Source organism: Callionymus lyra, chromosome 16 (genome assembly GCF_982586985.1).
Source record: "Callionymus lyra chromosome 16, fCalLyr1.hap1.1, whole genome shotgun sequence".
Lineage (NCBI taxonomy): Eukaryota > Metazoa > Chordata > Actinopteri > Syngnathiformes > Callionymidae > Callionymus > Callionymus lyra.
The window spans coordinates 23,941,635-24,084,134 of NC_141833.1; the positions used below are offsets into that span (position 1 = coordinate 23,941,635).

The 142,500-nt window shown below is 39.7% G+C and overlaps 3 protein-coding genes across 7 annotated transcripts; 1 reads left to right on the plus strand and 2 right to left on the minus strand.

Annotated features, from left to right (window-relative positions):
* Nucleotides 1-13,376: 13,376 nt before the first annotated feature.
* mib1 (MIB E3 ubiquitin protein ligase 1) lies at nt 13,377-76,262 on the minus strand. Of its 4 annotated transcripts, none has more exons than XM_087811089.1 (22): nt 75,480-76,262; nt 74,446-74,617; nt 72,438-72,567; nt 70,079-70,183; nt 68,695-68,761; nt 68,194-68,398; nt 66,663-66,846; nt 64,028-64,172; nt 63,827-63,960; nt 61,824-61,931; nt 61,556-61,753; nt 60,643-60,794; nt 27,324-27,456; nt 22,189-22,275; nt 21,818-21,976; nt 20,566-20,747; nt 19,638-19,872; nt 19,504-19,582; nt 18,348-18,434; nt 16,096-16,167; nt 14,133-14,233; nt 13,377-14,068 (listed from the first exon to the last, which is right to left on the minus strand). In XM_087811089.1, exons 1-22 carry the CDS (start codon nt 75,706-75,708, stop codon nt 13,928-13,930), a joined length of 3,105 nt encoding a protein of 1,034 aa, XP_087667215.1. In that variant the 5' UTR covers nt 75,709-76,262; the 3' UTR covers nt 13,377-13,927. The 4 variants fall into 4 exon arrangements, with proteins under 4 accessions (XP_087667215.1, XP_087667214.1, XP_087667213.1 ...); XM_087811088.1 differs by having other exon boundaries at nt 16,096-16,170; XM_087811087.1 differs by having other exon boundaries at nt 16,096-16,170; nt 18,267-18,434; nt 19,638-19,827; nt 75,480-76,261.
* A 1,714-nt stretch (nt 76,263-77,976) lies between these two features.
* Nucleotides 77,977-89,982, plus strand: abhd3 (abhydrolase domain containing 3, phospholipase). The gene is made up of 9 exons (XM_087811096.1): nt 77,977-78,184; nt 78,815-78,978; nt 82,855-83,037; nt 86,076-86,121; nt 87,239-87,351; nt 87,414-87,587; nt 88,792-88,840; nt 89,572-89,737; nt 89,794-89,982. The coding sequence occupies exons 1-9, from the start codon at nt 78,029-78,031 to the stop codon at nt 89,973-89,975; spliced, it is 1,233 nt and encodes a 410-aa protein (XP_087667222.1). The 5' UTR covers nt 77,977-78,028; the 3' UTR covers nt 89,976-89,982.
* Nucleotides 89,983-92,927: 2,945 nt separating this feature from the next.
* On the minus strand, nt 92,928-127,583 carry greb1l (GREB1 like retinoic acid receptor coactivator). Of its 2 annotated transcripts, XM_087810406.1 has the most exons (33): nt 127,497-127,583; nt 125,039-125,117; nt 121,755-121,914; nt 121,005-121,169; nt 120,069-120,245; nt 119,832-120,008; nt 119,648-119,770; nt 117,559-117,678; nt 116,817-116,954; nt 114,262-114,387; nt 113,917-114,054; nt 112,248-112,433; nt 111,175-111,465; nt 110,988-111,116; nt 108,913-109,047; nt 108,107-108,488; nt 107,173-107,362; nt 104,784-104,920; nt 104,383-104,725; nt 104,189-104,304; nt 102,972-103,207; nt 101,916-102,469; nt 100,106-100,211; nt 99,905-100,051; nt 99,390-99,526; nt 98,887-99,048; nt 98,628-98,832; nt 97,155-97,317; nt 96,876-97,091; nt 96,643-96,784; nt 95,140-95,340; nt 94,425-94,563; nt 92,928-94,367 (listed from the first exon to the last, which is right to left on the minus strand). In XM_087810406.1, exons 3-33 carry the CDS (start codon nt 121,909-121,911, stop codon nt 94,204-94,206), a joined length of 5,802 nt encoding a protein of 1,933 aa, XP_087666532.1. In that variant the 5' UTR covers nt 121,912-121,914; nt 125,039-125,117; nt 127,497-127,583; the 3' UTR covers nt 92,928-94,203. The 2 variants fall into 2 exon arrangements, with proteins under 2 accessions (XP_087666532.1, XP_087666531.1); XM_087810405.1 differs by having other exon boundaries at nt 99,905-100,211; nt 104,784-104,917.
* Between the last annotated feature and the right edge of the window lie 14,917 nt (nt 127,584-142,500).

Here is a 142,500-nt window from a genome sequence, read left to right on the forward strand (position 1 = left end):
CCTCACCACCACACTACACTACCTCACCACCCCACTACACTACCTCACCAACCCACTACACAACCTCACCACCACACTACTCTACCTCACCACCACACTACACTACCTCACCACCACACTACTCTACCTCACCACCCCACTACACAACCTCACCACCACACTACTCTACCTCACCACCCCACTACACAACCTCACCACCACACTACTCTACCTCACCACCACACTACACTACCTCACCACCACACTACTCTTCCTCACCACCCCACTACACAACCTCACCACCACACTACACAACCTCACCACCACACTACTCTTCCTCACCACCACACTACTCTTCCTCACCACCCCACTACACAACCTCACCACCACACTACTCTACCTCACCACCACACTACACTACCTCACCACCACACTACTCTTCCTCACCACCCCACTACACAACCTCACCACCACACTACACAACCTCACCACCACACTACTCTACCTCACCACCACACTACACAACCTCACCACCACACTACACAACCTCACCACCACACTACTCTACCTCACCACCACACTACACAACCTCACCACCACACTACTCTACCTCACCACCACACTACTCTACCTCACCACCCCACTACACTACCTCACCAACCCACTACACAACCTCACCACCACACTACTCTTCCTCACCACCACACTACTCTTCCTCACCACCCCACTACACAACCTCACCACCACACTACACAACCCACTACAACCTCACCACCACACTACACAACCCAGAGGAGCCCCCGAGCCTCTTTTCTGCAGGACCTTCACCAACCTTGTCCTTCACCATAACAGCAGCAACAACATGGAACTTGAGTCTTGGATGTTCTCAGGTTCTCACCATCATCTGCTGGTGCCGTCAGTATCAGGCCGACCCGGTCAGAGATGGAGCTTCAGGAAGGAAAACAGTTATTTATGGAGAGATGTGACGAAGAACTGTTTGGTCTCCTGGACCCAGAAGAAGCTGCCGCTGGTACAACATACTGTGAAGTGAGGGCAGCGAAGCATAACATCCGGCCTGGATAATAAAAGCAACATCCCAGGATAGAAGGAGCAGTGATGTCGCCCACAGCAGCTCCAGCTCAACGACCTTCACAGAAGATCTGGTTTGGACTCGACTCTCTGGAGCTTTACGGTGTTTCTGACCATCTACGAAGTACTATTTACAAAGTACTATCTACGAAGTACCATCTACTAAGTACTGTCTACAAAGTACTGTCAATGAAGTACTATCTACAAAGTACTATCTATGAAGTACTTTCTATGAAGTACTATCTACAAAGTACTATCTATGAAGTACCATCTACAAAGTACTGTCAATGAAGTACTATCTACAAAGTACTATCTATGAAGTACTTTCTATGAAGTACTATCTACAAAGTACTATCTATGAAGTACCATCTACTAAGTACTGTCTACGAAGTACTGTCAATGAAGTACTATCTATGTTGTACTATCTACAAAGTACTATCTATGAAGTACTTTCTATGAAGTACTATCTACAAAGTACTACCTATGTAGTAATTTCTATGAAGTACTATCTACGAAGTACTACCTATGAAGTACTACCTATGAAGTACTATCTACAAAGTACTATCTATGAAGTACCATCTACGAAGTACCATCTATGAAGTACCATCTACGAAGTACAATCTACGAAGTACTATCTATGAAGTACTATATGTGAAGTACTATCTACGACTGATGATACTTCTTCACATACTGTGTATTTAAAATATTAAACATAATCCATCGACTAATGAAACATTGTTTTAATTCAATATGAAAAATAACAAAAGTTGAATTTTTAATTGAATATTTTTAGTCAAATTAATGATTTTCTGTCTTTATTTGTAGATTTAAAAAACATATTTTATTTATATTTAAAATGTAATATATTTATTAGCACAACTTATGTGTAGTTAATTGTTAATAAATACTTATTTACTGTGATTTATTATCAGTTATTTATTGCTTTAAAAAAACAACACAATATATTTTGTTTATTTACTTTTTCTTTCCTGATTCGAATAAAACTTTATTGTTTCTCACGGATTGACGGCGAACGATTCAAACATTTGAATGTATTTTCCACTGATCGTTGACCTTTGACCTGCAGCTCCACTGAGTCAACGTTGTCGCGGCGACGGCTCCAGCAGAGTCGGATCAGAATCCTTGACATTCCTGCCCCCCCGCCCGCCGCGTCCCAGCATCCTCGGCTGCGTCTGCGCAGACGGAGACAGACTATCAGGGCCGACCTCAGACGACTCCGCTATCAGGACCAGGACCAGGACCAGGACCAGGATCTAAGTCTCAGACCCGCAGACGTCGCTTCAGACTCAAGGCCAGACAGAACCAGTCGATCCCCGAGCGGTCGATCCTGCTGGAGGATCGTCGTGACGGTGATCACGAGCAGATGCTTCGCGACCTTCAGCATTTCTACAAACACGAGACATTCCTGCGGCAGAGCGTGTTTCCCGTTAGCATCGCGGCGGCTAACGAGGCCGTGCTAACATTCATAACGTTTTTAATCGTCATTTTTGACATCAGTTTATTTTTAATCAATTATTAATTTAATCTGAATCAAGAGTCTTTGAAATGAAGTCGTTTTATTATTTGTTTTGTTTTCTCATGAATTTAAAAATTATATAAAAATATAAACGTTTATTTCCTGTAAAAACGTGTTTTATTTCGAACTCAGAAACAAAAATATAATAATAATAGAATCATTAAAAAAATGACTTATTAATAAACAAAAGTAACAACATATTAAAAATATATCGATAACTATTTGACAGGATTTTACCTTCAAAGAAAGATTTTTATATCAAATACTTTATTTATTTATGAATTTTATGACGATTTTAATAAATATATTCAACAGATACATGTTTATCGTGAATAAAACTCAATAAAATGTATTTATTCTTGTAATGAAGTCGTTTTATTATTTGTTTTCTCATGAATTTCAGATAAAAGTTCAAATGTTTTAACAATAAACTGTAAAAACGTGTTTTATTTCTGACTCAGAATCAAAAATATATAATAATTATATTAATCATATCATCATAATAATATAATCATATAAATAGTATTAAAAAATGATTTCAATTATAAATAAACATGTTAAAATATAAATGTATATATTATATATATTAAGTATTATATTAAGTATTTCACCTTCAAAGAAAGACTTTTATATCAAATACTTTATTAAACATGTTTTATTATGATTTTTTTAAATAAATATATTCAACAGAAACATGTTTATCGTGAATAAAACTCAGTAAATATATTTATTCTTGTAATGAAGTCGTTTATTTTCACACGGATTTTATCTTCGTTTGATTTAATGATTTATGACTTTTTACACCAGAGTTAGAAAAACTTCACACGTTTGAGTTAAAACAACACGACAGACTCTGAGGATCAGGACCCGTCTCACTGTCTCACTGTCTCACCCTCTGTCTCACCCTCTGTCTCACTGTCTCACTGTCACACTGTCTCACCCTCTGTCTCACCCTCAGTCTCACTGTCTCACTGTCTCACTGTCTCACTGTCTCACCCTCTGTCTCACTGTCTCACTGTCTCACCCTCAGTCTCACTGTCTCACCCTCTGTCTCACTGTCTCACTGTCTCACCCTCAGTCTCACTGTCTCACTGTCTCACCCTCAGTCTCACTGTCTCACCCTCAGTCTCACTGTCTCACTGTCTCACCCTCAGTCTCACTGTCTCACCCTCAGTCTCACCCTCTGTCTCACTGTCTCACCCTCTGTCTCACTGTCTCACCCTCAGTCTCACTGTCTCACTGTCTCACCCTCAGTCTCACTGTCTCACCCTCAGTCTCACTGTCTCACTGTCTCACCCTCAGTCTCACTGTCTCACCCTCAGTCTCACTGTCTCACCCTCTGTCTCACCCTCAGTCTCACTGTCTCACCCTCTGTCTCACTGTCTCACTGTCTCACCCTCAGTCTCACTGTCTCACTGTCTCACCCTCAGTCTCACTGTCTCACCCTCAGTCTCACTGTCTCACTGTCTCACCCTCAGTCTCACTGTCTCACCCTCAGTCTCACCCTCTGTCTCACTGTCTCACCCTCAGTCTCACCCTCTGTCTCACTGTCTCACCCTCTGTCTCACTGTCTCACCCTCTGTCTCACCCTCTGTCTCACTGTCTCACCCTCTGTCTTACCCTCTGTCTCACTGTCTCACCCTCTGTCTCACTGTCTCACCCTCTGTCTCACCCTCAGTCTCACTGTCTCACCCTCAGTCTCACCCTCTGTCTCACCCTCTGTCTCACTGTCTCACCCTCTGTCTCACTGTCTCACCCTCAGTCTCACTGTCTCACCCTCAGTCTCACTGTCTCACCCTCTGTCTCACTGTCTCACCCTCAGTCTCACCCTCTGTCTCACCCTCTGTCTCACTGTCTCACTGTCTCACCCTCAGTCTCACTGTCTCACCCTCAGTCTCACTGTCTCACCCTCAGTCTCACTGTCTCACCCTCTGTCTCACTGTCTCACCCTCAGTCTCACCCTCTGTCTCACCCTCTGTCTCACTGTCTCACTGTCTCACCCTCAGTCTCACTGTCTCACCCTCAGTCTCACTGTCTCACCCTCTGTCTCACTGTCTCACCCTCAGTCTCACCCTCTGTCTCACCCTCTGTCTCACTGTCTCACCCTCTGTCTCACTGTCTCACCCTCAGTCTCACTGTCTCACCCTCTGTCTCACTGTCTCACCCTCTGTCTCACTGTCTCACCCTCAGTCTCACCCTCAGTCTCACCCTCAGTCTCACCCTCAGTCTCACCCTCCTCACCCCCCCCTCAGTCTCCCCCCCACGAGGGAGTGAGCAGCACCTGCAGGTTCTGACCCAACAGACCTTGAAGGTCCGAGCGACTCTGGTTCTGAGCGAGAAGTTGTTTCTGTTCTGATCAACGATCAAGAGTCCAGAACTGGCAGGTGGTTCTGTGTGAACCGGGCTCACAGTGACCCCTGAAGCTCCGTTAATGTCTAACTTCTTATCTGCTGCTCGGGCCTGAACCTCCAATCAATACGTGAAACACAAACACCTTCTGCGGGTTCGACGCCGGAGCCTGAGAGTCGCTGGTTCTGGAGCAGCTGCTGGTGTTGCTCAAGAGTCCAGAGAAGTTTGTGTCGCGGTTTGACTGAAGAACCTTTTAAAAATATATATTTAGAAAAGATTATTTGATCAACTGGAGCAGAAGTTGTGCTATATTTTAAAAACACAATAAAACAACTTTTATGAAGTTAAAACACAAAAACAATTATAAAAGTAATGGAAAAACAAGTTTGTATTTTAGTTAATCATTTATTTGATTATGTGATTATTTATTGTATTTTATTTATTGTATTTTATTGATTGTGTTTTATTTATTGTGTTTTATTTATTGTATTTTATTGATTGTGTTTTATTTATTGTGTTTTATTTATTTATTGTATTTTATTTATTGTGTTTTATTTATTGTATTTTATTGATTGTGTTTTATTTATTGTGTTTTATTTATTTATTGTATTTTATTTATTGTGTTTTATTTATTGTATTTTATTTATTGTATTTTATTGATTGTGTTTTATTTATTGTGTTTTATTTATTGTATTCTATTTATTGTGTTTTATTGATTGTGTTTTATTTATTTATTGTATTTTATTGATTGTGTTTTATTTATTGTGTTTTATTTATTGTATTTTATTTATTGTGTTTTATTTATTGTGTTTTATTTATTGTGTTTTATTTATTGTATTTTATTTATTGTATTTTATTTATTGTGTTTTATTTATTGTGTTTTATTTATTGTGTTTTATTTATTGTATTTTATTTATTGTGTTTTATTTATTGTATTTTATTTATTGTGTTTTATTTATTGTGTTTTATTTATTGTGTTTTATTTATTGTATTTTATTTATTGTATTTTATTTATTGTGTTTTATTTATTGTATTTTATTTATTGTATTTCATTTATTGTATTTTATTTATTGTGTTTTATTTATTCTATTTTATTTATTGTGGGTTTTATTTTTATTTTATTTATTGTGTTTTATTTATTGTGTTTTATTTGTTGTATTTTATTTTATTTATTGTGTTTTGTTTATTGTGTTTTATTTATTGTATTTTATTTATTGTGTATTATTTATTGTGTTTTATTTATTGTGTTTTATTTATTGTGTTTTATTTATTGTGTTTTGTTTATTGTGTTTTATTTATTGTATTTTATTTATTGTGTTTTATTTATTGTGTTTTATTTATTGTATTGTATTTATTGTGTATTATTTATTGTGTTTTATTTATTGTGTTTTATTTATTGTGTATTATTTATTGTGTTTTATTTATTGTATTTTATTTATTGTATTTTATTTATTGTGTATTATTTATTGTGTATTATTTATTGTGTTTTATTTATTGTGTTTTATTTATTGTGTATTATTTATTGTGTATTATTTATTGTGTTTTATTTATTGTGTTTTATATTTTACTCACGTCAGTTTTGCTCAAGAGTTCAGTTGAAAAAACACTTTTTAATTATTAAACTAATAAAATATTATATATATATATATTATATATTCAAATAAATACTTGTTTATGTAAAATGTTACAAAACTTCAAACAATACTGAAATAAGTAAAAGTAATAATACATTTTTTAATGAAGTTAAAGAACATGAAATAAACTTAAAATCTAAATATGTTAATAAGATAAACTTAATTCAAATTATTATTTTAAAATCAGCAACAAATACTTCATTTCTCATCACTTACAAGTTTATCTTTATATACATTAAAGTACGATCAATATTTATTGATGATCGATCGACGTTACATTGAATTTTAAAAACAATTAATTTAGTCATTGATCACAAATTCACACAATAATGTAAAGAAAATCTAAAGTAGGTCAAGTTTTGAAGATTTAACTTTAGATTTTATTTCACTTTTAGTTTAATATTCACTGAACTGTTGGTTTACGTTTTTATATCTTTTATTTTAGTTCTATATGTTTATGATTTTGTTGGTTAAAAAACATAATTAGCACATTTAGCTCAGAATGATCAGCGCTAGCATAATGCTAGCTACTCTGCAGCCAGAATTCTGAGCCGCTCTAGTAGAAGAACTCACATTTCTCCTTCAAACTCTTCACTGGCTTCTTTCAGGATCATTTTAAAATTCTGGTTCTTACTTTCAGATCTATTCATGGTCAGACCTTCATGATCTGATCCAGACTTACACCCCAGCTCGGGCTCTGAGGTCTGTGGATCAGAATCTACTGATGGTTCCTGAACTTCCGGACCAGAGGAGAGAAATCCTTCCAGACTGTTGCTCCTAAGCTTTATTAGCAGCATTAGCTTAATGCTAGCTACATTAGCAGCTCTAGCTTAATGCTAGCTACATTAGCAGCTCTAGCTTAATGCTAGCTACATTAGCAGCTCTAGCTACGTCTGATAAAAGCACATAAATTATTTAATTTCTAGGTTTTAATGAATGAACACAATCTCGTTAACAAACATTCATGAAACACTAATAAACATTAATTTCTTCTTGAACCGTGGACAGCGTTAGCATTAGCATTAGCACGTGCTGCTGTACGCGGACGTGTCGTCGTTAAAAACCGTCATTAATTATTAGCAGTTCCTCTTTCATCAGTGGATCCGTGGAAACACTGGTGAGTTTACAGTTTACAGCAGCCAAAGGTTGAACTTCCACACGTTTATAGAATTATTAAGTCAGCAATTATGATAACACACTGTTTCTAAGATAATCCTTGATAAGCTGCTGCCAGACACACACACACACACTCACACACACACTCACACACACACACACACACACACGATCAATGTCGTCGCGGAAACGAACTCAAACTGTGAATTAAATTCAAAGAAAGCGAGGTTTTCATCGAGAAGTTTCATCGAAGCTCGTAAACTTCATTTATCCATGATTTTAACGTGTTTAACGTGTTTAACGTGTTTAACGTGTGATTCAAACGATAACATTTACACTGTAAATGAGACTCACGGCTCGGGGCCGCAATCAGGCCGCTTGATAAGGACGAGTGGGTCACAAAACACGGGGTCAAAGGTCGCTCCGGAGTTGGAAGCCGACGGTCATTCATTCAGTTTCTAAACACAGAAATGTACTTCAATGTCATTTGAATTATCGTTAAAACAAATATACTTTTATTTTCAAGTAAAAGTATCTTTTGCTGTTTTAAACGTTTGAAAACAAACATGTTTTAAATATAATTAGTCATTAAAGTTTATTTTAAATCATTTTAAATGAAGTTCAAATAGAAAAACAAATAAACTTTTCGATCAAAAATGTTTAAGTTAAAAAAAAAAACAATATAAATAAATAAATGTGTTAAAGTAGAAAAACAATCGTGACTTTATTTTTTAAATCATTATAATTAACAATAAAATATTTGTTCACGTTTAAAAATTAAAATAAAAAACGAACTTTGTATTTAACTTTTATTGAATCACTTTAATGTAAATGTTTTATTTCTTGTACTTTATTTATTTACTAATGTTTACTTTTATCCAAAAACACAATAAACATAAATTAAAGTCGTTTTAAAAACAAATATAGAAACTTAGAGATAAAATAGTTTCGTCTTCTGTCAATTAAAACATGTTTGAAGATGATTCTGAGTCAAAGTGTTTTAAAGTCATGATAATAAAGAGTAAATAAAGTTATTATTTCAACAGTTTCTCAGCAGCAGCGTCTCTAGCGCCTCTAGCGCCTCTAGCGCCCCCTACAGGCTGTGACTCTGAGCTCAATAAAAGCATCAGATCTGGTTGTGAGGAGAGTTTATGACTTTACTGCGGAGGTGGAGCTGCTCGCTCAGGTACAACAACAACACACTCACACCCACACACACGCACGAACATGCACACGCACACGCACACACACACACGCACACAATCACAGCACATGTTGTTCACTCTTCTCTGAACGTAGATGCAGTAAAAATGAATCTTCTGCAACTGAGTTGTCGCCTCACACACCTACACAACAACACACACTAACACCTACACAACTACAAACACACACCTACACACACCTAGACCCACACAAACACACACACGTCTTGAACACTCGTCCAAACACGTGAACTTTGTTCGTCATAAAGTCATAAATTCAATGTGAACCGAGTGACTGAAGAAAAAGACCTTCAGACGCTCGTGGATCGAAGCTTCCAACATGGAACCAACGAGCTTGTGTGTGTGTGTGTGTGTGCGTGAGTGTGTGTGTGTGTGTGTGTGTGTGTGTGCGTGCGTGTGTGTGTGTGTGTGTGTGTGTGTGTGCGTGAGTGTGTGTGTGTGTGAGTGTGTGCGTGCGTTTATATTCTATCAAATAAATACAGTTGACCTCATTCATTGATCCAGGCTTTTAGAATTAATACTTTATTCAATAATGTTTGTGCAGTTTTTAAATAAACTTTTTAATTAAATTACTTCTAATTCATTCAAATTCACTTTTTTCTCTTTAAAATATTTTTCTGCAAAAATCATTTGATTCATTTTGTTCTGAACACGAGGTTTTAATTCATTGATGTTTAATAAACTATATTTGTTTGAAAGAAACAGAAGCTTCAGGATTGTTTTTAAATTAAAATCTTTAAATCTAATCTAATTAAAACTTTTAATGAAGTTTGTAAATATTTCAAAATTATTGACGCTTCAGAAAATGATTCAAACTTAATTTCTTTGGAATTCAAATGATGTTTGTATGTTAAAGTTTCATAAAATAAAGTAGATTATTGAACATTAACAACATATTTGAGTCACAAATAACATCAAGTTAGTTAAAGTTAAACTAAACTAGGTTGAATTTATAGGATTAATTCAATGTTTTATTATTCTTAGTTGATATTTACTTTATTAAAGTTAATCAACTCAACATTAGTTCAGTTATTTAAACATCATTTATGATCAAATCATTTCGCTCAGAATCATCAAACGCTAGTTTAGTTACTTTCACTACATTATCATTTATTAACTTTATTAAAACTTTCATTTGAGATTTAATAACGTGTTTTGTCTATTATTATTATTATTATTTAAGATTTAAAATAATATTTTTCAATTTAGTTTCAATCGTCTAAGTTATGCTCACTTTGATTTTATTTATAGTATTATTTATCAATTAATTTATAGTTTTATTTATACATTTATTTATTGTATTATTTATACATTTATTTATTGTATTATCTATAAATTCATTTATTGTATTATTTATACATTTATTTATTGTATTATTTATACATTTATTTATTGTATTATTTATACATTTATTTATTGTATAAACGAATTCATTTTCGTTCATCTTTGAAGACCTGCACGTGTGCTGCCCCCTCGTGGCGCATCAAAGACCTGCAGCTGACGTGTGAGTGACGATGAACATGGAGTCACTTCTATTTACGTCTGGAGTCTGTGGAGACCCTGGTCAGTGTTTCTCAGCAGCTCGTCCTGACGCCTCCGCAGGGGGTCCAGCTCCAGCTCCGGCTCCTGCAGAGAAGAACCGTCGACCCCCCAGTGAGGGAGAAACAACCTCTGGCCTGAAGACCCTCCCAGGACCAGGACCAGAGATAGCAGCGTCTCCGGCTCGTGAAGATGAAGCGTCTCCGGCTGAAGAGACGATCAGTGTCGTCAGAACATTGATCTGTTTCTGTTTGTTCAAATGTCTTTAAATCAAATTAAAAAATGAGAATTTTTTACCCAAAATGAATGATTTTGATTTTACACATAAAGTTTGATGTTTTAAATCCAATGTTTTTAAAATACATTTTATAAATTCAGTATTTTTTAATTCAGTCTTTTAAATTCAATATAAAAACGTCGTTCAAAGTTTCAGCCAATCATGTGACGCGCAGGTGATCACGTGACAAACTAGACGATCACGTGACAAACTAGACCATCATGTGACAAACTAGACGATCACATGACAAACTAGACGATCACGTGACAAACTAGACGATCACATGACAAACTAGACGATCACATGACAAACTAGACGATCACGTGACAAACTAGACGATCACATGACAAACTAGACGATCATGTGACGTTCAGATGATCACGTGACAAACTAGACGATCACATGACAAACTAGACGATCATGTGACGAACTAGACGATCACATGACAAACTAGACGATCACATGACAAACTAGACGATCACGTGACAAACTAGACGATCACGTGACAAACTAGATGATCACGTGACAAACTAGACGATCACGTGACAAACTAGACGATCACATGACAAACTAGATGATCACGTGACAAACTAGACGATCACGTGACAAACTAGATGATCACGTGACAAACTAGACGATCACGTGACAAACTAGACGATCACATGACAAACTAGATGATCACGTGACAAACTAGATGATCACATGACAAACTAGACGATCACATGATAAACTAGACGATCACGTGACAAACTAGACGATCACGTGACGAACTAGACGATCACATGACGAACTAGACGATCACGTGACGAACTAGACGATCACGTGACGAACTAGACGATCACGTGACAAACTAGAAGATCACATGACAAACTAGACGATCACGTGACGAACTAGACGATCACGTGACGATCTAGACGATCACGTGACAAACTAGACGATCACGTGACAAACTAGACGATCACGTGACAAACTAGACAATCACGTGACAAACGAGACGATCACGTGACGCTCAGACGATCACGAGACGCTCAGACGATCACATGTCGCTCAGACGATCACATGACGCTCAGACGATCACGTGACAAACTAGACGATCACGTGACGCTCCGATGATCACGTGACAAACTAGACAATCACGTGACGCTCCGATGATCACGTGACAAACTAGATGATCACGTGACAAACTAGACGATCACGTGACAAACTAGACGATCACATGACGCTCCGATGATCACGTGACAAACTAGATGATCACGTGACAAACTAGACGATCAAGTGACAAACTAGACGATCACATGACCAACTAGACGATCACGTGACAAACTAGACGATCACATGACAAACTAGACGATCACGTGACAAACTAGACGATCACGTGACAAACTAGACGATCACGTGACAAATTAGACGATCACGTGACAAACTAGACGATCACGTGACAAACTAGACGATCACGTGACAAACTAGACGATCACGTGACAAACTAGACGATCACGTGACGAACTAGACGATCACGTGACGAACTAGACGATCACGTGACAAACTAGACGATCACGTGACGAACTAGACGATCACGTGACGAACTAGACGATCACGTGACGAACTAGACGATCACGTGACGAACTAGACGATCACGTGACGAACTAGACGATCACGTGACGAACTAGACGATCACGTGACGAACCAGACGATCACGTGACGAACCAGACGATCACGTGACAAACCAGACGATCACGTGACAAACCAGACGATCACGTGACAAACCAGACGATCACGTGACAAACCAGACGATCACGTGACAAACCAGACGATCACGTGACAAACCAGACGATCACGTGACAAACCAGACGATCACGTGACAAACTAGAAGATCACGTGACGAACCAGACGATCACGTGACGAACCAGACGATCACGTGACAAACTAGAAGATCACGTGACGAACCAGACGATCACGTGACGAACCAGACGATCACGTGACAAACCAGACGATCACGTGACAAACCAGACGATCACGTGACAAACTAGACGATCACGTGACAAACTAGACGATCACGTGACAAACTAGACGATCACGTGACAAACCAGACGATCACGTGACGAACCAGACGATCACGTGACAAACTAGACGATCACGTGACAAACTAGACGATCACGTGACGAACCAGACGATCACGTGACAAACCAGACGATCACGTGACGAACTAGACGATCATGTGACAAACTAGACGATCACATGACAAACCAGACGATCACGTGACGCTCAGACGATCACGTGACAAACTAAAAGTGCACAACGCAGTTGATTTAAAAAAAATATTGAATTTAGTGTAAATATATATATATATATATATTTAATTGTAATTAAAATCAAAACATTAACAAATAAAATGACTTTTTTATAAAATCAATTCAATTATAAATTAATTAATCAAATATGAAATTTAAACAATATAAATTAATCTAATGTCAAAATTAGATTTATTCAAATTTAACCATTAAATACACAACTTATAGAATGAAATGATAAAAATAAAGAGATGCTTGAAAACAGCAACATTCCAACAACATTCTGACGACACTGATGACATCATCAACACGCGACACACGGGCGTCATGACGACGAGAAGCAAACGCGGCTCCATTGACAACTTTATTCATCAGCTCTTCTTAAAACCACGAGCAGCGACACAGAGTCTCCGCGACGTCGTCCACATTCATGCCGACGGAAAGAAGGACGACTGGAAAGAAAGTAGAAAAGAGTCTCACGGAGATGTCGGTGGAGAAAGCGAGCGCCTGCCTTCGTGTGTTAAGGCAGAGAATGTTGAGTCGAGGCTACATGTCGGGAGTGAGACACATTCCTTCGCCGTCAAACACGTGAACACGAGCGTCTCACGCCACCTAGCGTTAGCACGTTAGCATCCGCTGAACGACGGTTAGCTCGACAGGAAGTGGATCTGGACGCGACGCGAGCGCTCGAGTCTTGCATACTGGTGTGAGGAGAACGAACAGTTGCATAAACACGACCGTCAAACGTCCGATAAACACTTCCAGGAAGTTGAAAAAGAAAAAAGTCTTTGCAGGAACAGAAGCGTCGGAGACGTGAGATGGAGAAGCTGGGGCGCCCTCTCCTGGCAGGCTGGAGCACAGCAGCTGGTGTGTAGCGTGGCGTGAGGGGGCGGAGCCTAGTACAGCAGGATCCGGCGCTCGATGGCCTTGCGGCAGATCGGACACTCGCTCATGCGGTCGCCGCACAGCTGGCAGGTGCCGTGTCCACACATGAAGATCATGTTCTTCAGCCGGTCCAGACACACGGGACACATGGTCTGCAACACAAGACGTGTCACTCAGGTGTGTTGCTCAGGTGCGTCGCTCAGGTGCGTCGCTCACCTGCTCCTTGATGTCCTGCAGCTGCTGCTGAAGCTTCTGCACGTCTGCGTTGACGTTGGTGTTATCTTTGTCTCGCTGCAGACCCGGGATGTTCCCGCTCGCTGTGATGAAGAGGAAGATGATGAAGAAGATCCACACAATTAAAACACCATAAACCAGGGTCTCAAACTCAGGGGTCAATTTAGTATATTAGCATTAGCTGATTTTAGTATATTAGCATTAGCTAACTTAAGTATATTAGCATTAGCTAACTTTAGTATATTTGCATTGGCTAACTTTAGTATATTTGCATTGGCTAACTTTAGTATATTTGCATTAGCTAACTTTAGTATATTTGCATTAGCTAACTTAAGTAGATTAGCATTAGCTTATTTAAGTATATTAGCATTAGCTAACTTTAGTATATCAGCATTAGCTAACTTAAGTATATTTGCATTGGCTAACTTTAGTATATTAGCATTAGCTAACTTAAGTATATTAGCATTAGCTAACTTTAGTATATTAGCATTAGCTAACTTAAGTATATTAGCATTAGCTAACTTTAGTATATTTGCATTGGCTAACTTTAGTATATTTGCATTGGCTAACTTTAGTATATTTGCATTGGCTAACTTTAGTATATTTGCATTAGCTAACTTTAGTATATTTGCATTAGCTAACTTTAGTATATTTGCATTGGCTAACTTAAGTATATTTGCATTAGCTAATTTAAGTAGATTAGCATTAGATTATTTAAGTAGATTAGCATTAGATTATTTAAGTATATTAGCATTAGCTAACTTTAGTATATCAGCATTAGCTAACTTAAGTATATCAGCATTAGCTAACTTTAGTATATCAGCATTAGCTAACTTTAGTATATCAGCATTAGCTAATTTAAGTATATTAGCATTAGCTAACTTTAGTTTATAAACATTAGCTAACTTTAGTAAGTTAGCATTAGCTAACTTAAGTATATCAGCATTAGCTAACTTTAGTTTATAAACATTAGCTAACTTTAGTATGTTAGCATTAGCTAACTTAAGTATATTAGTATCAGCTAACTTAAGTATATTATCAGCTAACTTTAGTATATCCGCATTAGCTAACTTAAGTATATCAGCATTAGCTAACTTAAATATATCAGCATTAGCTAACTTTAGTATATTAGCATTAGCTAACTTAAGTATATGAGCATTAGCTAACTTAAGTATATGAGCATTAGCTAACTTAAGTATATTAGCATTAGCTAACTTAAGTATATTAGCATTCGCTAACTTAAGTATACACGTGTCAAGTGAGAGGTTTAATAAAATATTTGTACACTTAAATAATCACAATTCTTTTTAAACATTTAAATTAACATTTTTTTATTTCCCCCTCATTGTTCATTTTTTTAAGAATTATTTTTGCAATAACACGTGTGGCCTCTAGATGGCAGCAGTCACTACGTCCTCCACAGTTAAACATTGAAATCCTGTGCAATCTCGGCAATGACTGAGGACGAGAGGATACAGTGAGTCCAGCAGCTTTTAAAGCTGATGTTTGTTACTACACTATCACTGTATATCACTGTGTATTGTTGTATTGTGATACTACACACACCCAAGTGAGACTACACAATAATATGTGTGTCTGTTACACACAACTCAAACACTCTACATACACACTAATGGAATAGTTTGTGTCCTACAGTGTTTTGTGAGTTCATCACTGAAACATGTGTGTTCATGAAACTTCTGTTGTGATCATTAACTAATGAAAAGTGTGTTTGTGTCCATCATGGAGTCGTCACGACAACAACAGTTCTGGTTCAGATCTCAACAGGTGTGACTCCTGCAGGTGAAGAAGAACCTTGACCTCTAGAGAAGATGTTACCGACGTCAGTGTCGTCAACACCTGGTCACGTCTAACTCAAGCCAACAGCGCCCCCCGCGGGCGCCTGGAGCAGCTGCAGCGCGACACAGAGGAACGAGAGACTCACACCAACTCAGGGCCAGGTTGTTGGGCTGAAGAACATCTTGAGATCCTCCAGGGATGGAGTTGTTAGTGCTTCCTGCTGAGGACGGTCACATGGTTATAACACCAGCAGAGTCAACAACAGAGGCTCAGGTGAGGCTCAGGTGAGGAGAGAAGGAAGCAGGAAATGAGAAACTTGTTGACTTTAAACACCTGTTTCATCCTTGAACATATTCAATAACATGTTTAACTTTAGCAGTGAATGTACACAATAAATATATCATCTTAGACTCCATGAGATTCTGTCTCCAGTATTAACATTGTTTTGTTTACAGTTTCATCAGAATATTGAAGGAATTTGACATTTTAAATGTTGAAACTTTGAATTAAATCAATCGTTTATTTATAGATTTAATTTGTTTTTCTAAATAATTGATGAAAGAAATTTATTTTCTAAATGATACATTTATTTTTCTTACACATAGAGTTTGATATTGTAAGTTAAATAATTAAAACATATATTGTATAAATGATAAAAAAGTCCAGTAAAAAATGTCCGCTTCATTGTAACTTTTGCAGACGATGACGTGAGTTTTCAAGTGAAATGTTAAAATTCAACATTCTGATGAAACTAAAATACTTCTATACATAAACTTCTTTAATAAAACTGTTTAAAACATATTTATTAAAGATCAAACTAGTGATAAATGTCTGCTTCTTAAAGCATTAAGTCATAAAATAATAACATTTCACAGCAAAACTCTCTGTTGAATCATCGTCTAAATTAATGCTGCACGATATATGGAAAAAATATCGATATTGTGATATTGTCACGTTTGATACGCATCGAAAATATGTGACCATTTATCATTTTTTATTGTTTAAATAAAACATTTCTTAAATGCTCACTTCGATCAATCAGTGTCACGTTCTGTAAAGTTGTCAATTTGTACTTCTATGTCTCGTTGTTGTTTACGTCTCCGTCCGTCTGTGAACTGTGTTAGGCTCGGTTGCTATGGCGACACGTCTTGACTCAGTATATCCAGTGAAGTAATACTAAGTTATGATCTAGTCAAACACTAGTGATCCAGTGAAGTAATACTAACTTATGATCTAGTCAAACACTGGTGATCCAGTGAAGTAATACTAACTTATGATCTAGTCAAACACTAGTGATCCAGTGAAGTAATACTAACTTATGATCTAGTCAAACACTAGTGATCCAGTGAAGTAATACTAACTTATGATCTAGTCAAACACTAGTGATCCAGTGAAGTAATACTAACTTATGATCTAGTCAAACACTAGTGATCCAGTGAAGTAATACTAACTTATGATCTAGTCAAACACTAGTGATCCAGTGAAGTAATACTAACTTATGATCTAGTCAAACACTAGTGATCCAGTGAAGTAATACTAACTTATGATCTAGTCAAACACTAGTGATCCAGTGAAGTAATACTAACTTATGATCTAGTCAAACACTAGTGATCCAGTGAAGTAATACTAACTTATGATCTAGTCAAACACTAGTGATCCAGTGAAGTAATACTAACTTATGATCTAGTCAAACACTAGTGATCCAGTCACTCGTCTCTTTCAACCTCCTTTGTTAAAGCAACATATTGTAAGAACTTTTCATCTCGTCTCAGTTGTTTTCTTATAAGATCGTGAACTTCCAAACAAACCTGTCCGTCTTCACCGTATGCTAACAAGCTAAGTTGTTAGCGTCATTTATAAAGTGTTACGTGTGCGTCTTATAAAGTGCGGGAAATATCGCATCGTCTTCCTTCTATAAACCCCTGGACCTTCACTACAGTACTCACTCCTGCTCGCGGCTACATTTTTAGGTGAAAGCAAAAAGACAAGTCAAGACACTGATATCGAATATCGCACATATTTCCAATATCGTGCAGCTCTAGTCTAAGTTAATATAATATAATAATATTATAAAGTGTTTGATTAACTGTCATAAAGTAACGGAAGACTTTAAACAATAACAAAATACATCACTAACGTCATCTTTTATCTTAAGGAAATTAAACAAAGCAAAAACGTGAATACAATGAGTTCAAACAAACAATAAACACTAAAGAAAAACAATGAACTAAAACACATGTAAGGTGATCAATTCAATAAAGAAAGGAAAGAAAAGAAGAGAAAAGAATTAAAAGGATGTGTGGTAGATTCACTCACTAATGTCATCATCATCATCATTTTCATCATCATCATCATCATCATCATCAGCGGCATCATCATCATCATCATCCTCCATACCTTTCCCTCCGCAGCAGAGGACAAAGGGAGTGCGACGTTCGACCACAGCCCGACACTGTACGCACTTCTTCATGAGGTTGGCACAGTCTGAGGGAAGAAGACGAGATAAGATGAGATAAGATAGTATAAGATAAAATGAGAGAAGATGAGATAAGATAGTATAAGATGAGATAAGATGAGAGAAGATGAGAGAAAATAAGATAAGACGAGATAAGATAGTATAAGATGAGATGAGATAAGATAAGATGAGAGAAGAGAAGATGAGAGAAGATGAGAGAAGATGAATTAAGATGAGAGAAGAGAAGATGAGATGAGAGAAGATGAGAGAAGAGAAGATGAGAGAAGATGAATTAAGATGAGAGAAGAGAAGATGAGATAAGATAAGAGAAGATGAGAGAAAATAAGATAAGACGAGATAAGATAGTATAAGATGAGATGAGATAAGATGAGAGAAGAGAAGATGAGAGAAGATGAGAGAAGATGAATTAAGATGAGAGAAGAGAAGATGAGATGAGAGAAGATGAGAGAAGAGAAGATGAGAGAAGATGAATTAAGATGAGAGAAGAGAAGATGAGATAAGATGAGAGAAGATGAGAGAAGATGAGAGAAGAGAAGATGAGAGAAGATGAATTAAGATGAGAGAAGAGAAGATGAGATAAGATGAGAGAAGATGACAAAAGATGAGAGAAGAGAAGATTAGATAAGATGAGATGAGATGAGAGAAGATTAGATAAGATGAGATAAGATAAGAGAAGATGATATGAGATGAGATGAGAGAAGATGAGATGAGAGAAGAGATGAGATAATATGAGAGAAGAGAAGATGAGAGAAGATGAGAGAAGAGGAGATGAGATATTATGAGAGAAGATAAGATGAGATAAGATAAGATAAAAATGAGAGAAGAGAAGATGAGAGAAGAAAAGAGAAGAGAAGATGACATGAGATAAGATTATATGAGAGAAGATGAGATAAGATGTGATAAGATGAGATAAGATGTGATAAGATGTGATAAGATGAGAGAAGATGAGAGAAGATGAGATAAGATGTGATAAGATGAGATAAGAGAAGAGAAGATGAGATAAGATGAGAGAAGAGAAGATGAGATAAGATGTGATAAGATGAGGTCAGTCTCGCTGACGAACAGGAAGTAACTCACTCTCACAAGCGCACATGTGACCACAGGGCTGGAACAGCACAGACGCCTTTTTGTCGGAGCAGACGACGCACTCCTCGATCTGTGGACGACACCTGTCAGTCACACTGCTGTGGTTCTGGACCGTGAGGCGGTACCTTAGTCCTGGACTGGACCTGGTCCTTGCAGATGAGACACTTCTTGACCCGCGGGGAGCACAGCGAGCAGGTGGCGATGTGTCCACACGGGCCGAAGAGAGTGTCTCGCTTCATGTCCGAACACACCATACACTCGTCCAGAGACTCCATGTTGCTGTTCAGAGACGGACTTCGTGTTCCCACCTGACCACTGCACAGAACCGAGCGCATCAACTCAGGTGAGCCACTGACGCTACTGTGTCAACAGAGAGTTGCGTTAGTGTCGACACTTCAGTGAGGAGAACAACACAATACATGCACAAAGGAATAACATGTTGAAATTAAAGTGAAACTTGAAGAACCTTCTGATAAGTTAATAAACAACATATTGTATTAAACCTCAGTTCAAACCACGTTGATACGATCTTTCATTTTATTTGGGTCACAGACGTTTGGGTCACGTTCAGAAAGACAGGTTTAGACCGGAGGTCGTTTCTGTTAAATGATAAATGTCTGAAGTGCAAGTCGTTTTGAAAAATGTGGTATTTTCTTTATTTAATATAAACCTAAACTAGTGCAACTAAACTCTATATTTACATACAACCATCTTGACTCTCCTGCTGATTCACTTTTTTTTACTTTTGATTGGTTCTGGTCTCATCTAAAGATTGTGACATAAACTAAACACACATTAACTCAATTATAACAGACACATAATAATATTTGCACCTAAAAAATAGCAATATAACTACATTAAAAACGGTTTTTAAAATCAAAGTCACAATAATAAATTCAGACAGATTTTTAAAATCTGTTCATATTTGAATGCAAAGTAGAAATTCTCCCACCACTAGGTGGCGCTTGGCCTGAGAGAACACGTCGAGCACTACCTTAGAAGTGAACGAGATACAAACAAAAGTGAAGTCAATGAAGTTCTCGTCAACTTTACCTGCTCTTCTCCTTGTGACACTTGGCCAGAGCTTTGCAGAGACTGGGGTCCGGACACAGGTCCAGCGGAGACTGACCCTTCTTGTTGCGGACCGACAGGTCGGCGCCGTTGGCGGCGAGGAAGCAGGCGATGGACGCGGCGCTCTTCTTCTCGGCGCCTTGTGTGCTCAGACCCATGATCAGCTGAGGAGAGACGCTCGTGTGACTCCAGATAACATGGACTGATGTGTGACTCGCCTGGTTTAACAGTAGATAGTCGTCACAGGACTGACCCGATCTAAAGACTCTCTCTTGGTCAGCGGTGAAGGGATTACAAAATAATAATAATAATAATAATAACAATAATAACAACAACAATAACAATAATAACAACAATAATAATAATAACAATAATTATAATAACAATAATAATTATAATAACAATAATAATTATAATTATTATAACTATAATAATAATGATACAAATAACAATAACAATAATAACAATAATAATAATAATAAAGTTTGCTACTGTGCGAGTCAAGATTGTTAAAAATAAAACCAAATGTCACAAAAATACGACCAAAAAAAGGAACGTTTTCTCGTGTTAATTTAATTATTATTCTCAGGATCTACTAAATTTGGTTTAAAATTGGTTACAAAAAAAGAAAGTCATTTTATATCATCAAATGGTTTTAACTCAAAATGTCTACATTTCAATGAGGAAGTTTCTTATCACCCGTTCAGGGTTTTTATTTTTACACTTTTAAAGTTGAATAAAGATATTTTATTATCTCATTTTAACATGCAGGGCCTGGAGAGAAGTTACATGTTAATTATATGTATTATTGTGTTGATTAAACAATAATAAATTACTGTAGTATTACAAGAGAAATATCCTGATGAATCACAATATTAATTATTCTTCTTAAACTGCTTTTACTCTCCAGTTTCTCTCAAAGATCAAAAATTCTACGTTTTATTTCAGGCCTGAAGATAAGTTACATATTAATTATATTTATTATTATATTGATTAAACTACACAATGACTGTAGGATTACAAGAGAAATATCCTGATGAATCACAATATTAATTATTCTTCTTAAACTGCTTCACTCGCCAGTTTCTCTCAAAGATCTAAAAAACTACAGTTGAACTGAGATTATTTTAAACCCTTTTTTCCATCATGTTTGAGTGTAAAGGCTCGTCTATCTGCGCCTCCTCGTTGCGCCTCCTCGTCGCGCCTCCTCGTCGCTCATCATCCGAACAAGTACCGTGTTCTTGCTGGGCTCCCACGGCTCCACCTTGCTGACGTCCTGCATGTCCTGCAGCTGCCGCAGCTGTGAGAGCGTGTGATGACGCAGGGCCTCGTGCAGCGGCGTGTCTCCGTCCTTGTCCTGCACGTCCAGCTTGGCCTCGGCTCGCACCAGCAGCTACGACGACATGGAGACAAACTCAATACAAACAGCCATCATTTCACGCCGCATTAAAGACGTCTCTCGCTCGACAGTGAGTTATAATCGCGGCTGCGCTCCTCGTTCTGACCGCTAGAGGGAGGCACAGCAGAACCGAGCCACGTGGGGGTCTCCACCCGCAGGACGAGCTGGAACATCATAAACGATGAAGTGATGAAGAGAACACTCACCCGGACTATCTGGGTGTGTTGGCGCTCCACGGCCAGGTGCAGCGCCGTCTGCTGGTTGACATTCTGGATGTCTAAGCTGGCGTTACCCTGGAAGATGAGATTAAATGATGGTTATCATCGTTAACGAGCTCCTTTAATTGTGTTAAGAGTGAAAGTATCATGACGTTCTATTCTATGTTAGTCTTTGTGTTATTTTTCTTTAATCTATGTTCTTTATCTTAAGAATTAGATTGTATCATCTTGTTTTTCTCTTTGTTCTTGTTCTTATTTTATTTTTATTTTTATGAATAATTGCTGTATTGCTGTGTCTCATTGGAAAAAAAAACAATTTCCATCAATAAAGTTCTACCTATTAATTGTTTTCACACACAGATGTAAATATGACGCACACACCAGGATAATATGTGTTCAAAAACAAATCCTCCTGATAACGACACTGGTTCAATGAAGATCCAGATGAACCAGGCTGGAGCAGCTCAATGACAGGATGTTCTTCAACATCCGAGGCAGTAAAGCATCATCTAGGGGGCGATAAATCCTCTCCTGCAGTCTCTCTGCACACACTGTTGTTGACACACGTCTAAAGATGAGGAGCTTCGTCGCTGTGAGACTCAAAAGAGAGTCGTTGAGAACCTGAGACCAGGAGCTTCACAGAGGAACCTGATGTTCTGGTCAGAGAAGCTGCAGCAGCCCCTGAATAACCCACTTCCTGCTCAGGTGACTTTCTGCAGCGTCTGCAGGGAGTTAACAACTGCAATCTCCACGCAGGAAAATAGAGAGTGAAGCCATGATTGCGGGAGGAGGAGGCTATAAGGCCCAGCAGCAGTAAAGATACCCCTGGAGGCGCCGTTAACCGTATGGATTCAATAAAAGAAAAGCAGTTATTGCAGCTTCAACTGTAGTACAGCTCGCAGGCTGCAGGAGAGCAAGAGTCAATGAAGAATGAAAGAACGCAGCAGCGACTGCAGCAGAGAAGGTTCTTGAGATACTAGTGTGTGAGGAGTGTGTTACGATATATAGTGATATATAGTGTAGTGACATGTACATATGTGTAGTAATGTCCAGTACTTGGGTCTGGTGTTGTGATAGTGTAGTAACAAGTATATATGTGTAGTATTGTCCAGTACTTGACTCTGGTGTTGTGATAGTGTAGTAACATGTACATATGTGTAGTATTGTCCAGTACTTGGGTCTGGTGTTGTGATAGTGTAGTAACAAGTATATATGTGTAGTATTGTCCAGTACTTGACTCTGGTGTTGTGATAGTGTAGTAACAAGTATATATGTGTAGTATTGTCCAGTACTTGACACTGGTGTTGTGATAGTGTAGTAACAAGTATATATGTGTAGTATTGTCCAGTACTTGACTCTGGTGTTGTGATAGTGTAGTAACAAGTATATATGTGTAGTATTGTCCAGTACTTGGGTCTGGTGTTGTGATAGTGTAGTAACAAGTATATATGTGTAGTATTGTCCAGTACTTGACTCTGGTGTTGTGATAGTGTAGTAACATGTACATATGTGTAGTATTGTCCAGTACTTGACTCTGGTGTTGTGATAGTGTAGTAACAAGTATATATGTGTAGTATTGTCCAGTACTTGACTCTGGTGTTGTGATAGTGTAGTAACATGTACATATGTGTAGTATTGTCCAGTACTTGACTCTGGTGTTGTGATAGTAACAAGTATCTACTGTATATGTGTAGTATTGTCCAGTACTTGACTCTGGTGTTGTGATAGTGTAGTAACAAGTATATATGTGTAGTATTGTCCAGTACTTGACTCTGGTGTTGTGATAGTGTAGTAACAAGTATATATGTATAGTATTGTCCAGTACTTGACTCTGGTGTTGTGATAGTGTAGTAACATGTACATATGTGTAGTATTGTCCAGTACTTGACTCTGGTGTTGTGATAGTGTAGTAACAAGTATATATGTGTAGTATTGTCCAGTACTTGACTCTGGTGTTGTGATAGTGTAGTAACATGTACATATGTGTAGTATTGTCCAGTACTTGACTCTGGTGTTGTGATAGTAACAAGTATCTACTGTATATGTGTAGTATTGTCCAGTACTTGACTCTGGTGTTGTGATAGAGTAGTAACAAGTATATATGTGTAGTATTGTCCAGTACTTGACTCTAGTGTTGTGATAGTGTAGTAACAAGTATATATGTGTAGTATTGTCCAGTACTTGACTCTGGTGTTGTGATAGTGTAGTAACAAGTATATATGTGTAGTATTGTCCAGTACTTGACTCTGGTGTTGTGATAGTGTAGTAACAAGTTTATATGTGTAGTATTGTCCAGTACTTGACTCTAGTGTTGTGATAGTGTAGTAACAAGTATATATGTGTAGTATTGTCCAGTACTTGACTCTAGTGTTGTGATAGTGTAGTAACAAGTATATATGTGTAGTATTGTCCAGTACTTGACTCTAGTGTTGTGATAGTGTAGTAACAAGTATATAAGTGTAGTATTGTCCAGTACTTGACTCTAGTGTTGTGATAGTGTAGTAACAAGTATATATGTGTAGTATTGTCCAGTACTTGACTCTAGTGTTGTGATAGTGTAGTAACAAGTATATATGTGTAGTATTGTCCAGTACTTGACTCTAGTGTTGTGATAGTGTAGTAACAAGTATATATGTGTAGTATTGTCCAGTACTTGACTCTAGTGTTGTGATAGTGTAGTAACAAGTATATATGTGTAGTATTGTCCAGTACTTGACTCTAGTGTTGTGATAGTGTAGTAACAAGTATATATGTGTAGTATTGTCCAGTACTTGACTCTAGTGTTGTGATAGTGTAGTAACAAGTATATATGTGTAGTATTGTCCAGTACTTGACTCTAGTGTTGTGATAGTGTAGTAACAAGTATATAAGTGTAGTATTGTCCAGTACTTGACTCTAGTGTTGTGATAGTGTAGTAACAAGTATATATGTGTAGTATTGTCCAGTACTTGACTCTAGTGTTGTGATAGTGTAGTAACAAGTATATATGTGTAGTATTGTCCAGTACTTGACTCTAGTGTTGTGATAGTGTAGTAACAAGTATATATGTGTAGTATTGTCCAGTACTTGACTCTAGTGTTGTGATAGTGTAGTAACAAGTATATATGTGTAGTATTGTCCAGTACTTGACTCTAGTGTTGTGATAGTGTAGTAACAAGTATATATGTGTAGTATTGTCCAGTACTTGACTCTAGTGTTGTGATAGTGTAGTAACAAGTATATATGTGTAGTATTGTCCAGTACTTGACTCTGGTGTTGTGATAGTGTAGTAACAAGTATATATGTGTAGTATTGTCCAGTACTTGACTCTAGTGTTGTGATAGTGTAGTAACAAGTATATATGTGTAGTATTGTCCAGTACTTGACTCTAGTGTTGTGATAGTGTAGTAACAAGTATATATGTGTAGTATTGTCCAGTACTTGACTCTAGTGTTGTGATAGTGTAGTAACAAGTATATATGTGTAGTATTGTCCAGTACTTGACTCTAGTGTTGTGATAGTGTAGTAACAAGTATATATGTGTAGTATTGTCCAGTACTTGACTCTAGTGTTGTGATAGTGTAGTAACAAGTATATATGTGTAGTATTGTCCAGTACTTGACTCTGGTGTTGTGATAGTGTAGTAACAAGTATATATGTGTAGTATTGTCCAGTACTTGACTCTAGTGTTGTGATAGTGTAGTAACAAGTATATATGTGTAGTATTGTCCAGTACTTGACTCTAGTGTTGTGATAGTGTAGTAACAAGTATATATGTGTAGTATTGTCCAGTACTTGACTCTAGTGTTGTGATAGTGTAGTAACAAGTATATATGTGTAGTATTGTCCAGTACTTGACTCTAGTGTTGTGATAGTGTAGTAACAAGTATATATGTGTAGTATTGTCCAGTACTTGACTCTAGTGTTGTGATAGTGTAGTAACAAGTATATATGTGTAGTATTGTCCAGTACTTGACTCTAGTGTTGTGATAGTGTAGTAACAAGTATATATGTGTAGTATTGTCCAGTACTTGACTCTAGTGTTGTGATAGTGTAGTAACAAGTATATATGTGTAGTATTGTCCAGTACTTGACTCTAGTGTTGTGATAGTGTAGTAACAAGTATATATGTGTAGTATTGTCCAGTACTTGACTCTGGTGTTGTGATAGTGTAGTAACAAGTATATATGTGTAGTATTGTCCAGTACTTGACTCTAGTGTTGTGATAGTGTAGTAACAAGTATATATGTGTAGTATTGTCCAGTACTTGACTCTAGTGTTGTGATAGTGTAGTAACAAGTATATATGTGTAGTATTGTCCAGTACTTGACTCTAGTGTTGTGATAGTGTAGTAACAAGTATATATGTGTAGTATTGTCCAGTACTTGACTCTAGTGTTGTGATAGTGTAGTAACAAGTATATATGTGTAGTATTGTCCAGTACTTGACTCTAGTGTTGTGATAGTGTAGTAACAAGTATATATGTGTAGTATTGTCCAGTACTTGACTCTAGTGTTGTGATAGTGTAGTAACAAGTATATATGTGTAGTATTGTCCAGTACTTGACTCTAGTGTTGTGATAGTGTAGTAACAAGTATATATGTGTAGTATTGTCCAGTACTTGACTCTAGTGTTGTGATAGTGTAGTAACAAGTATATATGTGTAGTATTGTCCAGTACTTGACTCTAGTGTTGTGATAGTGTAGTAACAAGTATATATGTGTAGTATTGTCCAGTACTTGACTCTAGTGTTGTGATAGTGTAGTAACAAGTATATATGTGTAGTATTGTCCAGTACTTGACTCTAGTGTTGTGATAGTGTAGTAACAAGTATATATGTGTAGTATTGTCCAGTACTTGACTCTAGTGTTGTGATAGTGTAGTAACAAGTATATATGTGTAGTATTGTCCAGTACTTGACTCTAGTGTTGTGATAGTGTAGTAACAAGTATATATGTGTAGTATTGTCCAGTACTTGACTCTAGTGTTGTGATAGTGTAGTAACAAGTATATATGTGTAGTATTGTCCAGTACTTGACTCTAGTGTTGTGATAGTGTAGTAACAAGTATATATGTGTAGTATTGTCCAGTACTTGACTCTAGTGTTGTGATAGTAACAAGTACTGAGGAACATGTAAACTCACCTGATGCACCAGCAGCTCTGCCACCTCCACATGGTTGTTGAGCGCCGCCAGGTGCAGAGCCGTGTATCCGTCGTCCTTCTTCTCGTCCACGATCCAGGGCCGCGGCAGTTTGGCCAGCAGGACTCTCATGGCGCTGCAGGACACAACCAGGCTTAAAACGCTTCACTTTGGACATGAAGACAGAACATGGAGGCTCTAATGCGAGAGACAAAATGAATTAATCTGTCGCACAGACGTCATCAGAGCCAGACACAAGCTGCTGCCAGAGAACGTGACGCTTCTGATGAATTACATGCTGCTCTTCTGCTTTGGACCAGATCCCACTTCCATGCACGGACCAGAATATTAAACCAAGCAGAAGAGAAGGAGCCACGACACCCCAGCATCGTTTAACAATTGAACAATATTGTCAACACTTCACACATGACTGTGTTACATGCAGGAGTTCAACCAACAACTGCAGACCAGGAACTGAATGTTTCTCAAGGAACAAGTGGTTTATGTTGCACCATAAAAGATGAAGGTCTTAAGACCACTTTCACGACGGGTCGTGAACAGCAAGCACTATTTGAAGACCACAGTTAAAGCGACACGTCAGATATTTTTGGCTCCCTCTGTTGGTTGAACGGTGTAGTTGCACCGTCATCAAGTCACAAGTGTGTTTTACCAGAAGAGTTTTTTATCGTGTTGAGCACAACAATAAGTAAGTCATTTGTATTTATATAGCTCTGTTCCAGACCAGATATATTTAAATACTACGTATTTAAATATATCAAGCTGCTCATATTCATGTCGAGTTTTCAAGTTCAAATACATATTGTCAAACTAAACAAATTGAATAATTAAATGGTTAATTCTTGCAGATTACGTTACATCGTCACCTCCACAAAAAAAAACGTGTACAACCGTCAGCATCGATCAGATATTGGGGGTCGATCAATGACTATTGAAGGTCAATGTAGTCGCGGCAGAGACGATGAAAACTACAGTGGAAATGTTACATAGTACAGCTTTAACGTGGCTCGTTTGAAAGAAGCTCTCCCGACTGTACTTCTGTATCGCAGTAGTACACGCTCGTCTGTACACCTTGTACTTTCAACCTCGCTCGGCATGTTCGTCACCGCCGACGATGACCTTGAATAACCTCTGCACAGACAAGCCATGATTTCCCTGAGAATCCGCTCGTGAGGGAGTCAGACTTCGGGGTGGGGGGTGCAGCTCCTGCCGGGGCGACGAGGAGCCTCATCAGCACCAGCCCGGCTGGAAAAAGAGCCGAGGAAGCAGGGGCGGGGGGGCAGCACCGGGCCCCTCTGAGCAAACACAGATCTGTGGCTGCTGTAGTGCTGCAGTGATGAAGAGGCGCTCTCTCTCCACTGCACACCTGCATCGCTCGCAGACACACTCCACGCCACATGCAGCGGCGGCGAACGTGAGGCGAACGTGAGGCGGCCGCGCCCTCCGCCTCATCCCACATGCATTATGTGTCGCCTTTTGTTACCCAGACCCGCGTTTGCTGCCGTCCTCAAGGATCTCCACTCTGGAGTCATTTAATCCGTGGCGCTCGAGCCCAGCAGGGGCCGAGATTAAGACGAGTTACTGGAGGAAAGACCTCGTCACGTCAGCGCCTGAAGCCACCAAACCAGATCCTGCTGATCCAAGATCGCTTTCATAGAGCGAAGGTGCAAGTGTGAGGTTCAGGAGTCGCTGCTACCTTCAGCTGTATCTACAACAATAGATGGTGCGTTCAAGGAGAGAAGATGCATCTACAACAATAGATGGTGCGTTCAAAGAGAGAAGATGCATCTACAACAGCAGCTAAGATGGTGCGTTCAAGCAGAGAAGATGCATCTACAACAGCAGCTAAGATGGTGCGTTCAAGGAGAGAAGATGCATCTAAAACAGCAGCTAAGATGGTGCGTTCAAGGAGAGAAGATGCATCTACAACAGCAGCTTAGATGGTGCGTTCAAGGAGAGAAGATGCATCTACAACAGCAGCTAAGATGGTGCGTTCAAGGAGAGAAGATGCATCTACAACAATAGATGGTGCGTTCAAGGCGAGAAGATGCATCTACAGCAATAGATGGTGCGTTCAAAGAGAGAAGATGCATCTACAACAATAGATGGTGCGTTCAAAGAGAGAAGATGCATCTACAACAATAGATGGTGCGTTCAAAGAGAGAAGATGCATCTACAACAGCAGCTAAGATGGTGCGTTCAAGCAGAGAAGATGCATCTACAACAGCAGCTAAGATGGTGCGTTCAAGGAGAGAAGATGCATCTACAACAGCAGCTTAGATGGTGCGTTCAAGCAGAGAAGATGCATCTACAACAGCAGCTAAGATGGTGCGTTCAAGGAGAGAAGATGCATCTACAACAGCAGCTTAGATGGTGCGTTCAAGGAGAGAAGATGCATCTACAACAGCAGCTAAGATGGTGCGTTCAAGGAGAGAAGATGCATCTACAACAGCAGCTAAGATGGTGCGTTCAAGGAGAGAAGATGCATCTACAACAGCAGCTTAGATGGTGCGTTCAAGGAGAGAAGATGCATCTACAACAGCAGCTCAGATGGTGCGTTCAAGGAGAGAAGATGCATCTACAACAGCAGCTAAGATGGTGCGTTCAAGGAGAGAAGATGCATCTACAACAATAGATGGTGCGTTCAAGGAGAGAAGATGCATCTACAACAATAGATGGTGCGTTCAAGGAGTGAAGATGCATCTACAACAGCAGCTTAGATGGTGCGTTCAAGGAGAGAAGATGCATCTACAACAGCAGCTAAGATGGTGCGTTCAAGGAGAGAAGATGCATCTACAACAGCAGCTAAGATGGTGCTTTCAAGGAGAGAAGATGCATCTACAACAGCAGCTAAGATGGTGCGTTCAAGGAGAGAAGATGCATCTACAACAATGGATGGTGCGTTCAAGGAGAGAAGATGCATCTACAACAATAGATGGTGCGTTCAAGGAGAGAAGATGCATCTACAACAGCAGCTTGGATGGTGCGTTCAAGGAGAGAAGATGCATCTACAACAGCAGCTTAGATGGTGCGTTCAAGGAGAGAAGATGCATCTACAACAGCAGCTTAGATGGTGCGTTCAAGGAGAGAAGATGCATCTACAACAGCAGCTTAGATGGTGCGTTCAAGGAGAGAAGATGCATCTACAACAGCAGCTAAGATGGTGCGTTCAAGGAGAGAAGATGCATCTACAACAGCAGCTAAGATGGTGCGTTCAAGGAGAGAAGATGCATCAGGCTGGTGGACGGACTGGATTGACAGCTCTCTACCATGCTGGGCAGAATGGGCGGGCATTAATATTAATGCCCCATGCTGGCACTGCTGCATTGCAGTTAACTTTGCTGTAAAGGCAGAAAAAAAAAAAAAGCGTCCAGGATCAAGATTTTATTACAAAGGTTGTGGCGTTAACTCCTCGTACACGTGTGAGAAATAAATAAATAAAACTTTCATCCTCCTGCAGCCACGTCTTGGCGGCACAAGTTAAAATTAATTAGATGGAAGTGAATTTAATCTTCTGCTTGTATGATTTAATGTCTTTCATTCAACTGGACTGATCATCGTCAAACTGGAAATTGCATGACCTTTTTTTTCACAAAACATCTTCTCGTAAATCTGAATGTTCGTCTCCACTGCACACCGTGACATTGAGGTGAAAGTACAAGGGTCGTAGTTCAAAGTCTCTTTTGTATGCACACGTTACTGCATATTTAAATATATATTTAGTATGAAGCTGCAGGCACATCAAGGCTGTCTTTCTTCACACTGTTACCAACATATAACAGCAGATTACAAAATAAAATACAAGTGAACAATTACTCAATACTACAGTTTAGTTTATTTTAGAAAGTAACACCAACCACTGCACGGACGACGTATATTCTGATGCAATACACTGGTGAAGCCTCAGCTTCGAGACTTCAGACCCGACACGAGGTGAAGGTGAAATGTTCTGGAGCAGGTCCGGCTCCATTATTCAGAACCGTTGACGCTCAACGACCTGGACGACTACACAAGTCTAACACGGCTGCAGCAGAAGTGAAGGAATGAACACGTTATGGCGGAGAGAAGGAAGACGTTTCACCTCCGAGGCTGAACAGCTCTTAAGAAGAGCATGTGGGGAGGAACTGGTTAAAGACCGGGGAAGACATGATGGAACTGGGTCAGTCTGAGGGATCTCATGCGCTCCCTCCAAGGTAAAACTGCTCTGGGATCCGTTGTCTTGGGCGCCGATTTGTCATTGAGCGAAAAAGGCTCACAGACACCGTGAGCTCTAAATCTGAGTTTGTCATTGTGGCGCGAACATAGGGGTCGACGAGGACCTTCTGGTGGCCTCGCGAGCTGACAACCATCTGTGTGGTCGCTGCACGGTATTCAACGTGACGTGTGGAGGACGAGTGCAGGACTCAACCCAACACCAGCTCTGACATAAATCATCAACGCAACATATGGATGACCTGAGGAGGCGACGTGGACGGAATACCTTGGATTCTTCTAAAAGTTCTGATCCGAACGGACACGACACCAGACACATGAAGGGTTTGAGAAAACACCAAATGTTCCTAAAACGCCTCCAAGAAAATATCGATACACTTGGATATCGCAAAAAATGTCTTTCGCAATACTTTCACCATATTTAACCGCACTGAATCAATTTAAAAAAAAGAAAGTTTTCCAGCGATGACTGTGCACGAGAGGATACAGTGAGTGCAGAAGCTTTTAAAGCTGATGTTTGGACATATTTTGGTTTGAAAACAAATGAAAGCAGTTACAACTGAGGATGAGAGGATACAGTGAGTCCAGCAGCTTTTAAAGCTGATGTTTGGTTTTTTTTTGTTTTGAAAACAAATGAAAGCAGTTACGACTTCGTCAACACCAGAGTAAAGTACTCGACAATACTACAGTATCATACATTAGTATGAATACATAGTATCATTAAACTGCATTTTTATATGTGATATGTATTGCAAACATACAATACTGTTTTCATAGAGATTGCCTTAAAAATAATGGAACTCACATTTACAAAACAGTAAAACTTAATTCGCTCTGATTTGTCACAAAAGAAAACTTGTATTGTAGGAGGAGGAAATATTTGCAAATATTCCATTGATTTCTTCAAGAACATCAGCAGCAATGAAAGGACGTATACAATCAAACTGGAGCGAAACTCTTAAAACGCAACAGTACGACTGAAACCTTAAGGATTAGTTTATAAATCACATAAACTCTGATAGTTTTACCAAAATCTACAAGGTTTGAAGCAGCTTTGCAACATTTCCACGTCCATCAATAAACTGCTTCCACAGCATATTCTCTGATGCTGCGTCGTTATTAGAGCTCTCCTTCCAGATGAGACGACTGGAGGCGATACATGAGGTGTCAGGCTCATCGTCGAGTCAATCAATATCTCCAGCTCCTTTGAAATAGGGAACTCGGTTCCCAACAAATCATTCACAAACGCTTCACACACCACCTCTGGAGGGAACATCAGGTTCTCATGTGTGGCCTAGACTTGAGAAAGTGTTGGAGATGCTGGACATTCATGGTTCAACCTTTATTATTATCATAGTTCATTTAGTTCTATGTCATTTTGTGTGTTTATTATTATCATAGTTCATTTAGTTCTATGTCATTTTGTGTGTTTATTATTATCATAGTTCATATAGTTTCATGTCATTTTGTGTGTATCAGCTCATTGGGTCCTGCCCTGGACTACAGTATAAATACTAGGAGTAAGTAAGTAAGTAAGTAATATTTATTTATATAGCGCTTTTCGAGACCAGGGTCACAAAGCGCTTAAACAATCAAAACAATACTCAAAAAAGTACATACTTTAAAGATCAAGATAATACTGAGAACAACACAGGAGTTCCAGAAAATTCAAGGAAAAGCCTGAAAAAATAGAAACGTCTTAAGATGTTTCTTAAAGGAGTCAGTAGATCATCAAGAGCAAAGAGAGAGAAGATCGTTCCAAAGCTTAGGAGCAACAGCCTGAAAAGATTTCTCTCCTCTGGTCCTGAACCGTGTGCGTGGAACCATAAGTAGATTCTGATCCACAGACCTCAGAGCCCGAGCTGGGGTGTAAGGCTGGATCAGATCGCCAAGAATGAGTTCATACGATATGTATCATGACACAGGGGCAACGATGGGATATATTGTGATATGGGTTGTGATAGTGTAGTAACAAGTATATATGTGTAGTATTGTCCAGTACTTGACTCTGGTGTTTGGATAGTGTAGTAACAAGTATATATGTGTAGTATTGTCCAGTACTTGACTCTGGTGTTGTGATAGTGTAGTAACAAGTATATACAGTATGTGTAGTATTGTCCAGTACTTGAATCTGGTGTTTTGATAGTGTAGTAACAAGTATATACAGTATGTGTAGTATTGTCCAGTACTTGAATCTGGTGTTTTGATAGTGTAGTAACAAGTATATACAGTATGTGTAGTATTGTCCAGTACTTGACTCTGGTGTTGTGATAGTGTAGTAACAAGTATATATGTGTAGTATTGTCCAGTACTTGAATCTGGTGTTTTGATAGTGTAGTAACAAGTATATACAGTATGTGTAGTATTGTCCAGTACTTGAATCTGGTGTTTTGATAGTGTAGTAACAAGTATATACAGTATGTGTAGTATTGTCCAGTACTTGACTCTGGTGTTGTGATAGTGTAGTAACAAGTATATATGTGTAGTATTGTCCAGTACTTGACTCTGGTGTTTGGATAGTGTAGTAACAAGTATATATGTGTAGTATTGTCCAGTACTTGAATCTGGTGTTTTGATAGTGTAGTAACAAGTATATACAGTATGTGTAGTATTGTCCAGTACTTGAATCTGGTGTTTTGATAGTGTAGTAACAAGTATATACTGTATGTGTAGTATTGTCCAGTACTTGACTCTGGTGTTGTGATAGTGTAGTAACAAGTATATATGTGTAGTATTGTCCAGTACTTGACTCTGGTGTTGTGATAGTGTAGTAACAAATATATATGTGTAGTATTGTCCAGTACTTGACTCTGGTGTTGTGATAGTGTAGTAACAAGTAAATGTGTGTAGTATTGTCCAGTACTTGACTCTGGTGTTGTGATAGTGTAGTAACAAGTATATATGTGTAGTATTGTCCAGTACTTGACTCTGGTGTTGTGATAGTGTAGTAACAAGTATATATGTGTAGTATTGTCCAGTACTTGACTCTGGTGTTGTAGTATTAACTGACCACATGACTCTTGACGAAGTAGTAACTGCTTTCATTTGTTTTCAAACCAAAATATGTCCAAACATCAGCTTTAAAAGCTGCTGGACTCACTGTATCCTCTCGTCCTCAGTCATCATTCTTCCTTTAGGACGACTGCTGCCCAGTTTCATTGCAACACACATTTTTAAAAAAACGCACAAATATTTGTGCTTTCCTTTAATAGAAACAACAAGTAGACAGTGCTTTTGAATATTGATACAGCATTGGGGGAAATATTGCTATATTTAAGTGTATCTGTATTTCTTACGCCTATAAAAAAAACGCTACAGAACCAGGGATCCAGTTGGTGCTGCAGGATCATGATGCAGTGAGTAGAATAATTCCTGCTGCAATGTGACTTTGACTTGCAGTGTCAGAACCCGAGGCCTTGAGTGACACTTGCATGAGCAGAGAAGGTTCATGGAGCGTTGAAGTCGCCGATGACGGTCCAGAACCTTTATCCACCTTCACTCACCTGGACTCACAGGTGTCCTAATTCATGCACGTGAGCAGCCCTGTGGCGTGTTCACGTCCCTGTGGTCGAGGATGACCCAATTACTTTTGCTTTGCACTTTACTCCTATAGCTGCTCCTCAGAAGCTGCTCCGCCCTCATCAAGTCTTCAGATTAAAGTTGAGCAGAAGCGTGATGTCGCCACGAGGTTCAGCTGCAGAGACTTCTTCTCTCGGCCCACTCGACCGTCCAGGGAGGTTGAGAATCTGAACAAGTTTATATTGAATTTCTCCGACACAGATACGCAGACGTCCTACGCATCGTTGAGCCACGATCACAGTCATTAAATAAGATTTACGTGTTAAACTGTCAAAGACAAACTCAAATCTTCTTCACAAAGACCAGAAGAGGTGGAAGAAAAGAAAAGATGGGAACCTTGTTTTATGCATCAGCGGATCAAAAAGAAGTCGATATCTAGATTTAACTGTTCTGCTCAAAATATGATATTACAACTGTGAGATACACATATTATTCGAGTATAATCTCTTGTCTCTAGCTGCGAAGGACAAAGCAACTGCTGCCACCTAGTGTGTGGAGGTTTAATTGCATCACAAAAATCAACATTAAATACTTGTTAATTGTAACTCCAAATACAATTAGTGTTGAATATCAATACAGTTATTTACAGCTATTTTCTCTTAGTTGACACAATATTGATCAAGTCAATTTACACAGAGTTCGGGTGGAGATCTCATGATTCCCTGCGTGACTCATTCAAATCTTTGTATTTGTTAACGTGGATGAAAGTCGTATCAGCTTCTCTCTGGCAGACGTGCTAAAGTGTTGGACGACACATTAGTCAGTAGCAAATGTACTCGTGACTCACGACTTACTTCGTTTGCTTTACTGTTCTTTTCTAACTCCAGTGCTGAGTCAGCAGCTCATTTGCTGCACAGACATGATCAACAATGGCCGAAACACTCCCGAACACACAAACAAACACAAACCCGTCTCCCCTCTGACCCGTCGTACTGCATTAACATTGGAGCCATCGACTTTGGCGGTCGCACAGGTTACCAAGGTAACGCAGTTTGCATTATTCAACGGCTTAACTGCAAGCTTAAGAAGTGAACACCGGACTGTCCCCGAGTGTACGTCCAGAGTTGCTGCTTTGAAGCCGCCTTCAAGTCTTTCTACAGAACCTACACCGTAAGAATAGCCAAGTAAGAAATCAACGTGAATATCTCGCCTATATTTGTCTCGTTCTTCTTAGAGGTCACTGGTCTTGATCCACCGTCTCAATCCATCTCTGTTCTGCTGACATGTTCCTTTTCACACCGATAATGACCTTTGTCTTCGCGTCCTCGACCCTCTTTCTTTCTCTTGTTTGTCTTTCACGTGCCTTCAAGAGCTTCTATCCTGATCAATATCAGGACGACTACCATGTCCAGGAAAATTTTGTTCTCAGACTCAACAAACAACACATAAACTCATCTACCTGATGATAAAAACTATATTAATATTAATTAAGTGTATATTTTATTAAACTTTTACAATTAAATATGAGAGAATTAAATGGTTAATCTGCACTTCGTGTTCAGGTTCTTGGCTCAGTATGTCCATGGAAGTAATACTAACTTCTGATCTAGTCAAACACTAGTGATCCAGTGAAGTAATACTAACTTCTGATCTAGTCAAACACTAGTGATCCAGTGAAGTAATACTAACTTATGATCTAGTCAAACACTAGTGATCCAGTGAAGTAATACTAACTTATGATCTAGTCAAACACTAGTGATCCAGTGAAGTAATACTAACTTATGATCTAGTCAAACACTAGTGATCCAGTGAAGTAATACTAACTTATGATCTAGTCAAACACTAGTGATCTAGTGAAGTAATACTAACTTATGATCTAGTCAAACACTAGTGATCCAGTGAAGTAATACTAACTTATGATCTAGTCAAACACTAGTGATCCAGTGAAGTAATACTAACTTATGATCTAGTCAAACACTAGTGATCCAGTGAAGTAATACCAACTTATGATCTAGTCAAACACTAGTGATCCAGTGAAGTAATACTAACTTATGATCTAGTCAAACACTAGTGATCCAGTGAAGTAATACTAACTTATGATCTAGTCAAACACTAGTGATCCAGTGAAGTAATACTAACTTATGATCTAGTCAAACACTAGTGATCCAGTGAAGTAATACTAACTTATGATCTAGTCAAACACTAGTGATCCAGTCACTCGTCTCTTTCAACCTCCTTTGTTAAAGCAACATATTGTAAGAACTTTTCATCTCGTCACAGTTGTTTTCTTAGAAGATCGTGAACTTCCAAACAAACCTGTCCGTCTTCACCGTATGCTAGCGAGCTAAGTTGTTAGCGTCATTTATAAAGTGTTATGTGTGCGTCTTCACTGTATGCTAACAAGCTAAGTTGTTAGCGTCATTTATAAAGTGTTATGTGTGCGTCTTCACTGTATGCTAACAAGCTAAGTTGTTAGCGTCATTTATAAAGTGTTATGTGTGCGTCTTCACCGTATGCTAGCGAGCTAAGTTGTTAGCGTCATTTATAAAGTGTTAGGTGTGCGTCTTCACTGTATGCTAACGAGCTAAGTTGTTAGCGTCATTTATAAAGTGTTATGTGTGCGTCTTCACCGTATGCTAACGAGCTAAGTTGTTAGCATCATTTATAAAGTGTTATGTGTGCGTCTTCACCGTATGCTAACGAGCTAAGTTGTTAGCATCATTTATAAAGTGTTATGTGTGCGTGTACAAGGAGGTGGATTTATTATTGATTTGGTGATATCACGACGCGCCGGCGGCTCCTTTCTGATGTCCCTCAGTTTTGCGAGACTGAGCGTTATAAGTGATATTTTTCTACGATCATGTCGACACCGAAGCGTGCAAGTAAACGAAAGACAAATATCTCATCGTTTTCCTTCTATAAACCCCCAGATCTCCACTACAGTACTCACAAATTAAATTAAATGATTGAGGAAACATATAAGTTGCACAGCCAAGCACCAGAATATTAACTGCAAGTGTTTTATTCCAATAGTGACGATAGCATTGTTCAACAGACACGGACAATTGTCCAGGACATTTTGGACAGCTCTTGAAAAGCTCACGAAAAGGCAGAACTCCATAGAATGGCCTCTAATTGATGCGAGTGTTGCTGGTGTTAAGCGTGGGTTACAGTGATGTGTTTTACAACACGGTGCGTCTGGTTCTGTGTTCGGCGCTCGACGATAAAGATAAGCAGCAAGAGATGGAGAGCGCAGTAACATGCTGCATAAACACAATCCAAGCTTCCACGGCTAGAATTAAAGCCCCGTTGAAGCGCAGATGAATGTGATTACCTGCTCAGGTTCATCAAATAAGCCACATTTGTTTTTCAAGGTGTGCAGGAAATACTGAGGCAGTGCAGCGAGTAAATCACTCGGCCGGTGGTTTTTATCACCTGCACTGGTTCTGCCGTTTAATTGCTTCCAATAAATCCTGCACTTTTGAGGATTTGCGAACGAGGAGCGAGACCATCACAGCCTGGAGTGGCTTGTGATGCTTCCTCGTCTCCACGTATCTCCTGCATCCATCTTTTCATTCCTCCACACACGCCTGCATCCTCTCCTGCGCCGCCTAGCTCCCGCCCTCAAACTGCGCTAAAGCAACATTGCAGCCAGGAATTAATGTTTCAGCATGCCACAGACGGACAGAGCGTTACAGCATGCTTGAGCCTCTCCATTGGCTCGCCGCCACGGCAGCCCAGCCCTCCGAGGATGTCTGGGTGTGTGGGACTGGTCACATGGTGGCTGGGGATTAGCTCGTCCTCTGCTGGACCTTCTACTGGACTTTTACCCGCTCACAAAAAAAAAGAAAAAAAAGATGGGAGGTATTCAAGGCTTTTGGTGAATGATGTGCAGCGGCTCATCCTTGCATTAAAAAAAGAACACGGTGTACTCTGTAGTTTGACTACATTTAGGAAGAGAATTAAAGGAAATCACCATCAGAGGACAACGACCTGCTTCATTTTCTCCACAAAAGTCCACACAGAGGTGCCTGGTTTATTCTGGGGGTCACGTTTGTATAAAACTGTAATTACTACATTTGCATTGCATACGAGGTGTCGTCCCTCTCGATAACAGTCATCTTCACAGCTTCTATACGGCTTTGCCGCCCAGCCGACCGATCACAGCCGCTCACGTCTTTTGATGTAGCAACATAGAAATAAAATACAGACCAATCTGCTGTCACTAGTGTGCGAGTGTTTAGAAAGGCATCATGGGAAATTTCATCGTTTTGTTGGCACCATGAGAAAACAAGGACAAGGAGATATTGTATTATGCATGTGTTAGTATAGTACATATCTATATCCATATACTGTATATATAAAATACAATGTATAAATATCATCAGAAAAGCTTGAGAGAAAGTGAACTAAGATATTGAGACCAATAAAGATCACCTTTTTTTTAACAAACACCATCAAATTGTGATTTTCATTTTCTCTGTAAGAGCTCAAGATGAAAGTCAAAGATTCTATTTGTAAATAGAATGATCCCAAATGAATCCGCTGCTCCTTTTACAGGCGACATCGACAGAAGAGCTTCAGCTCCGGAATACACAAACTGACGTCACCATCATCACGGTAATTGGACAAAAAAAACGCACAATAAATACTAGCAACAACCAGAAAAGGTTGGAAAATGTTGAATTTTCTAATTTAGGTTCATCTGGCAGCGTCAGTGTTGCTTAAACCAAGACATGGTTGTGTGATCTACAAACATACAAGGACACACACACACACACGTTACTGTGATCTACAAACATACAAGGACACACACACACACACGTTACTGTGATCTACAAACATACAAGGACACACACACACACACGTTACTGTGATCTACAATTATCTCAGGACACACACACACACATGTTACTGTGATCTACAAACATACAAGGACACACACACACATGTTACTGTGATCTACAAACATACAAGGACACACACACACACATGTTACTGTGATCTACAAACATACAAGGACACACACACACATGTTACTGTGATCTACAAACATACAAGGACACACACACACATGTTACTGTGATCTACAAACATACAAGGACACACACACACATGTTACTGTGATCTACAAACATACAAGGACACACACACACATGTTACTGTGATCTACAAACATACAAGGACACACACACACATGTTACTGTGATCTACAAACATACAAGGACACACACACACATGTTACTGTGATCTACAAACATACAAGGACACACACACACATGTTACTGTGATCTACAATTATCTCAGGACACACACACACATGTTACTGTGATCTACAAACATACAAGGACACACACACACATGTTACTGTGATCTACAATCATCTCAGGACACACACACACATGTTACTGTGATCTACAATTATCTCAGGACACACACACACATGTTACTGTGATCTACAATTATCTCAGGACACACACACACATGTTACTGTGATCTACAATTATCTCAGGACACACACACACATGTTACTGTGATCTACAATTATCTCAGGACACACACACACATGTTACTGTGATCTACAATTATCTCAGGACACACACACACATGTTACTGTGATCTACATTATCTCAGGACACACACACTGGAAGGAGTTTCCCCTGCAGTGAGTCTAGAGGCAACAATGGTTGCCGGATCACTGGGCTTGACTGCCACCAGCTCCCCCTCCAGCACTCAGGTAGGCCGGCCCATTCATAAATCACTTTTATTCCTGCGAGCGCTCAACAGCCTCACCTCTTCAGATGATGCACTGTGTAAAGGAATGAGAGGGTGGGCGGGAGGCAGGGGAGGGTCTGACGCCGGAGATAAAGTGCTAACCTTAAAGAAGAGCCAGAGATTTAGTGGGAGAAAAAAAGCGCAAACTCAATTCATTAGAAGTTTCTCTAATCCGTCTACGAGGAAGACGGAACAGGAATTAACAGAAGCCGAAAGACGAGGAAGGAACTCCCATGTCGACTATTAGACTAAATGAAATTGAACAAGAAACCATTTTCGTGGAGAAAAAAAAACCCACTTGTGTGATGATGTAAGACTGAAGCAGCTTCAAGTGTCACTCAAAGACATAAATCTCACATTTTATCCTAAAAGCTTTGGTGTCCACACTTCAAGTCTGGTTCTGTAAAGGTTTCTGCCTCGCATGCGACTATTTTCTGGCAACCTTTCCAAAGAAGGCTTATTGCTTGGATCTCTTGCTGCGTATAAACTGTACGATCAGCTGCGAGTGCGAGATACAAACCAAGAAGTATCACCTGAAGTGAGGCCAGAATGAAGTGAACATCTCTTTTATACGTCATCGGGAACAAAGACAGAAGGAGGGACTAACGTGATGGAAAATACGCTTGCGTTTAAAAATGTCAAAACGTGTGAATATAAATTATCTTTTTTTTTTCCATTATTTGAAAGGAAAAAGCGTCTGGATAAGAAGGAAGTGAAGAAGAGGTTTTACAAGTTGGTGGTTGAGAAAATAAAAACTTGTAATGTAAACAGTTCTACATCATCGTTTAACCTCTGACCCAACAACACCTCATTAATAACCTCTGGTGTAATAGTGGAGCAAAATAAAAGATTGGATTTGAATACACTTGACATGTGCTCGTCATCATCATCATCTTTAATGGCACTTCTATGCGACTGCATTGGTAAGAACAACGTGTCCCAACACTTCATTGAGTGAAACAAAGCATATCCATTAGTGGGCCTTTTCTTTATTGATCGATTAACTGCTCAGCTAAACATTCCGCTCGTGCAATTCATCACGGAGGGAGACGTAAGTCATGCTGCTGAGATTCAGGGCCAGATGGGATCTGGCAATGTAATTGAGATTAAACGGGTGGGCCGGGTGGCTGGAACAGGGGGGTGGAGACCCATCGCCGGGGAAGAGATGTATGGCTACCATCCACACGGTGTGTTCGGAGTCACAGGTAAGAAACTCCACCGAAGAAGATGCTGAAGTATTTGTTGAGGACGTGACGGTTCGGAGACGACAGGAGGGTCGTGGGTTCAGACGTCAGCTCGTGAAGAAGCGCTCGACAGTAATTGGTGGTTAAAATCCGTTTATGATCCAGGAACCTCATGTATCTATGGAACCTCATGTATATATGGAACCTCATGTATATATGGAACCGCTGCTCTCACAAATCATCGTCTGATCATGTATTAGGAAGGATCGACTCTGACTGTGTGACATTAAACTGATACACCATTATTTATTTACACCGCGTCGGCTCAAAACTACACATTCGTTTCTGATATGGCTTCAAATCTCCTGCGCACTCAGACACAAGAAGTTACACAAAAATAAAACATAGTCAGGTTGAAGGTAATCTTTACATTTATAAGTTATTTCATTTGTTAAATAGTTGTATTTTTGTGATGAGACAAACTTTTAACCACTTAAATATCGTAATGTTTTTTCTTGTTACCGAATCGATATTCAACAGCACTGTATCATTTTCATTAACAACTACTTATTGTACTTTGTCTCTTTTAAATTAAAAATATAGATCATTTGTTTGAATTCAGTTGATGTTCAGCATGTAACTATGTTGTGTTTACTATGCTCTGTTTTAATGCAACTACATTCTTAGAAAAATATATCTCCTTCAGTATCACAGTATATCGCAATACATCGTATCAACAGATTTATGACGATAAATAAAATAACAATGTAAGTATGAAGGAAATATTCTGTTCAAATAATAAATGGTTTCTCTGCTACTTTTCAACCTCAAAACATCTCGTCTGCGCAGATGAAAAGAGTTTGATTTTAGTGTATTTGATTGATGTACATTAAACAAAAATGATGACGACTCAAAGTGTACGATTGTGTTGGACTTTACTGAACCAGACGAGATCGACAGGAATAAACAAAACATGTTCAACTTGACAAAAACCTGCCCTGGAGCAAGAACATCTGACTGAAGGTCAAATATAATTGTCTTTCTTCCAGTTTCTAGTGGAGTCTGCAGCTCTACTGGAGACAAATGTTACCTTTTCAAGACATTTGTAAATTTGCTTCGCAACATATAAAGCTGGAGGATTTATCGACTGCTCCGACTTTAGTGCACACACCGGTCATAAACTCCATCTGTTCAAATGTAAACATTCAATCTGGAGGGCGAGGAGGAGGACGAGGACGGAGCGGACGGCGCTCCTGTACGGTATAAATGTGCGGCGATGAGCACGACTAATTAAAGCGATTCTTCAGTGGAGCCTCAGGAAGCCTCGCAAATTAATGAGACTCAGAAAAGAGACATCAGTCCAAAGTTTGGAGGCTCAGAGGTTCCACTGACACTTTGCTGTGTTGCCGCGAGCGAGAGGAGAAACTACGTCGAACGAATGCAGGCCCGGATTCATGAAAATTCATAACCTCAGAGCCGCCGCCGCAGTATATTACAGTATCAGTATTTGCATGAAACGTCAATGTTTATTAATAAAGCCGCGATCAAGTCGTCCATCATCGGCCCGACAAGCCGTTGTTGCAGAACTCAGTGCTAATCGCAGGCGTCATGTGAGGCGGAGACAGAAGCTTCTCCACTAACACCAGGTGAGTTGCTTATTTAGAAAAACTCATGTTTACCTGCAAGAGTTTGGTGAACAAAAATATGTACATCAGTGCCAACAATATTGAATTTTGAATTGCTTTGTTGAGATTTAGTAAAAGCATTTATTTATTATTTTATGAATTCACTGAATTAATAATAATGTTTATATTGAAGGTTTGAGATGAATATCGTCATTTTAAGACTTTATTTTTGACACATTGTTTAACATTCTAAAAAAGTAATTTTTTCCTAGTTCTTGTTTTATTCCAACACTTTTTAATTCAATATAAAAATGTTGGTATAATACAGTCACCAGACAAAAGCAACAGAGCACCGAGCTACTGATCAAACTTTCAGCCAATCAGGCGACAATAGGACGCAGGAGCAACAGCGCTTCAGTACATCATGGTTGAAGGTATTGTCTGGTGGAACCACTTTTTTAAATATTCAATTCAAAAGTCTTTGAATTAAAAAATATCTATTTTTAGACAATATTAAAATGTTCTCATTCAATGATATACAAAAAAAATAGTTAAACATTCAATTCATTTAACTTCCTGATGACAATGTGTTTATAGAAGTACATCAAAGTATTAGTGAAGTACATCAAAGTATTAGTGAAGTACATCAAAGTATTAGTGAAGTACATCACAGTATTAGTGAAGTACATCACAGTATTAGTGAAGTACATCACAGTATTAGTGAAGTACATCACAGTATTAGTGAAGTACATCACAGTATTAGTGAAGTACATCAAAGTATTAGTGAAGTACATCACAGTATTAGTGAAGTACATCACAGTATTAGTGAAGTACATCAAAGTATTAGTGAAGTACATCACAGTATTAGTGAAGTACATCAAAGTATTAGTGAAGTACATCACAGTATTAGTGAAGTACATCACAGTATTAGTGAAGTACATCACAGTATTAGTGAAGTACATCACAGTATTAGTGAAGTACATCACAGTATTAGTGAAGTACATCACAGTATTAGTGAAGTACATCACAGTATTAGTGAAGTACATCAAAGTATTAGTGAGACACAAACTTGTTGAGTCTGGGAGGTCGAAGGGACAGAAATAGGAGGTGCTATCGAAGGAGGTAGTGAAGGATTTAAAGCAGACAAGGTTAGCAGCAAGAATACACAAGTGGGAGCAGGAGACCACTTTATTTGGAGCTACTAAATATAGCCTGGCAAATGGTGGCAGGAGCGAGCTGGCCTGACGCTGCTCTGTCCTTTTCCTGGACCTCTGGAATCAATAGCCAGGGATCCGGAGCGAGGCTTCCCTTGCTTAGAGCCAACAGTTGTCGGGGGGGCGGAGGGTTGGACCAGAAGTGAAGTAGACAGGAGACACTGAACTATTTTTTGCACTGCTTGACTAAATATGGTCAGGAGGTGGTGAGACAAGACACAAGCCCAGCAACAGGGACATGCTTCGCATGCTTGACTTCCCACAAAGTGCTCGACGCTCCACGGAAGACGCAGGACGAGGACGACTCTGGTGCTCAAACAATGACTTTATCAAAGCGATCCACGCAAGAGTCACAGCTTCCAGATGAATCTTCAAATCTCCGCAGCTTATGAAGAAGAAGCCAAACACGTACTGATGACGCATCAGAAAGAACCAGGAACACAATAATGCTAACTTGTTTAGCTATCGTTAGCATGACAACTGTCAACACTTTACAAATAACCTTTACTTACTAACAGTACGTAAATATTACGTATTTTCTGTCAACGAATGCAGGACCATATTTTGTTAGGCCCGAGCACAGACCCTCACAGGCACCGTGATAGCTCACACCTCTGCCAAGGACCTCATTTCAAGACTTCAACGAATCATTCAAATCACCGTCACTTATGCAAGAATTACACTGACTCGCGCTTAAAGATTAGGTTTCTCAGTGTATTCATGACCATTTAACAATATATTAAATATATATTCAAATATATTAAAGGAAAACATTGATAGACTTAAAAATCGAGATATATTCTCCATGATAACATATCGATATTCAACAGACTTGTAAACATTTTTGTGACATTTCAAATGATATATCATTTTTAAACATAATTCTTGTAGGATATAAACTTCAATATTGTGTGTATAAAATAAAATAAATGTAATTATTTTATTTATAATGAACATGCAACCATTCACTGCGTGTGTTCATTTTTGTATTACATTTTAACTTCCAGCCTCTAGATGGCAGCAGTCGGTACGTCCTGCGCAGCTAAAGGAAGAATGATGACTGAGGATGAGAGGATACAGTGAGTCCAGCAGCTTTTAAAGCTGATGTTTGGACATATTTTGGTTTGAAAACAAATGAAAGTAGTTACAACTTCGTCAAGAGTCATGTAGTCTATAAATACTACAACACCAGAGTCAAGTACTGGGCAATACTACACATATATACTTTTTACTACACTATCACAACACCAGAGTCAAGTACTGGACAATACTACACATATATACTTGTTACTACACTATCAAAACACCAGATTCAAGTACTGGACAATACTACACATATATAATTGTTACTACACTATCACAACACCAGAGTCAAGTACTGGACAATACTACACATGTATACTTGTTACTACACTATCACAACACCATAGTCAAGTACTGGACAATACTACACATATATACTTGTTACTACACTATCACAACACCAGAGTCAAGTACTGGACAATACTACACATGTATACTTGTTACTACACTATCACAACACCAGAGTCAAGTACTGGACAATACTACATATATATACTTGTTACTACACTATCACAACACCAGAGTCAAGTACTGGACAATACTACACATATATACTTGTTACTACACTATCACAACACCAGAGTCAAGTACTGGACAATACTACACATATATACTTGTTACTACACTATCACAACACCAGAGTCAAGTACTGGACAATACTACACATATATACTTGTTACTACACTATCACAACACCAGAGTCAAGAACTGGACAATACTACACATATATACTTGTTACTACACTATCACAACACCAGAGTCAAGTACTGGACAATACTACACATATATACTTGTTACTACACTATCACAACACCAGAGTCAAGTACTGGACAATACTACACATATATACTTGTTACTACACTATCACAACACCAGAGTCAAGTACTGGACAATACTACACATATATACTTGTTACTACACTATCACAACACCAGGGTCAAGTACTGGACAATACTACACATATATACTTGTTACTACACTATCACAACACCAGAGTCAAGTACTGGACAATACTACACATATATACTTGTTACTACACTATCACAACACCAGAGTCAAGTACTGGACAATACTACACATATATACTTGTTACTACACTATCACAACACCAGGGTCAAGTACTGGACAATACTACACATATATACTTGTTACTACACTATCACAACACCAGAGTCAAGTACTAGACAATACTACACATATATACTTGTTACTACACTATCACAACACCAGAGTCAAGTACTGGACAATACTACATATACTGTATATATTTGTTACTACACTATCACAACACCAGAGTCAAGCACTGGACAATACTACACATATATACTTGTTACTACACTATCACAACACCAGAGTCAAGTACTGGACAATACTACACATATATACTTACTACTACACTATCACAACACCAGAGTCAAGTACTGGACAATACTACACATATATACTTGTTACTACACTATCACAACACCAGAGTCAAGTACTGGACAATACTACACATATATACTTGTTACTACACTATCACAACACCAGGGTCAAGTACTGGACAATACTACACATATATACTTGTTACTACACTATCACAACACCAGAGTCAAGTACTGGACAATACTACACATATATACTTGTTACTACACTATCACAACACCAGAGTCAAGTACTGGACAATACTACACATATATACTTGTTACTACACTATCACAACACCAGAGTCAAGTACTGGACAATACTACACATGTTTACTTGTTACTACACTATCACTATATATGGTATCCTTGTATCGTGATACCTTTCAACACATTCTTATGACTATGACTTGTATTCTGGTTTGAACTGTGCTTCACTCTTTGTTAGCAGGAGTTAAGCTACAGTATTGTTCTGATGAAGACACCGGACAGAATGATAAACGCTATCAAAGACAAGTGCTGTCCTGCTCCTCACATGAACCCTTTTGCTCGACACTTCCTACTTTTGTCTCGCTCCGAGGAGACGTTCTCGCTCCTTCTCTTTATTAGTATTCAGATGCTGAACACGCCAGTAAACTCTCCTGTCAAAGCTGCAGCAGAAAGTTCCACTGATTAATAAGAGCAGGTTTGAGGAGTCACTTGTGAAGGAGGGAGGAAGAGTTCTCCTCCGACCAGGAGATCCTGGAGCACTGCGGCGTCTTCCTCCCTCTCCTCCTCCTTAGCGAGAGCATCCAGGAGGAACCACTTTTGTTTGTGGAGCGCCGGCGCCGGAGCATCCATGCCGGCTCCTGCCTCCTCCCCCTCCGAAGCCTCCGACCGTCGCCCTCCCTCCCTCCATCACAGGAGCTGATTCAGCGAGTCAGCCGAGCACCGCACACACCACGGCTGCAGCAGCTGGAGCTCTCTAGGTCATTACGACTCTCCTCACTACGGGAAGAGGAGGAGAGGCAGCGGCCAAAAAAGAGGAGGAGCGACACGGATAATAAACCGATCCGACAGGTAATATATGCCCTTTTTTTTCTGTGGAAAGAGTTGCCCGGACCGTCTGTCCCGTCGCTCCTCGGATGCCATCAGTTACCTCGTGGTCTGAGTCGCAGTGGGCAGGGGGAGCGGAATGTTCCGCAGCTGCAATGGGACACAACTTATCTCCTTCCTCCTCATGTCCGAGATTGAGAAGTAGAACTATGGAAACGGAGGAAGATGTTGGAGGACGACGAGTTGGTCTGCGGAGGACTTTGTGGATTTTAGATTTTTTTCCTCCACCTGCCCCTGCACCTCCTCCTCCCCCCCCCACACTCCATCTCTCACATCTTGTTCTTTACCCTTCACTCTCCTCCTCTGTTGCTGGCTGGACATGCTGCAGCAGCAGATCCTTCTGGCTCATTAGACATCACGGATGCAGTCCTGCCATCCATCCCACGACACACTCGTCAAGTTGAAAACTGCCGACGCCACCGTCCGTCCTGCTCGGCCGACGCCGGCCCGTTCCGACGCGTCGGCCGAGGATCCTGGGAACGCTGGCAGCTCTTTTTTGGGGGCTTTTTCCAAAGTATTAATGGGAGTTCTCTGCCGGTCTTAGGAGGTAAGTTTGAGAAGGTGTCGCATCATCCATGTGAGGGGCAACTGTACTGCAGGACCACGAGAAAGTTAGGAGGCATGAGGCGACGAGATGGCAGGACTCAGGTTAGTAACCCACAGTTTGTGGACCTGCGCCTCAAACCCCACAGTGCTGCAGTGCTATCACCCAAACCAGATGAGACAGAAGTACCAGGAGGCTAATTCACTTCACAGCTCGCCCCCATCCTGCTGTGATGAAGGCACTTTCTTTCCTCCGTTCGCTCCCACTCTCAGGTGACATTTCCTGAGCAGGACGTCACACCCACGGACCGCCGCCCCGAGACCCCTTTACGGCTTTATTGATATTCAGAACCTCCCGAGGCCTTCTTAGCTAACTAAACCCGATCCTCACGTGTCACCCGTCGCCCCGGCCGACACTTCTAGTCGAGCGCCGAGACGACTTGTGGAATGTGTTGCTCCGGAGACAGGATTCATTAGAGAAGAACCTGAACAATCCTCACAGGCCTGCAAACAGTCATTGATCTGATCCTTTACAGCAGAGGATTGAACACAGAAAGTTAGGCACAAACTAGTCGACGAGGACACACACACACACACACACACACACACACACACACACACACACACACACACACACACACACACACACACACACACGGGTCGTACAACCGCAACCAATCCACAAGTGCTGAGTGGGCATTAGCGCCTTCATGTGACCTATGGCCTGCCTCTACGCCTAAAGCCTAAATCCTGTTCACAATAGTTTCCTGTTCCATTTGGATCGCTCTGGTTTTCAAACCTCAGCAGGCCGGGCGACACACGAGGTGAGAGGGGGGTCCACACGGGTACAAGTAAGGGGTGTAAAAAGGACAGACGTCACACAGAGAGGGGGGGGGGGCAGGAGGAAGAGACTAAAAAAGAAGTGGGAGGGGAGAAGTTGAAATGTTAAGTATGTCAGTGTGGCCATTGAGACGCTGGTGCAGCCCTGGATGTGACGCTCATATAAGAAAAGGTGCTCACCACTGCGCCGCACTTCCACCGAGGATCAAACACTCGCATGTTTCTTCTTTTTATCATCAACCCTGACATTTTTCCCAGAGGACGACCAGGACCGTGTTTCTCCGCTTCGTCCAGGAGTTTTTTTCTACAGGACAATGGAGGTCACGGCTACGGTATGGACTCAAGAAGTTGTGCTACTTTCAGGGGCGGGGATGTGGACTCGCGGCTCGGCCTTACATGGACACTAAAGGAAGGAGTGTTGAACTGAATTTACACTCAAAGTCACCTTACAGCGCAGACTACCATACTTGGGAGAGAGACAGGAGGAGATAACTCACGTCCTCCTGCTGCTCGACAAAAGGTGAGAGAACGACGCGTCCATGACTCGCTCCTTAAGAGAACATACTTCTTTATGTACCCATATGAACATATGATAGCTATGGAATGTAAAGAAGTATGTATTCTTGGTGAAGTGCTCACGTCCATGAGAGATGTCTCTGGTGTTTGTTTGTGGAAGTGTTAAGAATGTGTGTGTGTAGATAAGAAGGTGAGGGGAAACGGTGTGAAGGTTCTATACTGTCTCTGGGCAGCATCACTGCAGCAGTCACTGCTGGAGGAACTCCTTCACGGACCTTTCAGAACCAATAAAAACCTCTCGTTTGTTGGGATGATGTAGGAGTTGAGGATATGTTCAGGATCAAACCAACTACATTATAGATGTAAACGAGTGACGTCAGCGAGTAAACAGTCGCTCTTTTCATTATTCTTTCATTTTACTGCATTACAGCTCTTGAACTCCAGCCAACAGCAACTTAGCACCAACTCCAGCTCGCAGTGGTCGTGCGTCGCTAATACTCGGCTCCTTCCATCAGGCTGGTTGGTTGAATGACACAAGCGTGAGCAGGTACAGGCCGTGGGTTCATCACGGTCCGGTCTTCATGTGGTCCACATGAACCTGCCGCTCCCCCTCCCTCTGATTCCTCTGCTCATTGTTCACGTTTGCTACGCTCGCCAAAAGCTTTGCAGTGCGGCACGGCGCTCAGATTAGACCATCGAAAAGTGACAATGCAGGATCAGGGTCAGCTCTGGCCCGTCAGCTGATTCCAATTGTCGACCGCTTTAAACAAATACAGGCAGCAGAACATAGAAGGGGGCGCCGGGGCAACAGAGCGAGGGGGCAGCAGAGCGGGGGGCGGCGAGGGACCCCAACTCACCGACAGGCCTCGCTCGTCCACTTCTTACCGTATCTTTATTTGAATAAACTTTTCTGAACAGATCCAAAAATAATCTGAATAATTCCCTGACACCAGACTCCAGACGTAACATTTTTAATATAAATCGGTCGCTTGTTTAGGGGTCACGTTCTGAAACCCCCCGCACTAGACAAAATACACAAAGTATTTAAGTAAGTATTGTTTAGTTTAAAAACAGTTTGTAACCAACATTGCATATAAGCTGCCATCCCTCTCAACAACCCTCTCAGTAACAGCTCCCAGAATACTTTGCCGCCCAGCCACCAGTAACAGCTGTCGATGACCTACAGCAAAATAGAATTTTAATAAAGTAAAGCAGCGAACAATCAGCCCTCACTCAATTGAGGAGTGAGTGTTTTCTTGGCACCATAAGCACGGTCGGTGGATGTGTAGAAGTTTGGTGTTCAAATGAAGGAGCAGTTTTGTCGTTCCTGACTGCAAAGTCGTACTTTATATTTCAATATGCAGTAGAAAGAATATCTGAGAGACCTTGGAAGCTGAACCTCTCAACGGCGAGCGACCTCTCCATGTAGAGCGATGACATCATAAACACCTGTGTGCCACTCGGTTGCCATTTTTCGTCACACCTGTTGGTTTCTATTTCGGCCGACACGTCTCCGGCCCTCGTGGCTCGCAGGACTGCACAGGCAGCAATATGTGACTCTGCGAGGCCTTTAATAGCAGTGACCTGCTGTCTGAGTGACAAACGCAGCAGATGCTGACATTATCAAATGCTCCGAGCCTGTCGTCCCCTCTTCTGCCCCGTTATGGCCCTCAGATGAGGTGAGCAGCCGGAGCGCCTGACGGCCTGCCAGTGTGTTTGTGTGTCACTGAGCACTAATGTGTGGTGTGTATGTTGCAAATAGAACTGCTGCCTCTGGTGTGACATATCAGGACGACCCTATGTTGACCCGCGTCGACGAGCGGATCCCAGGATCCTTCAGCTGTCGCCGGACACTTGAAGACGCCGAGGCCTAGATGTTAAAATAACTCATTAGATTCATACTTCAGCAGGTCTTCTAACAACAGGCTCGACCATATTAAGTGACGCGTGAAACAATCCCTGATAGAACTACTGGATTCAAATGTTTTAGTGTTTTATAAGCAAGAAAAACTGATATTAAGAAACCTCTTATTGAGCATGAGAGGAAAATAATCCTTAATATTCTTAACCATCGTTTCCAGCTCTGCTTCTTTGACACCATAATATCCATGCAGTGAATAAAATGCTGAGACGAATCTTAAAACAAAGGTATATTTCTGCTCCGAACAGAGCTTGTTTAAAACCAGTCCATTGAAGGAACTTAATGAAAGAGATTAAGAGTAGTTACGATAACTTATCCCAGATCAATGCTAACCGTGGCTGAAGAATATTTTTCTTTACCAACAGGACGGATTTAAGTAAAAGCGTTAAAGTGTGCGGTGAAGCCCCGAAGAGAAATTAAACAGCCGCTCCCCAGTTAGCGCTTAAACACTAGACCCTCCGCTACAAATCTGTCTCCGGGACTTAAATGACTGCTTGAAATTAATGTTGTGACTTCCCGCCCGAGAGTGCTGCTGGGAGTGCGGCGAGAGCTCTTGTTTATGTGGTCGTGCCACCGGATTTGTCTGCCGGCCGTCTCGGTGACCAGAGTGGCGGCGCGCTCGCGGCCCGGCCCATCTGTCAAAGCATGTAATTGCTTCATGACTCCCGGACATTTGACTCAAGTGCACTAGCACAGATTATTATTATCCTTTTCTCCAGGCGCACATTTTCTCACTCTCTAGGAGGGACAATGCATAGCTTACAATAAAATAGAGACGTGGCCGGGAAGGCAAGTGGTTTGCCTGGAAGGTGGCGACGGAGGAAGTCTGGTAATTCATCCATTAGTGGGGGGGGGTTGGACCTGTGAATGGACCTGTGTGGACTCTGAAGACGAGACATGCCTCCAATGTTTTCAATAAACTTGACTCTTCTTCGCAGGTTCTTCAGCAGGTAGCGCCAGAGAAGGTGATTCCCACAATGCTTTGCTAAAGCTGGTAAAATGGAACCAAATCACCTCTTGAATGGATTTGGTCCCCTTCAACCAGCTGTAGCTATGCTTTGATGACTGCAGGAACACATCTGCGCCGCCTTTACGTTAGCGAGTGACTCGTACTCGGGTGATTGTCACGTGACTGTCTTGAGTTAATAAATCTACTTTCTTCTTGAACCATCTCGTCTCTCTGTGACTGAACGCGTGGCCAGAGACGTTATCTTCCGACCACACCGTGGCTTCAAGACTAGCAGGTGAGCTCGTCCAGGAGCGAGAAGACGACGTCACGACGACAGACGTGTTGGCAGGTCCGCTTGACGGAAGGAGAACCAGACTCTCTCAAGAGTGTTGCATTAAGTGTTGCTTAAACCGTGGTCAATTTTCCAAGAGTAAATATTAAAGACTCCTTTTTTAAATTAAACCGTGTTTGATCACATAACTTCCTACCTTTTTAATGAAGCCGTTTCTTTTACTCATTTGCATTTTAATTTATATTCATTTGCAAAGTATTTATTTTGAAGCAGGGAAGAACAAAAGCAGGATTTTATTTAACGTGTTCTAAACACCTACATATTGTTTGAAGGAATGTTATATGTTGAGAATATTCAATTATACTGTGATTATAACTGTAACCGTGACACAAAATATCCATTAGGTTGCATCACTATGTTTGTATGGAGGTGTGATGGTTCTGTCTGGACGTCTTCATGGATATTTGAGCAGGTTCTCCAGGAGACACCTCTGAGCAGGTTCTCCAGGAGACACCTCTGAGCAGGTTCTCCAGGAGACACCTCTGAGCAGGTTCTCCAGGAGACACCTCTGAGCAGGTTCTCCAGGAGACACCTCAGAGCAGGTTCTCCAGGAGACACCTCTGAGCAGGTTCTCCAGGAGACACCTCTGAGCAGGTTCTCCAGGAGACACCTCAGAGCAGGAGAGCAGCAGCTACACAACAACAAAAGCTGCTTTATGAGGCTATTTTGCCAGAGAAAAACAAGTCAGGATCTCCTGGAAAAGTTTACACAACGTTGTCTTCCTATTTCTCACAAGAGTGAATAAAATAATGTGCTTGAACTGATCTTTACATGAAGAAAATAAAATATGAGGGATTTTTTCGATCAGAGGTGCCTAAACCTTAAAAAGGTTTAATTTAAAGACTTTTAAATTACAATTATGATTATTATGATTATAATAATGATTATTAAAAGTATGAGCAACTCGACAATCAACCACATTTAAAAACATAAATCATTCATTATTTTTTGTTGCAAGCATGATTTAATTATTTATGACACATTTCGTGGTAAATTAATGTTGGTTTTAGATTAATTCTCATTGATCACTAGCATGTGTTGAGTCAATTTGACATTTTAATGCCAATTAAGTCCTTATTTTTAGATTAGATTTTTACTTAGTTTAAGGATCTGAAGGAATCCTGTTCATGATCATCTTGAAAGTGATAAAACATTCAACATTTAATTTAAAACTCACTTCAAACTCAGCATTTTCAAAATCACAAACGCTTTTAAATGAATTTTTCATTTTGTTAAAGCTCAATAATAACATATTTTCATACCATCATCATTCATGCTCCTGTGTTTACCAGAATATACAATGTGTGTGTGACTGTACAACTCCAGCCTCACACACTCACACTCTCTGGTGTGTGTGTGTGTGTGTGAGTCTGTGTGTGTGTGTGAGTCTGTGTGTGTGTGTGATCGTGACGCGAGGACAAGCTGTGTTTGATGAGAAGCAGATAATATTCACGGCAGCAGCTAAACACAGAGATGACAGCAGCGTCGCAGTCACACACTCTGACACACACTCTGACACACACTCTGACACACACTCTGACACACACTCTGACACACACTCTGACACACACTCTGACACACATTCCAACACGGCCACTGACGCCAGATAACACCCGAACCGACGCCGTCACTACGCCCGACGAGCGCGGAGAGAAAGGTGTTGTTAAACGCCGAGGCGATGAAGCCACTTACCATCTCACTTACATTCAACTATTCAATCCACGCCTCACTTCTTCCAACAGAGAACCTTATTAGATCATAATGTTCAGCAATTCAAAGCCCAGCGTGAGAGTCTAAAGAGCAGCAGTCCTCAGGTGATTTCACACTCGCCGTACCTGCACGACACCGGAGTTATGAGCGAGCGAGAGCCAGCAGCAGAACACAAGACGACACATTTAAGGGGACGGAGCGCCACGGCTTGTTTATGAGTCACCAGATATTGATGGTATTGTTTACAGTATCGTAGCAGCCACTGGCCTCAGCGAGCCCCGGGAGAGACACGGATCCGTCCTCCAAACTGTGGCCTCAGAGTTATTATTCTCAGTTAGGTCAGCACGTTTACTAGTGATGCTGAAGTTTAACAACCGACCCTCGCTTATGAGGGAACACATGAGAAACAAGGTCTGCTAACTATGATACAAGTTATTATCCATAAACACTCGTTAAGAATGAATACTTTCTCTCCAGGGTCAAATTATTGAATTATAAGTTTAAATTCGACGACACTGGACCATCTTCCAGTTCCTCTCGCCACATGAACCTTTAATCTCTTCTACGACAGCTGGTTCCAGAGCCTCGGAGCAGGTCCAGGGCTCACAGGAAGTCCTCTCCAGGACCGTGGTGCTGGTTCTGACCGAGGGACGGCGTTAGCTTTAATTGAGCTACATCTCCTCACATCCATTATGCAGCAACACTTATGCTGGACGCCACGAGGAGCGAATAAACTGCTTAAACATCTGCGGAGACGTCTTCATTCATCTTGTTGACTTATTAACTTCTTATAGAATTATCATTTCCGGGAAATGGATTGGACGCAAAAGTGGATTAATTTGTTTGAATCTTGAATCAGGTCCAAGTACTTATTATGGATGGAAAAGTACAGACGTGTATATTCATCAGGCAGCAGGAGAGGCGAGGATCCAGGAGGAACGTACGACTTTCTACCTCTAACTCCGTTGATGAATTGATTCAAACCCAAAAGAGACGACGGATGAGAACATGTTCCACCTCAGTGGTGTAGCGAAGGTCCAGGCAGGAGCTCCAGCACCTCCGACCTTGACTCCATTCGTCCTCGTGCCAAAGGACTACATGCCAGGGAAAGGGAAAACACCAGTGCTGTGTCTCAAATCGCATACTAGCGTACTCAAAGTGCCTCTCAATTCTTAGTATGTAAATGTAGTTAGTGCTTAATACACACTAAATTGTCACTAAAACGCCCACAAAACTGAGAATAGTTTGATGGACACTTTCTACACTAAACGACTCCATCTTAGTGACGTTGTAAACGGAAGTTACGTCATATATATACAGTATATTCATATATATATATATATACTTACAGGTGTATTTTCAGCAGCAGTAGAACGATAAACACGTCTTCGCTGCTGATACCAGCTTAAATATCTCGTGAATATTTAGATTCTCATATTTTTTCTTTATTTCTTCTTCCAAACTTGCAAAACTCGCAATGTGTCGCTAGTGTTCCTACAGCTGGTTGAAATCATCGTTAAATAGAAGTAGAAGAAGAAGCTGTCGAGTCATTTCCTGTTAGTGTGTAGCAGCAGAGTTTGATTTGAGACAAACTATCTGTGGAGGATTAGTTACTAGTTAGTACGTACACTATCCCGATGATACTAACTTCTAGTGTACTAAGAGAAGTATGTTTGAGACATACTATCTGTCGAGGATTAGTTACTAGTTAGTACGTACACTATCCTGATGCATACTTACTTCTAGTATACTAAGAGTAGTATATTTGAGTCATACTATCTGTGGAGGATTAGTTACTAGTTAGTACGTACACTATCCTGATGTATACTGACTTCTAGTATACTAAGAGAAGTAAGCGATTTGAGACATACTATCTGTGGAGGATTAGTTACTAGTTAGTACGTACACTATCCTGATGCATACTTACTTCTAGTATACTAAGAGAAGTATATTTGAGTCATACTATCTGTGGAGGATTAGTTACTAGTTAGTACGTACACTATCCTGATGATACTAACTTCTAGTATACTAAGAGAAGTATGTTTGAGACATACTATCTGTGGAGGATTAGTTACTAGTTAGTACATACACTATCCTGATGCATACTAACTTCTAGTATACTAAGAGAAGTATGTTTGAGACATACTATCTGTGGAGGATTAGTTACTAGTTAGTACGTACACTATCCTGATGATACTAACTTCTAGTATACTAAGAGAAGTATATGATTTGAGACATACTATCTGTGGAGGATTAGTTACTAGTTAGTACGTACACTATCCTGAGGCATACTTACTTCTAGTATACTAAGAGAAGTATGCGATTTGAGACATACTATCTGTGGAGGATTAGTTACTAGTTAGTACGTACACTATCCTGAGGCATACTTACTTCTAGTATACTAAGAGAAGTATATTTGAGTCATACTATCTGTGGAGGATTAGTTACTAGTTAGTACGTACACTATCCTGATGATACTAACTTCTAGTATACTAAGAGAAGTATGTTTGAGACATACTATCTGTGGAGGATTAGTTACTAGTTAGTACATACACTATCCTGATGCATACTAACTTCTAGTATACTAAGAGAAGTATGTTTGAGACATACTATCTGTGGAGGATTAGTTACTAGTTAGTACGTACACTATCCTGATGATACTAACTTCTAGTATACTAAGAGAAGTATATGATTTGAGACATACTATCTGTGGAGGATTAGTTACTAGTTAGTACGTACACTATCCTGAGGCATACTTACTTCTAGTATACTAAGAGAAGTATGCGATTTGAGACATACTATCTGTGGAGGATTAGTTACTAGTTAGTCTATACACTATCCTGATGCATACTTACTTCTAGTATACTAAGAGAAGTATGCAATTTGAGACATACTATCTGTGGAGGATTAGTTACTAGTTAGTACGTACACTATCCTGATGCATACTTACTTCTAGTATACTAAGAGAAGTATGTTTGAGACATACTATCTGTGGAGGATTAGTTACTAGTTAGTACGTACACTATCCTGATGCATACTTACTTCTAGTATACTAAGAGAAGTATGCGATTTGAGACATACTATCTGTGGAGGATTAGTTACTAGTTAGTAAGTACACTATCCTGAGGCATACTTACTTCTAGTATACTAAGAGAAGTATGTTTGAGACATACTATCTGTGGAGGATTAGTTACTAGTTAGTACGTACACTATCCTGAGGCATACTTACTTCTAGTATACTAAGAGAAGTATGCGATTTGAGACATACTATCTGTGGAGGATTAGTTACTAGTTAGTACGTACACTATCCTGATGATACTAACTTCTAGTATACTAAGAGAAGTATATGATTTGAGCCATACTATCTGTGGAGGATTAGTTACTAGTTAGTACGTACACTATCCTGATGCATACTTACTTCTAGTATACTAAGAGAAGTATATGATTTGAGCCACAGCACAGGCTTGTGCACCAACGACTCAATTTCTGCACGGATGAGAACTTTTCTAGAAACGGCAGCGAATATACAGTGGAGTCGACGTTGACCTGCACGACTGCCCGTCGTCCAACACTCTCTGCAGGACATCTTCTATCTTCTATACGCTCCTGGTTGGACGACGAGAATAACGCAGCCGACGTAAGGCTGCGGGAGACGGAAATAGCTCGGGCCAAGGACGAGCTGCTGCTCATGGACCAGTTGCTCCTGCGGGCCTCGGGGTCGGAGCACGACGACCGGCAACAACAACGCTTCATAAAAACAACAACAACTGAACTTCAAGGGCTATTAGTTACAGCGACTAAAGACGTTTACATTGAGCAGCTGCTCTGGAAGCCGCAGAGGAAGCTGGAAGACTTTAGTGAGACGCCATATGTCGAGGGACGGGTGTCGATCGAGACGCCGACAGCGTTAGAACAGAACTCATGTCACATTTAAGATGTAACTCCTGACTGATGTTAAAGAACACAGAGCTTTGATAAAAACATCTATAAAGACTTCGAGGTGTAAGAATATATGGACATATATATTGAGATTTTCCTTTTCATTATACAGCACCACCTAAATCTTTATGGCTTAATGATCAAATGTTATCATAGTTCTTATGTATTTAAATAAAGTGTGTTTAAAATGCAATCATTGTTCTGTCATTTTAATTGACAATATTCACAGTTTGTATATTGTTGTTGTTTAACTTTAAAACAATGTTTTAAATACATTGTATTTGTCCCTCTGAATGTATTATTTTTAACAAAAATCTAATTTATAAAATTTAGATTGTAACGAAAATATAAACAAGTGCTGGACAATACTACACATATATACGTGTTACTACACTATCACAACACCAGAGTCAAGTACTGGACAATACTACACATATATACTTGTTACTACACTATCACAACACCAGAGTCAAGTACTGGACAATACCACACATATATACTTGTTACTACACTATCACAACACCAGAGTCAAGTACTGGACAATACCACACATATATACTTGTTACTACACTATCACAACACCAGAGTCAAGTACTGGACTATACTACACATATATACTTGTTACTACACTATCACAACACCAGAGTCAAGTACTGGACAATACTACACATATATACTTGTTACTACACTATCACAACACTAGAGTCAAGTACTGGACAATACTACACATATATACTTGTTACTACACTATCACAACACCAGAGTCAAGTACTGGACAATACTACACATATATATTTGTTACTACACTATCACAACACCAGAGTCAAGTACTGGACAATACTACACATATATACTTGTTACTACACTATCACAACACCAGAGTCAAGTACTCGACAATACTACACATATATACTTGTTACTACACTATCACAACACCAGAGTAAAGTACTGGACAATACTACACATATATACTTGTTACTATACTATCACTATAGATTGACAATACACACATCAGCTACAACATATAAACAATTAATTTCCGAAATAAAAAATCTTTACTTATGAAAAAACTGGTATTTTAGATGGTAAAACTCTAAAAACATTAAAAAATAATGACTCAAGTATGGAAGACATAAACCAGCATGACGGCAGAAGCATGGAGATGATGTTCTGACATCCAAGAAGAAACAAACTCAGTAATACATGTTCTAGTTCCAGGCCAGTAAAGATAATGTGTGTGATGGTGCTTATCAAAGTGGTTTAACGCAGCAGAAATATGAAAGTACTTATACGTGGAGGACAAAAGTATTTGGCAGCAGCTGATGCTTCATAACTAAACAGATCAACAATCATGGCTGCAGCATCAAACACAGAGAGAATCCAACAGACTCACAACATGCTGCAGGTGTGGAAGAAGGTCGTACCTGGGGTTCCCTCGCAGGGCCGCGTGATGCAAGGCGTTGAAGCCGTTGTTGTTGGTGATGGTGAAGTCGGCGCCGGCCTCCAGCAGCACCGACAGCATGTCGTCGCGCTTCTTGCTGATGGCGTCGTGTAGAGGCGTGTCTCCCTCGGAGTCCTGCAGGACATCAGGGTTCAGAGGTCAGAGGTCGTGAGTCAATATATAGAGACTGAACAGAAAAATGTTATCTATGAAAGTATATCAGTGTGTTCAAAATACTGAAGGATTGAATTTAGTTTTCAAATGTTGTTTTTTAAGCATTGATTTTTTTAAATAATTGAGTTAAATTATTTCTATATACTGAGGTTGAATTTATTATTATTTTTTAAATCAAACATTTGAATATTTTCAGAACGAACGCATCACTTATTTCTTTTCTTTCACATAGAGTTTAATATCTGTATTCGAATAATAAAAACATCAATTTTTAATTCATTTAAATCTAATTTGCAGTCATTTCAATTGAATATAAAAAATGTCGGTAAAATCGTGTCACTAGGCAAAACCAAACTATATATTGAATTTTCAGCCAATCACACGACGGCATAGAAGCACATGATCAAGTCTCTCTGTGCTCTGTTAGTAATGTCTGGTGAAGCCATTAGATTAACATTGTGTTGTGAATTTAAAACACTATGAATGAAATAAGATTGAATTTTTAAAATGATTTTATTTAATAAATACTAAGTCAAACTTTCTTTATAGAAATTATTGAATTCAATTAATCCATAAAAATGGGAGAAAAAAGCTTCAATACATAAATAATTTAACTCGATCAATAGAGCAATTATTTAATGTCAATTAAACTATTCAAAGCATCAACCTGTGAAACCTTCAATATTCTCTGGATGGTTTCGACGTGACCTCTCGACTAGTACCTGCAGGCTGGGATGGCAGCCGAACTCCAGCAGGGTCTTGACCACCTGCAGGTGGCCCTTGTTGACGGCGATGTGCAGCGGCGTCTGGCGGCGCTTGTTCCTGGCGTTGAGGTCGGCTCCGCCCCTCTGCAGCACCTCGATGACGGAGCCCTCGTCGCCGAACGCCGCGTGATGAACGGCGCGGTCGCCGTCTTTGTCCTGAAGGAAAGTAAAGCTCCTCAAGACGCCGCCGCGTGAACCACGACCATGAATGATGGATTCCACCGACCTCGGCCTCCAGGTCCACGTTGTGTTTGAGGAGCAGCTTGAGGACGTCCACGTGTCCGTTCTGACTCGCCGCCTGCATGGCCGTGTGTCCAGCACACTGGCCGTTCACCTGGAGGACATCATGAGCTTATGTCAGGAGAAGGTGCTTTCAAACATCTCAACGAGGGTCTGCATGAAGGCCCGTGGACGAGTCTTCAGCAGCTCCAGCATTGAAACATCAATATTCATGGAGGCTCCTCTGGGAGGCTCAAGACGCTGCTCGTCCTGGCAGGAGCTTCTCTTGGACGACATCACTTTAGAGCAAATAATTTCACTGAAAGGCAACAGGGCATGTGGCCAGACTTCAACACTGACACACACACACACACACACACACACACACACACACACACACAGGCAGGCACACAGGCGGGCACACTTGCAGATGCACACACACACTCGCAGATGAACACGCAGGCAGCCAGACACACACACACAGTGACACACACATTTGCAAACACACACACACACACTCGCAGAGACACATGCATTTGCAGACACACACTCGCAGACACACACACACGCGCACACTCACAGAGACACATGCATTTGCAGACACACACTCGCAGACACACACACACACACGCACACTCACAGAGACACATACATTTGCAGACACACACACACACACACACTCAGAGACACATGCATTTGCAGACACACACTCGCCGACACACACACACGCGCACACTCACAGAGACACATACATTTGCAGACACACACTCGCCGACACACACACACACACACACACTCACAGAGACACATGCATTTGCAGACACACACTCGCCGACACACACACACACACACACTCACAGAGACACATACATTTGCAGACACACACACACACGCACACTCACAGAGACACATGCATTTGCAGACACACACTCGCCGACACACACACACACACACACACTCACAGAGACACATACATTTGCAGACACACACACACACGCACACTCACAGAGACACATGCATTTGCAGACACACACACACACGCACACTCACAGAGACACATGCATTTGCAGACACACACACACACACTCACAGAGACACATGCATTTGCAGACACACACACACACACACACACACTCACAGAGACACATACATTTGCAGACACACACACACACACACACACTCACTCACAGAGACACATGCATTTGCAGACACACACTCGCAGACACACACACACGCACACTTGCGTATGCACACACAAACACTCACAGTGACACACATATTTGCAGACACACACACACACTCACAGAGAAACATACATTTGCAGACACACACTCGCACTCGCAGACACACACACTGACGGGCACACTTGCGGACACACTCAGACAAATGCAAACATACACAGAGGGATGCACACACATCAGGCGCACACATACACGCAAAGACACAAAACAATATAGGCACACACAAACATGGATACACACAAAAAAGCTCACACAGACACAACTATAAATGCGCGCACACAAACACACACAGACAAACATGTACACACACATTTGCGAACTCACTCACAGAAACAGACACACAAATATGCACACAGAGACACACACTCACAAAAGCACACAGAGACAGGGACACACAAACAAAGATAGGCACAAACATGGACGCAAGGACACACAAAACAATTAACGCAAACACAGACACACACTGAAGCTGACACAGACACAACAATAAACACGCACACACACAGACCCAAACTGGCACACACACAGACACACACATTCTTGCTACCTGAAAAAGCCAATAACACAAAAGAGACACAACAGGAGTTGTGGTTCTCTCAGAAGAGTTCCACTCGAGGAGTTCATAAAGGGTTTAACCCTTGAGAGGATCTTCTCAGAGTCAGAAGCTGCACAGGAGTGTGTTGCTGCTGGTGTTCAGAGTCACAACTAATGTTTCCAGAAGAAACACAACGAGCCGCTCGTCTACACAACAAATGAAGGAGAGCCTCACGTCCACGTCCGGTCTCTTCAGGATGTCCTCCACCTTGGCCAGATCCCCGTTGGCGGCTGCTTTGACCAGTTCCTCGTTGATGTCTCCGGACTCTTGGGTCTCGAACAGCTTCTTCAGCAGCTGAGACAGACGCTCTGAGGGACACACACAGGGTCAGGACCGAAGAGGGGTCGCGGGTCAGGGTCCCTGGACGCCACCCACCTCCAGAGGCGTTGCTCACGGCCGACCCAGAGGGGGCGATCTTGGTGACGGCGGCAGGATTGTACGTCCACGAGGTTCCACACACCTCCACCTTCAGGTCGCTGTCGGAGTAGATCTGCTGCACACGACCCACTTTACCCAGCGTCTGAGGTGAAAGGTCAAAGTATTCTTTCAACAAATGTGATCGTCAGAGAATAAAACAGACACCAGTAAAGTCTGGACCAGAGTACACATGCATCAATTTTGTTTTACAATTTAAACTGCCGGCCACTAGATGGCAGCAGTCGTTATATCCTCCACAGCTAAAGGAAGAATGATGACTGAGGACGAGAGGATACAGTGAGTCCAGCAGCTTTTACGATCAGAGCTTGCGAGCAATTACGACTTTGTCAAGAGTCATGTGGTCTGTAAATACTACAACACCAGAGTCAAGTACTGGACAATACTACACATATATACTTGTTACTACACTATCACAACACCAGAGTCAAGTACTGGACAATACTACACATATATACTTGTTACTACACCATCACAACACCAGAGTCAAGTACTGGACAATACTACACATATTTACTTGTTACTACACTATCACAACACCAGAGTCAAGTACTGGACAATACTACACATATATACTTGTTACTACACCATCACAACACCAGAGTCAAGTACTGGACAATACTACACATATATACTTGTTACTACACCATCACAACACCAGAGTCAAGTACTGGACAATACTACACATATTTACTTGTTACTACACTATCACAACACCAGAGTCAAGTACTGGACAATACTACACATATATACTTGTTACTACACTATCACAACACTAGAGTCAAGTACTGGACAATACTACTCATATATACTTGTTACTACACTATCACAACACCAGAGTCAAGTACTGGACAATACTACTCATATATACTTGTTACTACACTATCACAACACTAGAGTCAAGTACTGGACAATACTACACATATATACTTGTTACTACACTATCACAACACTAGAGTCAAGTACTGGACAATACTACACATATATACTTGTTACAACACTATCATAACACCAGAGTCAAGTACTGGACAATACTACACATATATACTTGTTACTACACTATCACAACACTAGAGTCAAGTACTGGACAATACTACACATATATACTTGTTACTACACTATCACAACACTAGAGTCAAGTACTGGACAATACTACACATATATACTTGTTACAACACTATCATAACACCAGAGTCAAGTACTGGACAATACTACACATATATACTTGTTACAACACTATCATAACACCAGAGTCAAGTACTGGACAATACTACACATATATACTTGTTACTACACTATCACAACACTAGAGTCAAGTACTGGACAATACTACTCATATATACTTGTTACTACACTATCACAACACCAGAGTCAAGTACTGGACAATACTACTCATATATACTTGTTACTACACTATCACAACACTAGAGTCAAGTACTGGACAATACTACACATATATACTTGTTACAACACTATCATAACACCAGAGTCAAGTACTGGACAATACTACACATATATACTTGTTACAACACTATCACAACACCAGAGTCAAGTACTCGACAATACTACACATATATACTTGTTACAACACTATCATAACACCAGAGTCAAGTACTGGACAATACTACACATATATACTTGTTACAACACTATCACAACACCAGAGTCAAGTACTGGACAATACTACACATATATACTTGTTACTACACCATCACAACACCAGAGTCAAGTACTGGACAATACTACACATATATACTTGTTACTACACTATCATAACACCAGAGTCAAGTACTGGACAATACTACACATATATAATTGTTACTACACTATCACAACACCAGAGTCAAGTACTGGACAATACTACACATATATACTTGTTACTACACTATCATAACACCAGAGTCAAGTACTCGACAATACTACACATATGTACACAAAAAATGTACACTATAGAATGAAAAGTACTTCTTCAGTTCTACTTGTTAGTCAAGCACAGGAACCTTTGACCGTCTCAGTGTGTTGCTCAAAGTGCACTTAGCAAACACCACCTGATCCACACTATGTTAAACAAGCACGTCCCGCCAGCGCCGCTGCATCTGGACCGGTCCTGGAGGACGCCATCAATAACCGGCGCCGCCGCATGAGAAGCAGCCGCGGCCGCGAACAGCCGTTGTTAGCGATCAAAGGTACGAGCCAGCTCGGCTTTTTAAGGCTCATTAGCTGCCAAGGAGGGACAGTTCGGCAGGGACAAGTGGCATATTGGAGGAGACCGGCATTACATAACCCCGGGGCTGCTGGGTACTGATGAATAAACCTCATATTAGGAAAAGAATAATTTCTTGTCAAAGCCTGGCTTTTTTTTCTTCACTCCCTGCTGGAGTTATCTGACGTCCTGGCAGACTTTACATCCCAATGAGCAGTTAAAACACACTGAACTCACACTCATGATTCAACAGATGATGAGCCGAACACTAAATGATGGATGAGACTCGGGGAGGAAACGACTCGACGGACGACCATCGGGTCACGAATCACGAGCAAACGTCACGTTTGGACAGAGAAAGGCTGGACTCACCGGCAGCATGGCCTCGGCCCACTCCCCGTGGCCTCTCTGCAGGAGCTTGATGCGGTCGATGTCGTAGCAGATCTGGACCAGGTCTCCCACCAGGAACTGGGAACCTCCTCCTTCAGCGCCGGCTGCCACCTCGCCGCTGCGCACCACGTTAGCCTTGGTCAGGACGGCGGGATTGAAGGTCCACCTGAGAAGTTTAAATGTTATTCCACACGTTATGGTTTAGATCAGGAGTCGACGGTTTAAAGAAGCAGCTTAGAAACACAAACATACTAATACAAGTTAACTAGTTAGTTAGTTAGTGACTCATCCATGGATCGGCACTTTCTAAAAACTATGGAGATTTTCTTTTTTTCCCCTTTCAACTTAAATAAACATACATGTTGCAATTAATGATCAGACAAACCTGTTAAATAACAATAAAACTGAACAACACTGTATAAAATACACAACAACCTGCAAAGGAAAATAAATAAAACAATGTATAACTCAAAGGTGCTAAGAATAATAAATAACTTGAAAACTAAAACACAGACGACAGTGAAATAATCAAACTAGGACTGTGAGCGATCTGCCCTCAAAATACTTTTGTTTCCAAAAAAAAAAGATTCAGGATTTTATTTGTTTTACATATTAAAATAAAACTAACAAATGAGAGAAAAATCAAGATGAGATTTGTTTTTATTTTCCCCAGAAACTTCCTGGAATTAAAAAACAAGCTTTTTCAGTTACATTCACACTGAAAACCTTCAATAACAAAGAACTATAGCGTTACTGGATCTGAAGAAAAATACTATATATATATATACAGTATATATATATATATATATACATATATATAGTAACCAAAATAGGTATAGCTTCAAACTACACCACAAAGAGAGTTCATGCATGAACATGCGAAATTAATATTGTTTAAAAGTTGATCCTCTATACATCTTTTGGAAGGCAGGAGTAAAAATATGTTTAGCACAAAACAATAAAAATCGAGTTTTTAATCTTTTACATTTTTATTTAAAAAAACATAAATTAAAACCAAAAATAATCTCTACAAATTTAATTTAATCAGGTTTGAAATATTTTCTTCTTTTTTCCTGCACGACAGACTTGATCGTTAGAGTGTTTCGCATTTGGTTATAAATAAATCTATATAAAACATCCTATGCTCTTGAACGCACCATAGCAATCCTGTGGTCATTGAATGCATCATCAGTGTGAGAAGCAGTTCAGAGGAAGTTATGATTCTTTTACTCATCAACACGTTCGTTGTTCATTTATTAACGAGAGTAAATGAGAGAAGAAGACGGGAATGAATCGTCAGTTTTCTTCAGCAGGAATATAAAGGAAAGCACTAGAAGTGGTTCATCTGTCACGTGATCAGACGTCAATAATGCACGTGTAGTTAGTTAAGCATCAGTTATCTCAGTGAGGCAGTGAAGAGGTGACATTGTCTGGTGAGTTATTGCGAGGCTGAACTCGCTGTCATGATCTTCAACGCGGCTTTACATCACGCTCGGGGTATTTCTGGACTCACCTGTTCCCGCTGGGATACTGGACCACAATGTCATGGTCCTCGTCGATGCCGCACACCGTCCCCGTGGTGGTGAGCGTCTCGAACATCCCGTCGGTCCAGCCGCCGTGGCCGTGCTGCAGGGACTGGACGATCTCCAGGTCCAGGTCGATGTTGACCAGGTCCCCGATCTGCAGACCTCCGGGGTTTCTGTTCCCGTTCTGCTCACCTTTGAGAAACAGACGAGAAGATTCATGGAGTCAACAGTCTGGTCCAACTCAGTGATTGAAAGACTATCCTGCAGTAAAACGAGGGATAAGTGGAGCTGATTTACTTTGTTAAAAACCCAGAAACAGACATCAATTCTAGAACGTCTCGACGTGTTAATGTGGTGCTGCCATCTTGTGGTCGAACAGTGGAACACACGGGAACGTTCTGTAACGTCCTTGAATCCACTGCAGTACAACAGTAGGTGAAAGAATTGGTGCAATAATGACGGAGGACACAGACGAATGGCTCTCTTACCCAGAACAGGACAGTGGTCTCTGTAAAATGAACCTCCTTTGGCGTCCTGGACACACTTCAGGTCAGACTGCAGGGAGACACAAACAGAGCCTGTGATTAAGTGGCGTACTTTAATTAAAGAAGGGATTTAATGTGCGTCGTCCACACACTCTGAGCTGGATTAAAGTCAACTGTTAACACGGTAACCTCATCAGCCGGTTAAACATGACTTCCTGGTCATCAACGGTTTCAACGGTTCTTTTTGTACGAAAACACAAGTGAGTAACTGGTAACACTAGATGATTTCTTCTTTAATGAAAGTATAACAGGAATATTAAATAGTTGAAATTAACATTCAAATGTTAAATTATTATATTGAAATGTTTGTTTTAAGAGCAATTATTTTACTTTATTATTGAAATAAAACATTCCAATTGCAATAATTAAAAAATACATAATTTAATATAATTCTAATGAATAATTTAATACAATAATCTAATTTAACGATCATGTGACGACATAGAGTTTGATATTCTTATTCCGATATTTAAACACAAATTGGATCGGGTTCTTCTATGAGCTTTTCTTTTTTACTCATTTTAAAAACATTTGTTTTTGCTTCAATAAATCAGATAATGATTAGATGCTTAAAAAAACGAGAAAATCATCAAAAATACTTTGTATTTATAGTTTTACACGTTTGTATGAATGGATGCTGTATTGCTGCTGGACAACAGAAGGTTTCTTTCAGGATCAATAAAGTATCCATCCATCTATATGACATAACATATTTTATTACAAGAACGATATATTGTATAATTAAATCATTTAAAAAATATATATATATATATAAAATGCAACATTTGTATTTAAAAAAACATTTGAAACTCACTCATACCTTCTATATTTGACTTCTATATATGACTGTTTGTATGAAAACACGTTGAGTAACTGCTAATATGAGATGCTACTATATTTCAACCATTTAAAGCAACAAAGACTCGTCGCTCAACAAAGAACCTGATTGGTCACATTCATGAAGCAGCGAAGGGCGCGTGTGAGGCTGCACCTCAACAAGTGGACAGACGCCCCCCCCTCTCTAAAGTTGACCTCCATGTTCACTCGTTCCCTGTGAAAGAGCTAAGAAAACAGACTGGCTTTATCATGCAGATGACGCCCCCGTCCATCTGCCTCGCACAAAGGCAACGACCCACGCCGGCTGCACGGCTCCGACAAAGGCCAGCAGAGAGAAAGACTCCCGCGGTCCAACACAAAAGACGAGCGACAGCTGATCTTTTGTAGCGCCGTGTGTCGACGTGGGGGTGTGTGTGTGTGTGTGTGTGTGTGCGTGTGTGTTCGTGTGTGTGCGTGTGTGTGTTGCGGGTCAGTCTGGAGGTTGGCTCACCATTCCCTCGAAGCCCACTCGGTACAGGTTTTTGGCCCCGTTGTCCCAGAGCACGTAGGCAGCGCTGTGAGGACTGGCGGCGCTCCAGTCCTGGATCTCCGTCACCTGAAGACCAAAGAAGACACGACTTTAAGACGAGTATAAGACGAGTATAAGACGAGTATAAGACGAGTACAAGACCAGTATAAGACGAGTATAAGACGAGTATAAGACGAGTATAAGACGAGTACAAGACCAGTATAAGACGAGTATAAGACGAGTATAAGACGAGTATAAGACGAGTTTAAGACCAGTATAAGACCAGTATAAGACCAGTATAAGACCAGTTTATGACGAGTTTAAGACGAGTATAAGACGAGTATAAGACCAGTATAAGACCAGTTTTAGACCAGTTTAAGACCAGTTTAAGACGCGTTTAAGACGAGTATAAGACGAGTATAAGACGAGTATAAGACGAGTATAAGACCAGTTTAAGACCAGTTTAAGACCAGTTTAAGACCAGTTTAAGACCAGTTTAAGACCAGTTAAAGACAAGTTTAAGACGAGTTTAAGACGAGTTGAAGAAGAGTATAAGACGAGTATAAGACGAGTTTAAGACCAGTTTAAGACCAGTTTAAGACCAGTTAAAGACAAGTTTAAGACGAGTTTAAGGCGAGTTTAAGACGAGTTTAAGGTGAGATTAAGATGAGTTTAAGAGAAGTTTAAGACGAGTGGCGTGTTTGAAAACATGGTCCATCTGTAGAAGTCTGATCAAAAGTCCAGATGAGCTCACAATGGAAAATAGATTCCAGAACATATTTACATCTATTGTATCAATGTAGTCAGAAACATCACAACTCTGTAACAAACACAGCAGATGAACTTTAATGGAACTTAGTGGGAGACATAATTAACACACACACAGTGAACTCCCATGATGCCTTTCTACACACTTTTCTATTTAGTGAAGGCTGATGGGTCGCTACATTACTGCATTTAAATTCTATGTTTCCATGTCAAAAGCCATTGACGGCTCTGATCGGTTGGCTGGGCGGCAAAGCGTTACGGTGGCTGTTCAGATCACCGTTACTGAGAGGGACGACACCTCATGTTTGCAGGCTCATATATGTTTTTAAACATATGTTGGTCATTCAAACAAGTGAATAATTCACTATTTTATAGATTGAACATACGTATTCAACATCATCAGGAAGAGTCACTCTACAGGCCTTAAGTATGTTACAACTGTTCATAGATTTAATCATGATGACATGCGTGTGAAGAGAACATTAATATTGAGTGAATGTAATGAAACTGTGGAAGTTGAAGGATCAACGATATTTTAATCAAAGGTTTTGTTTTTCAAGTCCAAGATCACAGCGTCGTTTACTTCTTAAGTATTTTAAATGATTCACACGTCAAACGGTTTGTTCCAGATTAAAACATGGATTCATGTCATTCCTAATATTCCATGAATGTCATTATCGTGCGAACGAACGACTCGTGAAGGTCCAACACCAGCAAACCTCCATCACAGAGTAAGTGATGAGTTCCCGGAGGTTAAATAATCTAATGAGAAAAGGTTGAGCCTTTTTATGAATAAATAAATCTCATTATGCTGCGGGACCTTCAGGAACACTTGATTAATGACCTTGACGAGTTCATCTCGCTGCTCGACAACAAGCTCACCTGAGGTGACGAGCATTAACACGAGCTTCTTGCTCACGGCGTCGTAAAAAGCATGATGGGATGCGACAGTAAGTGATGCAGAATGAAATCTTAGCGGGCCTCGGGGGGTCTTTAAATTAAAGTCTCAAGGGTCTGGACCGGAGTCAAGACACCGGAGCAGGAAGAGGATAAATCTCAACCTGGGACGAGCAAACATCTGACACCTTATTAGTCTCTGAAGGCAGATTTAAATGTGTTCCAGGCTCTTACGGAGGAAGAATCATGTCCAGAGTGTTGTTTCACTGACACGTTGCTTTAGTCACTTTCTTCAACACCATTACTTTATTGGATAATGGACACTTGACAGAGATGATCAGGTATTACTTTTAAACCTTTAAATTAAGTTTGAACGTTGAATTAAAACAACAACTGTTGAAAGTGATACATATTGAGAAGTAAAGCCACTTCTGTTCTATTAAATGAGCTTCTGTGAGCAGAATTGTTGAAGTCTCTGATTCATGTAATCAAATAAAGGACTTTATAGATAATAATGTGTAACTGAGTCAATATTGAGACGTTCGTATACAATGAAGTGGTAAAGATGGAAGAAACATCTGCTCTTCTTCAATCTACACTTATTTCTGCTTCGTTTTCATCACATTCTAATGCACATCTCATCTCCACCTTCAGTCAGAAGCAGCTTTCATCTCACCTTCCCCCTCCTTCCATTCCCCCCGTCCTGGTCCTCCCACTGCCAGTCCACTCCTCGGACCACGCGTCCGCCCGTGAAGATCCCTCTGGCGGTGATCTTCTTCGACTTGCGACGAGATTCGAGCAGAACTCTGGAGAAAGAGAAGATGTTTATGCCTTATACTAAGGAATGACACAGTGTGGTCCGTGTGACAGCATTTAAAAAAACACTACTCGAGTCTAAAGATGCTTAAATGTTACATCATTTAAATGAAACTAACAATAAAACAGTAGTGATTGAATCGATGAAACATATACAATAAACCAGCCTTCTTGTGTTTTCTATTCTTGGATCAAAACTCTTCTTTTGACGCTGCTTTGCCAACATATTAGAAACAAAGATCTTTACTTTACTCCAACAGTAACATCTACCTCAGTGTTGCCGTCATTGTACATGTTATGACCTTATTCCATTGAAAGTTTAACAAATTAATTGACAAGCTTCTACATATTTAAATAGGACAAAATAAAATGTATAAATGAAGATGTAAAAATAACTTCAAATAAACACATAAAAGCTAAAAAAATAAAAATAAAAAAAGACTGGATAACATTCGAAACAACTTAACATTAACTTTTTTGTAAAAAAAAATATACAAAACAATATCACTGTTGCTTCATTAACGTCGTTTTTAGAATAAACATAATAGTTTTAACGGTTAACAGTATTTTTATTTTGAGTTTTGCTTGAGATAAGAGCTCATGTCATTGACCTTTTATAAATGTATTTGTCCAGAATGTTCTATTCTTCTAACCTCATGCAACTAGTGAAGCGTAGTTCAGCAGTTTGCAAGTCGCACTTTACAATCAACCACCTGTAGGAGGAACATGTTCCAGTGAGGTTATGATGTGGTGACACTGAAGAAGAATTACTTAAGATACCAAACCTCAATAACATTTCCACACGAGAATCGAGAATGAAAGCAGAAAAACTGAGGCCTGAAGCAAAAGCCGAGCCAGCAGCCGTTCCAGCTGTGCTTCATTCACACTTTGAAGGCCCTTTGGCCAGAAGGGGTTTTATATACATCTTTTTTGGCTGATAAATGCTTCTTTTCAGACGCCAGTGAAAGAATGTAATGTGGTGCAACAAAGCTGGCGGGGCGGCGTGAGGTGGAGACCATTGTGTCGTATGCAAAGGACGTCACCAGGGAAATGAAGTCGCACTCATTTGTAAAAGCTGCCAGATGTTTGGCCATGTGTTCCCGGAGAACAAGGCTCTTCGCCGTAGAGCCTAAAAAATGAGCATAATTACTATAACGATGCATTAAATGCACCGTTTATCCGCACAATTACGTTAAATGTTTGATCAGAGACAGATTCACATTATTAAGCATTTTTAAAAGTACAAGTCATACTTAATACTCGACCTTTTGAGATGAGTCATTTTCTTCATATTTTCTTTTGTTGAAAACACGAAACGAGCAGAGTCAGGAACAGACATTTTCAAGTGTGTTCTTGTTAGTCATTTACTTTTCATCGCCTCTCAGAGTTCAAGCTGTGTGAAAACAATGCTCCGGCTCTGCCTAAAACCACAACATCTCACACAGAGAAACATTTCACAAACCAACGACTGCTTTGCTGCTCAACAGTCTTTTCGTTTGGTTTTTTAAACGCTCTCTTTTGATCGACAGGATATAAAAATATATATTTTATTACATTAACAACACGGTTTAAATGAACGTTACTGTGGACTTGTTGCAAGATAAGATGAAAAACACGACTAAACACAAACCTCCTCTTCAGCTGGTTTGTTGCTCAGCAACTACATGATGGGATGGACGAGATACACTAGACCAGCCCTTGAGCAAGGGCTAACCAAAGACTTCTCAGATGTCACACACACACAAAGCCAGAGCTAAAATGAACGTCAAAACAGGAAGTCATCCGATCACGCTGAGGTGTGGAAGATTATCCGACGACTTTGTTCGGTTTTATCACAGGCGGGTTGTAGGTTCTCGTGGTTAACTCACCTCTCGCTGCCCGGGGTGGTGATCCTGTAGAAACGATGCCTCAGGTGATGCTTGTCTCCATGGTAACAGGTTGTACAGAGGTCGTAATTGGTGCACTCGGCACATTTCCAGCGAATCCCAATAATGGGCTGCTGACGACAGGTGTCGCACATCGTCCCGTCGTGTTTGATACCTTCAGAACGTGGATGGGTTTTAGGTTAGGAACGAGCAGAAGAACCTTCACAACAATAGATGATGTTCTTGAGAGCGACGCAGAGAGAAACAGAAAACTCTCAATCTATGAAGTATATTATAGTGTATGTAATTTAAGAGAACGTCGAGGATTCTTCCTTCATATCCCTCCAGTGGCTCGTTGTTATTATATTGTTTAGAAACCCATTTCAAAGGGTGGGAACATAACAGTGGTGGAATTATACGATTGGAAAGATGCAGAAGAAAAACTACAGTGTAGAATAAAATTATAGCTCATTATGTCCACACCAAATACAGTACACACAGCACAGTACATTCAGGGCATAACACAGTTCATCACATATCAACATACGTAAGGTATGTTATAATGTTTGTGTCAATTTTTAAAATACTACTTTATCACTCTTAAAGAAACACGTCACTCTAGAAGGAAAATAGACGATTCTTCTTAGAATATTAGTGACAAAGTAACATTTGGAACAACTTGTTACAACATGTTGTGTTTTTGTCATTAGAAAATCATTTTCATCCGTTAAAACAAAATTGTTGTTGATGAACATGTTGTGTTTATTCAGGCATGTTTAATATATTGAGTTGTAGTTTCATCCGTTTATTTCACAGCTCACAGATGACATTAAACACAAATAAAACACATTTAAATGTGTTAAATTATTGTGGATGAAAATGATTATTATGTATTCATTGTAGTTATGTATATTTAGATATTGCCGTCTTGGTACTTTTGCCTCTGTATAGACACTAGTTACGCTCTTTGAAACTCTTTAAGAAACACATCCTTCTCTCACTCCGACAGAGAACCGGACCCGCAGGTGCGCACCTACCTGTGGGAGCACTGTCCAGGATCCTGACGTCGTAGGCTCCAGAACAGCGGTAGTTCGCGGCGGTTCCGTTATCCCAGACAACAACAACCTCCTCCGGACTTTCGAAACTCCTGACGGTGCCGACATGTCCTTCTCCTCCGTCCTGCTTCCCCCACTTCCAGTCGGGTCCTCGCACCACCCGGGCGCCCACGCCCTCCATCATCGCCCGGTTGTTCCTGCCGGTGGTCATTTTAGATCCCAGACGCCCGTGTTAGCGACTTAGCTCGGATGCTAGCTGAGATGCTAGCTGAGATGCTAGCCGAGATGCTAGCTCTGTGATGCTTCAGCTGAGAAGAGAAAACAATCCTCGCAGCTATGATGCTAACAAATAAACAAGACCCGGGGAGACAAAAACAAACCCCGAGCGAGCGGATGACTCACAGTCTTCCGCTTCCACCTTCGAGAATGTGCAGGTAATCCGCGCTCAGGTGAGAGGATGTGACAGAGAGACTCGAGTTATGGAGCGTCTTCTCTTCACTTCTCTTCAACTTAGCAAAGCGAGCTAACGCGGAGCTAGCACGAAGCTAACCCTCTTGCAAAAGATGAACCTCCGGAAAAAATGTGGTTTCTTCCCCGAGGGTGGAGTACTTCCTCGTGTTGGTAGTTGGTCCTGTTTCGGTGATGTTTTGTGGCCCGCAGTTGCATCCGAGACGCCGCCTTTGTCAGCCTGAGATGAATCCCTGGATTCAACTCAGAATGAACGCGTCGCCATTATTGTCAATCACCGCTCAGACGAGGAGCTCCGAGAGTTACCGACGAAGCACGAAGACGGGAGTCTAGCCAGCAGCACGCATGCGCGCTAGCGCTCGGCCAGTCGCTTGTAATCAATGATCAGAAAATACTTTGAATTTTAATTAATTTTTAATGCAGATCAAGTTCATTTATACGCTTTAATTTTAATATTGCATTCAGCCCGGTTTTATTAATGGGAATGTGATACTTTACAAGACTTTCCTTTGTGTGTTTATTATGGCCTCAGACAGGATGTTTATTTCCTCTCACCACTGGTGTCTGCTGAAGTATGTGTGGATGTTGCAAACACTGGAATCTTTTTAAATTAAATTACCTCAAGCTAATTGCTCGACAATTCTGGAACATGCAGGCCTCTTGTGGTTTGAACGTCCCATGGCAGTTTAAGATGCAGTTAGTTATCTAACTTGACAACAGACCTGTTGTTATTACGACCAACACGTGACAAATGCCTTATTATACACACGTTACTCATGTGTTGTTTCCTTTGATTCTTTTGATTTATGTTTTCTGTGAGGGTTTTAACTTTTTACAAATAGTCATTTGGATTTGCTACGAGAAAATAACTGACAAAACTGAGTTTGCGTTTGTTTGTAAAACAACAGAGATGTAGTGACTCTGTTTAAGATTCATTATTGTTATTATACAGCATTTTAAACATTCACAATAACAACATTTCTTTAATATGTCTGGCTTTAAAACAGTACACAGAGCAAAGCAGAAAAGATGCAGTACTTTTTTTAAACGGCCATTATTAAGAAAGTCACTTTACTTCCTCTTTATTAATGCTTTATGTAATATTTGAATGCTGTAAGTCGTAATTAAATGTCTTAATAATAGTTATCATGCATTGTAAATGTTGTATAAAGACAATAAAGACTTAAATAGAGGCACTACATCTATGTTTTTTAACTTCTCATGACGATACAAATCATCTTTCACTCTTAACCTGGATCACCTTAACTTACGCAAACGTCATACATAAGTGTACGTTTTGGGAACAAGATAACGAAATGAACAATATTTACATACTTTTTTATAAAATAAATAATTCTGCGCTTAAAGTTTTGTCGTGAAACTTTAAGTCTAGTCTGTGTTTAAACTGTGAGAACATACATCAAGATCATTGAAAAGCTTGATCTGACATTTGTTTATTCTTTATTTATTTAAATAGTATTATTTTCAATTCACAATTTTCTCCATAAAAAGATTAAGTCGTGAACTAAGGAACGGAATAATGTGCAGTTTTAAAACTGGGATTTAGAGTGAGGGAAATAAAATAATTGTTTACCAGCTCAGTCAATAACAGAGCTGACATTTTGAGGAGAAATACATGTTTTACATTTGAATCTTAACTATTTTTTTTAAATAATATAAATAATGAGGTTAAATGTAAATGCTGGGTTTTCGATATAAATGACATTATTTATAGAGATTTATGTTCTTTACTGTCGACCATAGTTTATTTATTCAACAAAACATTGTCCTTTAGCACCTAAACGTTCGCTCACCTGTTTTTGTTTGATTGTAATTAACCTTTTATTGTATTTTATTTCTTTCATAAAATAAATAAACCATCTTTGTTTCGTTCAAATCCTCATTTATTTCCCGGCAAACGCTCCAGCTGAGCCTCTGACGTCACAGCGCCGGTCCGACAGCGCCACCCACCGGTCGAGCCTCGGATGCGGCAGATCTCTCGTCCCCTTGAACCTTCTCCTTCAGGTCCTCCTCGGAGCCGGTGCGGGGGTCCCAGGCTTGCCATGGTCTCGCTGGACCTGAACCTGCTCTCGCCAGACCTGTCCCAGTACCTGGAGAACCAGGTGAAAGTTGGCCTCTTGGGTTCGGGGGTCGGTCTGTCTCTGGTGCTGGGCTTCAGCGCCGCGTACACCTGCTACTACCTGCTGTCGGTGGCCAAGGTGAGCCTCGTTTCTAACCTGAAATCATCTTTAAAAACCTTTTATTCTCGAGACCTGCGGGGATGAGACTCGTGGTGCGTTCACGGACCGATGCGCTTCTGCCAAGAGGCTAAAACACTTTTCACCGGCACACGTGGTGCGTTCAAGTGCGTCCTAAAAAATATTCCGCATCCTCCCGAGACAGAGTCTCAGCCTCGACCTGCTGTGGAACAAACACGAGCATCATCTTTAGTTTCGTTCATCGTTGTGTAACTGTCGTTGTTAGCCTGCTATGCTAATGTTGTGCAGACACGTCCTTTAACGCATCCTTGGAAGTTGTTACTGTTGTCATCATTTTTAGTCGCTTTTTCACGCGAATCCCTGCACGTGTGTTCACGTCAATGCGTCACGTGTGTTGTGTTCAAGTGTTATTACGTCGATATGACAGTTTGTGTTACATCACACCTGAATTTAAACCTGTTTTTGTGTATTTTCTGTGTTTGTGTTGCATCATTTTAGAATTTATTCAGGAATAAACAAATCCAAAGGACAAGAAAAACGTGAAAATCTTCAGATTTTGCATCAAAAGTCCACCTTAAGTGTGACTTGTTAAGTGTTAATATTTATTATTCACGACGTTTGCCTTCACAGAAGCCACAGCTCATCTCTGGGGGACAGAAGTTCTGCCAGTTCCTGAGGGAACAATGTCCAGTAGTGTCCGAGACCTATTACCCCACCTTCTGGTGCTGGGAGAGCCGCGTTCAGACCCTGCTGAGACCCTTTGTCACGGCCAAACCCGGGGTCGTGTACAGGAAGTAAGTCCTCCGACCCCTCACCTCGGTACTAACACCTCTAGACCTGATCATGATTATTACTCATCAATACTTGGATCGATGGTGAGTCTCAGAGCCGATCACACCTTCATCTTTGGGTTTGAATCCATGATTTTCTTCTTCGTTCTTCACTCTTTCATCAAGACGTGTCTCAAGAAGGTTGAAGGACGTGAAGGTTCATCGTCTGTCTCTCAGTTATTGACGTGTGCTTCACATTCCTGTGTGGAAATCTCTCTTTTCTTGTTGTTTGTTGAGAATATCAGGAAGTGTAGTTGACAGCTTGTCAATCAAACACGTGTGTGTTTGAGTCGACTCATCGTTTTGACTCGGAGATTTACTTTAGATTTAATTAATTTACCAGACGACAGTAAATATGGCAGAATCGAATAAAAATATCAATAATACCTTTTTAAGACGATCAAAGAAGGATATTCATGAAATAAAACCATCAATACTCAATAATCAAAAAACCTTATTTCAAATATTGTAAAAACAACACAGACTTTGTGATGTTGATTCATCAAAGAAATTAAATAAATAAAATATTTTTAGGTGTTAATGATACAGAGATATAAAAATTACAATTTTAAAATGTTCATTAGTTTATAAAAAATGGCAAAACAGTTAATAAATAAAAAACACAATAACTAAAAAAAGTGAAACACACTTTATTATAATATTTTATTTTTAAAAAGAGGGTTGAATTAATAATGTATCATGTGTTGTTCATTAATGAAGACAGTATTTAATAAAATTGATGGATTAGTTTAGTTTAACTAGTGATTAATAAACTCATTTAATTGACAGTTTATGTCTCAGATTAAACAATAACGTTAAATTAATCCACTAGTGTTTTATTTAACACTTCAATCTGTGTCACACGTCAAGACCGTTCAAGGACGTTATCATATATACCCATAATGCACTGGGGAAATTTCACCTGAGCGCTCAGTAGCTCAGGTTATTACTCCTCCCCCGCCATGAGGAAGTTGACCCGGGTCAGCTCAAGGTCGCTGAAAACCATCCGGTTCGTGGGATTATGTTCGGGTGAAATTCCACTCGTCTGTGTCCAGAGGATTAGCTGCAGGCTCCGCCCACTTCCTCCGCCGCTTTGCAGCTGGCGTCCGAGCACAGGTGTGTCCGAGCACAGGTGTGTCCGAGCACAGGTGTGTCCGCGGACAGGTGTGTCCGAGCACAGGTGTGTCCGAGCACAGGTGTGTCCGAGCACAGGTGTCTCCGAGCACAGGTGTGTCCGAGCACAGGTGTGTCCGAGCACAGGTGTGTCCGAGCACAGGTGTGTCCGAGCACAGGTGTGTCCGAGCACAGGTGTGTCCGAGCACAGGTGTGTCCGAGCACAGGTGTGTCCGAGCACAGGTGTGTCCGGAGCCTCGGAGAAGGTTCATGGAAACATCCATGTTCTTCAGCTGTAGCTCCTGGTGCTGCGTTCAGGAGCTTCAGGAAGATCCAGTGTTAACATTACGTTCTTGATCCTCTCGTCGTCCCCTCACTCGTGAACAAGACCTGAGAAGTATCTGACTGAGTGAGAAGGATCTCGTCTCCTTCTCTCTGATTGAGAACCATGGTCTTAGACACGGAGGAGCTGATCCTCCTCACGCTGAAGAAACACAAACAAACAAATAAACATCTTATACTTACAATATACTTGTTACTACACTATCACAACACCAGAGTCAAGTACTGGACAATACTACACATATATACTTGTTACTACACTATCACAACACCAGAGTCAAGTACTGGACAATACTACACATATATACTTGTTACTACACTATCACAACACCAGAGTCAAGTACTGGACAATACTACACATATATACTTGTTACTACACTATCACAACACTAGAGTCAAGTACTGGACAATACTACACATATATACTTGTTACTACACTATCACAACACCAGAGTCAAGTACTGAACAATACTACACATATATACTTGTTACTACAGTATCACAACACCAGAGTCAAGTACTGGACAATACTACACATATATACTTGTTACTACACTATCACAACACCAGAGTCAAGTACTGGACAATACTACACATATATACTTGTTACTACACTATCACAACACTAGAGTCAAGTACTGGACAATACTACACATATATACTTGTTACTACAATATCACAACACCAGAGTCAAGTACTGGACAATACTACACATATATACTTGTTACTGCACTATCACAACACCAGAGTCAAGTACTGGACAATACTACACAAATATACTTGTTACTACACTATCACAACACTAGAGTCAAGTACTGGACAATACTACACACATATACTTGTTACTACACTATCACAACACTAGAGTCAAGTACTGGACAATACTACACATATATACTTGTTACTACACTATCACAACACTAGAGTCAAGTACTGGACAATACTACACATATATACTTGTTACTACACTATCACAACACCAGAGTCAAGTACTGGACAATACTACACATATATACTTGGTACTACACTATCACAACACCAGAGTCAAGTACTGGACAATACTACACATATATACTTGTTACTACACTATCACAACACTAGAGTCAAGTACTGGACAATACTACACATATATACTTGTTACTACACTATCACAACACTAGAGTCAAGTACTGGACAATACTACACATATATACTTGTTACTATACTATCACAACACCAGAGTCAAGTACTGGACAATACTACACATATATACTTGTTACTACACTATCACAACACCAGAGTCAAGTACTGGACAATACTACACATATATACTTGTTACTACACTATCACAACACCAGGGTCAAGTACTGGACAATACTACACATATATACTTGTTACTACACTATCACAACACCAGAGTCAAGTACTGGACAATACTACACATATATACTTGTTACTGCACTATCACAACACCAGAGTCAAGTACTGGACAATACTACACAAATATACTTGTTACTACACTATCACAACACTAGAGTCAAGTACTGGACAATACTACACATATATACTTGTTACTACACTATCACAACACTAGAGTCAAGTACTGGACAATACTACACATATATACTTGTTACTACACTATCACAACACCAGAGTCAAGTACTCGACAATACTACACATATATACTTGTTACTACACTATCACAACACCAGAGTCAAGTACTCGACAATACTACACATATATACTTGTTACTACACTATCACAACACCAGAGTCAAGTACTGGACAATACTACACATATATACTTGTTACTACACTATCACAACACCAGGGTCAAGTACTGGACAATACTACACATATATACTTGTTACTACACTATCACAACACCAGAGTCAAGTACTAGACAATACAACACATATATACTTGTTACTGCACTATCACAACACCAGAGTCAAGTACTGGACAATACTACACAAATATACTTGTTACTACACTATCACAACACTAGAGTCAAGTACTGGACAATACTACACATATATACTTGTTACTACACTATCACAACACTAGAGTCAAGTACTGGACAATACTACACATATATACTTGTTACTACACTATCACAACACCAGGGTCAAGTACTGGACAATTCTACACATATATACTTGTTACTACACTATCACAACACCAGAGTCAAGTACTGGACAATACTACACATATATACTTGTTACTACACTATCACAACACCAGAGTCAAGTACTGGACAATACTACACATATATACTTGTTACTACACTATCATTACATATCATTGTATCGTGATACTATCAACACAAAAACACCTACTTATAAGATGATGTAATAAATAATTACACAATATATAGTAAACTTGTCGTCACTGGTCTTCTCGTCAGTGAACTCATCGCAGCAGAAGATGGGGGTCAGATCTCTCTGGACTGGTTCGACAACGACGACAGCCTCGCTCACCCCGACCCGACCACCAGACCCACCGTCCTCCTGCTGCCGGGTCTGACCGGCACCAGCCGCGAGTCCTACATCCTGCACATGGTCCAGCAGAGCCGGGATCTGGGCTACAGGTGCGCGGTCCGTTTTAATGTTATAGTATTTATAAATACAAGCGGTAAAGAAAAATTGAACGTGTTTCAATTGTAAACATTAGTTTTTTATGTAATATTTCAGGAAATTAGCATTTTATCATTAGCATATTTTCATTAGCATATTAGCATTAGCGTATTAGCATTAGCGTATTAGCATTAGTGTATTAGCATTAGCGTATTAGCATTAGTGTATTAGCATTAGTGTATTAGCATTAGTGTATTAGCATTAGCGTATTAGCATTAGCGTATTAGCATTAGTGTATTAGCATTAGCGTATTAGCATTAGTGATTCTCAAATTCTTTTTCCATTTAGCATAATAGCAATTCATTGTCTAAACAAGTATTTTTACCGATGTATACACATCATTTCATTTGAATTATTTAGCTTAAACAATGTAGCAATAGATAGATGGATAGATTAGCATTAATACTTTTTTCTTAAATATCAAGGATTAGCATTTTTCTTTTTAGCAACTTATGGTCATCGTGTCGTTAAATAATGTTCAAATATACAAAAACTAAAACAAATCTGCTGCAAGTGTTTGTTTATTTTCAATGTTTTCTCTGCAGTAGATGTTGAGTCGACACTTTAGCAGCTGAGCAGACGAAGAAGTGATTATGAAGCACTTTCTCCTCTCAGCTGCTGTTCTTTCTCTTCTTTCTGTTCTTTCTCCTCTGCACTCCTTCTTTCTGTTCTTTCTCCTCTTTCTCTTCTTTCTCCTCTTTTTATTCTTTCTCTTCTTTCTCCTCGCACTCCTTCTTTCTCTTATTTCTCCTCTTCCTCCTTCTTTCTCTTCTTTCTCCTCTGCACTCCTTCTTTCTCCTCTTTCTCCTTCTTTCTCTTCTTTCTTCTCTGCACTCCTTCTTTCTCTTCTTTCTCCTCTGCACTCCTCTTTCTTTCTCTTTCTCTTCTTTCTCCTCTTTCTCTTCTGCACTCCTTCTTTCTCTTCATTCTCCTCTGCACTCCTTCTTTCTGTTCTTTCTCTTCTGCACTCCTTCTTTCTCTTCATTCTCCTCTGCACTCCTTCTTTCTGTTCTTTCTCTTCTGCACTCCTTTCTCTTCATTCTCCTCTGCACTCCTTCTTTCTGTTCTTTCTCCTCTGCACTCCTTCATCCTCATGAACACATGAACAATTCCATGTGTTCACTAGAGCCCACAGTAAAAACTGATTCAATGGATGAGTAACAGTTAGCATTAGCATTAGCATTTCCTTTCTTTTCTTTCATGATTCGCCATGAGATTGAGGATGTCATGGGTCGAGGGCAGCTCTGGGGTCATTTGTTATTGTGACCTTTATTGTTGCTATTTAACAACTTTGTTATTTTATTTTTATATTCATCACTAGTTTCAAGCAAATATATCAAATTAAACTTGTACATTGTGTACATGTTTACATGTTTATACACATATATTTATATATATATGTATATATATGTTTTATATATATATATATATATATATATACATATACTGTATATAACACGTGTTATAGTGTGCATGTGTGTTAAAGTGTGTACACATGTTTAATGATACCAGAGTTGATACTAGTTGATGTTTAATGACACCAGAGTTGATACTAGTTGATGTTTAATGACACCAGAGTTGATACTAGTTGATGTTTAATGACACCAGAGTTGATACTAGTTGATGTTTAATGACACCAGAGTAGATACTAGTTGATGTTTAATGACACCAGAGTTGATACTAGTTGATGTTTAATGACACCAGAGTAGATACTAGTTGATGTTTAATGACACCAGAGTTGATACTAGTTGATGTTTAATGACACCAGAGTTGATACTAGTTGATGTTTAATGACACCAGAGTTTATACTAGTTGATGTTTAATGACACCAGAGTTGATACTAGTTGATGTTTAATGACACCAGAGTTGATACTAGTTGATGTTTAATGACACCAGAGTAGATACTAGTTGATGTTTAATGACACCAGAGTTGATACTAGTTGATGTTTAATGACACCAGAGTTGATACTAGTTGATGTTTAATGACACCAGGGTTGATACTAGTTGATGTCCAATGACACCAGAGTTGATACTAGTTGATGTTCAATGACACCAGAGTTGATACTAGTTGATGTTTAATGACACCAGAGTAGATACTAGTTGATGTTTAATGACACCAGAGTTGATACTAGTTGATGTTTAATGACACCAGAGTTGATACTAGTTGATGTTTAATGACACCAGAGTTGATACTAGTTGATGTTTAATGACACCAGAGTTGATACTAGTTGATGTTTAATGACACCAGAGTTGATACTAGTTGATGTTTAATGACACCAGAGTAGATACTAGTTGATGTTTAATGACACCAGAGTTGATACTAGTTGATGTTTAATGACACCAGAGTTGATACTAGTTGATGTTTAATGACACCAGGGTTGATACTAGTTGATGTCCAATGACACCAGAGTTGATACTAGTTGATGTTCAATGACACCAGAGTTGATACTAGTTGATGTTTAATGACACCAGAGTTGATACTAGTTGATGTTTAATGACACCAGAGTTGATACTAGTTGATGTTCAATGACACCAGAGTTGATACTAGTTGATGTTTAATGACACCAGAGTTGATACTAGTTGATGTTTAATGACACCAGAGTTGATACTAGTTGATATTTAATGACACCAGAGTTGCTACTAGTTGATGTTTAATGACACCAGAGTTGATACTAGTTGATGTTTAATGACACCAGAGTTGCTACTAGTTGATGTTTAATGACACCAGAGTTGATACTAGTTGATGTTTAATGACACCAGAGTTGATACTAGTTGATGTTTAATGACACCAGAGTTGATACTAGTTGATGTTTAATGACACCAGAGTTGATACTAGTTGATGTTTGATGACAACAGAGTTGATACTAGTTGATGTTTAATGACACCAGAGTTGATACTAGTTGATGTTTAAAGAATAATTTCATCACAAATAAAGAAATAATATAAACAAGACCATCTTTAACTAACTAAACTAATAAGAGTTGGTTTTCAGATGTGTGGTCTTCAACAACAGAGGCGTCTCCGGGGAAACTCTGCTGGTAAATCAACTTTCAATTCTCTCTCATTACGATAAGAACTTTCGTCTCACAAACGCTATTGTCGTGTCGAGTGTAGAGAACGTTTGTTATCACGACACAATGTTGTTGTAACGTCAGGTTCATCTGATCTTTGTGGCTCAAGAATGTTGCTTTTCCTCACAGACTTCAGGAACAATCGTGTCTTTTCTTTGGCAACACTTTGTTTGAGAAGTCATTGAAAGAGGCTGTGAAGTGAACCATTGTTCCGGAGTAACACTCTTGTTGTGTCACTTACACAATCCATGCACACAATCCATGCACACAATCCATGCACACAAATCCTGCCAACAACCTTCACACTCTTGCAACACGAAGCAACTCTGGACAAGTTTCTGCTGAGAAACCTTGAACTAAATGTTATTTTAAAACACATTTGACACTTGATTTAAGATATAATTTACACTTCATTTCAATCTCACACCATCTGGAATTAAAATACACTTCAATGTCAACAATGAACCAGTTTCCTGCGACACTCGGATCAAGATAAAAGACACAAATTGTTGAACCTGAAATCTAGCAAATCAGAATCAGAATTAGCAATTAGCAATTAGCAAAATTGTAAATGTTTTCAGTACAACATGGACATTAAAGAAGGGTATGCTAGTGATGCTAGGGATACTAGTGATGCTAGTGATGCTATGGATGCTAGGGATGCTAGGGATGCTAGGGATTCTAGAGATGCTAATGATGCTAGGGATGCTAGGGATACTAGTGATGCTAGGGATGCTAGTGATGCTAGGGATTCTAGAGATGCTAATGATGCTAGGGATGCTAGGGATGCTAGTGATGCTAGGGATGCTAGGGATGCTAGTGATGCTCGGGATGCTAGGGATGCTAATGATGCTAGGGATGCTAGTGATGCTAGGGATGCTAGGGATGGTAGGGATGGTAGGGATGCTAGTGATGCTAGTGATGCTAGTGATGCTAGTGATGCTAGTTGTTAGCATCTCTTCCACAGCTGCTCCATTGACGATGAGAATGTGGTTTGTTTGTTTATAAATAAACAACATCAGGTCAGAGAAGACGACAGATAAATAACAATCTTTCACACTCGTGTTCCGTCACATTATCTCAGACTCCGAGGACCTACTGCGCCGCCAACACTGAAGACCTGGAGACGGTCCTGGAACATCTGCAGCGGACGTACAGAGACGCTCCCGTCATGGCGGCCGGCGTGTCCATGGGCGGGTCAGACGTCTGATCTTGTTTATATCCGAGTGAAGAAGGTTCTGAAGTTCTTCACCCTCCAGGATGATGCTGATCAACTATCTGGGCCGGAAAGGTCGCGAGACCTGCCTGAGGGGGGGCGTGGTCTTCTCGGCCGGCTGGGACGTGTTCGAGTGCACGGCCTCGCTGGAGAAACCTCTGGATCGCTTCCTCTTCAACTCCTACCTCACCAGCTGCCTGCAGGCCTCCGTGCACAGGTCAGAGGTCACGGTGAAGCCATAAACACATGACCTCACACTGTCATTTAACCTTGAAAGACATGTCATGTGACCCCGAGATAATCATCAGGATTAAAGTGTTTGTGTTTCTGTCAACAACATACTTTGATAAAGTCAAAATACAATGAAGTTTTAATTGAACTGAACAAACCCAAGACCTACTGAGCCTGAAGCTAAGTTAGCCTGAAGCTTAGTTAGCCTGCTGCTGATTTAGCCACTTTAAGTTAGTCTGCTGATAAGTTAGCCTGAAGCTAAGTTATCCACCCCAAGTTACCCTGCTGCTAAGTTAGCCACGCTTAGTTAGTCTGCTGCTAAATTATCCTGAAGCTAAGTTAGCCTGCCGCTGATTTAGCCACCTTAAGTTGGTCTGCTGCTAAGTTAGCCTGAAGCTAAGTTATCCACCCCAAGTTAGCCTGCTGCTAAGTTAGCCACGGTTAGTTAGTCTGCTGCTAAGTTAGCCTGAAGCTAAGTGAGTCACCTTAAGTTAGTCTGCTGCTAAGTTAGCCTGAAGCTAAGTTAGCCACCTTAAGTTAGTCTGCTGCAAAGTTAGCCTGAAGCTAAGTTAGCCACCTTAAGTTAGTCTGCTGCTAAGTTAGCCCGAAGCTAAGTTAGCCACCCCAAGTTAGCCTGCTGCTAAGTAAGTCGCCTTAAGTTAGAATGCTGCAAAGTTAGCCTGAAGCTAAGTTAGCAACCTTAAATAAGCCTGCTGCTAAGTTAACTTGCTGCTAAGTTAGCTTGCTACTAAGTTAGCCCGCAGCTAAGATAGCCTGTTGCTTAGATAGCCCGCTGCTAAGATAGCCTTCCACAAAGTTAGCCTGTATCTAAGTTAGCCTGCTGCAGTTAGGCTAACTTGTTACTATATTGAATTTCACAAGAAAATTAGCTTAGCGTTAAGCATGAAAGCAAATGGCATATCAATAAGCTCAGCTAATATTTAAAACAAATAAATTAGCAATGAATTAGCTTTGCATAAGCTAATGTTCACATGCACATTAAAAACAAATAAAAAACAAATAAATATGCTATTAGCATGTTGTGTAACGCTAGCTAAAAAATGCTAATAGTAGTTTATATACAACTTGAGCCAAAAGACTCTATGATCGCCCCCTGCTGGTCGCCTGAACATCTCCTTTAAACCTTTGAACACGTGTGTTGTTAACGACTCGCGGTGACTCCCCGACAGACACCGGCCGGTGCTGGAGCAGAGCTACGACATCGACCACGTGATGAAGGTGAGCAGATCTTCTTCCTTTCGGCTCCGCCCACGACACACCTGTCTCTACACACCTGTCTCGACACACCTGTCTCCACCCACCTGTCTCGACTCACCTGTCTCGACCCACCTGTCTCGACCCACCTGTCTCGACCCCCCTGTCTCGACCCACCTGTCTCGACACACCTGTCTCCACCCACCTGTCTCGACCCACCTGTCTCGACTCACCTGTCTCGCCCCACCTGTCTCGACCCCCCTGTCTCGACCCACCTGTCTCGACACACCTGTCTCGACCCACCTGTCTCGACCCACCTGTCTCCACCCACCTGTCTCGACCCACCTGTCTCCACCCACCTGTCTCGACACACCTGTCTCGACCCACCTGTCTCGACCCACCTGTCTCCACCCACCTGTCTCGACCCACCTGTCTCCACCCACCTGTCTCGACCCACCTGTCTCCACCCACCTGTCTCGACCCCCCTGTCTCGACCCACCTGTCTCGACACACCTGTCTCGACCCACCTGTCTCGACCCACCTGTCTCCACCCACCTGTCTCGACCCACCTGTCTCCACCCACCTGTCTCGACCCACCTGTCTCGACACACCTGTCTCGACACACCTGTCTCCACCCACCTGTCTCCACCCACCTGTCTCGACCCACCTGTCTCGACCCACCTGTCTCGACCCACCTGTCTTGACCCACCTGTCTCGACACACCTGTCTCGACCCACCTGTCTCGCCCCCTGCAGGCGAAGACGATCCGTGAGTTCGACGAGCGCTTCACGTCCATCATGTTCGGTTACCGTAGCAACGACGACTACTACCGCGACGCCAGCCCGGTGCACCGCCTGCGCTCCGTCCAGGTGCCCATGCTGTGCCTGAACGCCGCCGACGACGTCTTCTCTCCGTCTCACGGTGCGACCCGGGGCTTCCTCCCTCTCCGGCCGTCACTCACTCTCTCGTGTCCGCAGCCATCCCTGTGGAGGCCGTGAAGCAGAACCCCAACCTGGCCTTGCTCATCACCTGTCACGGGGGTCACATCGGGTTCCTGGAGGGGGTGTGGCCTCGACACAGCACCTACATGGACCGGGTCTTCAAGCAGTTCGCCAAGGCCGTCATCGAGCAGGGCAGTCGACTCCAGGACCTGTCGTGATCCTTCCGTCCTCCTCATCCCTCCATCCTTGATTTGATCACATGATCACATGATCACATGATCACATGATCACATGATCACATGATCACATGATCACATGATCACATGTTACATGATCACATGATCACATGATCACATGTTACATGATCACATGATCACATGTTACATGATTACATGATCACATGATCACGTGTTCACATGATCACATGTTACATGATCACGTGTTACATGATCACATGATCACGTGTTACATGATCACATGATCACGTGTTACATGATCACATGTTACATGATCATGTGTTACATTATCACATGTTACATGATCACATGTTGCATGATCACATGATCACATGATCACATGATCACATGATCACATGTTACATGATCACATGATCACATGATCACATGTTACATGATCACATGATCACATGTTACATGATCACATGATCACGTGTTCACATGATCACATGTTACATGATCACGTGTTACATGATCACATGATCACGTGTTACATGATCACATTATCACGTGTTACATGATCACATGTTACATGATCATGTGTTACATTATCACATGTTACATGATCACATGTTGCATGATCACATGATCACATGATCACATGATCACGTGTTACATGATCACATGATAACGTGTTACATGGTCACATGTTACATGATTACATGATCACATGATCACATGTTACATGATCACATGTTACATGATCACGTGTTACATGATCACATGTTACATGATCACATGTTACATGGTTACATGATCACATGATCACGTGTTACATGATCACATGTTACATGATCACATGTTACATGGTTACATGATCACATGACCACGTGTTACATGATCACATTACATGATCACATGTTACATCAGTGTCATTAGAATATTTAACATCTAAATGTTGACACTTTAAAGATTGAAATGTAGTTTTTTTAAGCATAGATTTTTTTTGACTGAACTAAAAACGTTTTTTAAAACATGGAGTTTAATGAATGAGATATTTTCATATTTTTTACAAGTAGAGTTTGATTTTCTAAATACAATAATTCAAAGATAAATTTTTTAAATTCAATATTTTTTAATTGATAGTATTTTAAATCAATATATAAATGTTATAATGGAGTCTCCAGACCGAACCAACAGAGCTCAGAGCTGCTGATCGAACGATCATGTGACGACGTAGAACAAAGTAGTTATTTTTGTCATTTTTATATTGAATTTAAAAAACTATATTTAAAAAAATATTGAATTTAGAAACTATATATTATTAGAATGACATCAAACTCTGTTAAAAATAATAATTTTGAAAATATTCAATTCCTTTAATTCATTCAATTCATTTGATTTAAATAAATTAAACCTTTTAATATAGAAATATTGAACAAAACTATTCAAAAACATAATTAAATGCTTCAAAAGATATTCCAATAATAAAAGTATTATTATTAAAATATTATTTATATTATATATTAATATTATTTGAAATTATTTTAATGACACTGATAAACTCACATATTACTTTCTAATTTAAATCCTATTATTTTTATAGATAATCTCACGTCTGTATTTAATATTTAATGATTATTATTACGTGGATCTTCTTGGTTCTCAGTAGCATTTCAGCCCCTCAGGGATTTACTTTCCTCTTCACTCGCTTTTTAGAAGAAGAAAAAGCACTTTCTCCCTTAATGACAACATTAGCCTCATGTTAGCATCTCAGCTACATAAGCCTCATGTTAGCATCTACGCTACATTAGCCTCATGTTAGCGTCTACTCTACATTAACCTCATGTTAGCATCTACGCTACATTAGCCTCATGTTAGCGTCTACGCTACATTAACCTCATGTTAGCATCTCAGCTACATTAGCCTCATGTTAGCTTCTACGCTACATTAACCTCATGTTAGCATCTCCGCTACATTAGCCTCATGTTAGCGTCTATGCTACATTAACCTCATGTTAGCATCTACGCTACAATAGTATTAGCCTCATGTTAGCATCTCCGCTACATAAGCATTAGCCTCATGTTTGCATCTCCGCTACATTAGTATTAGCCTCATGTTAGCATCTCCTCTACATTAGCATCAGCCAAAATTTAGCTATCCACCACATTAGCATTACCTCATGTTAGCATCTTAGCTATATTAGCATTTGCCTCATGTTAGCATCTCAGCTACATTAGCAGTATTTTGAACAAGGATCACTTTTGACACCAGTACTTTAATGACATGAACTTTGACCCCGAGAAGATTAATAAAAAACTCTAGCATGACCACCATGTCCATTATTAGCATTAGCAATTAGCATTAGCATCACTATGATAAGGTAGCAGTTTAGCTAACACGACCTTGTGAAACGAAAACTGACCTTGAAGAGAAAACCTTGATGCACTGAAGTGAACTCTGACCTCGCACGTCCCCTTCACCGTCCCAGCATGCACTTTGATTTACTGCACCTTCACTGATGACATCACGACAGGAAACGCGTTGTTGACGTCAGTGTCAATAATTTCATATTTAATAAAGAGTTGAGCTCAAGGTCGTTTCTGTCTTCTCTGCCTGACCTTTGACCTCCAGACTCTCCATACAAAAAAATTGTTAAATGTTTTTCAAACTCACGAAAACTGAAGAAACTTTGCAAATTTGAAAATGTGTTTGAAGATTTTGTTTCAAAAGAGAAAAAAGCACTTTTCACTCGATTAAAATATAATTTAAACACAAAACTGACTTGTTTTGACGCACAAATGTGTTGAAAACATGTTTGATTAATAAATAAATGTAGTAAATAATAACAATAATCAAAGTCTTTTAAATCCAACACGAGGTAAAAATCTACAAAAGTGAAACTTGACGAACAAACGAACATGATTGACTGATGATTTAAACGTTTCCGTGACGACGACAAACCAGGAGTTCAGGTCGAAGAAGTAACTTTAATACATTCATACGCGACAACAAACGAGTCACATGATCCACAGATGCAACAACGTGAGGTAGAACCGTCACCATGGCGACCACGAGATTGTGAGAGCAACAGTTGCATATCAAGGTTTAGATTCACGAACCGACGCGTTCGCCGCGTTAGTGCAAGTCAATCGTTCTCTTGTGCAAAAGCATCACGAGTCGCGGCGTGACATCATCAACGCGCGACAAATAAATAAACGATTGATCTGGATTTAGAAAAAAAGCGACACATTTAGGTAGATTTGACGACGTGACAATATATTAATGTAAACAAGCTCCAGGCGTTCCTTCTTCTCATTGGTCGTCGCTTAAGGCAGATTCTCTGTGACCCTGTGCAACATTCAAGTATGACACGTGTGGCGCCGCCTGCTGGACGCTCACCGCACACGCGCCGCGTCAAGCTAGCGCCGCGTCAAGCTAGCGCCGTGTCAAGCTAGCGCCGCACTTTGGCGAGTAACGCAGACATTTTGAAAGAAGAAAAAAAAAAAGATTCCGTTGCTCATGTCTTTACCGTAAAGAATGTAATAGAAAGATTTGAAGACTTCACGTGTGTTAGCATGAGCTGCTAGCTTAGATGCTATATCTAAAAACATACATTCTGTCGGTTTTCTGTTCGAATAAAGTTTAAATTAAAACTTATTTTTGTCTTTACCGTAAAGCCAGTAATAGAAAGCAAAGACTATTTAAGGGTTTTGGGTTGAAATGTGTTAGCATTAGCGTCTGGTCAAGGCTAGCTTAAACGCTATAAAATAAATGATAAATTCTGTCACTTTTCTGTTCAAATAAAACTTCTTAGCTCTCCGTCTTTACCGTAAAGCCCGTAATAGAAATATTTCATATTTTTTAAACAAGAAATTGTTGTTATTTAAAAAAAATACCGTATCTATTCAAAGCTTTACGGTAAAAGTGTTACAAGTATTTACAGTAATACTTGGAAAAGATGAGCAACAACATTTAAAGAGTCAAGGACGTGTGATTGACAGCGAAGGTGCAACTGTGTGTGAACAACGATCACCATGGAAACACATTCATTGTTGATAACCCTGAGATAAACAAACGTCCAGGAGGACGAGCGGCGGATGTCGTCCATCATGTCGTCCATCATGTCGTCCATCAGTCTTGTCAATAAAGTTTTTTCATGGAATAGTAGCCGAGTCCAGCTAGGGTGCGGGACCGACCCGGGTCCGGTCCAGAGTCACGGACCAGATTCCCTTTTGGTCCGATGGATTGTCTGCGCGGCGTCCGCGGGTCACACGTGGCGTCCGGTCAGGAAGTAGAGCGGCCGGTCCTCGCTGCAGTTCGCCGTCTGGAACTCGTCCCGCAGACGGAACTGCCACTCGTCCTCCAGCTCCAGCCTCACGATGGTCTGGCGCAGGGAACTCCTGTCCTGGCAGATGACGCAGAGCGTGGCGCCTGCGGGGGCGACAGGGGTCAGCGGGGGTCGTCGACACGACTCGAGGACACACTGACCTTTGAGGAAGCGGAACTTCTTGAGGAGCCCGGAGACCACGAAGGAGTCGCAGAGGTAGAGCAACAGGCCGCTGAACACCAGGCCCTGGTGGTCCAGGTTGGTGGAGTGTGGGCGAGAGTTGATGTAGCAAACAGACACCTGAGGGAACAGCAGGAAGACCCATGATGCATTGCAGCAGGAAGTGAGCTCATGAACGCACGATACGATATGTTGAGACACTGTAGTAACGACAAGTTTCTTTTACACTATTTTACAAGCAAATACTTTCTCGAATCAAGCGTAAACTTATATAAACAAAGAAGTGAATAAATAACCGGTTGTAACCTGTGTAACATCCAGTGTCTGTCAGTGTTTATTTTGTTAACTTTAAACTTTGTTTTAAAACGAGTCCAAACATCTGTTTTGTTGTTACTTTGTCATGGAGGAAATGATGAATGTCGCCAACTAGTGGCCGCAGGTTTAACTGCAGCACACAAAAGAATAAACGCTGTGAATATTTGAGTGTTAATTGTAAAATTAAACTTTTTAACACACTATTGAAATATAAACCATGAAATAACTTTGAATTTAAATAGAATGTTACTTAATAACGTTTAAATATCGATACAGTATCAAGAATTAAAGTATCACGATATGTCGTTAAATCTATATTTTCTTAAGTGTATTCGTCACGATATCAACACGATTGTCTGCTTCGAGTGGATCCGCTCGTACCTCTGGGCTGATGTCCAGGTAGCTGTCGACGGACAGAACCGGGTTGGTTCTGTTGTGGATGGCTTTAGGGAAGAGTCTGTGGCTGCAGGTCTGGAGGAACTTCTCCAGCAGGAACTGAGCCGGAGCGTCCAGCAGCGTCTGCTCGCTGTCGGGGGCGCAGACGTACTGGGCCGGGCTGATGGAGGCCGGGTTCTCCAGCTCCTGCGAGAGAGAGACAAGTTTCAGCGGGCGAACGAGAGAGTGCAGACGCAGCAGACGAACAAGAGAGTGCAGACGCAGCAGACGAACGAGAGAGTGTAGACGCAGCAGACGAACGAGAGAGTGAAGACGCAGCAGACGAACGAGAGAGTGTAGACGCAGCAGAGGAACGAGAGAGTGAAGACGCAGCAGACGAACGAGAGAGTGTAGACGCAGCAGACGAACGAGAGAGTGAAGACGCAGCAGACGAACGAGAGAGTGAAGACGCAGCAGACGAACAAGAGAGTGTAGACGCAGCAGAGGAACGAGAGAGTGAAGACGCAGCAGACGAACGAGAGAGTGAAGACGCAGCAGACGAACGAGAGAGTGAAGACGCAGCAGACGAACAAGAGAGTGAAGACGCAGCAGACGAACGAGAGAGTGAAGACGCAGCAGACGAACGAGAGAGTGTAGACGCAGCAGACGAACGAGAGAGTGAAGACGCAGCAGACGAACGAGAGAGTGAAGACGCAGCAGACGAACGAGAGAGTGAAGACGCAGCAGACGAACGAGAGAGTGAAGACGCAGCAGGCGAACGAGAGAGTGAAGACGCAGCAGACGAACGAGAGAGTGAAGACGCAGCAGACGAACGAGAGAGTGAAGACGCAGCAGACGAACGAGAGAGTGAAGACGCAGCAGACGAACGAGAGAGTGAAGACGCAGCAGGCGAACGAGAGAGTGAAGACGCAGCAGACGAACGAGAGAGTGAAGACGCAGCAGACGAACGAGAGAGTGAAGACGCAGCAGGCGAACGAGAGAGTGAAGACGCAGCAGGCGAACGAGAGAGTGAAGACGCAGCAGACGAACGAGAGAGTGAAGACGCAGCAGACGAACGAGAGAGTGAAGACGCAGCAGACGAACGAGAGAGTGAAGACGCAGCAGACGAACGAGAGAGTGAAGACGCAGCAGGCGAACGAGAGAGTGAAGACGCAGCAGGCGAACGAGAGAGTGAAGACGCAGCAGACGAACGAGAGAGTGAAGACGCAGCAGGCGAACGAGAGAGTGAAGACGCAGCAGACGAACGAGAGAGTGAAGACGCAGCAGACGAACGAGAGAGTGAAGACGCAGCAGACGAACGAGAGAGTGAAGACGCAGCAGACGAACGAGAGAGTGAAGACGCAGCAGACGAACGAGAGAGTGAAGACGCAGCAGACGAACGAGAGAGTGAAGACGCAGCAGACGAACGAGAGAGTGAAGACGCAGCAGACGAACGAGAGAGTGAAGACGCAGCAGACGAACGAGAGAGTGAAGACGCAGCAGACGAACCATCAGCTTCGGCTTCACCACGAAGTCCTTGTTTCCTCCGACTGGGATGTGTTTCTTCATGAGACTGAAGCAGTTGAAGCGACACAACAAGAGTCCACTGCTGTTGACGCGCAGGTTGAAGTCCACCTCCTCGCAGCTGTACCTGTGAGCAACACACGTGTAGGATAGTCACTCAGTGTCATCACAATATTGATTTAACTGTTTAAACTGTCAATCATTGTTATTCTTCTCACCGGTTGAGGTCGTACTGCACGTTCTGCGTCAGGTCCACGTTGAGCAGGACGAGGTCGTGCAGGTGACCCCGGCTGAAAGGTCGCGCGTTGACCCTGCGGCTGCTGCTCCACTTGCGAGCGCCGCACATGGCGTAGAGCGAGATCTTGGGCGCCGCCTCCATGTGCTGCAGCACCGTCTTCAAGGACACGTTGGTGGATCCAGAGTCCGAGGAGTCGCTGCAGACGAACACGTGTTGAGCGACACCTGGTGGTTCAGACGCGCCGCTGCCTCGAGCTCACCTGGCGTCCGCGGGCGCGTGAGCGTTCCACAGCACGCAGGAGTCGTCCATCATCACGATGAACGGCCAGACGTCCTGCCTCTTCACGCCCTGCTCCTCCAGACGGTTCCTCTCCAGCTCCAGGTTGTGGTACGAGAGCTCTTTGATCATGAAGCGAGCGGCGCCTGAGACACAACATGTGAGGCTTGAGTCGTGAAGGTCATGAGTGCGACCGTGAAGGTCATGAGTGTGACCGTGAAGGTCATGAGTGCGACCGTGAAGGTCACGAGTGCGACAGTGAAGGTCACGAGTGCGACCGTGAAGGTCACGAGTGCGACCGTGAAGGTCACGAGTGCGACAGTGAAGGTCATGAGTCAGTCGTGAAGGTCATGAGTGTGACCGTGAAGGTCATGAGTGCGACAATGAAGGTCATGAGTGCGACAGTGAAGGTCACGAGTGCGGTTGTGAAGGTCACGAGTGAGACCGTGAAGGTCACGAGTGCGGTTGTGAAGGTCACGAGTGCAGTTGTGAAGGTCATGAGTGCGGCCGTGAAGGTCATGAGTGCGGTTGTGAAGGTCACAAGTGCGACAGTGAAGGTCATGAGTGCGGCCGTGAAGGTCATGAGTGTGACTGTGAAGGCCATGATTCAGTCGTGAAGGTCATGAGTTCGACTGTGAAGGTCATTAGTCAGTCGTGAAGGTCATGAGTGCGACAGTGACGTATTTTATTTTGACGTTTTATTTTATTAGTAAACAATGTATTTAATCAAGATTGTATATTTATATTTAGTTTTTTATTTACACAGTATTTTGTTTTTTATTAACACAGTATTTTGTTTTTATTAACACAGTATTTTGTTTTTTATTAACACAGTATTTTGTATTTTTATTAACACAGTATTTGGTTTTTATTAACACAGTATTTGGTTTTTTATTAACACAGTATTTTGTTTTTTATTAACTCAGTATTTAGTTTTTATTAACTCAGTATTTAGTTTTTTATTTACACAGTATTTTGTTTTTTATTAACACAGTATTTTGTTTTTATTAACACAGTATTTTGTTTTTTATTAACACAGTATTTTGTATTTTTATTAACACAGTATTTGGTTTTTATTAACACAGTATTTGGTTTTTTATTAACACAGTATTTTGTTTTTTATTAACTCAGTATTTAGTTTTTATTAACTCAGTATTTAGTTTTTTATTAACACAGTTTTTATTTTTTATTAACTCAGTATTTTGTTTTTATTAACTCAGTATTTTTTTTTTTATTAACACAGTATTTTGTTTTTTATTAACACAGTATTTTGTTTTTCATTAACACAGTATTTTGTATTTAATCAAGATTGTATTTTTGTCAACGTTGTATCAGTACATTGTACATTGATGTGTGTATTTGTAATTGTAAACACATTCTTGTACAAACGTGACTTCTTCTGTGAATAAGATGTTTAGATGGTGTTTGTCGCCCCCTAGCGTCTGAGCACACTCACCGACACCAGCGTTGTTGAACATGGCGGGCAGCACCAGCAGGATGTGGTTGGGCCAGTACTTCCTGTACAGACTCATCTCGAAGTGCTTGACCACCAGCACGTGCAGGTGCTGAGCGCCCTCCATGGCGTGGAAGATGTTGAGCAGACCGTGCTCCTGGCGCCCCGTGGTGGGCGTGAAGATGGGGCTCTTGAGCAGCTCCGGGGTCTGGACACAGAGAGAGGTGAGTCTGAGCCGGTGATGCTGGACTCGAGGACCCACCTTGAGGGAGACCAGGGGCAGACGCAGGCTCTCCAGGTGACTCCCCTGCTGGCTGAACACGAAGTGCTGCTCTTTGGTCTTAGGGATGACGAACTGGAGCTGGACCTCCTCGCCCAGCATGGATGAGCAGAAGGTGAAGGTGTGCAGCGAACACTCGGCCAGCTGAGACACACACACACACACACACACACACACACACACACACACACACACACACACACACACACATACACACACACACACACACACACACACACACACACACACACACACACACACACATATTAATTCAATCAATCAACATAATAAAATGATTAAAACAACAAAACTAAAAATAAAGTTTTATCATTTAAAATGTTAAATGTGAGTTGAAGGTGAGTTTAACCAGTTGAAGGTGAGTTAAGCGAGTTAAGGGTGAGTTTAACGAGTTGAGGGCGAGTTGAAGGTGAGTTAAGCGAGTTAAATGTAAGTTTAATGAGTTAAAGAGTTAAAGAGTTTCTCACCGGTGATGCGGGTCCAGGCTCACAGTAGTTATGACACTGCTCACAGTGGTGAAATGCATTATGGGCCGCGAACTGACTCAATCGAATGGACTTGGTCACTCGCTGGAACGTTTGGTTCGTCACTTCCTGTTTGACGTCTGGAGGGAGGAGCAGAGTTAACGACGAGTCACTGACGAGTCACTCACGAGTCACTGACGAGTCACTGACGGGTCACTCATGAGTCACTGACGAGTCACTGACGGGTCACTCATGAGTCACTGACGGGTCACTGACGGGTCACTCATGAGTCACTGACGGGTCACTGACGGGTCACTCATGAGTCACTGACGGGTCACTGACGGGTCACTCATGAGTCACTGACGGGTCACTGACGGGTCACTCATGAGTCACTGACGGGTCACTGACGGGTCACTCATGAGTCACTGACGGGTCACTGACGGGTCACTCATGAGTCACTGACGGGTCACTGACGGGTCACTCATGAGTCACTGACGGGTCACTGATGAGTCACTGACCTTTCATGAGTCTGGGCGTCGTGTCCGTGTACACGGGACTGGCCTTCCTGAACTTGAAGTCTCGGGGGTAGGGGTCAAAGGGCAGCTTGCGGATCTCCTCTATGTCGGGCCACGGGTTGTTTGTGGGCGTGGCCACGTCCGTGGATTCTGAAGGACATCGTGACGTTAGATCCAGAAGTTCACGTCCACGAGAATCTTTACCTTCTTCCTCCACGTCCTGCTCGTCGTACACGTCGACCTCCAGCAGTCGAATCAACATCCGGAACAAGATCCGCAGGAACTGCAGGTACGCACCTGTCTTACCCACCTGGAGAGAATCAATGTTGGACCTTTTATGATCAATAATGTTGGACCTTTTATGATCAATAATGTTGGACCTTTTATGATCAATAAAGTTGAACCTTTTGTTAACAATAATGTTGGACCTTTTATGATCAATAAAGTTGAACCTTTTGTTAACAATAATGTTGAACCTTTTATGATCAATAATGTTGGACCTTTTATGATCAATAATGTTGGACCTTTTATGATCAATAATGTTGGACCTTTTATGATCAATAATGTTGAACCTTTTATGATCAATAATGTTGGACCTTTTATGATCAATAATGTTGAACCTTTTATGATCAATAATGTTGAACCTTTTATGATCAATAATGTTGGACCTTTTATGATCAATAATGTTGAACCTTTTATGATCAATAATGTTGAACCTTTTGTTAACAATAATGTTGAACCTTTTATGATCAATAATGTTGGACCTTTTATGATCAATAATGTTGAACCTTTTATGATCAATAATGTTGAACCTTTTATGATCAATAATGTTGGACCTTTTATGATCAATAATGTTGGACCTTTTATGATCAATAATGTTGGACCTATTATGATCAATAATGTTGAACCTTTTATGATCAATAATGTTGGACCTTTTATGATCAATAAAGTTGGACCTTTTATGATCAATAATGTTGGACCTTTTATGATCAATAATGTTGGACCTTTTATGATCAATAATGTTGAACCTTTTATGATCAATAATGTTGGACCTTTTATGATCAATAACGTTGGACCTTTTATGATCAATAATGTTGAACCTTTTATGATCAATAATGTTGGACCTTTTATGATCAATAATGTTGGACCTTTTATGATCAATAATGTTGAACCTTTTATGATCAATAATGTTGGACCTTTTATGATCAATAATGTTGAACCTTCTTATGAACAATAATGTTGAACCTTTTATGATCAATAATGTTGAACCTTTTATGATCAATAATGTTGAACCTTTTATGATCAATAATGTTGGACCTTTTATGATCAATAATGTTGAACCTTCTTATGAACAATAAAGTTGAACCTTTTATGATCAATAATGTTGAACCTTTTGTTAACAATAAAGTTGAACCTTTTATGATCAATAATGTTGGACCTTTTATGATCAATAATGTTGAACCTTTTGTTAACAATAAAGTTGAACCTTTTATGATCAATAATGTTGAACCTTTTGTTAACAATAAAGTTGAACCTTTTATGATCAATAATGTTGAACCTTTTGTTAACAATAAAGTTGAACCTTTTATGATCAATAATGTTGGACCTTTTATGATCAATAATGTTGAACCTTTTGTTAACAATAAAGTTGAACCTTTTATGATCAATAATGTTGAACCTTTTGTTAACAATAAAGTTGAACCTTTTATGATCAATAATGTTGGACCTTTTATGATCAATAATGTTGAACCTTTTGTTAACAATAAAGTTGAACCTTTTATGATCAATAATGTTGAACCTTTTGTTAACAATAAAGTTGAACCTTTTATGATCAATAAAGTTGGACCTTTTATGATCAATAATGTTGGACCTTCTTATGAACAATAAAGTTGGACCTTTTATGATCAATAATGTTGGACCTTTTATGATCAATAAAGTTGAAGTTAAATCCAGGTGTTATATTAACAAACCAACTAATCTTCACTAGCATCTCATCAATAACCATCGACCTCACCTGAGGGGGTCCACTGAGCAGCAGACGTCGAGGATGCGGGTCTTGCGGAGCGCCACAGTCGGCGTGATGTTGCCTAGCAACCGTCCAGCGGCGGTAGTAGAGGCTCTGCTCCTCGCGCAGGAGGGTCTCGGTGATGGGGGGCCTCAGGGGGCTGTTCCACGACATGTCGGCGTGAGGCAGCAGCGAGTACGAGTTCAGCTGACAGTCGCCCGACAGCAGGTCGTACGCCGCCCGCGACATGATGGCGGTTCGAGGGGCGACGCGGGCGGGTCTCGGGGGGCGACCGAACTGCGTGGACTGACTGGGTCTCTGCGTGGACGAGGAGGACGGGGACGGCGAGGACGAGGACGAGCTGGAGTAGAAGGACTGGGGGGCGTTGGGGGCTTTGGACGGGTGCGACGTGATCTGGCTGCCGAAGGAGTCGCACTCTTGCTTGAACCCCTGAGTGAGGGTCCCCACGTTAGAGGTCACGGCGCCATCTGGTGGACCGGAGGACGTCGAGGGCTTCTGGTCCATGAGGTCGGACGAGCTGACGCCGTTTTCTGCCAACGAACCTGTGGACGAACAAAATACATCAGTATTCTTAAAATAATATCAATATTTCACTCATTTTAGCGCTTTTATAACTCATTTATCTTTATATGAATTATTTATGTTTTGTTTTTGTGTAAATATTCTATATAAATACATTTGTTATTATTATTTTAAATTAATACTTTTATTGAATTTATAGGACAAATATTTGTCATTTTTTGTTTTGTATTTTTTTTTAAGACTATTTTATTATAATATTCTTGTAATTATCTTTTAATACGTGTTTTAAATATTTCCAATAGTGAAGCTGCTGCAGTGACAACAGTGTGTGATTTATCTTATCTTATCTTAACACTTAAACATAGTCAATAACCACGATCTACCTAATCTTATCTTATCTTAACACTTAAACAGAGTCAATAACCACGATCTACCTAATCTTATCTTATCTTAACACTTAAACAGAGTCAATAACCACGATCTTATCTTATCAAAACATTGACTAGAGAATCAGGTTCTGACCCGAGGTTCTGGTGGCGGCGCTGCCGTTGCTCTGCGGTCTCTCCAGCTCGTCTCCGTCGTTGGGGGTCGTCATCGTGGTCTTGTCCGAGTCGGACCCCCGGGGGGTGGAGCCTCTCTTGGGGTCCCGGAACACACTGGTGGACACGTGGGTGCAGGCCAGACCCACCTCCTGCTCCAGGGCCGTCCGGGTCAAGTAGCTGGAGTCGATGAGACGCAGGTCGCTGTACTTGAGGGATCTGAGGAGGAGACGATGATGAGGAAGAACATCTGGAGCTACTGAAGGTTTGAATATTGACTCACTTCACAACAAAGTAACGATATTTAACAGAACTGTGTAGATTTATTTCTATTTTATGTTTATGTTTTATATTTTTTTCAAACAACATAAATATTCACAGCGTTTGTTAATTTTTGTGTTGAAATTAAACTTTCGGCCTCTAGATGGCAGCAGTGGTTACGTCCTCCACAGCTAAAGGAAGAATGATGGCTGAGGACGAGAGGATACAGTGAGTCCAGCAGCTTTTAAAGCTGATGTTTGGACATATTTTGGTTTGAAAACAAATGAAAGTAGTTACAACACCAGAGTCAAGTACTGGACAATACTACACATATATACTTGTTACTACACTATCACAACACCAGAGTCAAGTACTGGACAATACTACACATATATACTTGTTACTACACTATCACAACACCAGAGTCAAACACTGGACAATACTACACATATATACTTGTTACTACACTATCACAACACCAGAGTCAGGTACTGGACAATACTACACATATATACTTGTTACTACACTATCACAACACCAGAGTCAAGTACTGGACAATACTACACATATATACTTGTTACTACACTATCACAACACCAGAGTCAAGTACTGGACAATACTACACATATATACTTGTTACTACACTATCACAACACCAGAGTCAAGTACTGGACAATACTACACATATATACTTGTTACTACACTATCACAACACCAGAGTCAGGTACTGGACAATACTACACATATATACTTGTTACTACACTATCACAACACCAGAGTCAAGTACTGGACAATACTACACATATATACTTGTTACTACACTATCACAACACCAGAGTCAAGTACTGGACAATACTACACATATATACTTGTTACTACACTATCACAACACCAGAGTCAAGTACTCTATTATACTACACTATGAAAGTATTTTATCACCTTGGAAAAGTCTCTCCGAGTGGATCCTTCCCGGTCAGGATGACGATGCATGAAAGTCCCTCCAGGTCCTCGTAGGTGTGAGGAACCCAGTCCTCCTGCTCACAGCCGCGCCAGGACTACAACACAACAACACAACAACACAACAACGTTGAGAGATCATCTTCAATAGTTTCAGGAGCAGAGGTCGGACCGACCTTCAGGCGTCCGATGAAGTGTCTGGACAGGGTCAGCTCGGAGGCGGGGCTTCCCAGCAACACGGCGAAACACAGCGTCAGCCCCAGTTTGTCCCTCACGTCCTCCAGGCGTTCCTTGGCCAGCATGGCCAGCTGCAGGGACGGGACTCGCACCAGCAGCATGTGTCCCCGTCCCTGGGAGCCCTCCCTGCTGGGGGCGTTGATCAGGTCCTCCACCATGGCCAGGGTCTCCGGGGTGATGTGGTCTCGCAGGGACGGGGAGGAGGTCAGCGCCATCATGGCCTCGCTGTACTGCTGGATCAGCAGGTAGCTGCGGATCACCATGCTGTGCAGGTGCGGGTGTCTGTGGAGAGGAGAAGGTCAGGAACCTGCTCGCCACCTTCTCAGGGTTGACCTCTGACCTCTGCAGGAGCGTCTGCACCATCTTCTCGAAGGCGTCGTCGCAGCGCAGGATGGGACTGGCGACCCCCCACTGCAGGGACTTGCTGTAGTCCCTCAGACCGAAGTAGACCAGGTCATGGGGAGACTGCTCCCCCTGCTGGCCGGAGGTCAAACACAAACACGGTGAGTGAACATCAAGTTACATCCAGAATATGAAGTCCAGAATATATGACACAAAAGTATCAAAAATGTATATCTTTAATTTTATAATTAATAAAAAGGACATTAAAAGTAATAAAACAAGACATAGTCATGATCTTAAGGGAGTTAAAACAAATCTGCTCTTTAAATGAACATTTATTTCTACAACTAGAGACTTTTATTACAGAGAAATACAAACATAAAGAACAAAAATGTTGAATTCAAACTATTATTTGTGTCCATAGATCTAGGACGTGTAGAACGATGTCAACACTAGAGCGACAACTGACACTTAAAAAAGAGAAAATAATCAGTATTTAACAAAATAATGGATAGGAAGGAAAAATAGAAGGAAAACATTGTTGGTAAAATATAATTAGATTCTTTATTTCACCAAATAATAAAAGATTGTGGAGGAATCGTTGAGCTGTTAATGCAGATCATGATTATTATTATTATTATAATATGTTTATGTTTTGTTAAATATTGTCAAATCAAGACAAACTGTCAAATATTGTCAGGATGTGCATCAAGTACGTAAACGTATCTTAAGTCTTATGTCTGCGGATTAATTCAAATATTGTTGAAAACGACGACATATATGAGTTTTAAATACTATAGATATAAAGACACGAGAAGAGAAATGAAGATATAAAGAGAGAAAATTGAATTTGTTTACACTTTAACGACATGGATGACGATGTTAGTATTTATATGTGTATCTCCTACTTGTTAATACTTTATTTGATGAATGTGTTTTTCTCTTGGTCCTCCTGGTGTGTTTGTGTTTATATGTGTATCTCCTACTTGTTAATACTTTATTTGATGAATGTGTTTTTCTCTTGGTCCTCCTGGTGTGTTTGTGTTTATATGTGTATCTCCTACTTGTTAATACTTTATTTGATGAATGTGTTTTTCTCTTGGTCCTCCTGGTGTGTTTGTGTTTATATGTGTATCTGTACTTGTTAGTCAATACTTTATTTGATTAATGTGTTTTTCTCTTGGTCCTCCTGGTGTGTTTGTGTTTATATGTGTATCTGTACTTGTTAGTCAATACTTTATTTGATTAATGTGTTTTTCTCTTGGTCATCCTGGTGTGTTTGTGTTTATATGTGTATCTGTACTTGTTAGTCAATACTTTATTTTATTAATGTGTTTTTCTCTTGGTCCTCCTGGTGTGTTTGTGTTTATATGTGTATCTGTACTTGTTAGTCAATACTTTATTTGATTAATGTGTTTTTCTCTTGGTCCTCCTGGTGTGTTTGTGTTTATATGTGTATCTGTACTTGTTAGTCAATACTTTATTTGATGAATGTATTTTTCTCTTGGTCCTCCTGGTGTGTTTCTGTTTATATGTGTATCTGTACTTGTTAGTCAATACTTTATTTGATTAATGTGTTTTTCTCTTGGTCCTCCTGGTGTGTTTGTGTTTATATGTGTATCTGTACTTGTTAGTCAATACTTTATTTGATGAATGTATTTTTCTCTTGGTCCTCCTGGTGTGTTTGTGTTTATATGTGTATCTGTACTTGTTAGTCAATACTTTATTTGATTAATGTGTTTTTCTCTTGGTCCTCCTGGTGTGTTTGTGTTTATATGTGTATCTGTACTTGTTAGTCAATACTTTATTTGATGAATGTATTTTTCTCTTGGTCCTCCTGGTGTGTTTGTGTTTATATGTGTATCTGTACTTGTTAGTCAATACTTTATTTGATTAATGTGTTTTTCTCTTGGTCCTCCTGGTGTGTTTGTGTTTATATGTGTATCTGTACTTGTTAGTCAATACTTTATTTGATGAATGTATTTTTCTCTTGGTCCTCCTGATGTGTTTGTGTTTATATGTGTATCTGTACTTGTTAGTCAATACTTTATTTGATGAATGTATTTTTCTCTTGGTCCTCCTGGTGTGTTTGTGTTTATATGTGTATCTGTACTTGTTAGTCAATACTTTATTTGATGAATGTGTTTTTCTCTTGGTCATCCTGGTGTGTTTGTGTTTATATGTGTATCTGTACTTGTTAATACTTTATTTGATGAATGTGTTTTTCTCTTGGTCCTCCTGGTGTGTTTGTGTTTATATGTGTATCTGTACTTGTTAGTCAATACTTTATTTGATTAATGTGTTTTTCTCTTGGTCCTCCTGGTGTGTTTGTGTTGTTCTTTACGAGTAAACAATGTTAATAACACACAACAAACAGGAACTCTCACCAGACTCTCTCTGCACGGCCAGTGGACCTCGTTGCCGACGCTGATGCGCGACTGCTGCGTCTGCAGCGTGTACGGGAAGCAGCTGACCTGCAGCACCAGCAGGTTCAGGGCGTCCAGGACCTCCTTGCAGTTGACCACGCGGTCGGCCAGACCCTGCAGCTCCCCGTGACACACCGAGCCGGACAGAGCGCTGGAGAGACCAGTGGAGGGAAAAGGTAACATCTCAGATCGTATGTTGAAGTTAATATTAAAAACATTTATAAAACCATATGTGACAGAAACGACAAAAAATGCATTATTTTATATTAGTTAAAGCATTATTTAATGAATAATTATTATTGTTTTTGTATTCATCTCGTTTATTCATTTTATTTTATATTTTCTACCGCTTTATCTCTTATGGGGGTCGCGGGGAGACTGGAGTCTATCCCAGTTTTATAGGGCGAGAGGCAGGGGACACCCTGGACAGGACACCAGTCTGTCTCAGGACACACAAAGACACACAACCATTCACACACACACTCATACCTACGGACAATTTCCCCTCAAGTTCTCAATCAACCTCTGTATGTTTTTTGACTGTGGGAGGACACCGGAGTGTCCGGAGTAAACCCACGCAACACGAGGAGAACAAATAAACTCCACACAGAAAGGTCACAAGATGGTTTGACCTGGAAGTGAACCATCTTGCTGTGAGGGCTAACCTCTGCGCCACAGTGCGCCTCATTTTACTGCTTCATTCTATCATTTGTATCCAGAACACAAAAATAAAAATAATAACATTATAGTAGTAGTTTGTAAAACAATGTCAACGAGTTCTGATCCTCATTTTTCTGAAAATAGTTTTCCAGCAGTTTATTCTGAAGACCAGAGGACACAGGACTTCTCCGACCTGAAGTCTAAACACCTGGGTGCTCTTGAGCAAGGTTTTTACCTGGTGAGGTCGACGTGCGAGTTGTCGTGGATGAGCACGAACAGCGTGTACGGGTTCTGCTTCACCTTCCTCATGAACGCCTCCATCTTGGCGTGGATGTCGGCGTCCAGGCGCACCACGTACTTGTCGGACTTCTGGTGAGCCGAGGAGGCGTCTTCGATGCCCAGGTCCACCAGGACCCCCGACTGTCGTATCCGCTGGGCCGTCTGGTGGACCAGCACGTGAGAGGGCGGGACCAGGATCAGGAAGTCCACTTTACAGAAGCGACCCAGGTCCAGGTTCTGAGTCCCCGAGTCGGCGATGGAGCAGACTTGCGAGAGGAGGTTCCGGGCCACGGTCAGCTGGGCCGGGAAGATCTGGAAGACCTTGTTGATCAACTCGGCTGCAGGAACACAGATAATAAAATACATGTTAGATAAAGAAACGTTAAAAAATCTGGCCTTGTGTCAAAACATACGATTTTTAATTATTCTTCCATAACTGGAGGAAAAATTAACAGTTGAGATGAAACACATTATATTTAAAAATGTAGTACATATATTTTAAAAAGTAATACGTCAACAAATAATATATAACATATTTTTAATTAATTACAAATAAGTTATAAGAATAAATGAAGATAAATATATAATAAATAAAATAATGATACAACAGTAGGAAGAAGGTTCAGTAAGAACTTTTCTATATTTATTTTCATTTATGTTTCAAACAACTCGTCATAGACTTGACAGACGATCAGCACCGAGAGGAACTCGCTCGCACAACGTTCATGTGAATCACGACGATGAAAGGATGAACTGTTTGACCTCTGTCCGTGAGCGGCGACATGCCGGCGGCCTCCTGCGAGTGGATGTTCTCCGTGACGTCGCCCTGGTAGGGCTGCACGACCTGACCCTTCCGTCTGCGCTGGTACCGGACCAGCTGCTTGTCCAGATTGTCCCCTTGAAAAACAACCAATCAGCAGGAGACAGATGAGCAAACGTCTGCTGAAGGAACATATTCACAGGAGAAACTAGACGTTGAATCAGAGTGAAATTTAATTGAAGAATTAACTCACGGAGATAAAACAAGTTAAGACTTGAAAAGTCTATCAGAATATTTAACTTAACATGTCAAACGTGGATTTTCTTTTACTTTAATGTTTATTATTTTTAATTATTGAAACACAAATTGTAAATATTTTCATTTTTTACACAGAGTTCAGAATTATAATTCCAATAATTAAGAATAAAAAGGTCCATTGTATATATTTTTTTAGTTGTAATCTCAATACAACAATGTTGCGATGACACCAGACATCACCAAACGAGTGCCGAGCTACTCGTTCGAACTTTGAGCCAATCATGCGACACATAAACAAAAGAACAAGTTTCAAAATTTAAAATGTTAAGCTCAATATTCTGTATTTTATTTGTACAGAAATCATAATTAGTTGAAGCTAAAAATAACGTATGATAATAATGTTAAAAAGGTATTAATTAAAATTATTATATTATAATATTATATTGTTTCTATTCAATATTCACAATCAAACGACGTAAACAAAGATTCAGTAAAAGGGAACGATTTTTATAATGAGATTATAAAACACCTTTAATTATATTTTAAATAAATGGTAAACTAATAATAACATGAAAATTATGCACATTTTACTTTAGAACTTGTTTAATTTACCCCCATTTTCACAAGTTTTACTAAGTAAATTTGCGACATTTGATCATTGTTCATTTAGGAATTACCCATAATAAAAGAATAAATATGAATATTTATGGAGAAAGTAGCATAGCATACTATAGCATACCTAGCCAAACAGCTAATGCTAGCACAGTTAGCAGCGAAGCTTCTCTGGGTCTATAGATGCATGTTATTTAAAAAAAACGTTTATTTCAATATGTTGCAAGTTTTGACTAAAAGGTAATGATTCCTAAAGTATTGAAGATAACAATAAATAGTAAAAAGGTTTAACTTTAGGTTAACATGGGGAGAGTTTCAACATTTAAAATGTTAAACTCAATATTCTGTATTTTATTTGTACAAAAATCATTAAAAACAACTGAACATGTTAAAAAGGTATTAATTAAAATTATTACATTATATTATAATATTATATTGTTTCTATTCAATATTCACAATCAGATGATTTAAACAAAGATTCAGAAAAACTGAATGTTTTTATAATCAGATTTTTAAAACACTTTTAATTACTGAAAAAACAATAAAACATGAAAATTCTGCAAATTTTTCTTTAGAACTTGATTAATTTTTTTAAGTTTTACGAAGGAAATTTGCGACAATTTCAACATTTCAAATGTTAAACTCAATATTCTGTAATTTATTTGTACAAAAATCATTAAAAACAACTGAACATGTTAAAAAGGTATTAATTAAAATTATTACATTATATTATAATATTATATTGTTTCTATTCAATATTCACAATCAGATGATTTAAACAAAGATTCAGAAAAACTGAATGTTTTTATAATCAGATTTTTAAAACACTTTTAATTACTGAAAAAACAATAAAACATGAAAATTCTGCAAATTTTTCTTTAGAACTTGATTAATTTTTTTAAGTTTTACGAAGGAAATTTGCGACAATTTCAACATTTCAAATGTTAAACTCAATATTCTGTAATTTATTTGTACAAAAATCATTAAAAACAACTGGACATGTTAAAAAGGTATTAATTAAAAGTATTACATTATATTATCATATTAAATTGTTTCTATTCAATATTCATAATCAGATGATTTAAACAAAGATTTGAGATGTTAAACTCAATATTTAACAATACACTGATAAAACTCATTTAAACACAGACCCGTTTGCAGTAACAGTTTCCGCCACTAGATGGAGGAACTGAACCCACATTCTTACCCAGTGACGTGGTCTTGAAGTGAGCCGCCAGGACGCTGACCTTCCCGGTGATGAGCTCGTAGCTGATCTCCTTCAGGAACTCGTTGGTCGTCAACATTCCCTCGGCCAGAGCTCGAGCCTGATACTTCCCTGAGGACGACACGCTGGGTCACACACGAACGGGTGTTTGAATGGGTCGAGGACTGACCTAGGACCAGGACGCAGAACTCGTTGACCTTGGAGGCGCAGATGATGACCACGTACGTGGGCAGGACCTGCTGCCGCGGCCCGTCGCCCAGCGAGCGCAGGGACTCGGAGATGCCTTCGCCCAGCGTGCCGTGAGAGACCACCACCTGGACCCGGCCCCCGGACACGCTGGCCTCCAGCCGGGCCAGCCAGGGCAGCTGGGCGGGCGAGACCGCCGGACCCCCTGGACAGCTCAGCATGGCCTTCAGAACGATCTGCTCCAGCTCCTCCCGCAGAGGAATCTGCTCCGAGCCTTGAGGGGAGAACAGATGCCGTCATGTCACTGACTGATGATACATTGTTGGGGAAACATCTGCTTCCAATTGTCGGAACCAAAGATAATTTCTGGTTCTGTCCGTCGGGTCAGTCTGACCTGCCAAGTCTTGAATAACAGGAAACACGGAGCGAGAAGATCAGAGCGACGTGTGATAAGAGCCTCGATGCTGTAACACTTCGAACCTTCTGGAGTGAATGTTGTTCTGAGAGAGTCGTTGCTTTTTCTATCATCTGTATATTTGACATTATCTCTTCAATTATTGAATAAAACTATTAAATAAAATCAATTTATAAAGACAATATTTTGAAGATTCATATCTTTCAAGTCGCTCTGTTGCTTTAGTCTGATTATTAATTATTATATTAATTATTATTATAACTATTATAATGTTTATATTGGACTTAAAAGACAATGACTTTAAATATATAATCATTTTGGAACAATTATTTTTTAATTAAGATATCTATGTGTGAAAAAAATATATATTTGTATTTGTATTTCACTTATTGAAAAAATAAATTCAACCTTTGATATACAAATGATTGAATTTAATTATTTAAAAAATGATTGTTTTATCTCTGGGTAACACAAGCGAAACAACAACAAACACATTTTGTTTTTGAGCCTCCGGGTCACCTTGACCCAGAGATAACACAAGGGTTTGTTCCTCGGAACAAAACCAACAACATTTCACTGAAACATGTCAATGTAATTATTATTTCAATGGCACCGATCGTCTCTCATACGAATGGACTCACCGAGCCGGGCCAGGTACTGCAGCGTGAGCAGGATCATGGTCTCCACGTTGAGGACTTGACTTCGGTTCAGGCCCAGAGTGTCCAGAGTTTTCTCCGTCAACTGGCCGTTCTTGTAGCAACTGACCAGCAGCGGACTGACCACCACGTCGCCGACGTTGCCGTAGAAATACGGTAACGTGCCGTGACCTGTGGGTCGTTGAAAAAATATAAAAATATGAATTAAACTAATATAAACATTTTCTTGTTTGTTTTTCATTTCACCTAATTATCAGTGTTTTATTATTTGTGTTGTTTAACCTCCGTTTCACAAGATACACAGATTTTTTAACATATATATTTTCATAAAAGGAAGATAAATATGTGATATTATTGCTTTAAACAAGAATCTCTTTACATTTATGAAACAAAGTGATAGTTAATGTCATACTTTTATTAAATAACTAGTCCTAAAAGAACCCGAGGCAGCTACTACGTTAGCCATGCTAAGCTAAAGTGGCTAAAACGTTTTTTTCTCACCTAAGAAATAACCATTATTTACTTACTCACCTTTTTACGATTTATTTTTATATTCAATACTTTAGGAATCATTAGCTTTTAGTCAAAACTCGCAGAATATTGAGATAAATAGTTGTTTTTTTAAAGAACATGTGCATCTATAGACCCAGAGAAGCTGCGCTGCTAACTGTGCTAGCGTGAGCTGTTATGCTAACACATTACACCTTATGCTAGGTATGCTATAGTATCGATGTTGTGCTACTTTCTCCATAAATATTCATATTTATTCTTTTATTATGGGTTATTTCTGAGTAAACAATCATCAAATGTCGCAAATTTACTTTGAAAACTTGTGAAAAAGGGGAAAAATTAATCAAATTCCATATTAAAATGTGCAGCATTGTCATGTTGTTATTAGTTTTCATTTCATTCACATTTCATTTAAAATGTAATTAAAGGTGTTTTATAATCTGATTATAAAAACATTCAGTTTTTCTGAATCTTTGTTTACTTTTGTTGTTTACTTACTTGTTTTAATGATAATTGTACAAATAAAATACACAATATTGAGTTTAACATTTTAAATGTTGAAACTCTCCCCATGTTAACCTAAAGTTAAACCTTTTTACTATTTATTTTTATCTTCAATACTTTAGGAATCATTACCTTTTAGTCAAAACTTGCAACATATTGAAATAAACTGTTTTGTTAAAGAAAAGGTGCATCTATAGACCCAGAGAAGCGGTGCTGCTAACTGTGCTAGCATTAGCTGTTTAGCTAGGTATACTATAGCATCAATGTTATGAATATTGTAAATGAATATTTCATTTTTATTATTTTATTATTGGTTATTTCTGAATAAACAATCATCAAATCTCACAAACTTCCTTTGTAAAAACAAGTAAAATGTGCAGAACTTTCATGTCATTATTTCTTTTTTATTAATTTAAAATAAAGTAAAAGGTGTTTTATAATTATTCCCCTTTTTCTGGCTCTTTGTTTACATCATTCTGATTAAATATAGACAATATAATAGTTAGTATTTTAATTAATAGCTTTTTTTTAACACGTTCAGTTGTTTCTAGCTTCAACTATTGTGTCATGATTTCAGTACAAAATAAAGATAGTTTTCATGTAAACAAGGATCAGAAAGCCTGTCAATCACAGCAGGTACCGATGAGAATGACGGGTCGCACGCCTGAGACTCCGAGCAGGTTGTCGGGGACGACGACCGTCTCGCCGACGCTGACGGGCTGAGGCTGGACGACGGCGGTGACGGGCGTCTGCGGACACGACGCGCTCGACGCCAAACCTGGAAGATAAAAACCCAGGATTCAAGCGGCTGCGGAACAAGGTCACGGAAAATTAAGGTCCAAGAGACGTTTCCATCTTAGCCCCGTCGCCATGGAGACCACGAGTGAATCATCCCTGACAACGAGAGGACGTCAGCGAGGCTCGGACGACGACAACAACAAAGATGGAGGACCTGAGAGCAGTTTCAACTCACGCATGAACGCACCTGGAGAACACACGATGGGTCGGATCGCCGGCACCGGGACGGCCGTGGGCGGCACCGGAACCAGCGTGTTGGGGTGCCAACTCCTGTGGCGCTTCTTAGGAGGACCGGAGTGCATGGCCGAGGATCCTGCCACAGAAACGACATCCACGAGTGAACGAGTGAGTCGACTCTACTGCCCTCGAGCAAGACGCCGGCGCTTCTTTTTTAGCTTTTGAAAAATGTTCTTGATAGCAATGAGCTCATCGGGCCAGCAGGGGGCAGGAGATCACACAAGTATGGAGGAGCAAGAACTATGATAAGCTTGTGAGCGACCTTCAAACGACTCAGGGATCCAGATGGATATTTCGAAAACCATCAAAACAATCCGTGTCACTATCATTAGTTTAATAGTTTCATCAGTTTTTGAGTTATTTCACAGACGTTTAGAGTATGGAGGAGCAAGAACTATGATAAGCTTGTGATTGACCTTCAAACGACTCAAGGATCCAGATGGATATTTGGAAAACCATCAAAACAATCCGTGTCACTATCATTAGTTTCATAGTTTCATCAGTTTTTGAGTTATTTCACAGACGTTTAGAGTATGGAGGAGCAAGAACTATGATAAGCTTGTGAGCGACCTTCAAACGACTCAAGGATCCAGATGGATATTTGGAAAACCATCAAAATAATATGTGTCACTATCATTATTTTAATAGTTTCATCAGTTTTTGAGTTATTTTGCGGACGTTTAGAGTATAGAGGAGCAAGAACTATGATAAGCTTGTGAGCGACCTTCAAACGACTCAAGGATCCAGATGGATATTTAGAAAACCATCAAAATAATCTGTGTCACTATCATTAGTTTCATCAGTTTTTGAGTTATTTTGCGGACGTTTAGAGTATGGAGGAGCAAGAACTATGATAAGCTTGTGAGCGACCTTCAAACGACTCAGGGATCCAGATGGATATTTAGAAAACCATCAAAATAATCTGTGTCACTATCATTAGTTTCATCAGTTTTTGAGTTATTTTGCGGACGTTTAGAGTATGGAGGAGCAAGAACTATGATAAGCTTGTGAGCGACCTTCAAACAACTCAGGGATCCAGATGGATATTTCGAAAACCATCAAAACAATCTGAGTCACTATCATTAGTTTCATAGTTTCATCAGTTTTTGAGTTATTTTGCGGACGTTTAGAGTATGGAGGAGCAAGAACTATGATAAGCTTGTGATTGACCTTCAAACGACTCAAGGATCCAGATGGATATTTGGAAAACCATCAAAATAATGTGTCACTTTCAGTAGTTTCATCAGTTTTTGAGTTATTTTGCGGACGTTTAGAGTATGGAGGAGCAAGAACTATGATAAGCTTGTGATTGACCTTCAAACGACTCAGGGATCCAGATGGATATTTGGAAAACCATCAAAATAATATGTGTCACTTTCATTAGTTTCATCAGTTTTTGAGTTATTTCACAGACGTTTAGAGTATGGAGGAGCAAGAACTATGATAAGCTTGTGAGCGACCTTCAAACAACTCAGGGATCCAGATGGATATTTCGAAAACCATCAAACCAATCTGAGTCACTATCATTAGTTTCATAGTTTCATCAGTTTTTGAGTTATTTCACAGACGTTTAGAGTATGGAGGAGCAAGAACTATGATAAGCTTGTGAGCGACCTTCAAACGACTCAGGGATCCAGATGGATATTTAGAAAACCATCAAAATAATCTGAGTCACTTTCATTAGTTTCATCAGTTTTTGAGTTATTTTGCAGACGTTTAGAGTATGGAGGAGCAAGAACTATGATAAGCTTGTGATTGACCTTCAAACGACTCAAGGATCCAGATGGATATTTGGAAAACCATCAAAATAATATGTGTCACTTTCATTAGTTTCATCAGTTTTTGAGTTATTTTGCGGACGTTTAGAGTATGGAGGAGCAAGAACTATGATAAGCTTGTGAGCGACCTTCAAACGACTCAAGGATCCAGATGGACATTTAGAAAACCATCAAACCAATCTGAGTCACTATCATTAGTTTCATAGTTTCATCAGTTTTTGAGTTATTTCACAGACGTTTAGAGTATGGAGGAGCAAGAACTATGATAAGCTTGTGAGCGACCTTCAAACGACTCAAGGATCCAGATGGATATTTAGAAAACCATCAAAATAATCTATGTCACTATCATTAGTTTCATCAGTTTTTGAGTTATTTTGCGGACGTTTAAGCTTGTGAGCGACCTTCAAACGACTCAAGGATCCAGATGGATATTTAGAAAACCATCAAAATAATCTGTGTCACTATCATTAGTTTCATCAGTTTTTGAGTTATTTTGCGGACGTTTAGAGTATGGAGGAGCAAGAACTATGATAAGCTTGTGAGCGACCTTCAAACGACTCAGGGATCCAGATGGATATTTAGAAAAGCATCAAAACAATCTGTGTCACTATCATTAGTTTCATCAGTTTTTGAGTTATTTTGCAGACGTTCAGACGAACACACACCAGAGCATCGACTCCTGGTCGGACCTACTACACCCTCGGTCACGACCGAACCTCGTTCTTACCTGGACTGTCTCCCAGCTCCGAGGTGCGGTACCCCTGGCTCGGGGGCCCCAGCGAGACCTGCGACGGGCTCAGGAGGGGCGGACGTACGTCGACGACCAAGCCGTTGGCGCTCGGGTTGACCCTCAGAGCTGTGGGCACTATAAAGACATAAGAGAAATTAGAGGCGTCACACACACACACACACACACACACACACACACACACACACACACACACACACACACACTGGAGGTCGAGTCCGGCGATAAAAGTGAGTAAAAACATTGTTTCATGGATCGAGCGTCGATCTGCGTGTGAGTCGATCGGGAATATTGACGAACGACTCGCTCGCCGTGTGTGTGTGTGTGTGTGTGTGTGTGTGTGTTTGTGTGTGTGTGTGTGACACACGCATCGACCCGTGTGTAGCTCCTGCTCGTCAATATCACAACCTTGTAACGAGGATAATGGAGAGCGAGACCTTAAAAAGTCATTACGGCATTCCTTCCCGGAGTATTGATCGTGAACACAACACACACACACACACACAACACACACACACACACGCACACACACACACACACACACACACGTTTGTTTGTGTCACGCCGGCCATAACGGAGGTTAATCTCTGCTCCACGGTCAGCAGCAGCTGAACCGCCGAGAGAGAAAAAAAACCTGTAGCTAAGCAACGTTTAATGGAAGGCGGCGAGGTCGCCGCGGTGACCTCGGGGAGGAAACGACCGGCGTTGGCGAGCGTTTTACCGATGGGCAGCGTCTTGTGTCCCGGCGTGGAGGCCAGAGGCTTGAGGAAGCTGCAGTCGCGGCTCACGTCCTGGCCGAAGAACACCGCCGACGCCTGCGTGGACCTGCCGGGCGGCGAGTCTGAGGAGAGGGGTCAGAGGTCGGAGAGGGTGAGCTGATTGGTCGACCGTCCGGACGTCACATAAACCACCGACGTTGAGAGACGACAGAAGCTGTCGCTCCATAACCTGAAGGTCACCGCGAGCCAGGACCAGCTCTTGGAGCAGATTCCGTTTCAAGGCGGATCAATAGTCCCCGAGCTCGTATCAATCAAGCGAGTGACCAGAGGGTCGTGACAGCTGGAGTCACAACATCACACACACACACTCCGAGTCAACACACACACCTGCGTTCAGCGCCTCAGGTTCATGTTGACCTCATGTGAACGTTGAGAGATTGTGTTTCAATCATTTCACTTATGACTATCACTAGTTAACTGGTTTATTTGTTGAGTCAACACACACACCTTCGTTCACTGCCTGAGGTTCATGTCGACCTTTTAGAAACATTTAAAATAAATCATAGAGTTTGTGTTTCAATCATTTCATGACTATCACTAGTTAACTGGTTTATTCGTTGAGTCAACATCTTTCAGACATTAGTCATCGACAGAACAAACTCTTTCTTTCTGTCTATCATCAGTCATTCTCTCTGCACTAATGAAATAATAACGTATTATTATATATATTATTTAATATAATATATAATATATATAATATAATAATATTTAGGCATTTTTTCATCATTAATTCTTCACACACTGAGGAAGTCTTAGTTCGCAGCACAAAGCTCACAAAAAAACGATCAAACAAACATGAACTGATTAAAAAGTAGATCAATAATTAATCAAATATTAACAAATATAACAAAAACAAACACTAGCATAAGTGGAGTAAAAAATACAACGTTATATTTTTGTATATAAATGTAAAGCTCTTTATGTTTTTTACATTTCCAAAGCAACTAAAATCAATAAATCTTATATATGACATATGTATAGAAAATTATGATATTATACTGTTTTTAATTATTTTAGGGATTTATTTATTTATTGTCTTTTTAATGATTCACTTTCATAATTACTTTATTTTTTTGTGTTGATTTTATGCACTTTATAGTCTTAATCAAATGTATTGATATTATTTTCATTATTATTATTAAAAGGATTGACATTATTATTATTAGTATTTTCATTTTCATTTTTATTATTATTATTATTATTATTATAAGTATTTTCATTATTATTATGAAAAGGATTGAAATTATTATTATTAGTATTTTCATTTTTATTATTAGTATTTTCATTTTTATTATTATTATTATTATATGTATTTTCATTATTATTATTATTATAAGTATTTTCATTATTATTATGAAAAGGATTGACATTATTATTATTAGTATTTTCATTTTTATTATTATTATTATTATAAGTATTTTCATTATTATTATTATTATAATAAGTATTTTCATTATTATTATTATTATAAGTATTTTCATTATTATTATGAAAAGGATTGACATTATTATTATTATAAGTATTTTCATTATTATTATTATTATAAGTATTTTCATTATTATTATGAAAAGGATTGACATTATTATTATTAGTATTTTCATTTTTATTATTATTATTATTATTATTATTATTATTATTATAAGTATTTTCATTATTATTATGAAAAGGATTGACATTATTATTATTAGTATTTTCATTTTTATTATTATTATTATTATTATTATAAGTATTTTCATTATTATTATTATTATAAGTATTTTCATTATTATTATGAAAAGGATTGACATTATTATTATTATTATTATTTTCATTTTTATTTTCATTATTATTATTATTATAAGTATTTTCATTGTTATTATTATTATTATTAATAGTAATATTAGTCAATAACAAGAGTACTCATCGTGATGGTTGAATTAAATAAAAATGATTAATAATCATTTAAAAAAAACGTCACAAATATTCTCACAAGTTAAAAATGATATATTGCAGGAAGTAGAACTAAAACTAAATCCCATAATAGTTTCTCACCCGAGAGCGAGAAAGGAGACGAACAGTTCCCTGAAGCTCCTCCGTTCTCCTTCCCGCTGAGCGAGGAGGACGAGCTGGGTTTGGAGGTCGAGGCGCCGCTGGAGAACTGGCGAGCTTTACAATCTGAGAGCAGAGGACGGTGAGAATCATGGACGACGGCGAGGACGAGGAAGACGGCGTTTACCCTTCCAGCAGATGAGCGGACCCTTGCACAGGGCTCCCTGCGGCGTCTTCATCAGGTGGTACTTTAAGTGCTTCTGCTTCTTGGGCTGCGTGGACAGCTTCAGGTTGATGTGGTTGGAGAACTCGGTGAAGTACCTGAAACCTTTCTCTCCGCAGCCGACGCAGTTCCCTGAGAACCCTGAGGAACACGAGGGTGAGGCGAGCGTCGCAGAAGAACTTCCTGCTCTCGGAGACTCACCTAAAAGTGCATTTTTCCCGTTCTCGTCCGGGAGGAAGCGGCGATCCACGGCGCACACCAGGATGTGCTCGGGCATGCTGGGGGATTTGGCACCGACCAGCTCGAAGCCCGACGGGACCTCCATGGGCTCGGTTGCTATGGAGATCAGACGGAGGTCCTTGCCGGCCTGACAGAAGCCTGAGGAGGACAGAGAGAAGTTCATGATGAAGATGATGATGATGATGATGATGATGATGATGATGATGATGATGATGATGATGATGATGATGATGATGATGATGGTGAAGGTGATGAAGATGAAGATTATGATGATGATGATGATGATGATGATGATGATGATGATGATGATGATGATGATGATGGGTGATGATGAAGATGAAGATGAAGATGAAGATGAAGATGAAGATGAAGATGATGATGATGATGAAGATGAAGTGATGATGAAGATGATGATGAAGATGATGATAATGATGATGATGAAGATGATGAAGATGAGGATGATGAGGATGATGATGATGAAGATGATGATGATGATGATGATGATGACGATGATGATGAAGATGATGATGAAGATGATGATGATGAAGATGATGAAGATGAAGATGATGATGATGAAGATGATGAAGATGGTTATGATGATGAAGATGAAGATGATGATGTTGAAGGTGATGATGATGAAGATGAAGATGATGAAGATGATGAAGATGGTTTTGATGATGATGATGAAGATGATGATGTTGAAGGTGATGATGATGAAAATGAAGATGATGAAGATGATGAAGATGGTTATGATGATGAAGATGAAGATGATGATGAAGATGATGATGTTGAAGGTGATGATGATGATGATGAAGATGATGATGTTGAAGGTGATGATGATGATGATGTTGATGAAGATGATGATGATGATGAAGATGATGATGAAGATGATAGTACCATCCAGGGTGCAGCATCCGTCCGGCGCCGGGGTCTGCATGTAGGGCAACATGGGGCTGCTACTGTCCGAGTCGTCGTCGTCGTCCTCCGGGTCGTTGGATGAATGTCCGTTCAGGTCGTGGCCGGACAACTGACCCCCGTTGACCTCCAGCTTCGGCTTCACATCTGGTCCATGAACATGTTTTTAATGTGGCTTCAATGAATATTTGACTTTGTTTCATGCTATTAGCATCAACATAGCTATATATAAGCTATTGCTGCTATTAGCGCTCTATTAGCGGTTGATGCCATTAGCTCTATATTAGCTGCTGATACTATTAGTTGTTGATGCTATTAGTTATATATTAGCTTTTGATGCCATTAGCTCTATATTAGCTGATGATACTATTCTCTGTTGATGCTATTAACTATATATTAGCTGCTGATACTATTAGCTATATATTAGCTGTTGGTGCTATTAGCTATATATTAGCAGCTGATACCATTAGCTGTTGAGGTGATTCACTATATATTAGCTGTTGATGCTATTAGATCTCTATTAGCTGCTGATGCTATTTGCCAAATATTAGCTGTTGATGCTATTAGCCTCAAAATAGCTATATATTAGCTATTGATGCTATTAGCTGTTGATACTATAAGCTATATATTAGCTCTTGATACTATTAGCTATATATTATATAGTGATGCTATTAGCTACTGATGCTATTAGCATGAAGCTAGGATTAGCATAGATTCCCACAACAATCCTACCTTCCAGGCTCCCGGGATACGCCTCGGGCTCCAGGTAGAGCTGCGTGAAGATGGGCTGAGGGTCTCCACTGCTGGACCTCAGCGACGCCTCGATGGAGTTATGAAGAGCTTCTTCGAATCGAGCAGACTTCAGCTGCCCTGCGTACGAGTTCCCCATTTTCTGAGAGCAGAAGAGAATTGTTGATGAACCTGTGAGAACGAATCAATGAAGAGCTTCTACGAGACTCAAGATGTTTAACATTATTTATCTCTTGTCTCTGTCCTTCACTTCTCTACGTCTGCCTGAGCTCACTCAAGAACGAAGGATCAGATAGAGAGAGAGAAGAACGGGGGAGGATGGAGAGCTGGAAACCATATGCTAATGCTAGCTTGATGCTAATAGCATCAAAAGCTAATATAAGGCTAAAGATAGTTGATGTGTTAACAGTATATCTTTTTATTTATTTATTAACGTTCAAATATAAATGAACTCAATTGTTAATTTGCTTGGATGTGGTGAAGATGAAAAAGAAGAAGGTGTCGCACAAGAAAAATGGGTTGAAGGTTCAAAACCGAGCGGGGGTCGAAGGTCAAGCAGCTGAAGATTCACATCACGTGGTTTGATCTTCAAAAGAAGCTTCGACGCTCGTGTAAACGAACCAGAAGCTCAAAGACGAGAGACTAGAAGAACAAAGTAGTAAACGATGAATATTTGATTGTATAAATGAAGCTTCATTTTAACTCTTAATTGTAAACAAATCTCTGAATCAAGGTTCCTTTGAATTGTTACAAAACTGGGGATTAAAACCTTTTAAAAGAATATTTTCAAAATGAATAAAATGTCAAATATCTTAACGTTACCAACTGTAAACAACAGATGTCGTTAAATTAACCTGAACATTTAATCCACATTATTATTATTATTATTGATTGAAGAAATGGCAAAAGATCAATTGTTAGATATCCATTATAAAGATCATTTTGATGTGATTGTTGAAAGAAATAATTGAAATATAATTATAATAAATAGACGTAGTCTCTTGCCAAATACTTTCCCCCAATAATCCCATTAAAAAAGGGACTAAATGATCGACATCAAGGTGTGTTTGCTCCAACAAAGCGACCCGAGCCACAGGTCCGTCAGCTTCACTGACTCCCTTTGTCTCCATTCAAATACACAGCGCCGACCGAACCCTTGAGCAAACCGACTATTGTCAACGGTGAGAATCAAGTTTGCTCTTCTCCGCCCGCCCTGACATCTCCGTCCACGCCTGGACAAGTTCCACGGTTTACCTGACAGACCTTCCCGGGCTGGAATCTGTGCGAGACAAAGGCCAGATTAGACGAACCTGATTGTGGCGTCCGAGATAAGCAGCTTAGAACCGCTACAGTATTTGGGCTTTAACTGATGGGCGCGAGGAGGGGGTCGCGGCCCACTGCCGCCCCGAGGGGCTGCTTCGATCGTCAAGAGGGTTTTCTGGCTCCGTGACCCCCGGAGCCCTGGCCGGACAGATTTGTCATTAACCTCGCGAGGCAGGAGGTGAACCCGGAGCGTGACCTTTCGTCACCTGAGTGTCAACAAACAAAGGCCCGACCGCGGCAGAGGTCGTGGAGCGGATGTTCTGGAGGTGTGAGTCGGGGGTGAGATAAGGTCAGAGGCGTGGACGAGCTGAACTCTGACGGACGAGGCACTGGACGACACCGAGGATAAGGTTGAAGGTTCAACCGCACGACTGCCTCGAGGAGCCACACAGAAAACTACACTTTTGTCGTCAGGAAATATATACGAAAACACAGACTATGAAAATAATATCCCGGAACACATGGCTTAGCATGTGGAAACAAAGTTAGCGTTACCTTGTTTAGATGCTAACAGCAGGAACACAAACAACTAGCATAAGCTTCTTAAAGATAACAGCTTTAAATATTTATTTAATACATCCACGGAGGCAAAGCTAGTTAACGCTTCAGTAAATGTTAAACAAACGTCATTAACTGTAATATTTTAGGATAAATTTAATCTCTTAATCATTACAACACGAGCCAGTAGAGGCCAGTAAAGAGCTTAGCATGTGGAAACAAAGTTAGCATTACCTCGCTTAGATGCTAACAGCAGGAACACAAACAACTAGCATAAGCTTCTGGAAGATAACGGCTTTAACTTTTTATTTAATACATCCACGGACGTAAAGCTAGTTAACGGTTCAGTTAATGTTTAACAAATGTCATCAACTGTAATATTTTAGGATAACTTTAATCTTTGATTCATTACCACGTGAACCAGTAGAGGCCAGTAAAGAGCTGGAGCAGCAGATGCTAGCTGACATTTAGCTCAACAAAAGAAAACATTTTGAACTCTTTCGTTTCGAATTAAGGTAAGACTTTTATCAGGAGGTGATTATTATTTCAATGTTACTTCAAACTGCACATTTATTTAAATAAAATTTGAGCGTTTTCTTCAACAACACATATTGAACAAGCGTTAGCTTAGCATTAACATGCTAGCTGCTACATTAAAAAATGCTGTGACATTGTGTTGACATTTTTGTAATTTTAGTCCTAATATTGGGTCACAATGTCAAGAAACTGTAGTTTATTTAAGAGTTATTAGCATTACATGGTGTTTTATTTCTTTGTAGAATGACCTGGAGCTCCAAACTATTATTTTATTTATATATTTATGTATTTTATTAGTGTATTTAGCCGGAAATAAACAATAGTTCTGTAAGTTGTTAGTTCTGTAAGAGTCTCGAGATGCATTTCCGTAAGTTTTTGAGCAGAATTTAAAGTTGTTTTTTACAATATTTGTTCCTCACTTGTGTCTTTAATGACCTTAAACACCTTAAATTCTTGAAACATGTCATTTTCTAGTCGACCGGTGGAGGACGAGCGGAGAAGAATGTTGGACATATGGTGAGGAGACGTGTGAGGTGTCGCTCAATATCACAGATGCTATTAAGGTAATGTAGAACTTTATTGATCTATTAAACATTAAAACAAAAGTAACAGTTTATCATTGGAGGTGTTGAATACGTGACTTGTAAGTGTGTTTTCTTGTAAGTGTGTTTTCTCGTTACTGTGTTTTCTTGTGACTGTGTTTTCGTTCCTCGCAGACAATAATAAAGTCGGTCAAGGTCCTGCTCCTTCTGGGCGGCACCGACAGATTGTATGAATGTGACCTCGGGTCAGAATAAGCTCGTCTAATCTCCGAGGACCAGAGACGAGCGACTCGGTTCAAAACTGCGTCTCAAGCCGGTCACAAAAAAAGGTGATTTATGGTCGTTGTTGAAAATGAAGGTACTTACGTCTGATTGTTCGCAGGCTTCACTTCGGCTACATTCTGAGTCACCAACACGTCCACGGCAACATTTCAGCCCAAAAAACCTGCAACATGGAAAATCTCTGGTGAGTTTGATTAAATGTGAGACTTAATAATCGCACAATTTAATCGAGAATGATGACACATTTGACCTTTTAATTTAATTGATTAATAAATTCAGCAATATATTGTGGTGGCGATAGTATAAATAACATATTAATATATTGAATAGAATAAAAAAAATCAGTAAACGGTGACAATTAAACCATCATTCAACGTATCCAACAAAGAATGTAACTAAACCTATCTTTTCATTTGGATTTATATTACGCAACCGAACCTTTATATATAATTGTCTGTGTTTATTATGTGACACGGAGAAGTTAGCGTCAGAAACAAAGGTTCTAAACATCACCAAACAAACGGCTGCACTAATGGACGCTCAAAACACAGAAGAAAGACTCACACCGTGACGTACTCACCGTAACGAGGCCTAAAACTTGTCATATGACACCCATGACTCCCTTCGGCTATTTTGGGAGAACACTATTGGTAGCTTTGTTTTGGAAAAGACACACACACACACACACACACACACACACACACACACACACACACACACACACACACACACACACACACACACACCCTGAGATGGACGTGCAGCTACTTTGACCCCGACTATTGTCGCTCACTCAGACCCTGATACAGCCAAAGTTCTCCTTCAAACAGAGACGATCTCGTCACCGGCGACCGTCGGGTCACGAGTCCTGCTCAGTGGACACAGGTTCAACGTCACAACTATTAACCGCACGCAGGAACTTATTCTGGTCAATCATTAGCAGATCCCGCTAATCAAACAGCCCCCAAAAAAATGTCACGGCGTCGGACTCTTGATCTCGCGGACCGCAGACGAGTGGTGTGTTTTAAAATACGCAGAAACAAGTTCACGCTGATCCGAGTCGCACTGATGACAGACTCTCGGAATATTTGATGCTTATCTTTTCACCAACGAGCCGGAGACTCCGGAAGATGGAGCCGGAGATCGAGGTCACTTATGTGAGAGTAGCCAGAAGGCTCCAGTCCAGGGATCTTTCTACACATTTAAACTCAAACCATAAATACTGTGCAACTGTTCTGTGAATCAAACAAACAACTGGATATTTATGATATAAGTTCAAGTAAGATTCTCACCAGTGACTATTATTGCTAAATATCTCATTAAAAAAACTATATTTGGACAGAAATGAGTTACAATTGATTGAATCCTAAGAAAAACTCTTTCCCTAAAACCAACATTTGTCATCATCACTTGTAGTCTCGTCAAAATGAGAGTAAAATATATCTGAAGACAAGATTAAAGTTTAATTAATAATTGTACATTTCCATGTAGAAACAGTTGAATGAAAACTTTTAACGTCGAGGATAATAACTCTAACTTCGTTAATAAAAATCAATTTCACCACCATTTATAGTTCAATAATCACGTTAAAGATTGATCATAAACATTGTGAATGCATTAGACGACACGTTTAACAGGTAAATAAATAGAAATAAATGATATAACGTTAATACAATCGACGAACATTTATCTCTCAATATTGCAGGTTAAATGAACATTTAAAAGAAAAGAGATAATTCCAACAAAAACAGGAATTGGCCTCAAAAAGAGAATTGAAAGTGTAATAAAGAAACACTTTGATTGATTTATTAGGATCTAAATATGTGTTTCAGAATCTATTCTTACTTAAAATGTTCAAAATGTAGATTAATATATTTTAGCTTAAAGACAAATCCTATTTAACTGTGATGTTGAGTTTTGATAACCAGTTTAAACATCACAGATACTGGAAACTGGTTGAACTGGGATGAGAAACCATATGTTGGGATTATCTTTGTTCAACTGTAAACATCATTAAATAGCTTTGAAATCCATTGTAACTGTAAGAAAAAGTAAAATGTACTGTTTAAGGGTTTTGTTCCGATGTACACAAAACAAAAAAAAAAATGTAGTTGATAATTAAAGCTGTTCTTAATTTACCTCCTTCTTTATCAGCCTTTACTTCTTTATCAGCCTTTACTTCAATGGAAATACTTGTTTGGATGAATCTACGTGAAAAAAGCTGATTTAAAAGACTTCTGTCCTCCAGTCATGTAACTCTTGAAGTAATCCAACTGAACATTCATTTATCTTCTTGCTGAAGTATTTCCCCGAGCGAGCCGAGGTTGTCGGCAGAACCTGTAAATGCAGATGTTAACTGGATCCATATCTAATTCCTGCTCATTGTTATGCTGCCGGAGCTGAAGAGCCAGAAAAGAGTTTTTAACATCAGAAAGGCTTTATCTCTGAGGGGGGAGGGAGTTGAGAACGTCAGATATCTTCTGTTAACTCTGAGCATGAAGCCATGAAGAGGGATTAAAAAAAGACCCTGGACACACTTTACCTTGCATGACGGTCGGACCCCCCACTGACTCGACACGTCCAGATGATAAATCAGTAAATCCAAGGTTCAAAGTTAGTCCATGAGGGATAAATCCTGCAGGAAACGTGGAGGTTTCTCAGTTCTGAGCTCCCTATAGAGTCACCTTTGTCATGATCCACCATATCACAAGTGGGAGTCCTGGTCCCAGTACAGCAGTAACCCCCCTCCCTCTCTCTCCCTCGCTCTACTCAAACAAACAGACCCCTCCCCTCGTCCTCGTGCCCTCCTCTCTTGCCATTTGCCAAAGGGGAGGATCCGCTGGGGGTTCATTCATGTTGGCCCCGCTGACCCCCCGCGGAGACAGATGCTCCTGCAGGGGTGCAGTGGGGCGACGGGGAGAAGGCAGGACTTCAATACAGAGACCCTGACGCCCCGACACGCGTGACCCCCGCGACGAGATCTTCATTTAGAAAAGATATTTCATACAATATTTGGATTTCAAATGATAAGAAACACAAACATGATGATAATATTGATCAAATTAAACAAACAGAGGGTGAGTTACATGTCTGACTGAAATGCTTTGTTGGTAACTAAGTTATTAAGTTATATTTGTAGACCCTTTCCAGACCAGGGTCACAAAGAACTTGAACAATCAAAACAATACTCAATAAAATATATACTTAAAAGATCAAGATAACACTGAGACAAACACAAGAGTCTCAGAGAATCTTGAGATGTTTCTTGACGGAGCCTTTAGTAAAGTTTCAGTTTCATGTTTTGTTAGTACCGTATCAAACATGTTTTGTTAGTACCGTATCAAACATGTTTTGTTAGTACCGTATCAAACATGTTTTGTTAGTACCGTATCAAACATGTTTTGTTAGTACCGTATCAAACATGCTTTGTTAGTACCGTATCAAACATGTTTTGTTAGTACCGTATCAAACATGTTTTGTTAGTACCGTATCAAAGATGTTTTGTTAGTACCGTATCAAACATGTTTTGTTAGTATAGTATCAAACATGTTTTGTTAGTATAGTATCAAACATGTTTTGTTAGTACCGTATCAAACATGTTTTGTTAGTATAGTATCAAAGATGTTTTGTTAGTACTGTATCAAACATGTTTTGTTAGTACCGTATCAAACATGTTTTGTTAGTACCGTATCAAACATGTTTTGTTAGTACTGTATCAAACATGTTTTGTTAGTATAGTATCAAACATGTTTTGTTAGTACCGTATCAAACATGTTTTGTTAGTACCGTATCAAACATGTTTTGTTAGTACCGTATCAAACATGTTTTGTTAGTACCGTATCAAAGATGTTTTGTTAGTACCGTATCAAACATGTTTTGTTAGTACCGTATCAAACATGTTTTGTTAGTACCGTAACAAACATGTTTTGTTAGTACCGTATCAAACATGTTTTGTTAGTACCGTATCAAACATGTTTTGTTAGTACCGTATCAAACATGTTTTGTTAGTACCGTATCAAAGATGTTTTGTTAGTACCGTATCAAACATGTTTTGTTAGTACCGTATCAAACATGTTTTGTTAGTACTGTATCAAACATGTTTTGTTAGTACCGTATCAAACATGTTTTGTTAGTACCGTATCAAAGATGTTTTGTTAGTACCGTATCAAACATGTTTTGTTAGTACCGTATCAAAGATGTTTTGTTAGTACCGTATCAAACATGTTTTGTTAGTATAGTATCAAACATGTTTTGTTAGTACCGTATCAAACATGTTTTGTTAGTACCGTATCAAACATGTTTTGTTAGTACTTTGTGAGAAAACACTGAAAATATAACAAAAGCTAAAATGTAACTCCAGATTTGTACTACATAGCATTTAATATCTAATGAAGTTGGTATCGAAAAAGTATTGTTGAGGAACCGTTATCAAAGTGAAGGTAATCTTTATCAGTACCAGTACTGGATACTTTCTATTAATACCTGGCTATAGTTACACACATATTACATATTCTTATTTCATAATGCAGTTCAGTCCAAGAGGGACGTTACAGTCGAGCAGTTGGAAGGTATTTGGATGTTTTTAAGAGTCTTTTTGGACGAAGACGAAGATGACTGAGCTCTGAAAATAATCAACACTAGTTGACATGAGAACACGAGTGAAGGTTTGACTTCGAGGAGATACAGAGATGTTATTGGCGACAGGTCGAGGTCGAGGACGAGGTGCACGTGGATCCACTGGTAGCTTGAAGAATCTCTTCACAGAAATATAATGATCGTTCCAGGGTCGTTTCAAACCAGTGACTGACTGACACATCCACACGCTTTGTTTGTGTAATGGTTTGAATTACTTTGGTTGATGACTCGTGGTAGACATGTGTCAATCATCCACTGACGACTCACTCTAGTGACATCAAGTGACATCCGTTCTGTTGGAAACCTGTTCCTACAATCTTGTGCTGAACCCCTGAAGCGAGTCCACCTGCTTCATCAAATAGAATAGAAGAATCTGTCACTTCAGGATGTCACATCAACATCTACTTCAACATCTCTTACATCAACATCTACTTCCACATCTCTTACATCAACATCTACTTCCACATCTCTTACATCAACATCTACTTCCACATCTCTTACATCAACATCTACTTCAACATCTCTTACATCAACATCTACTTCAACATCTCTTACATCAACATCTACTTCAACATCTCTTACATCAACATCTACTTCAACATCTCTTACATCAACATCTACTTCAACATCTCTTACATCAACATCTACTTCAACATCTCTTACATCAACATCTACTTCCACATCTCTTACATCAACATCTACTTCAACATCTCTTACATCAACATCTACTTCCACATCTCTTACATCAACATCTACTTCAACATCTCTTACATCAACATCTACTTCCACATCTCTTACATCAACATCTACTTCAACATCTCTTACATCAACATCTACTTCAACATCTCTTACATCAACATCTACTTCAACATCTCTTACATCAACATCTACTTCAACATCTCTTACATCAACATCTACTTCAACATCTCTTACATCAACATCTACTTCCACATCTCTTACATCAACATCTACTTCCACATCTCTTACATCAACATCTACTTCAACATCTCTTACATCAACATCTACTTCAACATCTCTTACATCAACATCTACTTCAACATCTCTTACATCAACATCTACTTCAACATCTCTTACATCAACATCTACTTCAACATCTCTTACATCAACATCTACTTCAACATCTCTTACATCAACATCTACTTCCACATCTCTTACATCAACATCTACTTCAACATCTCTTACATCAACATCTACTTCCACATCTCTTACATCAACATCTACTTCAACATCTCTTACATCAACATCTACTTCCACATCTCTTACATCAACATCTACTTCAACATCTCTTACATCAACATCTACTTCAACATCTCTTACATCAACATCTACTTCAACATCTCTTACATCAACATCTACTTCAACATCTCTTACATCAACATCTACTTCAACATCTCTTACATCAACATCTACTTCAACATCTCTTACATCAACATCTACTTCCACATCTCTTACATCAACATCTACTTCAACATCTCTTACATCAACATCTACTTCCACATCTCTTACATCAACATCTACTTCAACATCTCTTACATCAACATCTACTTCCACATCTCTTACATCAACATCTACTTCAACATCTCTTACATCAACATCTACTTCAACATCTCTTACATCAACATCTACTTCAACATCTCTTACATCAACATCTACTTCAACATCTCTTACATCAACATCTACTTCAACATCTCTTACATCAACATCTACTTCAACATCTCTTACATCAACATCTACTTCAACATCTCTTACATCAACATCTACTTCAACATCTCTTACATCAACATCTACTTCCACATCTCTTACATCAACATCTACTTCAACATCTCTTACATCAACATCTACTTCAACATCTCTTACATCAACATCTACTTCAACATCTCTTACATCAACATCTACTTCAACATCTCTTACATCAACATCTACTTCAACATCTCTTACATCAACATCTACTTCCACATCTCTTACATCAACATCTACTTCAACATCTCTTACATCAACATCTACTTCAACATCTCTTACATCAACATCTACTTCAACATCTCTTACATCAACATCTACTTCAACATCTCTTACATCAACATCTACTTCAACATCTCTTACATCAACATCTACTTCCACATCTCTTACATCAACATCTACTTCCACATTTCTTACATCAACATCTACTTCCACATCTCTTACATCAACATCTACTTCAACATCTCTTACATCAACATCTACTTCAACATCTCTTACATCAACATCTACTTCAACATCTCTTACATCAACATCTACTTCAACATCTCTTACATCAACATCTACTTCAACATCTCTTACATCAACATCTACTTCAACATCTCTTACATCAACATCTACTTCCACATCTCTTACATCAACATCTACTTCCACATCTCTTACATCAACATCTACTTCAACATCTCTTACATCAACATCTACTTCAACATCTCTTACATCAACATCTACTTCAACATCTCTTACATCAACATCTACTTCAACATCTCTTACATCAACATCTACTTCAACATCTCTTACATCAACATCTACTTCAACATCTCTTACATCAACATCTACTTCCACATCTCTTACATCAACATCTACTTCAACATCTCTTACATCAACATCTACTTCCACATCTCTTACATCAACATCTACTTCAACATCTCTTACATCAACATCTACTTCAACATCTCTTACATCAACATCTACTTCAACATCTCTTACATCAACATCTACTTCAACATCTCTTACATCAACATCTACTTCATCATCTCTTACATCAACATCTACTTCAACATCTCTTACATCAACATCTACTTCAACATCTCTTACATCAACATCTACTTCATCATCTCTTACATCAACATCTACTTCAACATCTCTTACATCAACATCTACTTCATCATCTCTTACATCAACATCTACTTCATCATCTCTTACATCAACATCTACTTCAACATCTCTTACATCAACATCTACTTCAACATCTTTTACATCAACATCTACTTCCACATCTCTTACATCAACATCTACTTCAACATCTCTTACATCAACATCTACTTCCACATCTCTTACATCAACATCTACTTCAACATCTCTTACATCAACATCTACTTCAACATCTCTTACATCAACATCTACTTCAACATCTCTTACATCAACATCTACTTCAACATCTCTTACATCAACATCTACTTCAACATCTCTTACATCAACATCTACTTCAACATCTCTTACATCAACATCTACTTCATCATCTCTTACATCAACATCTACTTCCACATCTCTTACATCAACATCTACTTCCACATCTCTTACATCAACATCTACTTCAACATCTCTTACATCAACATCTACTTCCACATCTCTTACATCAACATCTACTTCAACATCTCTTACATCAACATCTACTTCAACATCTCTTACATCAACATCTACTTCAACATCTCTTACATCAACATCTACTTCAACATCTCTTACATCAACATCTACTTCAACATCTCTTACATCAACATCTACTTCAACATCTCTTACATCAACATCTACTTCAACATCTCTTACATCAACATCTACTTCAACATCTCTTACATCAACATCTACTTCAACATCTCTTACATCAACATCTACTTCCACATCTCTTACATCAACATCTACTTCAACATCTCTTACATCAACATCTACTTCCACATCTCTTACATCAACATCTACTTCAACATCTCTTACATCAACATCTACTTCAACATCTCTTACATCAACATCTACTTCAACATCTCTTACATCAACATCTACTTCATCATCTCTTACATCAACATCTACTTCCACATCTCTTACATCAACATCTACTTCAACATCTCTTACATCAACATCTACTTCAACATCTCTTACATCAACATCTACTTCAACATCTCTTACATCAACATCTACTTCAACATCTCTTACATCAACATCTACTTCAACATCTCTTACATCAACATCTACTTCCACATCTCTTACATCAACATCTACTTCCACATCTCTTACATCAACATCTACTTCCACATCTCTTACATCAACATCTACTTCCACATCTCTTACATCAACATCTACTTCCACATCTCTTACATCAACATCTACTTCCACATCTCTTACATCAACATCTACTTCCACATCTCTTACATCAACATCTACTTCAACATCTCTTACATCAACATCTACTTCCACATCTCTTACATCAACATCTACTTCAACATCTCTTACATCAACATCTACTTCAACATCTCTTACATCAACATCTACTTCAACATCTCTTACATCAACATCTACTTCAACATCTCTTACATCAACATCTACTTCAACATCTCTTACATCAACATCTACTTCAACATCTCTTACATCAACATCTACTTCAACATCTCTTACATCAACATCTACTTCAACATCTCTTACATCAACATCTACTTCAACATCTCTTACATCAACATCTACTTCCACATCTCTTACATCAACATCTACTTCCACATCTCTTACATCAACATCTACTTCAACATCTCTTACATCAACATCTACTTCAACATCTCTTACATCAACATCTACTTCAACATCTCTTACATCAACATCTACTTCAACATCTCTTAAATCAACATCTACTTCAACATCTCTTACATCAACATCTACTTCCACATCTCTTACATCAACATCTACTTCAACATCTCTTACATCAACATCTACTTCCACATCTCTTACATCAACATCTACTTCAACATCTCTTACATCAACATCTACTTCAACATCTCTTACATCAACATCTACTTCAACATCTCTTACATCAACATCTACTTCAACATCTCTTACATCAACATCTACTTCATCATCTCTTACATCAACATCTACTTCAACATCTCTTACATCAACATCTACTTCATCATCTCTTACATCACATCTACTTCATCATCTCTTACATCAACATCTACTTCATCATCTCTTACATCAACATCTACTTCAACATCTCTTACATCAACATCTACTTCATCATCTCTTACATCAACATCTACTTCAACATCTCTTACATCAACATCTACTTCATCATCTCTTACATCAACATCTACTTCAACATCTCTTACATCAACATCTACTTCAACATCTCTTACATCAACATCTACTTCATCATCTCTTACATCAACATCTACTTCAACATCTCTTACATCAACATCTACTTCATCATCTCTTACATCAACATCTACTTCATCATCTCTTACATCAACATCTACTTCAACATCTCTTACATCAACATCTACTTCAACATCTTTTACATCAACATCTACTTCCACATCTCTTACATCAACATCTACTTCAACATCTCTTACATCAACATCTACTTCCACATCTCTTACATCAACATCTACTTCAACATCTCTTACATCAACATCTACTTCAACATCTCTTACATCAACATCTACTTCAACATCTCTTACATCAACATCTACTTCAACATCTCTTACATCAACATCTACTTCAACATCTCTTACATCAACATCTACTTCAACATCTCTTACATCAACATCTACTTCATCATCTCTTACATCAACATCTACTTCCACATCTCTTACATCAACATCTACTTCCACATCTCTTACATCAACATCTACTTCAACATCTCTTACATCAACATCTACTTCCACATCTCTTACATCAACATCTACTTCAACATCTCTTACATCAACATCTACTTCAACATCTCTTACATCAACATCTACTTCAACATCTCTTACATCAACATCTACTTCAACATCTCTTACATCAACATCTACTTCAACATCTCTTACATCAACATCTACTTCAACATCTCTTACATCAACATCTACTTCAACATCTCTTACATCAACATCTACTTCAACATCTCTTACATCTACATCTACTTCAACATCTCTTACATCAACATCTACTTCCACATCTTTACATCAACATCTACTTCAACATCTCTTACATCAACATCTACTTCCACATCTCTTACATCAACATCTACTTCAACATCTCTTACATCAACATCTACTTCAACATCTCTTACATCAACATCTACTTCAACATCTCTTACATCAACATCTACTTCATCATCTCTTACATCAACATCTACTTCCACATCTCTTACATCAACATCTACTTCAACATCTCTTACATCAACATCTACTTCAACATCTCTTACATCAACATCTACTTCAACATCTCTTACATCAACATCTACTTCAACATCTCTTACATCAACATCTACTTCAACATCTCTTACATCAACATCTACTTCCACATCTCTTACATCAACATCTACTTCCACATCTCTTACATCAACATCTACTTCCACATCTCTTACATCAACATCTACTTCCACATCTCTTACATCAACATCTACTTCCACATCTCTTACATCAACATCTACTTCCACATCTCTTACATCAACATCTACTTCCACATCTCTTACATCAACATCTACTTCAACATCTCTTACATCAACATCTACTTCAACATCTCTTACATCAACATCTACTTCAACATCTCTTACATCAACATCTACTTCCACATCTCTTACATCAACATCTACTTCAACATCTCTTACATCAACATCTACTTCAACATCTCTTACATCAACACTACATCTACATCTTACATCAACATCTACTTCAACATCTCTTACATCAACATCTACTTCCACATCTCTTACATCAACATCTACTTCAACATCTCTTACATCAACATCTACTTCAACATCTCTTACATCAACATCTACTTCATCATCTCTTACATCAACATCTACTTCAACATCTCTTACATCAACATCTACTTCAACATCTCTTACATCAACATCTACTTCAACATCTCTTACATCAACATCTACTTCATCATCTCTTACATCAACATCTACTTCAACATCTCTTACATCAACATCTACTTCAACATCTCTTACATCAACATCTACTTCAACATCTCTTACATCAACATCTACTTCCACATCTCTTACATCAACATCTACTTCAACATCTCTTACATCAACATCTACTTCCACATCTCTTACATCAACATCTACTTCCACATCTCTTACATCAACATCTACTTCAACATCTCTTACATCAACATCTACTTCCACATCTCTTACATCAACATCTACTTCAACATCTCTTACATCAACATCTACTTCAACATCTCTTACATCAACATCTACTTCAACATCTCTTACATCAACATCTACTTCAACATCTCTTACATCAACATCTACTTCCACATCTCTTACATCAACATCTACTTCAACATCTCTTACATCAACATCTACTTCCACATCTCTTACATCAACATCTACTTCAACATCTCTTACATCAACATCTACTTCAACATCTCTTACATCAACATCTACTTCCACATCTCTTACATCAACATCTACTTCAACATCTCTTACATCAACATCTACTTCCACATCTCTTACATCAACATCTACTTCAACATCTCTTACATCAACATCTACTTCCACATCTCTTACATCAACATCTACTTCAACATCTCTTACATCAACATCTACTTCAACATCTCTTACATCAACATCTACTTCAACATCTCTTACATCAACATCTACTTCCACATCTCTTACATCAACATCTACTTCAACATCTCTTACATCAACATCTACTTCCACATCTCTTACATCAACATCTACTTCAACATCTCTTACATCAACATCTACTTCCACATCTCTTACATCAACATCTACTTCAACATCTCTTACATCAACATCTACTTCAACATCTCTTACATCAACATCTACTTCCACATCTCTTACATCAACATCTACTTCAACATCTCTTACATCAACATCTACTTCCACATCTCTTACATCAACATCTACTTCAACATCTCTTACATCAACATCTACTTCCACATCTCTTACATCAACATCTACTTCAACATCTCTTACATCAACATCTACTTCCACATCTCTTACATCAACATCTACTTCAACATCTCTTACATCAACATCTACTTCCACATCTCTTACATCAACATCTACTTCAACATCTCTTACATCAACATCTACTTCCACATCTCTTACATCAACATCTACTTCAACATCTCTTACATCAACATCTACTTCATCATCTCTTACATCAACATCTACTTCAACATCTCTTACATCAACATCTACTTCCACATCTCTTACATCAACATCTACTTCAACATCTCTTACATCAACATCTACTTCATCATCTCTTACATCAACATCTACTTCAACATCTCTTACATCAACATCTACTTCAACATCTCTTACATCAACATCTACTTCCACATCTCTTACATCAACATCTACTTCAACATCTCTTACATCAACATCTACTTCAACATCTCTTACATCAACATCTACTTCAACATCTCTTACATCAACATCTACTTCAACATCTCTTACATCAACATCTACTTCAACATCTCTTACATCAACATCTACTTCAACATCTCTTACATCAACATCTACTTCCACATCTCTTACATCAACATCTACTTCAACATCTCTTACATCAACATCTACTTCAACATCTCTTACATCAACATCTACTTCAACATCTCTTACATCAACATCTACTTCAACATCTCTTACATCAACATCTACTTCAACATCTCTTACATCAACATCTACTTCAACATCTCTTACATCAACATCTACTTCCACATCTCTTACATCAACATCTACTTCAACATCTCTTACATCAACATCTACTTCAACATCTCTTACATCAACATCTACTTCAACATCTCTTACATCAACATCTACTTCAACATCTCTTACATAAACATCTACTTCAACATCTCTTACATCAACATCTACTTCAACATCTCTTACATCAACATCTACTTCAACAATGTCCTTCTGTTCGGCTCGAGCGACTCGTGACGTCGGAGCGACGACCGTGAAAACGCTCCTGAAACATTAGATTCTGTGAACGTTCAACAGTGTTTGTCGTCGTTAACCTGCGGCCGTGTGTAGTATTTCAGTCTCGGTCACGCCTGCGACACCAGCAGACTCGCATCACAACACTTGACGATTTCACGGCACAAAAATATCTGTTTCCGAGCCACGGATCCATGGTTTCTGGTCGTCACATGACTCAGTGACACAAGAGGCTTTATAAACACAATTACAACGTATTGTGTAAACGCACAGCGTCAGGATTGTTGTGAGAAAGTGAAGCAGGTTTTGTGCGTCTGTTCTTCCATTTGTAGACACGATGTGTGTATCGTCAAGAATCTGTGATACTCGTGACGATACAATGATACCATATATTGTGAAATACAAGGAAGTACTGGGTTTATTTTAAAGAGTTTAATTAAAGCGAGTAGAGAAAAATTAACGAAAACCAATAAAATAAATCAATACAGTGTTGTGAAAAAAACTGCAATATTGAAGCTTATTGATATTTTCTCGCACCTAAACTGCAGGATCAGGTTCGTTCAAAAGCGTCAAATAATGATCGTGTTCAACCTAAAGGTCGATGCGTCGAAGCTTCTCAGACGCAAAGAGAGAAGAAGAAAAGCAACAAACAAAAGCGTCACGATGTCCCCGTCTTGACCCGAGAAGACACACAACCCTCACAAACACACAACTAGATTTACACACCACCACAAACACACAACTAGATTTACACTCCACCACAAACAGTTGAACTCTGGTGAGTCAAACTCCGAGGAAATAAACAAACCATCGCTCGCCAAATTGATCACGTGAGGCCCCGCCCACTTTTTTTATTGGGACCAATTGAGAGACTGTAGAATCTGTCGCCGGGAGAATGTCGGGTCAGCATTTTGTCCTTGCCCCGGATTGACCCCACACTGGGGCTTTTAACTCCCGCTGTAAATACCACAGACTCATCTGGTCAAAGATAAATAAAGTCAATCCTCGCGGCAGATGTTTCCATACGTGAGTTCGTCGCCTCCAGTCACTTCGTCATCAAACCACATTTTATTAAACCTTGATATGAGTCGGAGATAAATAATATACACACATTACACATTACACCTGAGAATAATCAATGAAAACAACATAGAAACCACTTTAGATGGAATAATGTTGAGGAAACTGAGGAACAAATGGAAGAAATAGAAGATTCTCGACACAATAAAACAATGATTTACACGACAATACCTCGGACTTTAATTCATAATAACGCAAGTGTGAATTATAATTAAAGATTGTATTCCATTAAAAAGGAGTTAATTTGTCGAACCAGACATATTAATATATACAAATTAAAGGACTTTATATAAAAAAGAGTCAATGATTGAAAACAGAAAAATACAACCATGACTTCTTCAGTCAATCTAATGATATCAGAGAAAGTATTCCAAGTATTTGAGTGTGAGCAGCAGAACTTTAGGGCCTGAAACTGTTTTATTTACACAACAAAATGCTGGAGTCTGAAGGTAAACACCAACAGCTGCTGCCAAGTCTAACAGTCGACTCCCAACATACTGTTTGTTTTTGAGGCTTTTTTACAAGAGAACTGGTTCAACACGGCAGCGTCAGCGAAGCTCCAGCGAGACGCGATTCAAACACATCCAGAATCTTTTATTCAGAGAAATGTTCGCTCAGAACCGGAAGAAAAACATGTTCACGATTATGTTGTTCAACCATAGAAAAGTCTTCAAGTCAAGAAGGTTGAGATGAAAACTGTCCACGACGGAGTAACTTTAGTGGAAAAGAAAACATTAAAACAACTTAAGAATTTGTAGAATAAACACAGGATGTGAAGAAAACCTGAGAAACTAATAATTAGAACAAATATTGACATTAAATAAAAAATAAATGATAAATATTTTATGAAATGAGGTTGAAAAATAATTAATCTGTCCAAACTCAACATTCAGAAGCAAAATAAAAGCAGTAGTAAAATAAGAAAACATAAATATACACAAACAAGATGATAAATAACTACTGTATTACACTGTGAACATTTTATGTATCATTTATTAATTATTAAATATTATATTTTAAGTATATTCAAACCTCGGACCTTTTGTGTACGAAGGAAGATTTGTTTGTTATTTTATTATACAATTTAACAATTTAACATTTTTCTCCACTAAAAAAAAGTAGTTTTTAATCGATATTTACAAAACAAAAGTTGCTTCAATAAAATACTATCAATTTTCTTATTCAATAAAAAGGTTAAACTTTCTTTAACTTCAATGAAATAATGAAAAATAAATAAAAAATATACTGTATATAATATATATATATGTATGTTTTTGGTTTGTGGAAACTTTTAAGGATGAATAGTTGAAACAAATAAATAAACTACATCATAATACAGTATATTTTGAAAACATTAAACCTTCACTGACCAGCACAGAAGTGTTAGTTGTCGTGGCTGCAGTGAGTCCAGTTCATTACCAGAGCCTCGGTCAACATTGTTTTAATCAGGCTGAGGTTCTTCTTCTCACCTCCTCGCCAATGGTTATATGAAGCTGTAAAGCCTCGCTGCTCTCATTAGACCCACATTTGTCTAAACACTGGGCTTGAGTTTGACTGTGAAGTGTTTGCCTCGGACCACACATGACACACACATTACACACATGACACACACATTACACACATGACACACACATTACACACATTACACACATGACACACACATTACACACATGACACACACATTACACACATTACACACATGACACACACATTACACACATGACACACACATTACACACATTACACACATTACACACATGACACACACATTACACACATGACACACACATTACACACATGACACACACATTACACACATTACACAGATGACACACATGACACACACATTACACACATGACACACATGACACACACGACACACACATTACACACATGACACACATGACACACACATTACACACATGACACACATGACACGACACACATGACACACACGACACACATTACACACATGACACACACATTACACACATTACACACATGACACACATGACACACATGACACACATGACACACATGACACACATGACACACACATTACACACATGACACACACATTACACACATGACACACACATGACACACATGACACACATGACACACATGACACACATGACACACACGACACAAATTACACACATTACACACATGACACACACATTACACATGACACACACATGACACACATGACACACATGACACACACGACACACATTACACATGACACACACATTACACATGACACACATGACACATATGACACACATGACACACACGACACACACGACACACACGACACACATGACACACATGACACACATGACACACATGACACACATGACACACATGACACACATGACACACACGACACACATGACACACACGACACACACGACACACATGACACACATGACACACATGACACACACGACACACACGACACACACGACACACACGACACACATGACACACATGACACACATGACACACATGACACACATGACACACATGACACACATGACACACACGACACACATGACACACACGACACACACGACACACATGACACACATGACACACATGACACACACGACACACACGACACACACGACACACACGACACACATGACACACATGACACACATGACACACATGACACACATGACACACATGACACACACGACACACACTCAGATCCGGAGACTCAAACACGTCCCATACGAAGGTCGTTGGATGGACGTCCCTGACTTTGAGCCCGAGAAGGTCTTTTCTCCGCAGAGATAATGAGTCAAACTCTTTCTTTGGTCTCCCCCAAACAAAGGGGTGCAGAGTGAATGGTCGCCCCCCCCCACGACTCATCCCTCAACGCCGCATTGAGCTTAAATCCCTGACAAAA

Coding starts and splice junctions, on each gene's coding strand:
- mib1 (XM_087811086.1), bottom strand. CDS start 75,708: ATGACCACCGGCAGGAACAACCGGGCGATGATGGAGGGCGTGGGCGCC. Junction 68,762..70,078: donor GAGTGGGCTTCGAGGGAATG/GTGAGCCAACCT, acceptor GTCTCCCTGCAG/TCTGACCTGAAGTGTGTCCA. Junction 61,932..63,826: donor TGAAGAGACCGGACGTGGAC/GTGAGGCTCTCC, acceptor GATGTCCTCCAG/GTGAACGGCCAGTGTGCTGG.
- abhd3 (XM_087811096.1), top strand. CDS start 78,029: ATGGTCTCGCTGGACCTGAACCTGCTCTCGCCAGACCTGTCCCAGTAC. Junction 87,588..88,791: donor CTGCAGGCCTCCGTGCACAG/GTCAGAGGTCAC, acceptor ACTCCCCGACAG/ACACCGGCCGGTGCTGGAGC. Junction 88,841..89,571: donor ACATCGACCACGTGATGAAG/GTGAGCAGATCT, acceptor CGCCCCCTGCAG/GCGAAGACGATCCGTGAGTT.
- greb1l (XM_087810405.1), bottom strand. CDS start 121,911: ATGGGGAACTCGTACGCAGGGCAGCTGAAGTCTGCTCGATTCGAAGAA. Junction 107,363..108,106: donor TCGCACGTCGACCTCACCAG/GTAAAAACCTTG, acceptor TGGTCTCTCCAG/CGCTCTGTCCGGCTCGGTGT. Junction 94,564..95,139: donor ACCTGGACATCAGCCCAGAG/GTACGAGCGGAT, acceptor CTGTTCCCTCAG/GTGTCTGTTTGCTACATCAA.